Source organism: Lissotriton vulgaris, chromosome 5 (assembly GCF_964263255.1).
Source record: "Lissotriton vulgaris chromosome 5, aLisVul1.2, whole genome shotgun sequence".
Lineage (NCBI taxonomy): Eukaryota > Metazoa > Chordata > Amphibia > Caudata > Salamandridae > Lissotriton > Lissotriton vulgaris.
The window spans coordinates 1,793,546,377-1,793,690,555 of record NC_141693.1 but is presented as its reverse complement, the minus strand read 5'-3'; the positions used below and the strand labels follow the sequence as shown (position 1 = coordinate 1,793,690,555).

The 144,179-nt window shown below is 46.4% G+C and overlaps 1 protein-coding gene across 2 annotated transcripts; it reads right to left on the bottom strand.

Moving 5' to 3' along the window:
* Positions 1-39,637: 39,637 nt before the first annotated feature.
* LOC147717192 (ATP-dependent RNA helicase DHX58-like) lies at positions 39,638-135,779 on the bottom strand. Of its 2 annotated transcripts, XM_086924143.1 has the most exons (14): positions 135,618-135,779; positions 133,374-133,428; positions 129,526-129,705; positions 107,377-107,581; positions 103,928-104,118; positions 93,335-93,451; positions 92,014-92,143; positions 89,574-89,765; positions 87,501-87,757; positions 83,794-83,943; positions 80,620-80,781; positions 65,434-65,624; positions 52,023-52,116; positions 39,638-43,151 (listed from the first exon to the last, which is right to left on the bottom strand). In XM_086924143.1, the coding sequence occupies exons 3-14, from the start codon at positions 129,691-129,693 to the stop codon at positions 42,966-42,968; spliced, it is 2,043 nt and encodes a 680-aa protein (XP_086780269.1). In that variant the 5' UTR covers positions 129,694-129,705; positions 133,374-133,428; positions 135,618-135,779; the 3' UTR covers positions 39,638-42,965. The 2 variants fall into 2 exon arrangements, with proteins under 2 accessions (XP_086780269.1, XP_086780270.1); XM_086924144.1 differs by lacking the exon at positions 89,574-89,765 and having other exon boundaries at positions 135,618-135,736.
* Between the last annotated feature and the right edge of the window lie 8,400 nt (positions 135,780-144,179).

Genomic DNA, 144,179 nt, shown 5'->3' with positions numbered 1-144,179 from the left:
CCAGTGACTTGGCAAAAGAGGGCATGAAAGAGTTGAATTTGGATCACATAAATACAAGGCTGTTCGGAACAGGGGACCCCCAGAATTATTTTGGCCCAGGGCCCCCAAAATCCTTAATATGTCCCTGCTGCTGTCCTTGGCAGAGGAGCCATAGGAAGAGAATGGGCAGTATAAGTTCCTTGAATGAGGCCAAAGTGTGACTATTTCCTGCAATACCATGATAACTTCACAGAGGTAGTAAAAAAAACCCACACTAGCAAAAGTACTTATGAGAAACAAATACTAAGGAGATGAATGCAGCACAGGGGCAGCTGCTGCAGCTCAACGTGGGTGAGGGGCAATGAGCACCTGCATTAAGAAAAGCGGCAGACCCCTCCCCCGCCCCCCCCCAACATTGTTCTGTGAAGGGTGAAGAAAGAACTACTGCCTCAGTCAGCAACCAAGTGAAGTGAAAGAACCTTAAGAAGAGGCTGCCATGGCCTGAGAAGGAGAGTGCAGTGATGCCTAGTGGCCACAGGTAGTTCCGGCAGCAGCAAGAACACTGGAAGGAGCGCCACCAGGAGAACAAGGGTGGTTCTAGACAACAGCCCAAAGCAGCAAGTCTCCGAAGGGACAGGCGGAAGGGCGCAACATGCGCGCCCAGGGATGAAAGGACACCACCGCATGGGGAAACTGAGGAAAGAGCACAAGGAGAGAAGTTGCACTGAAGATGTACTCCAGACACAGACAGTAAGGACTGGAGCACGAGAGTTAGCACCTTGCAAGGAAGAGGGCCCAAGTGGTCACACGGCATGACTCATCCTGTGAAACTGGCCCGAGAGGAGGCTGCAACGACAAAGCCACGTTGGTGTGGTATGGAGGTGTCTGGAGCACAACCTCAAGAGAGATGACCTGCCAAAGGTTAGCAGAGAAGACTTGCCAGAGGTCGGCAAAGCGGTGACCTGAGAAGATGTCGGAGAAGCGGCAACCTGAGAAGAGGTCAGTGAAGCAGTGACCTGAGAAGAGGCTGGTGAAGCAGTGACCTGAGAAGAGGTCAGAGTGGCGGTGACCAAAGAAGAGGTCAGAGAAGAAAGACCTGGAATAAAAGAATGAAGACTTAGAAGGAGTATTGACAAGGAGAAGGTTGCGACGACAGGTCTGGTCACCGAATCAATCAATCAATCAATCTTATAATTTGTAAAGCGCACTACTCACCGGTGAGGGTCTCAAGGTGCTGGGGTGGGGAATGCTGCTACTGCTTGAAAAGCCAGGTCTTGAGGAGTTTTCTGAAGGTCAGCAGATCTTGGGTCTGCCGTAGGTGGATGGGGAGGGTGTTCCAGGTCTTGGCGGTGAGGTGGGAGAACGATCTGCCACTGGAGGTCGCTCTTCGGAAGCGGGGGACTGTGGCGAGGGCGAGGTCGGCAGAGTGGAGCTGGCGGGTGGGAGTGTAGAAACTGAGTCGTCTGTTGAGGTACGTTAGTCCAGTGTTGTGGAGTGCCTTGTGTGCGTGGATGAGGAGCTTGAAGGTTATCCTCTTGTTGACCGGGAGCCAGTGCAGGTCTCTCAGGTGGGGTGTGATGTGGCTGTGGCAAAGGATGTTGAGGATCAGGCGTGCAGAGGCATTCTGGATGCGTTGGAGTCGTCTCAGGTGTTTGGCCGAGGCTCCTGCGTAGAGAGTGTTTCCATAGTCCAACCTGCTGCTGACGAGGGCCTGGGTGACCGTTCTTCTTGTTTCAGTGGGGATCCACTTGTAGATCCTGTGGAACATGCAGAGGGTGTTGAAATAGGAGGAGGATACAGCGTTAACCTGTTTAGTCATGGAGTGGGTGGAATAGAGTATGACCCCTAGGTTGCGTGCATGGTCAGGGGGTGTTGGAGTGGTTCCCAGTGCGGTCTGCCACAAGGAGCCATCCCAGGCCAAAGGGGTGGATCAGAGGATGAGGACCTCCTTCTTGTCCGACTTCAGCTTCAGTCTGCTGTACCTCATCCATTCAGCGACGGCCTTCATTCCTTCGTGAAGGTTGGTTTTGGCTGTGTGGGGGTCCTTGGTGAGGGAGAGGATCAGCTGGGTGTCATCGGCGTAGGAGAGGTCGTGCCGACGGGCGACATGGGAGAGCGGTGCCATGTAGATGTTAAACAGAGTTGGGCTGAGGGATGAGCCCTGGGGTACGCCACAGATGATCTCGGTGGCTTCGGAGCTGAAGGGGGGAAGGTGGACGTTCTGTGTTCTGCCGGAGAGGAAGGAGGTGGTCCAGTCCAGGGCCTTCTCTTGGATCCCAGCGTTGTGGAGGCGTGTTTGTAGTGGTTGGTGGCAGACCGTGTCGAAGGCGGCTGACAGGTCCAGGAGGATGAGGGCTGCTGTTTCTCCGTTGTCCAGCAGGGACTTGATGTCATCGGCGGCGGCGATGAGGGCAGTCTCGGTGCTGTGGTTGCTGCGGAACCCGGACTGGGAAGGGTCCAGGATTTTGTTCTCCTCGAGGTAGCGGGTCAGTTGTTCGTTGACAGTCTTCTCAATGACCTTTGCCAGGAACGGGAACAGGGAGATGGGCCGGAAGTTCTTGAGGTCCTTGGGGTCCACCTTGGGTTTGTTGAGTAAGGCGTTGATCTCGGTGTGCTTCCAGCTTTCTGGGAAGGTTGCTGTCTCGAAGGAGGTGTTGATGACTTTCCGGAGATGGGGTGCGATGGATGTGCTGGCTTTGTTGAAGAAGGAAGAGAATGCATTGTCATAGGGGAGGACAGAATCAGGGAGACCCGTGTGGAATGCATGTCACATGGAGAGGCCTGGTCAGTGAAGACCAGCGAGAAGATGGGACTAGACCACGCCGCAAAGTGAAAGAACAAGGAGTTTGTGTAGTATGATGCCACCACGAAGAAATTCAGTAGAAGAAAGAAGATGAGAGGAGTGTGTGATCTGCCAACTCGCACCCCGGAAGGCAAAGGTGACAAGTGCAAGACTTGGAGCATAGGGCCTGGAGAACTTCGGTGGCATTTGGAGAAACTGCCTATCCATGAGTCTTCGGAACACCTGGTGATTGCAGAGGCGAGCATGCTGGACCATTAGAGACATCCACCTTTGGGGTCGCACAGGAGACTGGACGGTGAGACTGCTCGGAAGTCCTGAAGAAGAGGATCCAACCTCTCCACACCAGACCGTGGCAACGCAGGGGCATAGGCCTCAGGGATGCCGGTGAGAGCGGATCCCGCCCGAGAGATGAGTCTACAGCCGCCCTTCTGTAGATCCCAGGAAGACATAGATCTCGGGCTAAGTGGTAGGAGTAAACAACTACCCATCAGGTGGAGCTATGGACGTGAAGGTTGGACTCATAGCGCTTCCTCCACACACCGAGAGGTTGGCGTTGGAGCAACACAGCGAGGCACACCCAGTCCAGTGGAAGCCTGGTGAAGAGGGCCTCCGGGACATCCTGAGAGAGGGGAACACCTGCCAGAGGGGCATCCTAGTAAGAGGGATGTCTTGCAACGACTCCACCATTTCTTAGAGAGAATCAATGCTGCCTGTGTGGAAATGCCACGACAACCCGGACTGATTGGTGAAAATAGAACATCTATCAGATCCACCATCAATCTACCTGCTCTGTCACCATGAGAGCTATGCCTAGAAAGACATTGGTGTCAACTTCCATGACCAGAGTCGAAAGAGGACCGGACCAGCAGGGCACCATTGAACTGTGCCAATTAGAACTGTTCCCAACTGCTGTAGTACCATCATCTTTGCTTTGCAGGCAGCTAAAGAGACTCAGCGGAAGTTTCTGTTACATTGTTTTATTTTGTGTTATTCTCTCCCGCAGGTTGGACTTTATTGTTTCCAGTTTGAATAAAGTTTGGGAGGGATGTAGTGACCGGCTGGTCACTGTTCTAGTTGTTTTAGCACCAGCCACTCCCTCAGGGCTGGCTTACACCCCACCCCACACCCATCCAGCACAGGCATCACAGGACATGTGACCCTGGCAATGAAAGGGGCTGGGCACACGTGCCCTGGGCCAGTTCTACCAAGTAACTAAACGTGTCTGTGTTGTTACTCTTTATACTTGGGGGCCTAGGGCCCCACTACATTACAGACGCCATCATGGCGGAAACTCTGTAATGGAGCTCTGCACCGAAACCCCTTCAATCCGTCTTTTACCTGCTTTGCCACAAGTTGTAACCTGACGAAATTGAGACTAGGTTCAGGTTGCTATGAGATGCAGTAGCTCCCATGAAATAATCGTCCAAACACCAAGAACAGTCCTCAGTGAGCTGTGGACTGGGCATGCTGCACTGCTCGAGGAGGAGTCGTCTTAGGAATGCGATGCAGGGGGCAGACCCGTGAAGTGCATGGTAAGGAGTGGGCTGTGCGTGCATCCCACCCCCCAGCTGCTGTACAATGCGCTTCCTGCTGGAGTGGGAGCCTATCTGCCCTCCCCGTGCAGGTCTCTGCAGACCATCGGCTGCGTGCATGACCCCGGATGTGAGGTGGGGCCTGCTGACGCTGATCTCCTTTTGGGCTCTGGAACTGTCTGAGCTAACCGAGGTGCCCCTTTGCCGCCTCCGAGTGGACGCCGCTGAGAAGCCTGGTTGCTCCCCCCTCATGGGGGGTCCTGTATGGTTGAACTGAGGACTGGAGGCGGAGGTCGTTTGGGACCTGGGCAGGGCCTGCAGTCTGGTCCCGAGAGCCTGAAAGAGAGGCAGGGACGAGGAGACCTGTGTTCCTGAAGCAACTCTGTTGAAGCAAAGTGGGTTCAAGCGGGGGTAGGGGAGCTTCCTCTCGAATACCTGTTGTGGAGAGGCAATCCTCTGGGTTTGGAATCCTGCGGTGAAAAGACCACTCCCCAAGAGACCTACATTGAAGGTGTGCACCAGATGGTAGCTCAGAGGTCTACTGGGCCTAAACCCTCCTGTGTCTAAGACTCTGTGGCCCGGGTGGGCAACGTAAGGTCCTTGACCAGTGAGGAGGTCTGTGATGAGAGGAGCCATCTTAGGGGAATATTCTAAATACCTGACAGGACTAAGGAGGCTTCATTTGCTATTTACTGGGGCCAAGAACGTTTATCACACCAACAACTCCTGCATAAGTAGAACTCACTGCCCACCATTATTCATTGATTGTAGGGGAGGAACATTGCTGGGCCTTACTGCCCGGGGCTGCACGTGCTGCGCTACATACTAGCCCACATTAGTGAGCGCAAGAGGTTCCCCCCTGCTATATTTATATCGTATAGAGGCCTCAAAGACTTGGACTGGGACCCCCACACCTGGAGCACGGACCTACGCCATACTGGGCACCCTTTAAACTCCGGGGCACTGTGATCACCATGGAGACTTTACCAGGCTCTCCAACACAGGCGGCTGAAGATACATCTCTGTTCAGTGGACTACCCCTTAACTGCCAACCTCCGGTGCCTTTGACCCTGCGGGGGGGGAACTCGAACTGAGTTCCACAAAACAAATGACAGAGGCTTTGCTTCCTTTCCTGACCCCAATTATGGACAGCTGTTCACACTGCAGAACAAGCGGAAAGGCGGACACGATCTGTGAAGTTGATGTAAGAGGCAGTCCTCCATGAAACAACATTATTTGGCAGCATCAGCCTTCTTTTGGATACTACTTGTAGTGTGAATCAAGATGGTTAAAGATAAGGAGCCAAAACCCCAAAGACAAGGTAAGCTAGACCAATGTACGAAAGTGGTAACTCCCATAGTGGAGGTGGAGCAGACTGCCTCAGCCGTACCAGATAACGCAGCCCTGCTATTGGCAATCTAGTCGTAACGGGAGGCCTTTGAGGGAAGCATCGGAGAGGTCCGGTCAGAGGTGACTCTCCTATGACAAGATCTGCGGAATGTGTCTGAGAGGGTGACCACGGCAGAGACAATGATCTCCAAGGTTGAGGACACAACTCGTGGCATAAGAAAGGTGGTTTCTGAACTTGAGGCAGTGGTAAAGGACCTCAGTTGGAGAGTAGACAATGCGGAAAACCACACCAGAAGAAATAACATCAGTTTTATGGGATTTCCAGAGGAAGACAAACGCTCCTATGCTGGGACCTTCCTGACAGAATGGTTGCGGGCCTCCCTTGCAGTGGAACAATTTTACTCATACTTTATCATAGAGCGTGCCCATAAAGCCTTGACTACCAAACCACCGTTTGGTGTAAATCCATTAAGTAATTTTTGAGAAAAAAGGGTTACAAAATGTTTTGCGTCAGGTTGAAGGGGTCAAAAGTTTGAGATATTTGAACCATTTGTCCTTGGATGATCCACAGACCCAGATTTGCCGACCATCCTCAGATCCAAATTAAAAATAAGACAAATCCTAGTGGATGCAGGACCTTTTTCCCCATTGTCCATTTAGAGTCAACAGCTGCCACTACAGGACACAGAGCTTGGTCATACTGTTCAAGAATGAAAAATGAATGAGACATAAGGGGCAGTGGCATTATCCCCTCGGGTCAGTTTCCCTGAAGGCAGCAGACCTTTCCCATCCAAGAACCCTAGATCTAGAGAAAATATCCCAGAAGCCACCAGAATCTCCCTAACACTGCTCAAATTAAGAGTTGAAGACAACCCTTCTGAAAAACACAATGCATTAATAGTCTATCAAACCAGCTGCCTATCCTGTAACTTTATTCCTGCCTTTGACCCAGTGCAGCCCTCTGAATCCTTTTGACTAGGTCTGCCCCATATCCATACAGACAACCCCCTCACATGAAATTAAAACAAAAATGTTGTGAAGTTCACAGGCCACAAGTGAGGTTCTAAGGTCAGCAGCAAAGGCTCTTAGAGCCTTGTTGATCCTCCTTTCTTTCGAGCGGGCCAGGTCACAGGTCCCCAAACTCGAGTGTTGGCCCAACAAGGGTCCAAGAGTCCTTGCCATGAGGTCCAGAACCTCTAAAAAATGTAAAAATGTATAAATAAAATAAAAGCGATCAAAAATAATAATAAAAAACCTTAGGGAAAAAAACAGAACAAAAGGGGCAGCCTCAACGCTGCTACCTAAGCCGTTTGTTTGTTGGACCTGGCCTCAGCTTGACGAGGGCTACTGACCATTCGCAGTGGCACATGGGCGCAGCACAGGGCCCAGCCAGAGCTCTACACTGGTTGTGTGCAGCCGAGCGACGCCACGTGCGGCAGGTTCAGCACAGTGCCAAGCCCTGCTACACAAGGCCGATAGTCGCACTGAATACCGCACAATATTAATGCCAACAATTAAAAACAACTAAAAGCACAATCTCATTTAATAACAACATTTAGGTTTTGTAGGGCAACCATAACTTCACTTTAATTTGACATTTTAAGTGAATTGGAGCTTCTTTAAAACATATGTTAATGTGTTATAACCAAACCTAATCATATATTCAGTCTAACTGTAGTTCTTTTTAGTGAAAAAAAAGAAATAAAAAATAATATATATATACATACTAAACATAGACATACTTGGGGATGTAATTGATTCGTGGTGGTGTCAGGCCTTGCAGTGGTAAGGTCAATGTAATGGAGGCAAATTGTGATATAGCAATGTTGTCATGGGGTTGAGCCTTGCATTTACACTGTGTTAAGTTAGCATGAGCTTATTAGAAGTCTAAACACCATTTTTCCTTTCTGCTGCATTTGCACACGGCACACAGTATTACAAATGTTTAGAGTCTAGAGGACTGTTTTGCTTCACACGAGAATAATATGCTTTTCTATACTAGCAGCTTGGCTTGGTAAGCTTTGTCTGAACAGTAAGTGCCGAGGCCTTCAAGGTTATTTCAACACAGTGGTTGTTGTTCGGTCTGATCAGCGCACGTTCTAGACATAACATATATGCAGCTGTGGCTACCTATGATTTTGGAGCGTTTAATAATGCACTGCGCATGCATGCTAAAACACACTTTGGAGAACATTCGCAAGCAGAGAGCTGGTGTAGAAAATGATGTGATCCATTTTACTAGGACCAGAGGTATGGGGCCGCCCTTGTAAACCCAACAGACCTTCTGTAGATATAAAATAACCTAATAGTAAAGGAGTGTGAAATCTAGGTGTAATCTAGTCTATTTCCATTTAGCATTTTAACATGCGTTCTCCTTTTGTATTTTATGGAATGGTTACTATGCTGATAATCTTGTTGCTTATATGTCTGCTTGTATTAGTTAAGATACTGCGCCTAAGAACACAGCATTAGAAATAAATATTTCAAACTTGCACATGTCTTCATTTTCTCCCTGTTTTGGACAAGTATGAGTGTATAACGAAAGAGTGTTCATATGTTTCACATTGCCTGAGGTATTCTAAGTTCCATGTTCTGGGTTGTCTAATCATTGGGGGTATGGGAAAACCAATGAGACACTGATTGCTAGTCTGGTAAGGGATTTTGGCTACTAAGGTGAGTTTTGGCACACCCTAATTCGCTGAGGTTCCAAGTCTCTATGCACAGTTCTGTGTATGAGCAGAATCCCTGCTACATGACGCTGGTGGTCTTAGCACATGACTCTTCAGCAGTACATCATTCAGTCCTTAACCCCTTCGCTATTGTTTCCGTATAACAGAGGTGTCGGACAAACCTACCTATAGTTTCATAGGTCCTTTCGAATTAATAGCCAGTTGTGCTACTAAGTTTTATGTTGTAGCTTACTCTTCTCTGTGTCACTATGGCTGACATTGTTATACCGCAGCATAGTCGCATTGCGGTTCACAATCATTTGCAAGCATACAATATTGGTTTGGAGGGCATGGCAGTGATTTTGGTCGTAAGTGCTGAGGTTGCTTACCCGTTTGAGATATTCTACTCTTGGGTGACATTTCTTGCAGTAGAAGCGGCTACGCAAGTTTTTCACACTTACACTCACACAGCCGTGCCTAGAGACTATGTCCCTTATAGGACACAGGAAATTCCAATTTCTGCATGGCAGCATCGTGTTTGGTTTGATGGCGCCGCTCTCCCCACAGTTAACGGCGGCTAGATTGGGTCCTTTGTCCATTCCAGGCGCTTCCTGGCCGGTTTTGGCCTGATTCACCCCACATCCTCGTGCGGGGCAGGTCATCGTTACTGAGTGACGGACCCTATATGACTCTTCTATTAGTGTCATTCGGGCCCTAATTCAATATATTACTCGCAATTTCCAGGGCGGGGCCCCTGGTGTTGCAGCCCCTCCAGCTGGACCGAGCGGAATGAAGCTTAGTTCTGTGATGGTCAATGCAGTGATGGGCAAGCGTCCCCAAGATAAGGATGATTTGCCTTTTTGGCTTGCCGAGAAGTTTGACCAGCTGAAGGCAGTTTTTCCTAATTCGAGTCCCGTAGAAAAACACAGGATTTTTACAATTAGTTTACCAAAGGATTTGGTACCGGAGGCGGGTGACTGAGTCATGGGGTAGAATTTTTGCGGCGGTGTAAACGAGGTGCTTCGGCACTCAATGGCTGTCCTTCCTACGGTCATTAAACGTGTTCAGGACGAACACGGACCTGAGGCTGCGGTTGAATTAGGATCGAGACTCATGGGCTCATTTGATGTAGTTTCCGATCTGGTCCTTTCTAATATAAAGGGTGATGCAGTAAACTTTCAAGTGGCTAATGCCTTACGTGAGGTCCCTGATGCCGACAAACCCCGACAGTTATCGAGAATTATTACGGCTGCGTATAAAACCATTGGCCGCAATAGTTTAGGTGTCAAGCCCTTTTCTGCTAAAGATAAGAATCAAACCCAAGGTGCGAAGTCTGAAACAGACGTTCAACCCACAGCTCCAAAGAAAAATTGGAACAGAAATAAAAAACAGGGGAAACAGCAACAGAAACAGGAGTCCCGTCCCCCATCACCAATGCCTGCGTCTACTGAGCGAGTTTATGATTTGCGCTTCCGCAGTGTGATTAAATCGCCTGATAGACTTCGAGTTCCTGATCAACCCTTTCCTCGTTCTTTACAGGACACATCAGCCTCATCGTCCGGTGGTGGAGGCGGTGGCAGAGGTCGGGGTGGCCAGCAGAGTCGCGACCAACCCAGCCCGAAAGACGGAAAAGGAAAGCAGGACCATTCTTCACAGAAAAGATCCCAGTTTCGGAAATAGAAAGTTGCTGCTTCAACAGCTAGATATGCCAAAGATAGTGAGAACGCAGCTTCGGAATCAGACATAGGCGCTGATGTTATTCGACAGTGCGGCGGAGATTACCATTGTGTGAGAGGCCCTGCGTCCACTCCTGAAGGTGACAGCGACTGACCAATATGTTGTTGTGGAGACAGCTAATAGACTTCATGAAATAGTCCTTTTAATTGAAGGTGACATACAACGTATCATAAAAGCTGTATTTTGGGAAAATCTTACAACTACCTATGACATTTTGTTAGCGGAGGCTGACTGGCTTCCACCTTTTGTTCTCGTGGCTCCGAGAGGGGAGGAGGTAATCCTCCCTAGTTTCGTGCACACAGTCTCAAAGGAGCATGCGCTGAATTTTGCAGAAGAGTGGGCTAAAGCCCTTGTGCCACCACTGTACCGTACGCACTGTGGTTGGGATAAATTTTCCCCACACCACGACATTCCCTTTACGGTCTATGCCACAGCCTCAACCTCAATGTCCCATCCGATGTGAAGCTAAGGCTTCCGTTGCGGAAATTCTTGAACAATTTGAATATCAAGGTGTAATTGAAACTTGCGTGTCACCGATGAATAACCCAATTTTTACTGTGACCAGGCCGGACGCTTCGTACCGTTTGGTATCTGATTACCAGCATTTGAACTCGCATTGCAGTACCTGTGCAGTACAGAATACCCATGGCTCTGCTCTAGTGGATGGTTTTGTGCGAAAACAATTTAAAACCACGCTTGACATATCCAACGTTTTTTTTGCCCACAATTTGGATGGTCCAAGTTCCCAATGGACCCGATTTACTTGTGGCGGCAAACACATCCAATTTAAACGCCTGGCGATGGGCTATAAGAATAGTTCAGGTGTGTTTGTGGCCCGTATATTCTCTCTCTTAGAGAGGGTCGACCCAGATGCACGTTCGTATGTGGATGACATCTATCTAACAGATGACAAAATTTGGGCGCATCTGTGTCGCGTTGACCCCATAATTTGTAACTTTGCAGACTTCGGTTACAAATTCAACTTTGCAAAGTCTCACATTACAGAGTACACAGTGTTGTTCCTCGGCTACGAGCTCAACAATGAAGGACGAGGATTGGCTCCTCACTTCTTGGAGAAATGCGCACAGCTGCGCGCTCCTACAACTCTGAAAAAATTACAGTCCTTGCTGGGATTTTTGAATTTCGGGTATACTTACATTCCCGAATATGCCCAGCGTATCAAGCCTTTGTATGTTTTGATACAACCTACTTTCACGAAATCGGGCTGGTTGCCTGAACATTCAGCCATTTTACAATCTTTGCAGGCTGATCTTCTAGAATCTAAATTCTTACTGACTCGTGATAACCACACCAACCTAGTGATAAAAATCATCCCTGGGGCGGTGGGTTTCGCTTACCTTACTTTTAACGAAGGAGACACAGTACCTATCGCTTACAACTCACACTTGTGCACTCCGGTAGAAATGCGGTTTTCCACTGTGGAAAAAGTTTTGACAGCAGTGCAAATGGCGATTCTTAAAGAACGTGCACTGTCGCAGGGAAAGCGCATGTTGGTTGTTATCCCTTATCCTGCACTAGAGGCAGTGACGAAGGCCAGTGTACCAAATTCTAAAGCTTTGCACCCACGGTGGATACAATGGGCAGCATCTGTGACGTCTCCGGATGTCACGTTTATTTTTGATGCCTCCTTACAGTCACAAGAGTTTTTGCAGTATGAATTTGTTCATCATGCCTTTGGAGGATTTCCATTGTATCATATACACTGACGGTTCAGCGCAAGTTTCGCATGGGTTTAAGCACGCATACGTCTCAGCCTGCGCCATTGTGGTAGGTACTGGTGAATGATGAATTCAAGTCCAAAGTCGTGCACACGCAGACTTTAGGGCAATGTACCGCACAATTGGCAGAGCTCCGTGCTCTGATTCTTGCATTGGAGTACGCTGATCCTAGTGTGACAAATCTTATTGTGAGTGATTCTTACTACTGTGTCCAGTCTTACAATGAGAACATGTTCTTTTGGATTTAGAATGATTTTCGTGATTCCAAGGGTAGCACAATAAAACATAAAATGATCTGGGTGCGAGTGGCTGAGCTTAAAGAACAGTTGCCACTCATGTATGTAATTCACACTCTCGGTCATCAACGCGTGGGAGTTCACGCTGTTGGCAATTCTTTGGCCGATGAGGCTGCAAAATCAGCAGTGTCGACATATTTGGTTGCAGCAGTTACACGTTCCAGAAGTAAGATGGATGATGATATCTTGGCGGCTGTAGCCGCAACGGAGAAGGGAAGTAAATATCCTAAGGGGTTCCCTTCAAAGTATTCATAGCACTTAAGTCCTGATAAAGTTCCTTATGTGAAAATACCGGACGTTGGTGAAAGGTTAATTCCCAATGCGGACCGCAGGTCTACACTGATTACAGCTGCCCATGAAGGTGTTGCGTCTGCGCATGCGGGTGTTTCGGCTACTGTATCTCAGTTACAACAACGTTCCTGGTGGCGGGGACTGGACAAATAGACGCGTGAGTATGTCCTTCAATGTGAAATTTGCCAGCAGATTAAACCCTCAACTGCTGCGTGCCCGCCCCAGACACAGTTGTCCATTTCTAATAAGCCACTTGGTTGTGTTTATTTAGATCACTGTGGTCCTTTTTCTTCTGATACTGCGTATAAGTACATCTTAGTAGCAGTTGATTCATGCACACGCTTTGGTTGGGTGTGGCCACACCGCAGCGCTGATTCACGAACTGTCATAGGAGACTTGCGTGTCTTTGTAGGGATTTTTGCCTGTGGAACTTTCCATTCGGATCAGGGTCCTGCTTTCGCCTCTAAGGCATATAAGGATTCCATGGCTTCGTTGGGGGTCGAAGTCAAGTTTTCATCTCCATACAGACCCGAGGGTAATAGTGTTGTGGAACGAATGAACCGAGATTTAAAGCAGACTTTGACAGCTAGAGTTATAGGCACTGGCAGGAACTGGCTGGCCCACCTCAATAGCGTGCAGCGTGTCCTTAATAATCTCCCTAGAAGGTCTCTGGGTGGGCAGACCCCATACGAAATGCTCTTTGGTATCAAAATGTTCGTCCCGGACCTAGACGGTCTATACCAGGCGGCGGTTGCTGCCCACTTTGACGTAGATGAACATTGTCATGTTTTACAGAATCTACAAGAGTCGAGAGACGGTCTTGCAAAAGAACACTTGCCTTCCGCATCTGATGCTGCGTTGCAGATTCCAGTAGTTGGCTGGCTACCCCAAGCTGGAGAACTGGTTCGAGAGAAGATCGAGAACAAGAAAGAATTTGGTCCCTCATATCGAGCTCCAGTTCCAGTGCTTGGCGTGAAGGGCACAAGAACAGTCCTTTTACCACCACTTCTAGGTCGTAAAGAACAGAGGTACATCTCCATTGACAATGTCAAACTACACAGAGTGGCCGATTCTTCGTAGAATGACTCTGGCAGTCTCCTGTCTTTCGATTTTGAGAAATTCTGTTTTGGCCCCGGCTACTAATTCCAGGCTTGATGTTGCCCTCGAGATGCCTGCAATTTCCAGTCCTTTGTTGAGTTCACTGCCTGGTGCTCACCATGATGAGACTGAATATACTTACCCTACTGACTTATCGATGCCTGATTTGCAGACTTGTTTGGATACAGAATCCAGATTTTCATTTGACACTCACTCTCACACATCGAAGACCCCTTCCAAGGTTTCTGTTCTGGCAACACTGTTTAAAAACATGTTTTGATTCCTTCTTGGACCTACATTTGGTTGGTGCTTTTTTCAATTTACCTGTTCATGTCTATTGGATTTGTGGTGTATTTTTTCTGTTTTATCAATGGACAGTATGTTGAAGAAAGAACATGCATTCGACATATTAATGGAACATTGGCTCCCCATTCCTCATCACACAGATTGAAGAGGGACCTGGCTTTTGTTAATATCACTATTTGGCCCGTCGTAGATGGGATTGTGTGGGATGCTGTTAGATTTCAAATCCATGGGCCCACTGAGGTTATAAATGTCCAAAATGTCCTAAGAGTTTCTATGGGAGATGTAATTAAACAGAATATACGTTCTGATGATTGGGATGTTCAGGCCGTTAAAGCTTTGTTCTCTGATTTGAAATATTATGCTGCCTTTGATGCTGAAGATTTGTATCTAGATTCCGCAAATTATGGTGATTTGTTTTGTTATCAACATTTTGGCAATCACTACCTGCATAAAGCAAATACCAGGAGGAATACTGTACCCAGTGGGAGCATTGTCCCGCTCCTGTACAAGGCAGTTCTGCTTCCTTTTTAAAGAGGCTCACTTACTTCACTGATTTAAAGTGCTAGCAGTTGTAGATAACAGCATTAACACGCTTTCTTCCCGCATTTACTCGTTAGATAATATTGTGTCATCTGTTGTTGATATTGTGCAAGATGAAGTGTCTGTATTGTACCATAGTCAGAATCAATTGCGTTCTATTATGCAGTTTGCTTGGACCTTACGGACTTTGAAACCTGGAAAGGTGCCATGGCACTATATGAATACGTCATCATTATTTGCCCCATTTAATTTAACTGAAAAGCAACGTTTTATGTCAATGAAAGATGCAACTTTTTCTGTGTTACACATTGAAAAGTTAGAACCGTTACCATTTTCTGTGTCTGAAACCAATTCGGCAACATGGCTTATCCACGGGTTAATAACTCTACCTTTTCCTCTTTTCAAATTCGAAGCATGTGTGAAGTACTATGCAATTGGCAGATATGAACCTCTTGGCACCGCTTATCTCCATGAAGCTTGGTCGCTACTATTTACCTATAGATGCCTTAGGGAGGGAAAAGAGGTTTACTTGAATGGTGAGGATTGTACTACAACTCCTGATCATTCACTAATGTGTAGGAATATCCAATTGCATGGCTCTTGGAACGAGAACGAACCGAATTTAGCCTGTATTCTGAAAGGCACACCAGCACCTGCTATCATAACAACATTCAAATTACTGGAAAACGGGAGTTATTTACTTTTAAATAATGAAGATTGTTGTGGGATGGTTGCCGGAATTCCTTACGTGGTCAGTGAGCGCGTGGTTTGCTGTAAACATGTAATGTTCCCTCCTCCGCATGGGAAGCTTGATGTTTCCATCTGGCCGACGATTCCGTCCTTGAAAGCAGAGTTCAACAAGATGAGCCGTATAAGAGCTCTATTGTCCCAAAAATAAGTCGCCCTCACATCTGCTCGTGAAACAGTTGTCCTTCACGTGGCAAACACCCGCACAGAGTTGCATGCTTTATTAAATACTGATTTGCCCTTGCATTTCGGTGAGTTAATTCACACTATCTTTAATGCATCCTCCACCACAGGGCTGGTGCACTTTTTAAAAGTTGTTAGCAGTGGCCTTGTGACTTCTTTCCAAACTATATTTGGTGTCTTCCCAGCATTTTTTCATTCGATTTTTTCCAGCCTATTTGGTGGATTTCCCTTATTGCTAACTCTGGCCGCAGGCGTATTTCTGTTGTTTTGTATATTTAAAAAATGATGCACGTCCTGTGTTGCGAGACGATCAGTCACGACTGTTGCTGCTCCGCAACCGAATGCTTGAGTACTATGGAGCGCTGCCTCTTGCTACCTTGAGTGCGGCTTATGGATTATCGTTTCGATTTTCCTTTTTTACATGTGTCCAGCCTGTCTTTCATTGCTTGAGTTGCGATTTCGACTGGGCCCTGGATGTGTGTCTCTGCAATATGGTGTCTCCCAATGCAAATTATGATCAGTTTATGAGCCCCTTACTTGTTCATTAATTGTTTTGTTCTGGCGGAGGGATTATGGCCTTTGCAGCGATGCATGGAGTCCTGGGACGTTGGAATGTTTCGCAGCGGCGCAAGATTTCTTGGCACGCAGCTTCATTGAAGAAACACTGAGTTGCCCTCTGATGGTGCTAGAGGCTCCAGTAATTGAGGAACATGTATGTTCTTTCCCTTTGCTGGATTGGATGGCTGACATGTTTTCGGATGAGAACAGTGACTTCCTGTTGGAAGCTGTTGCTAAGTTTTTTGCATATACATTGTTGGATTGAATGACTTTTCTCTTTCTTACATGACCGAGGTCAAGAGTTGGACATCGGATTTTTTATTTTAATATATTTTTTTCTCTACTCTCAGTTTCAATTTGTCTGCACAGACCTATTGATTTCACTGTGTCCATGGCTGGAATTATTTGATTTGAAAAGCATTCAAATTGTGTTCACGTTTTTTCCCTGTGGCAATTTGAACTTGTTTCTGACAGACGTTCTTTAACTCTGCTTTCCAAATTTCCCTTGTGTCTTATCCGTGCTCGGATCAAGGGAGGGTGTCATGGGGTTAAGCATTGCATTTACACTGTGTTAAGTTAGCATGAGCTTATTAGAAGTTTAAACACCATTTTTCCTTTCTGCTGCCTCTGCACACTGCATACATTATTACAAATGTTTAGAGTCTAGAGGACTGTTTTGCTTCACACGAGAATAATATGTTTTTCTATACTAGCAGCTTGGCTTGGTAAGCTTTGTCTGAACAGTGCGTGCAGAGGCCTTCAAGGTTATTTCAACACAGTGGTTGTTGTTCGGTCTGATCAGCGCACGTTCTAGACATAACATATATGCAGCTGTGGCCACCTATGATTTTGGCGCGTTTAATAATGCACTGGGCAGGCATGCTAAAACACACTTTGGAGAACATTCGCAAGCAGAGAGCTGGTGTAGAAAATGAAGTAATCCATTTCTACTAGGACCAGAGGTAGGGGGCCGCCCTTGTAAACCCAAGAGACCTTCTGTAGATATATAATAACCTAATAGTAAAGGAGTGTCAAATCTAGGTGTAATCTAGTCTATTTCCATTTAGCATTTTAATATGCTTTCTCCTTTTGTATTTTATGGAATAGTAACTATGCTGATAATCTTGTTGCTTATAATATGTCTGCTTGTATTAGCTAAGATACTGCGCCTGAGAACACGGCATTAGAAATAAATATTTCAAACTTGCACGTGTCTTCATTTACTCCCAATTTTGGACTAGCATGAGTGTATAACGAAAGAGTGTTCATGTGCTCCACATTGCCTGAGGTATTCTAAGTTCCATGTTCTGAGTTGTCTAATCATTGGGGGTATGGAAGAATCAATGAGACACTGATTGCTAGTCTGGTAGGGGATTTTGTCTACTAAGGTGAGTTTTGGCACACCCAAATTCACTGAGGTTCCAAGTCTCTATGCACAGTTCTGTGTATGAGCAGAATCCCTGCTACAATATTGTATAGGTGATGAGTGAGGGCCACTTACCGAAACACTATTTACTTCCGGGATATGACCTCTGCCCCCACTCACATTACTAATGGAATTTAAACTCACAAAGCATACTTGAAATCATCCTTCATGATTTATTTATTTATTAAAGAGTTTTATATAGCGCTGGCAAGGCCCCTGGGTATCAGAGCGCTTTATATCGGTACATGTTCATGACACAATAGGAAGTATAATCAGGACAGCTGAGTAGAGTCCGATCAGGACAGTTGTTGAGAACGAGGGAGGACAAATGATAAGGAGGAGGTGTAGGGACAACGGGGAGGAGGAGAATCTGTAAGGTGGGCGATTGATGAACCCCTAGTTGAGATGCCGGATGAGGAGATCCTATAGCTGCCTCTTGAAACACAGGAAGGAGGCGATCGTCATGGCTCGCCACAGACCTGGGTATTTCCAAAGAGAATAGAGTCAGAAACCGCCACCCACACAACAATGAGCCTGTGATTGACATATCACCTTTACTCGCTCCACCACTTATGCTTTACACTCTCTCCTGCCAAATGTCACGCATCACGGGTAGCGTTGTTATTGAGTTGCAGGCGGAACCAGGAGGCCAAGGCTCCTCACTTCGGCAAATTGCATAACCCCGAGAAAAGCAAATGAACTAATGTCCTTGCCCCTTGTTTTCCCCACGAGCCAACATTTAGAGAGCTTAGAAACAAGTTAAATGCCAATATGAAGCGCTATGAATATCATGTATACTCGTTTAACTTATCTCACGGACTCATTCGAAGCACGGAGAAAGTCTAATAGCCTAGCATTTGTTGCCCTCTACTGGTCATTTGAAAAAATAAATGGTAACTGCTAGGAGCAGACTGTCTAATTTTCCTCCTTTATTCATAGTTGTAATCATTAAGCATTTGGCATTTATTCTGGGTTAGCAGAAGCCCCGGATCCAGGATTTGGGATCTGGGTGAGCCATGAAGAAGATTGGTGTTGCATAGTCATCCTTGTGCCCTGGGCACCCCCCATTTTTTTCTGACAGGTGCTATTGGTAACTGACTTCGACTGTCCATAGCATCTGCCTAACCAGGCCCAGGGCCAGTGCTATGCTGCATAGACACTTACAATACAGTGAAAACAACAACATACACTTGGGTACAATATCGGTTAGGGTAACCCTATGATTGTCATGACCTCTCCTAACAGGCCCTAGAACATAAAAGGGCAGGGGGTCAAAACTACCTTTAAGTCCCTAGTATATAATAGGGCAGGGCAGTGGAGAGGCTGACAGCCCTTTCTGCACTTGCATGAGTGCACTGCTGGGGCCTGAGGTCAGTTTAAAGCAGCCCTGTGTTGCAGGACTACTTTTAATATGCAAATTGTGCTCAAACTCGACTTTGGTGTTTGGGGCACTTACAAATTAATAAACTACAATATTTGGGCATATTAGGTATCCACAGAGTCTCCCCTGGGTGTCCCAGGCGTAGGGGCTGGGCATTTATAAGGAGGACCTTATAAAAATGACTTTTATATACCCTGGGTTTAGTGAAACTGCTTATTTCACTCCCCACATTGTAGTGAAGTGCGTCCCAAAATTGACTTTTGTGCTTGGAGCACTGTGGAGTGAGGATCTGCAATATTTCTTTACATATTCAGAACCTCTAAAGTCTCCCCTAAGTGTCCCAGGGGTCTGGGGCCCTGTAGATTAGGCAGGGTTCTTCTAAAATATGTTTCATGAGCCCCGGTGGTGAAGAAATTGACCAGTTTATTTCCTCCATTGCAAATCCCCAGCCACATAGGTTAACATGGCAAGAATTTATCAATATATATTTGTATTATTATTATTATGTTTTAACTCTTGTTATCCAGAAATAAGGCATCTAACCATTACAAGGCAATAACAGGCAGAGAGCCAGCGGAAATCGTTCAAACAATACATCCTCAATAATGACACTCAAGAACATAGGGCCGATAACATTCACTAAATACAGTCAGTCCCCAGCAGCAATATCGTCGCTAATCCTTGGTGGTACACAAATGTCCCCCCTGTAAGCATTCCACAGCCCCCAGAACTGCATCCACTTTTTCGGGCACCCTTTCGATTCATAGATGGCTTTTTCCGTTACCATGCACCAGTCCATATCCTCTTCCCAATCAACAGGCTTCGGTGGGCTCTGGGCCTGCCACAATTGTGCAATATTCTGTTTAGCAACCATAAAACCTAGAGCAACCCAAATTCTCTCCTTGGCGTTCAAATCTGTATTCAACAATGCCAGTTTAATGTTGCAATAAATCTAAAACCCCAATACCTCCTCCATATTATGGACCACCCTCTCCCAATATTTCTGTATCACTGCACACTCCCAAAGAACCTGGATAAAGGTACCCTCTTGCCCACATTGGCGCACACAGCCACCATCTTGGGTGTAGCCCATATGGACCAGCAAGGCCCCGGAAAAATATGTCCTGTGGAGAAGTTTTAGTTGGACCAGACGGAGACGGAAGGAAATGGCCACCTCAAGGGGGGAGGCCACCGCTGCCCTCCACTCTTCATCATCCAAGCTGGCCACGTCATGGTCCCATTTACTGCGCAAACGGGTAATGGGATCTGTCATGTTGTTGATAAGCTTTTTATAAATAAGAGTTATAGCTTTTTCAGGGAGATCACTATCTAGGATCCTGTCTTCAAGTGGGGAGGACTCGGGGAGGGCAGTACCCCTTGGGAGAACAGCGAGCAAGGCATGCCTAATTTGAAGATATCGGAAATGCTCAGATTTGGCCATCTCGTAATCATGCTGAAGTTGGGAAAGGGGAATTACGTCACCTGTTTTCCAGGGATCCCCTGTGAGAAGTTGGCCTGGTATATGATGCTCACTAGTTCTAGTGATCACCTTGTACCATGCCAAGCAACCCTTATGATGATTGGTTGTAAGTCAACCTTATAGACCAGCTATCCTAAAGGTAGCGTGGACAAAGCAGTCTTAGGCTAAACTCAGTAAGGCATGTGAAGCAAGCTGTTTTACCATACACAATCCCCTTGAATACCAAATGAAAGGACACCACACAGATATATATTGAATATATATATATATATTTATTTACTACAAATATCCCCTATACTCTTTATGAGCACAGAAGCAAATGCGTTAAAACAAAACACAGTTTAAATATACAAAAGTTGCACAATATGGATGAGCCCTAGGGGCCACCTGAACCATATACTAAAATAGTGGTATACGTACCACCAATCGGAAAGGAAGTAGGCCTAGGGCAGGGGAATCGCTGGAGCTGATCGGGACTAGCAGTGACTAAGTCGGGAAAGGCCCGCGGGACTCGGGTGCAGCGCTGAAAGTGCACGCATTCACCAATGCAATGTCAATGGTGCGTAAAAGTTATAAAGTTACTGTTTAAGGAACCTTCCGAGTGACCTAGAAGGATGAAACTTTAGACACATACACTAGAGGTGTGTACCAGTGTGGGAACACCGGCGTTGCTGAGTTACCTCACCCACAGGAAGCGGGTGCACAGTTGCGAAGTAGTGTCGGGTTTCATCACGCAGGTCAATGGTGCTTGGAGCTGAAGATGCTGCAGGCGGGTCGACGAGGAGAGTTCCGGTGGATCCAAGGGTGGATCTGAAGTGGTGAAGACCTGAAAGCAGAGGGGACAATGTTCAAAGTCACTAGCCAGTGACTACCGTGGAACCAGATTGGAACCAGATGATGTTGGGTGCAAACAGGCGATGAGGTGCAGCTTGTCTCCTCAGCCACGTGGACATGAAGAGGTCGAGGATGTTCAGTAGTCGATCACGAGCTGTCTAACAAACGCTCTAGCTGATGGCGGTGTCGGCAACTTGATTGGAGCAAACAGGCCTTGGCTAATGCAAGCAACGCAGGAAATGAAGAAAGCTTATCACTCGGACCAGCAAGGTCAGAGCGGGTGCTCCTTTTTACAGGAGCGAGGGCAAGTCTGAAGCAACCAGACCCGCAGTGTAAATTGTAGGTTTCGTCGCCAAGATGGCCGCTGACCACATGGCAAGTGGCCGGGACGGCGCGTCGAGTGGCAAAGTGCAACAGGGCCCCACGCAGATCGTGGAGATGCTGGGGGGCTGATCTTCGGTGCAAATGCTGCTCGGTTGTGGGGCTTCTCAAACCCCAAAGCACAGCATCGAGGGTGCCTCGGGTGCTGCGCAGTCAGCTTCTCAGGGGTCTTTCGAGATGTCCGGTCCCACGTCTCTCGGTGCCTCCACGGGTCCCTTCTTTGCAAGGACTGTGGATCGGGCTGTGCGGAGTCTGGGAGTCTGGGTCTCATCAGGCTCTGGGCTCGGGCTCCGGCAAGAGGCGGCGGCAAAGCAGACGTCTAGTTGCTGGATGGTGCCTGTGTTCACAGTGTGGCCACTCCTAGGCCACAAGGGAGATGCTCTTCAGTCTTCTGTGCAGCAGAATGTCGAAGTCCAGTCTTCTTCTTTGTTTCAAGTTGATTTCAGGATGATCTGATGTGCTATGGCACTGCTCCCACTCTTATTCCCAATCTGAGGGGTGGATCACCTGCTAGGTCCCTCCTCTGGGTGGGACCAGGAAGGGGGCGGTTACACCCCCTTTCCTTTGTCCAGCTCCGTGCCAGGACTGGAGCTGGAAAGCCCCAGGACCGGTTTGGACTGGCTTTTGCACGAGGACACCTTGTGTGCCCCGGGCATGTCTGATTCTATTCAGCCCTGTCCTACCCAATACACAAAATCCTGTCTGGGGTGGTTCTCGCACCTCCCAAGGCAGGAAACCCTTTGTCCAAGCCTCCCTCGCTGGAAGGACTCCCAGCAGCAGGAGGTTAGACTTGTGTCTGTGGTGGCAGCATCCATTTTGTGATGCTGAGGCTCTGGTTAACTTTAACCGGGGTTCAGGTTATGTACATGTCGTGTCCCTCTAGAAGGGTGGAATGCTATCCCCGTCGACAGAACTGTCGAGGGGATAGTATTCCAAATCGTATGACATCTTACTCGACATGTTTTGATAAAGCCAAACCAAAGTTAGCATATAACTGTGAGGATTATAATGCACTTAAGAGTATATGGTATGGCAATATCCCGGAACAGCTAAGGGAGTTGTTCCCGACAGCTGCAGACAGGCTCAGCTCATGCTAGAGCACCATCTCACATAAAACCAAGCACTCTGCCTCCAGGATTGTTAAGGCCTGCCATAGGAGTGACTTATAGGTTACTATGTGTCCAGTTAGGTTAGATATAGATATACTATATCTAAGTAAGAGGTGATTACACCAACTTACCCCAGCTGAGTGTTCAGCCAGTTGTGTCAAATATGGAGGCCAGGCCAGGGGTGGCACAATACATGCTGCAGCCCCTGGTAGGCCTTGGCTACACCTATGCCCTGGGTGCCTATGGTACACTGTTACAGGGGCCTATAAGGTGAACCAGTTCCAATTGTGTATGCACCTAAGGTACATGGAGTCGATTTTAAGGAGAGCAATTAGCCTGGGGCCCTGAATAGCAGGATCCCAGGCCAACTAAGTCAAAAACCAGCTAAACATCAGGCAAAAAGTTTGGGGGTAACCATAGTCAGATATCCACCTTCCTACATCCCCCACCCTGGAGATACTAATGATGTCCCATTTATCAAAACCCTTGGAGCGGGACGGCCGACCCAACATGTCACAGTGCCAGAGTGGCGTGGCTTGTGCGAGCTTACCCTCCCAGCCCAGGCTCCGGTTCACCTCTTTTCACACTTGTACGGCATGACCAGTTGGGCCGGGCAGGGTGGGCTTCAATGACCGAATATATAATGCGCCCTAGAAACCACCCCCAGGAAGGAGCCACCTATCTATCCAAAAGGCCGGGTGATCTTGCGATCTATAGCTACATTGATTGATTGCTATGAGCTGTGAGGCCCAATAATACCTCCTAATGTCCGGGACCCCAAAGCCCCTGTCACACCACCCTAGTGTAAGTTTGCTTGTAGCGATGCGGGGAGGTTTGCCCTCCCACAACAAATCTCAAACATGACAATCAATTTCCCTGAAATACCATGAAGCAACTGGGAGTGGGGTGTTCTGTAGTGCATGTAGAAGTCTGGGAAGGGGCATTATCTTAAATAGGTCTGGGCATCTCAGAAGAGTCAACGGAAGTGACCTCCAATGTTGGATATCAGATTTATGACGTAGCAACGGCAGTCGAAGATTCTTATTATTGAATCTGGTTAAGTATTTGAAACCTAGATCCCCATGTATTTAAAGCCCTTCGCCACCTCAGCCAACTGACAACCCAGAGGAAGTGAAGGCCGCTGCCAATATAGCATATAAAGCACAGATTTGGACCAATTAATTTTGTATCCTGCGAACCTTCCAAATACATGAAAGATATCCAGGACCATGTTAAGAGACACTGTTGGGGATGCCAAATAAAGCAAAATATCGTCCGCTTATAACGAAATACGGTCCTCCCAGCCTGGTGTCCATTTGAGGCCCCTAAGTGCGGAGTCCTGTCGGATCCATGCCGCCAAAGGCTCCAAGGCCAAGGCGAAGATGAGCGGCGACAAGGGGCTCCCCTGTCTCGTACCCCTACCGAGAGAAAACACTGGAGATTTCCTATTATTGACGACCACCTGCGCAAGCGGTTGATGGTACAAAAGTTGCACCCACTTGGTAAATTCAGAGCCAAAACCCAGTTTGTGAAACACGGTGAACATGTAAGACCACTCAATGGTATCAAATGCATAAGCAGCATCGAGGGATACCACAACAGCATCTTCCCTGATGGTATCTACCCGGCATAGCACACCATGGAGCCTAAAAAGGTTGAGGGGGATATTCCTCACCGGCATAAACCCGGACTGATTCGGGTTTACCAGGCAGGTGACAACCCGGAGCAAACGAGTGGCAAGGACCTTCGCAAGGATTTTGGCTATGCAGTTGAGCAAAGAAATGGGCCGATAAGATGAGCACTGGTTAGTAGGCTTGCCCGCTTTATGAATGACTATGATGTTGGCCAATCTCTGATCCTCTGGAGGGACACATTAATAACTAAATATAGGGGTGGCATAAAAATATAATTCAAGGACTTAGTAGAATCGTATTGATAAATCCAACAATATGCTATTGTTTAATTTAGCCTAAAATGTATTGACACGAAATTATAAGACTTTCTTGTCTATAAGCCAACATTCAGCCTTCTGGTGCCCTGACCTGATTGGCCAGAGCTAAGTGGATTAGCCAGACTGCTTTGAAGAGGTGATAAATGACACCTGGAGTTAGGGAGCCCTGCTGGGAGGAGAAGGTACTGGGCATAGGAATGCCAGAGCCAAGGGGAGGGGTCTTAAACAATATTCTTCAATAGAAGATGACAGGCAGGAGAGGCCAGTTTTATTTACACCCCTAATCTTTGAACCTAGCCAGATGGTAGGATTAAGGAAGGAATGAGCAGATGCAAGGGGGGGAGACATTGTAGATTAACCATCCTGGAGGTGTGTCTAGCCAGCTCTTCTCCCTCTGTGGGTCATAGTGCCACACCTTGGAGGATATGGTCATACCCTGGAGTATTGCCCTGCACCTCATTGGACAGAAGTGCCCTCCTGCTTGACTCAGAGAACTTGGAATAAGTATCTAAGAGGAGTAGAGCCTCTCAGATCTACTGCTTGAAACTTAGAAAGAAGGATCCATGATGAAAGTTTGATTTGCACCAACATTGCTCAGCACTCTGACTGACTGCGCCTGCTACACAGACTGGAATACCAGCCCTGTGGATCAAAACTGCTTCAAAAGGACCAAAGAGCACTCCCTGCAAGCTTACAGGTAACAGAGCTCACCTGGACCATCATCACCAAGAAGCCCCAGTCTGGAGTACTACCAGTGGATTTGTAAGGGTTTGGTCCAAGTGGATTGTGGGAAGTGAAGTCCCAAACTTTCTAGGACCATCTTGGAGCTTCCAGACCTTTGGAGTAAGTTTTGGACACTTTGGGACTCTCAAAGGAACTTCAGGAAGAAGTTTCAGAACTTTGGAGCAACTTTGGAAAAAAGGTCCATAAGGGGACCAACTTGACTTGGCCAGCCAAGTCAGCGACGCTCAACCGCGAGCTAGCCTGCCGTTCAGGTTCATCCCGCTAAAAAGCCTCAGAGGTCCAACTTCCAGATTTTGACCAGGAGTTTGCTGAAACCCAAGCTGGTGAACCCTCACCGAATACGGCCTGGAGAAGAGCATCGAGGGACCCCGCAAGAAAAAGCTCTGCAAACGTTCCTACGTTCGAATGTAGGAGAGGTGACTGGGACCAACCGTGAGAATCAAGCTGCCCACCTTTGACCGCGAGCCGGGCTGGATGCTGGGGGTCTGACTTCCATAAGTTTGACCGGTAGCTCGTCACAAGGCAAGCCGGCGAACCCTCGCCGAATCCAGACTGGCTGTGAGCTTCGAAGGATCCCAGGAAGGAAAGCTCCAGAAAAGTTTATAAGTCTGTAGGTAAATACTTTGACCGAGACATACTGCAAGGGGTAGCCGCACAGGGCTCCATCACGGTCAGCTTGAAACTGGTTTCTATGTGCTTCTATGTGCTATATAGTGCTAAATCTAAAAAAATACATATCGCCGGTTCCCTACATAGCATTTCATTTCTTTTTGGTGTCATTTTAAAGATAAATATATATCCTATTTTTATAAATTTGTGTTGGATTTTTATTGCGTGTGGTGTCTTCATTATTTACTGAATTGGTGTTTTTAAATGCTTTACATACCTGTCTTTGAAGTTAAGCCTGTCTGCTAACAGCCAAGCTGTTGTGTTAGTGGTCTTATTGCTAATGGTAGGTATATATTTACCACTACTTATAACCCACTTTCCAACAAATGGGTAGGCCATAAAGATAAGTGGGCTGTCCAGAGACTCCCAGGTGTCTGAGAGCTGGGTCTGTGCATGTTGGATGGCCTTGCACAGGTGTGAACTCCATACCATACCTACTGCCGGGTTCTGACTACTAGTTTTAACTGTGCATTTCTAAAGGTTTGAACCTATAGGTTTGATATCTTCTGCTCTCTCCAACTCGCCCTCCTTTCTCTCCACTTCACCTTGCTGTTCCGCTCACTTCACCCTCTACTTCCTCCCACCCCACTCTCTTCTCTCTTTACATCATCCTACTCTCGCTCCACCATAGCTATCTGTTTCCGTATGTCCCTTCAATTTCTCTATTTCCCTTTCATATCCCTCACCTCTCCCTCCTCTCTTTCCACCATATCCAACTTTCTCTCTCTACTGACCTCGCAAACTACTCACTGCTCGTCACTTACTTCACCCTTCTACTTCCACATCACCCTTCTCTATCCACCTCACGCTTCTCTCTCCATCTCACTCTTCTCTCTTCTCCTCACCCTTTCCTCTGTTCCTCGCACTCCTCTCACTCTTCTCTGTCTTTCCAACTTGCTCTCCTTCTCTCCCCATTACCATCTTCAGTTTGTTCTCAATATCCTCCCTCTTGCCTTTGCCTCCTCCTTATTACCTCTGTTGCCCTCCCATATTCCTGCTTCACCTTTGCTTCTCTCCACCTCACCCTTCTCTCTCCTATCAGTTTAGGACCCTAAGAGCAGCAGCGCTATAATTAGGTAATCTGGAAGTATGCAACAGGGGAGGACCAAATTATGCAGCCGGGTTGACTACATTTTACAGTGTATTGCAGGGTAGTATTACTTCATTATTTTGAATTTTTGTGCACACAGTAACACTGTGTGGGAAAAGGTTTCACCTCATTAGTGGCGAGTAAGCCTATGGGAAGGCCTTTCACTGTGCAGCAACACATTCATGATTTTTTAGCAACATTTGATCCGTTTATGAAGCTTTTTGTTAAAATCTTCAAATTATGCTGCTGATGATCGATTATGTAGCAAGTGTTTTAAATCCCTTTTTAAAAAAAATAAAATGTATTGATTTTCATAGTTAACATCTTGATATGTCTTCACATATACAGTTGCAGGGAGCATATTATTGATCTTTATTGAGATGACCAACCCCGATCTCCTGTGAATACTGCAACAAGTGAAACCTCAAGACAACTCATGGTTACCAGAATAGATATCATAATAACAGTAGTGACAGAGTAGGTAAAGTTACAATCTACATGTCGAACTAACATTTCCAACCCCTCCTCCCTGGTCTGACCATTTATATTACACCCTTCTCACCCCCTCTGACCCACTCCTTCCCTCGTGCAGGGCAACGAGATGTGCATTTCTGACAGATTTGCACTTATAGTCTTGTCTACATTTCCTGCAGTTGTGCGTGTCCTCCAGTAGTATTATTTTTGTTTAGGGTGGCGCTGTCTCTGTACATCCAACTTTGGAGTGAACTATATAATTATACCCTATTGTGTATCATGTTTGTGGGGGTTCTGAGGTTATAAAATGTTCCAGCATAGCATCCCACTCCAGAGAGATTGACGGCAGGCCCCTGCTTTCTTCTCTCCTTATCACCATGCTTTCGGCTCTTCCCCATCTGACCACCTCCTCATGCCAGTAGAGCGCCGCAGGAGGCACTGTGGATTTCCAACTCATGGTAAGGGATCTTTTTGCAAGTATGTTATGTATACATTTATAGAGCGCCTGGTTACACCCAATGGTGTGTCCCCGCGCTATCAGAGCTTCCTACAACTCCGGGAATTGATATCTCTCGCAGTTATTTCCTATTGTGTAAAGAGCCATGTTTTCAATTTTTTTCAGTAGAGTCTTTCTGATGGTTCTTCCCGCAGAGACAAGGGAAGGGAGTTCCAGCTTTTTATTGCCAAGTAGGCAAAAGAGCGGGCCCCATTCGTGATTTTCTTATCCTCAGGACTGTCACCAGATATTTCACAGTAGACCTCAAGTGTCTTTCTGTATTGTAAGGGGTTATGAGATTACGTGTACATAGGGCTTCTACCCTGCAAAATACGATGTCCGGTGCATAGTGTCTTGAATGTGATCCGTTTCTGGATGGGCAGCCAATGTAATGTATCCAGTGCATTCTTCGCGGATGCCGTCTTGGGAGATTTAAAGCCAGGCGGGCTGCTGCATTCCGACGGATTGCAACTTCTGAAGTCCCGTTTTGGTTGCACCTAGGTACACCATATTTCCATAGTCTAATCTGGCTGTGACAAGTGGGTCACGGTCATGGTTTTTGGTAGTGGTAGAATATCTAGGGTTTTCCTCAATATTCTAGGGATTCCAAAACACCTGCCTGCTACTCTCTTAATCTGAATCTAGAAGGAAAATTTGGAGTCTATCCATACTCCCAAGTTCTTCACCTCCATATCAGGGCAAGATTAGCAAATCGGGTTTGGACTTTGTTACTATTGGTTATGTCGCAGCCCCAGTATGCAGTATTCCGCTGTGTCCCCTTCAGCCATACCCGTTACCATCTCTAGTGCCCTTATAACGGCGACCTAGAAGGTAGCCAAGCGCGGGCAGGCCCACAACATGTGCAGCAGGTCGGCTGCATGTGCAAAACACCGTGGACTGTAGTCTGTCACCTCTGGGTATATTTATTTAAGTAGTGCAGTGTGAGATATGCCCCATGCAGCACCATGTATTGGATCAATTTAAATTTGGCATTACGGAATACCCTCTTGGGATATTCAAGGAGGAAGTCCCATTCCTTGTCTGACAGTTCCCACCCAATGTGGGCATACCATTTTTCTTTCAACGCCACCAGGGAGATTGCCACATGGCAACGAATACCGCTGTATAGCTACCGAATCAGGTGACGCCCCCTACCCATGAGATATAGTGTATGTCCTAATTCGTGTGTAGGGGGTTCTTTATTGTCTGGCGGCCAATTCAGTTTAATATTTCTGCTAATGCTAGCATGCAGAATATAAAGGAAGCTTGTTGTCTGGTGAAGTTTTCATGATCAAGTAATATTCTTCTCCCGAACTGCATCCCCACAGTGTTCACTCCCTGTGTCCAGAAATGCTTCTGGCATTGATTACTTTTGTGGGTGTGGGGATCCCTATCAATGGGACATTGGGGCATAAGGCTGTAACTGATTGGTATATTGCAGTGCCCTTTTCCAATAAGTAAAGGCTACTCAGTCAGGTGGGCGCCGTGGCTGGGTCCGCCCTTACGGTAGCAACAGAGTGTGAAGGGTGCCTTGCTCCAATGTTTTCTGAGTCATCCCTATCTCATGGAGGTTGTGACCTGCAGTCCAGTAGGATAACCACTGCAGCTGACTCGCATAGCAATATGCCTTGAAATCTGGGACTCCCATGCCCCCCTTGTCTGCTCCCAGCAGGAGTCTCGAGAGCCCTTTCCCCATATTAGTTCTAGCAAGAGTGTATTCAGGGTTTTAAGGATATCAGCTGGGATCACAATTGGCAAGTTAGTAAAGTAATAGAGCATTCTCAGAAGCATAACCATTTTTGTAATGGCAACTCTACCCGCCTCTGAGAGTGGTAGTGAAGTCCCAAAAATTATTGGAGGTTTGAGCGCCCTGGTTGCTTGTACGAGGTTGCCATCCAGTAGCTCCTGCGTACCCTTGTATATTTGTATAACTAGGTATTTTAAAATAGTTGTCGCAATTGGGAGTTCCCAGGTGCCGAAATCGACGGGTTTTACTTGTTCCTGGCGTGGAAGTAAAAAGCAAAAGGTTTGTACTCATTGATGGTGAGGCCTGAAATGCTTTGAAACTGGGTGAAAATGCGTGGGATTATTATATGAAACTTGTAACGCGCTCAGCTTACCCGGGGGCATCCCGGCGGGATGGGTCTGAGCCCGCTCTGGAGGTAGTCAAGATATAGAATAGGTTCATCTGTGCATAATGAGAGGGTGTGCGTGTCTTTGCCGGTCTTGATGCCATGTTCTGCTGCCTCTTTTCGGAGTCTAATGGGTAATGTTGCAGGTGCAAGTGCAAATACAAATAGAAGTGGCGAAAGCGGACAGCCTTTGCGCGTACTGTGACCCAATGGATAGGACTGGGTTATGTGGGCTCCTGTGCAGGCACTGTCTGTGGGCGCGGTGTATAGCAATTTAACCAAGCTGATATACGCATGCAGGATACCAAATCTCTTAGGGTAGCCAGCATATAGTTCCAAATGAGAGTATCAAAAGCTTGCCTCGGGTCTAGGGAGAAGCACCCTGCTCTGGGATGGTCCGAGGGTGTGGTAGTCAGCACATGATATAATCGCCTAATGTTAAGGGATGTGCTTCGACCTAGCACAAAGCCACATTAATCTATATGCATCAGTTGTGGCAAGAGGGGGAGTAGTCGATGGGTGTTAGAAGGTGGTTCTGACACTATGGGCCGCCCGGAGTTTTTTACTTTTTGAGCACCTAATTCTTGAGCTTTTACTGTGGGGGAGCCTCATAATCTGGGACTCAACCACAGTGAACTCATAATGAAGGAGACTGCATGAAGATTTGGCTGGTGTACCCTTGGCTTGACTAGGCCGCTGCGCAGCAGCTGGAGTATGGGACACTGTGCTGGTAACATGCAGACATGGGTGTACATGCGTGTTCGCACGTGTAGGGGCTGCACAGGGGAGATTACTAGCGTGTGCAGTCCAGAAGCAGCTACAGAATGAATGGTGTGGCAGGACTTAGGCAGAATTGGGTGGGACATGGAATAGGCTTAATACACTGGAAAGGAACATGCCAGGGAAAGTCAGTGTGTTTTAATGTGTTTTCACTTCATTATTTCGCTATGGGGATGTGGGGCCCATGGCTAAAATGACTTCCACAAAGCCTACAGATTCCAGACACGCACTAATGTCCAGTGTAGCAGATGTGAAAATGAGTATTCTGCAGAGTCCAAAGTCATATTTGTACTGCTTTTGGGTCGTCCGGAAATGTCATATTTCTCCGAGTCCCTAGCTGGGGTCTGGCCATGGCAGGTTAGATTAATTACCTTTCTTCCCAGAGCGAAGATCTTCCCTCTAAGGAGAAAAGATAGGTGAAGCTAAAAGCCAATTCATCAACTGCTGTCGCTGGGTGCCAGGCACCAGTTTGCACTCAGGAGAGAAGGCAGTAAGGAGGGAAGGAGTTGGGTTTCAGACACTGGACGATGCCATTTTTGAACAAACCCAGGGGCTGGGCAAGAAGGAGGGAGCAGGGGCAGGGAAGTGATGTGTCGCTGTGTGATAGGACACACAGAGACTTCCTGCCAGCCCCCTACTCAACATTTAAAAAGTACTTGCACAGGAAGAGAAGCTTTCTCTGGGGTGTGGTCTGCTGAGGCGAAAGGTGCTGGAGCCTGGTGCAATGGGCAGTTGGAAGGAGGACAACCCACACTGCCCCCCCTGCCCCTAACAGCGCCAGAAGAAGAGCCCAGGACCGGGGCGCAGAAGAAGAGGCCTCTGCGCAGGGAGAGGCGCAGGGAGCAAGTGAAAACCGCTCTCTGCCGAATGCACCCTCTTGGAGACCCGGAGAACGAAGGAGAGTGCTCCCAGTGGCTGGGGGACGCCACCAGGAGCGAGAAGACGCGAACATGGGGCAAATCTGACTCCAGGGGGCCGAGATATGCCCCCGAGAAGGTAGGCGACCTTTGACCCCACCTGGGACCGACGACGAAGCGCGTGGGGCTCCCCCGCCAGTCGCAATCATGCCCCCGGGGTGGGTCAGGTCCCGGGGGCTGCCACAGGAAGAAGCAAAGCCGGGGGGCGCCGTTGCGCCCCCCGTGAAGATGCCCGAAGGGCGCAAGGAGCCCACCCTGGCAACCGGTGATGTGAAGTAAGGGGGCAGGGGAGCGCCATCGTGCCCCCGTGAAAACTGCCCCCATGGGGCGCCAGGAGCCCACCCTTGCCCCCCGCTGAAACGGGATGCTGGGGAGCGCCGTCATGCCCCACCAAAGATGTCTGGGGCCCCGAAGTGAGGCTGAGGAGGGGAGTGCCGCAGCACTCCCCCGAAGGTATCCGGGGCCCAGGACCCCATCCCCGGGCCCGGACACAGAGGAGGAGGCCGGGGGAGTGCAGCCGCACTCCCCTGAGTGCCGGAGAAGCCTCGCGCGTCTGCCCGCCAGAGTGGGCAGACCAGAACGGAGTGGCCTGCTCCAAGCGGCAGCACGTGAGGGTGCTGGCTAGGTGGGGAGCCGACGGGGGCAGCCGGAGGTGGGCTCCCCAGGCTGCCCTCCAACGATTGGGCACACGGAGGGGACCGGGATCCCCAAGAAGAGCGAAAGGTGGTGCCAGGGGCCGGGTAGGACCGGGCCCCAGAAAATCCGCAGATCGGCTGCGGGTGGGCTCCCTGAGCTCACCTGGGGGTCCAGGTGGGACCGAACCCTCCCGCAGCAACGAGGGGCACACATCGCGGCTCTCCCCGGCACAGCGGGAGAGACGCTCATCCCCTATGCATGGAAATCGGCATGAAGCACCCCAGAATGCCTTGCAAGGCTGTTTTAGGTGTTGGTGGCCCCCAGAGGAGGGGGTCACCCTCAATTGTTGAAGGAGGGGCAGGGGGAGCTGCAGGTGCAACGCTGCCTTCCTCAACCCAAAGAAGAAAAGTCCCACCCAAGTGTCTTGGGGATTCAAAGGAATCAACCCCTCCAGGGCACAACTTGCAGTTAACACCTTCTGGGCTGGAACTTTTATTTTTCAGCTGAGGGTGTTTTGACAATTGCATCAAGGAGTGAAGGGCTGAGATGGGGATGTCTGCAGAAGGGCATCCACTGGAGGTGAAAAGTGTAATGGCACTGACATGCATTTATTAATGGTTATTTCTTTTCAAGAGACTGATGTTCCATCTGAAGTACTGGTTTAAGGTGATGTCATAAGCAAAGTGGATTTAAGTGGTTAGACACTCCTGCTAGAGTGTCTGACTGTATTTACTTAATCCTGTGATCATCTGTGAAGCCCCGCGCCCATATGTGTCATGTGAAGATATTATGGTTTAAATGTAAACTGTATTGAAATGACTGCGTTATGTTGATTATCATGTGCTAGCGGGATGGTGCTTTCCAGGAAAGGATTACAAACAAATGTTCTAAACCATATTGTACTCCTTTGAACCCTAACACTACACGCACTACACCTGCATGAGGAGGGTGTCTCCTCAAGAGATAGGGACAGCAGCTGATACCTACATCCCAGAGGGGGGTGTAGGGGTGGATGGACCTATATGGGGGTCAGGAGAAAAAGGGGTCCTGGGAGGTTCCCACGCTTTTTATGAGCAGGGAGGGTTTCCACAGAAGGCACCCCAGATATCATTCCCCCGCTGAAAGTTTCTTGCTATTGGCGAAAGCCAAAACCACTGGAAGGGTGGGGCAGGAGGTTTCTTCACCCCGGGTAGTAACACCCCAGGGGTTCCCATGGTGGGGGACCCCAACAAACTTTTCCCACAGTGGGAGGAGGGTGTGGTAGAGTTGAGTATCCGGCAGGTCCCAAAGGTTAACTGGTGGGGAGGTGAGCAACTCATGATAGGTGGCCCCTGGTAGTGGGTGGCCCCAAAAGAGGGTAGTTCTTGAGTGATGGTGTGTAGTGGTAGCCCCTAGGTACCCTAGGTGGGCTAGGTAACTGACCCAGTGGAGATATGAGTGGTGGGTGATGTGCTCCCTAGTTTCCAGTTGAAAGGTTAGTGGTGGTCGGTGACCATTCCGGTAGTTTCTGTGGGACTTGAACCCCAGGAGCTGGTAGAGGGAACCTGAGGTGGTGGCTGGGGCGATGCCTAGCCGGTAACCAGTCAGGTAGGTCCTGTGGGACTTGGACCCAAGGACCAGGAGCATGGGGGTGTTCCCCTAGCTCGAGGCAGGAGGTGAACTTCTGCAAGGTAGTACCACCATGACCACAGGTGGAGTCTATCTTAAGTGAAGGGACCCTGTGCTACGCGAAGGGGTGGTGCAGGCCTCCCCGGGATCTTTAGGGTCCCTGGCTGAGAGTGGTAGTACAACCCTGAAGGCAGGTGGGGCCTATCCTAAGTAAAGGGACCCTGCTCTTCAGAAGGGGTGGTGCCGGCCATCCAGGGACCTTGTAGGTCCCTGGACAGTCTCCCAAGGCGCTGCCGGGAGACCGGGGAGAGCCATGAGAAGTGGGCCTGGTTCTAGCTAACTGGGGGCTCACAGGCTCTCTAAGGGTACTCCGGGAGGGGAGCACGCCTCTCGGCGGGAAGGGTGCATAGGCCCTGTTCTCACAGCGGAGAACAAGAAAGGGGTCTAGGTTCCCGGGGTAGTTTCCGTGTGGAGCTACTGACGGGGGGAATGAGCTGTAGGGGGTCTGACAAGGCACCCTCAGTGTTCCTCCCTAGCACTGCCTGTGTGGTAGTGAGACCGGTCTGAGGTCCTATTTTTGGAGTCAGGCTAGTGATCAGAGGAGCTTTTCTGTGTGGGAAAAGCCTGAGTGGCTGTGCTTTCTTTAGGGAAGCCAGTCATCCCGAAAGGGTGGTGGCAGCAAAATGACCTCAGCTGCAGGCTGAGGGTGAGGGTCCAGAGAAGTTGCATCTTTAGGGTGCAAGGACCAAAATGGAGAGAGGGTCCTGGTTGGAACAAACTCTGGAAGGGAGACCAGCTAGTGACCCGGGGATGGGAGGTAGACCTATCCCGGGAGATCGCATCAGTGATGAGGCACTGTACCCTTTGTCCAGAGAAGGGGTAGGCATAGTGTTGCCTGCCCAAGGGCAAAGGTGGGCCTTGTTAGGCTGAGTTCATGTACATCATGAGTGACCTGGAGGTATCTAACCTAGAGCCTGGAGGGTTCTTAGGGTAGTCTGGGATCCCTGTCATGGGTGGAGATTTCATGGATGGGAGAAGCAGGTGGTCTGAGCGGATAACTGGTGAGTAAGGGGGGTTTGGTCAGAACCCCTTATAACTAGTTATCGCTGACTACGGAAGGTATACCCATGTAGAGTGGCTACTTCTTCCCTGTAGGAATCAGCAGGGTACGGCGTGTGTTAGAAGGTGGTTCTGACACTATGGGCCGCCCGGATTATTTGCTTTTTGAGCACCTAATTGTTGAGCTTTTACTGTGGGGGAGCCTCATAATCTAGGACTCAACCACAGTAAACTCATAATGAAGGAGACTGCATTGAGATTTAGCTAGTGTACTCCTAGCTTGACTAGGCCGCTGCGCAGCAGCTGGAGTATGGGACACTGTGCTGGTTACATGCAGACATGGGTGTACATGCCTGTGCACACGTGTAGGGGCTGCGCAGGAGAGATTCCTAGTGTGCGCAGTCCAGGAGCAGCTACAGAGTGAATGGTGTGGCAGGACTTAGGCAGAATTGGGTGGTGACATGGAATAGACTTTATACCCTGGAAAGGAACATGCCAGGGAAAGTCAGTGTGTCTTAATGTGTTTTCACTTCATTATTTCGCTATGGGGATGTGGGGCCCATGGCTAAAATGACTTCCACAAAGCCTACAGATTCCAGACACGCACTGATGTCCGGTGTAGCAGATGTGAAAATGAGTATTCTGCAGAGTCCAAAGTCATATTTGTACTGCTTTTGGGTTGTCCGGAAATGTCATATTTCTCCGAGTCCCTAGCTGGGGTCTGGCCATGGCAGGTTAGATTAATTACCTTTCTTCCCAGAGCGAAGATCTTCCCTCCAAGGAGAAAAGATAGGTGAAGCTACAAGCCAATCTATCAACTTCTGTCGCAGGGTGCCAGGCACCAAGCTTAACCACAGTGAGGGGGAAGGAGTTGGGTTTCAGAAGCCATGTGGCCAGAGACACTGGACGACGCCATTTTTGAACAAACCCAGGGGCTGGGCAAGAAGGAGGGAGCAGGGGCAGGGAAGTGATGTGTCGCTGTGTGATAGGACACACAGAGACTTCCTGCCAGCCCCCTAGTCAACATTTAAAAAGTACTTGCACAGGAAGAGAAGCTCTCTCTGGGGTCTGGTCTGCTGAGGCGAAAGGTGCTGGAGCCTGGTGCAATGGGCAGTTGGAAGGAGGACACCCCACACTGCCCCCCAGGCCCCTAACAGCGCCAGAAGAAGAGCCCAGGACCGAGGCGCAGAAGAAAAGGCCTCTGCGCAGGGAGAGGCGCAGGGAGCAAGCGAAAACCACTCTCTGCAGAATGCACCCTCTTGGAGACCCGGAGAATGAAGAAGAGTGCTCCCAGTGGCTGGGGGACGCCACCAGGAGCGAGAAGACGCGAACATGGGGCAAATCGGACTCCAGGAGGCCGAGATATGCCCCCGAGAAGGTAGGCGACCTTTGACCCCGCCTGGGACCAACGACGAAGCACGTGGGGCTCCGCCGCCAGTCGCAATCATGCCCCCGGGGTGGGTCAGGTCCCGGGGTCTGCCACAGGAAGAAGCAAAGCCGGGGGGCGCCGTTGCGCCCCCCGTGAAGATGCCCGAAGGGGGCCAGGAGCCCACCCTGGCACCCGGTGATGTGAAGTAAGGGGGCGGGGGAGCGCCATCGTGCCCCCCCGTGAAAACTGCCACCATGGGGCGCCAGGAGCCCACCCTGGCCCCCCGCCGAAGCGGGACGCAGGGGAGCGCCGTCATGCCCCCCCAAAGATGTCTGGGGCCCGGGACCCCATCCCCGGGCCCCAAAGTGAGGCGGAGGTGGGGGAGCGCCGCAGCACTCCCCCGAAGGTATCCGGGGCCCAGGACCCCATCCCCGGGCCCCGACACAGAGGAGGAGTGCAGCCTCATTCCCCCGAGGGCCGGAGAAGCCTCGCGCGTCTGCCCGCCAGAGTGAGCAGACCAGAACGGAGTGGCCTGCTCCAAGCGGCAGCACGCAAGGGTGCTGGCCGGGTGGGGAGCCGAAGGGGCAGCCGGAGGTGGGCTCCCCAGGCTGCCCTCCAACGATAGGGCACACGGGGTCCCGGACGGGACCGGGACCCCCAAGAAGAGCGAAAGGAGGTGCCAGTGGCCCGGGTAGGACCGGGCCCCTAAAAATCTGCGGATCGGCTGGGGTGGGCTACCTGAGCTCACTTGGGGGTCCGGGTGGGGCCGGACCCTCCTGCGAATGTCCACAGCGACAAGGGGCACACATCGCGGCTCTCCCCGGCACAGCGGGAGAGCCGCTCATCCCCTATGCATGCAAATCGGCATGAAGCGCCCCAGAATGCCTTGCAAGGCATTAGGAAATAGGCTGTTTTGGGTGTTGGTGGCCTCCAGAGGAGGGGGGTCGCCCTCAATTGTTGAAGGAGGGGCAGGGGGAGCTGCAGGAGCAACGCTGCCTTCCCCAGCCCAAAGAAGAAAAGTCCCACCCCAAGTGTCTTGGGGATTCAAAGGAATCAACCCCTCCAGGGCTCAACTTGCAGTTAACACCTTCTGGGCTGGAACTTTTTTCAATTCCTTGAACCAACAATTAGTGCCTAGGATTATATATAGACACTATAATTAATTTAGTATCAATATTTTGGTCATTTTCCTTCCTAACTGTTATTTTATGACAAACCTCTGTGTCTGTATTCAATATATGTTGTTTGTGTACTTAACTTTTTTGGTTTCACATGTACACTTGGTACACAGGGTCAGAGCTGATTTGCATATAGCCAGTGTCTAACCCAGGGTGGTGTGGAGTGCAAAAAAACGATGGATTTAGGCCCAGATCCTTGTACTGGGGTGAATGTATGACATTGTTCTACATTCTGTCCATCAACTGTGTTTTTTGCAATTTTCACCCCGAGTGTGCTGGGTATACTCAGTTGTGAGTCCCAGGCTCTCCACACCACTGGAGTCAAGCTATCCAGGCTGATGAAGGCTGATAGCCAGAAACCGGTCCTTGGATGCTTGATTCCGGTCTGGGAAAGACATGGCTTGGTAGTTCGGACTGGACTGTTCCCATGAGGCACAGGGTCCGAGATGATTTGCATATAGCCAGTGTCTAACCCAGGGTGGTGTGGAGTGCAAAAAAACGATGGATTTAGGCCCAGATCCTTGTACTGGAGTGAATGTATGACATTGTTCTACATTCTGTCCATCAACTGTGTTTTTTGCAATTTTCACCCCGAGTGTGCTGGGTATACTCAGATGTGAGTCCCAGGCTCTCCACACCACTGGAGTCAAGCTATCCAGGCTGATGAAGGCTGATAGCCAGAAACAGGTCCTTGGATGCTTGATTCCGGTCTGGGAAAGACATGGCTTGGTAGTTCGGACTGGACTGTTCCCATGAGGCGCAGGGTCAGAGCTGATTTGCATATAGCCAGTGTCTAACCCAGGGTGGTGTGGAGTGCAACAAAACATGGATTTAGGCCCAGATCCATGTACTGGGGTGAATGTATGACATTGTTCTACATTCTGTCCATCAACTGTGTTTTCTGCAATTTTCACCCTCAATGGTTAGAGCGGCAGACCCTGAAGCAGTAGTCTGGACGGGACCAGGGTTCAATTCCCGCCTCGGCGGGTCTCAGGCTCAATTTCCTCGGACCTGATCATTCTCGCCTCGTGCCTATTCTAATCATGAGTCCCACTCTGCAACTCTGTGCAATAGCTTGCTTAATCTCTACAACGGCCCCAACAACGCTGAGGATGCCTGACTTCACCTTGGGGGTGCCCAGGAGTGGGCTCCTCACAGGGAAAGGCCAGGAAGGGTTCCTCAGCGGTATTCTTACAAGCGCTGAGATGCCTACGGGTAGTCGTGTGCTATACAAGTGCGTAATCATTTCATTTCATTTCATAGTGGGAGGTCACAAGTATCCCTTCCATTTACACATTCACAGTAATAGCAACCCTCAAACCTGCCCCCAGGCACTAAAAATAGTCCAAGGCATTGACATTGTACATGAAAGTTACACAAATAGGCTTTTGATAGCTCGGCTGCAGACATGTATAATTGTTTCATCAAGAAAAATAAAAACATGCATTCTGCTTGTGAATGGGCTTTGGGTGGGGCACGGGGGCTATCTTGGGGGGGCCTGGCCCACCCTCTAGAACCGGTCCTGGTTAGCAGGCAGAACATGAAACAGATGTGGACTCTAATTTGGTTTAAGCCCAAACCTTAACACTTTTCCGAGAATTGCTGGCCAATCCCTCTGTCCTTTACATAGGTGCCACTTGCAGTTCCACCGGCACTGCGCATGTGTGCAGATGGAGCACCCAAGAAAAGATAGGGCAGTACAGGAAATGGGCAAAGCGATATTAACAAAAAGCTGAATTATATCCCCCATGTGGGGATTGCCTTGCAGCTGTGTGGAATGCAAGTTTCATGGCGCATGTCACTAGGCAGTTAAACCTGGGCTGAGCTCCTGAAAACATCTGCTCCAGATGGGTCCACTTGAATAGCTTCTGTTTGTGCCTGCATGAAGCGGAATGAATCCTCTGGTAAACTTACAAGCTGTCACCATATATTCCTGTTCTACCTTCCGCCCATCCGACATCATAACATCATGACGGATATCAAGGGTAGCCAATGGGAAGGAAGAAAGCAACACTTTATAAAGGAAAAGAGAAACCATCAAGAAAGCGCACACCTGCAAATAAAAGCTGTGAGTCAATGCGCATGGAAGAAAAACTCGTATTAAGGTGCACCCGTTTATTTGTACATTCTCCAGAAAATATATAAATATTTTTATGACAATTCATTCTTGCTTTTCTTCACATTCTCACGTATTGAATTATGCCAATTTAATTGCGAAAACTGATCAATTTAAATGAACGAGTTAAATTAGGAAGCACTATTTCAAAACAGTATACTGGAAAAATATTTATAATGTTTATGATGTTTAAGCATCATTACCTTTTTTTAAACAGCAGGGGGTTCGAAACTCAAAGCAGAAGTATTATGCTAATTTGTTTATATTATATATACAATTAACTGGAAGACAAAAACAAACAAGTGTTTTAAATATTTCATGATTCAAAAACGTGACCTTGGGGTTCTGCAAGCTAAAGACATAGCGCCCTATTCTCATGTCACCATAAGACCGTGGCGGCTTTATGGGACCTTAAAGCATGAACGCTTACTTACAAACATATACCTTTATGTATGTATAAATAGAGAGAGAAATAGAAAGGCAAAGTTCTGTGGTTAAGGTTTCATTGTATATTGCATCCACCATATAAAATTCGAAAGCCGCGCATGCAGTAACGATGAGTAAACATTGACATCACAAAGTAGGATTTAGTTCATTTAGATCACAACATATTTCTTCTGATAACTTTAAGGTCTTCAAATTTTACTCAAACAATTATCGTTATTTCAACTACTGATCCAAAATAAATACATATTTTGTACCTATATTGAAAACAAGTACATGCAGTGACCTGTGTCGTATAATGCATAAAACGGATCTTGGGCTATAAAAATGCAAAGCAAACCAAAATATACTTCGGATTTCTGTGCCCCAGTACACAATATGTAAACAATAAAAATGCAAATGTGCCATTTCTTAAAATGTGTTAATAAGATCAATACATTAAATATAGTACTAAATTAAAACGAGGTACATGTTTTTAATATAAACTTTTCCCGGATACAACTGTGCAATTTGGACAAATACCAGACCAACATGTTTGTCATTTTCAGCTGAGGGCCGGATTACCAGAAATACACCCTTATCCTGGTGCTTCTACTCCGATGGAAGTAGCCGTTAGGATTCTCTACTGATTCCATTAATGTAGCCTGAGATGTATACAATTAAACAGCCACAATCCCCTGAAGCTACTTCCAAAAACACTACATCTAGACAAATAACTATGTGGTCTGCTCAGCACCCTACTTATGCATCAGTTGCACATCCAGTACAGCTGCACAGTTCATACCATTTCTAGGCATTTCACATACTTTGTGCTCCCCCCACCCACCCATCTCTTTTTACCCTCTGAAAGGCTTTAGAAGCATTTAGAACTACAGAAGGAGAGGTTACTCCAAACAGTCGCAGCCATTTTTATACTTTTAGATATTTCAGATCTGCTTCTTTCAACTTAGATGTATGTAGGAGGTGCAAACTCCATAGGTTTCCCTCTAGCACTCGCACGCATAGTTAACACAACACTTTTATCTCCCCTGGATTATGGCAGCTGAATGTATCACAGTCTACCAGCTTGGTCCACTATTCTCTCCGCATCATATTCAGAATGCAATCCCCACTGTGTATATGACCTTGAGAAGGTCAGCCTGGTACGAATAGACATTACATCATATATTCATTGTACGCAAATAGAAATAAAGACTAGGTCCTGCTCTGTATACATTTGGCTGCTGTGGACTCACTTTTTAATCATAGAAGCTTGTGCGTCACCTCCCAAACCATAACGTATGTATGTGTACAGCGAAGGTTCACCTAAGGGTTTATTGCGCTACATGACAGACATTTTTTGTAATCCAGTTCAATAGTACTCAGTTTATTGCGCTTGGGAGGATGGAAGGTGAAATAGACCTCCCAGTATTCAAACCTGGGACAACGAGGTCAGGTACAGATCCCTGCAGTGGATGCTTGAGTTTCCTGGACCAACAGACCCAGATAGCCATCTGAGATTCTTGACCCCCTTTTTCAAATGAATCCTTCTGGTCTACTGACTGTTTAAGCTCCAGGTTGCCAAGTTTTGAACGCTTGCCAATCCTCTCAGAAACCAGAGCAATCAATGGAATTTTAAAGAAGGAATTAAGATCCATCTGTTCCAACAAATGTTCTTCAATAGCACCAAAAATCATTGTGCATAAGTTGTACTACAGAAGTTCCATAGAACATAATATAGAATAATAAAAAATCTCTAACAAGGGAATGAGCATTTAGTTACCCGCAACAGTTTGCAACTGCAAATGTCCTGAAGTTGCGGTTGAGGAGCGGCACAATCTAATTCAATCTATCGTAGCTAAAGGTCTCGATTGTTGAAAGCGGAACCTCCACTACCCTTTTATTTTTTAAATGGCAATTAAGTTGAGTTGAGACTACACCATCAGCTACAGATCGATATACAAATGACTAATTGAATAACCACAGGCATCCCATGAAGGCCAGTCAAGCTGCTGATTCATTGATTTTGGATGAAATCAGGTTGTGAAATCACAGTATGATCTGCCTTGGGTTCATTCAGGTAACTATCCAGGTGAAGCACGTCTGTGGCGTATGTAGGATGACATGTCTGTCCAGCGTAGGCCATCTTCTGGAGAGAGCCTTACGTTCAGAACATCACTCGAGCTGCTTACGAGGTGACACATACCACAAAAGCAGGCATTATGCTACAGATAGCGATGAGATTTTTAGTGAATAGTTGGGAAGTAGTTTGAAGTATGGTATCAATTTGACATCAATTTATTTCAAATAAAATGGAAGACTGGCTAATTTGGGTAATAGCTCTATTTACTTTACAAGAATTACATATCTCAAATACTGCTTCAGAGGGGAAGATGCTGTGGGATTGCTCTTCACATTTTTAAATTAGGATAATCTATGCTTGTTTAAAAATGTTATGAACCCTTCTCTTTGTTGCAACAGATCCATGGTGTTTTTGTGGCCCTTTGAGGGTACTGTGCAGCAAAAGCTCACCGACTTATTGAAAGTACATGCTATACAAATACCACATACATACACATGTAAGAAAGAATTAGCAGCAGTGTTCACAAAAGGAGTCAAATTTTCTGCTAACTCCTAAATACAGTATAACATGCACAAAAGAACAGACTCCCAGTGCAGACAGTAAAAGGTTTTGAGTCCCTATGTACTGACCTAGAAGATCTTAAGTCACATCAATCAATCAGTAGATTTGTAGAGCGCCACTTGTCATCCGTGAAGGCATCCAGGCCCTTTGATTTCAAGAGGTTTGGGGTGTGATGAACACAGAATGCATGTAATGCCTCTTAAGGCTGTCCAAGTAGAGTGGATGAAGTCACCATCAGTCTCAATCTGAGAGGTCGGAATAGTGCATTGCACACACCTCTTCATAGTTCATCTCTTCAACAGCAAAGGGCACGTCCTTCCATTTCTTGTATGTCTTCCTGTGACCATCCGATGTCTCCACGACAAAGTTTTTTATGGAAATGGCAGGAAGATTGACTGCCCTGTAGATTATTTCCATGCCCCACTCCTGTGTATGAACAGTATGTTAGCAAAATAACAGTAGGTCATCATTTTGGTTGATAAAGTGGGTCAGTGCACAAAATGATGCTGCTTGTGGTTTAGGGCGGCACACGTTTCATCACAAAAATAGTTTACCATCGAGACTTAGGGAGAGAACCTCTCATGTCCCCAATTTATAGGGGCCCAGGGACTAGAAGATAAAAGGAGTGCAGACACATAGAGATGCAGGGGTGTAGCAGAAGACAATGAATAAGGGGCACAGCAGTGTGGGGACGTGGCAGAGATTGAGTGGGATGAGCACTGTGGTGCAAGGCAGTGCATGATTTGAGGCAGTGGCTGCAGGTGGGGCCCAACAACACTTATTTGTGGGGACTGGAAGTTATTTTTCCTCATCAGACTTTGACTCAGGGCAAGAGAGAGAAAAACACACAGAGAAAAAGGAGGAGGAAGAGAAAGACAGAAAAGACTTGCCAAATGGAGAAAGCAGGAACCTGCAAGAGTGCAATAAAGGGCAGGGAGTGTCTGGTAGTGGATTAAAGAGGCATGAGGTGGAATCAAGAGTACACATCCTTGGTATTTGGCACACAGACATACAACAGCACCAGCTCCAGAGAAAAACGCTGGGCACTGGCCCTGACTCTCTTACAAATGAAACACTGGTGCCAGGTGTACAGTAGGGACATGAAGGAATGCTCTGAACAAGGGAACAGCATGTCCTAGAGGCAGTTTAGAATAAAGAAGTGGTGTGGGTGGAAAAGAATTGCTTCATGTGTGGAAAAGTGGTACACTTTGAAAAATAGGTATACTGAAATGGGAAAGAGAGGGTAGTGCATTAGTAAGTCTACTACAATAGCTGGAGAGGAGAGAAATGCAAAAGGTAGCATAAGAAGTGGGGAGGGTGAGAGAGGAATGTGGGGGGCTGAAGTGTGGTTAAAGCACCTTAGAGAAGACATTGCTCGGTGGTGGGAGGGCAGTCGAGCAAACACAGCGGGAAGACTGAATGATATATCAAAGTGGACATGTAATAAAGCTGCCAAGAAAACTAATTCCTCACTCTTGGACAGTAATCATGTAAAGGAGTGACTGCTCTCTGTACCCATATCATAAAATGAACCATCATAGAGTAGTGCCAACTGGCACATTGAAAGGGCAACCTAACATATATAGGAGATGCATTTTGTTTGGTTGTGATAACGTCCTTTCACTGTGTGACTGCTTAGATCCTCTCTGACTTTTGAAAGAGTAAACTAGTAGAAATGAGACTAGGAGAGGACCTGTTGCAGAGGTATGTGTTTAAGGAAACGTAGCAGGTCATATTCCCTAGATTAAAAAAAGACTAAATTAATTTCCCATCCTGCCCCCCTACAAACCTCATAAACCGGCTATGACACTATAAATTACAATTAACAATGTAATTAAAGTTTAAAAAAACAAAAATTTATAAACGAAATTTAAATACATTAACAACAATTATACATACAATTTATACAAACAATTTATAACAATCACCATTAACAATAAAATATAAAGATAATTTGAAAAACTACATTTTTTACAACTATATTTTTTAACGATATTAACAGATATTTTTTTTTTTTTTCACAACCAAGTTTATTGAGCAAAAGAATGACAAGCATGAGGCACCTTCCCACACCAAGGTCACCACATCAAGATCAATGTATGGATCACATACACAAGAAATACTAAGCAAGTATCAATGAAGCTCAGCTTTAAAATCCCAACTACCCATCCCAACCCCAACTACACCCCCACCCGTACCCACTATCCCCCCCCCCCTTTCCACACATGTACAGAGGCAACACAGAGATGGTTCATATAAGAGAAGCAGGCATGAAGCAACCTGGGATGTGCCTTTAGGGCCAGAGACAGCGCTGCGATCAAATGTCCTCCTCCGGTTCCGCTGGGGGTTCCAAGGATAGGCCACGATAGTCAGCCCACCGCTTCCAGATCTTGAAGTGCTTGCGCGGGCAGCCCCGCGCCTCAAAAATTGGTTTCTCAAGACCCATAAAATAGTCCAGTCCCGCCTTCCATGCCGACAGGGGGGGGGGCCCTCACAGATTTCCAGGCCCGAGCCAAGTCGCGCTTAGCCACCACCAGGCCCAGAAGCAATAGGTGACGTTTATAGATGTTGCCCCCAACCCCGTCCATGACGTGCAGCAGGCCCAGCCGGTGGGTACGGGGAAGATCCCAGCCCAGGACCTCAGCCAGGCAATTCCATACACCCCTCCAGAAGCCAGCCAGGCGACCACATGACCATACTGTGTGCAACAAGGTGCCAGGCACTTCCCCACATCGCAGGCACTCCGATGACTCAATCAAACCAGCCCTCCACAGTCGTTCACGTGTGTAATAGGCACGATGTAGATACTTGAATTGTATGAGACGGAGCCGAACCGCGATAGCGGTGCCACGGGGAGACTCCAGGGCCTCTCTCCAGTCGTCCTCGTCCAGGGTGCCCACGTCCACCTCCCAGGCTTCCCGGAGGGAGCTGAGAGTAGACGAGCAGTGAATAACCAGAGTCTGGTAGATCCTGGAAACCTTCTTGTCTCCCAGGTCGCCCATAAAGACTTTCGCCTCAATTGGGCTAAACTCCGGAAGGGAGTCAAGGCCGGCAATGCTTGGGGCGAGGGCATGTCGCAGCTGTAGGTAACGGAAAAACTGGGACTGAGGCATTTGGAATTCCACTCGGAGGTCTGCAAAGGACTTGAGGGTTGCGCCGGACACGACGTGACCCAGTTGAGTAATCCCAATAGTCTCCCAACCCTCGAACCCAGCCAGAGTCGCCAGCTCTGGAAGCAGACCGTTGTGCCACAGCGGCGTTTCCGCCGTCAACTTGCCCCACCAGCCCATGCGGCGCAAGGACTGCCGCCACACTGCAAAGACCACCCTTGTCACCGATGGCAACCCACGGCGTATACGCGCCGAGTATAGAACTGTGTGGAGCGTATGGTCACCCATAAGATGCCTTTCCAGGGCATATGCCGGATCACTCCTATCCCCATACCACCAATCGTTAAGAACAAGCAGATGCGATGCTTGGTAGTAGGAGAGGAGATCAGACGTGGCCAAGCCACCACAGTAGGTGGATAGAAAACATGTCTTGAGGGCCACCCTGGCTGCTCCGCCCTCCCACAGGAAGCGGCCCAGCACAGAGTTCACCTGGCGAAACCACTCCATGCCGATAGGGTGCGGGAAATTTTGGAGTTGGTACAGCAGTCTCGGCAGCGCCACCATCTTAAAGATGGCCGACCTCCCAAAGATCGTAAGCGGCATCCTGGACCACGTTTTGACATCCGTCTGGACCCGTTCCCACACCGGTAGGACACTACGCGTCCAGGCCACGGCCCGCGAAGTCGAGAGGAAAACACCCAAGTATTTCAGGCCGTCCGTCGCCACTCGTAGATCAGCAGCCCAATCGTCGGCCACCTCTCCGCCATGCAGAACCCACAGGGTCGACTTAGATAGGTTAAGGGTAAGCCCGGAGACTTCGCCAAACCCCCGCATGATCTCCAGGATTCGAGGGCCAGAGCGCCGCAGATCCGTAAGGAACAGGAGGACATCGTCCGCGTAGAGTGCAATTCTATCTGTAAGAGTATCGTTCCAGACAAAGCCACGCAGCTGGGCATCTAGCCGCACCCGCGCCGCGAGGGGCTCCATGGCCAGGGCAAAGAGGTATGGGGACAACGGGCAACCCTGGCGCGTACCGCGGCCGATTGGGAAGCGTCCTGAGACCGCGCCTGCCACCCGGACCGACGCCGTGACATTGGTATACAGGAGGCGGATATAGGACAGAAAGACCGGCCCGAGGTTTAGGCGGGCCAATAAGGTGAAGATACGCCCAGCTCACCGAATCAAAGGCCCGGTCCATGTCCGCAAGGAGAAGTGCGGCCTGTTCATCCCTAGCACTCATGGCGTCGATCGCTGCCTGCGCCCGCCGGATATTGTGTCGGGTGGCTCTGTGCGGCATGAACCCGGCATGAACCCGGCCTGGTCGGGGTGGACCAGGTCGGCTATAAGGGGCAGAAGGCGGTTCGCCAGGGCTTTCGCCAAGATCTTGGCCTCGATGTTGAGGAGGGAGATAGGCCTGTATGAATCATGACGGTCAGGCGCCCTACCAGGCTTCAAAAAGACCACAATCTCAGCATGGCGCCAGTCAGGTGGCAGCTCGCCCCTAGACCGCGCTGCCTCTAGCGCATTACGAAAGTGGGGTCCCAGCTGGACGTGGAATTTTTTATAAAATTCGGCAGGGTAGCCACTAGGGCCGGGCGCCTTCCCAGTGTTCAGTTGGCCAAGGGCCTCCCCTAGCTCCTCGGACGTAAGCGGGACCTCTAGGGCCGTTCTAGTCTCCTCCGGGACTGCCTGCGGGAGTAAAGCATCCAAGTACGGGGCAATCCCGCTCTCCCTCAGCGGATCGCAAGGGGCATATTGTGCCTCGTAGTAGCGGGCAAAGCTGGCCGCCAATTGGTCCGGGTCGGTCATGACTGAGCCATCCCCCGCCGTGAGACCGGGTAGCTCCAGGGGCTGGAAGGTCGCCTGGCAAAGTCTATGCAACATGGTGCAGGACTTATCGCCCCACTGATATACCCTACTGCGCGTGGCGAGCCACGCCTGCCGGGCCTCCTCATGGAGGACCGAGGAGTAAGTCTGCTGGGCCTGCAGGAGCTGGCGCACCACGCCCTCCTCACCTCCAAGTCGACCACGCTGCTCCAACTCCTCCACGCGGGCCGCGGCAGCCACAATGGCCTCCCGGTGCTTCCGCCGAGCGGCCGCACACCAAGTTATGTCAATGCCCCGGATCGTGGGCTTCAGCGCCTCCCACACTACAACAGCGTCGGCTCCCCCCACCAAGTTCTCGCGCCAAAAGTGGTCGATCGCCTCCCGTAGGTGCGCCACATAGTCCGGCCGCTGCAACTGCCAGGCGGACATACGCCAGCGAAAAGGTTGCCGTTTAACGGGGAGGGTCAGAGTGGCCAGGACAGGGGAATGATCCGAAAGGCCCCTGGGAAGTATCGAGGCGTCCCTAACACGGCTCAGGCAGGCCCCGGGTACAAACAAGTAATCAAGCCTCGAGAATGACCCATGCACCGCCGATACATACGTGAAGGCCTGTACTGCGGGATGAAAATGCCGCCACACATCGACCCAGCCCATACTGCGCGCCGTTGCACTCAACCGGGTGGGGGCAGCCGCGGGGGGGGTTAGGTACCACACACGCTCGCCGCTGGCGGTCCAAGCCCACATCCATGACTTCATTCCAATCACCCCCCACCACAGTCAGGACCTCGGGGATTTCGTCCCACAACGCAAACAGCCGTTCAGACAGTGCCCATTGCAGGGGGGGAGGGGCATAGACACTACCAAAAACCACCGGCTCGGAACCCAGTAGGCCTTTAACAAAAACAAATCTGCCCTGGGGGTCAATCCATTGCTTCTCGTGGACATAGGCCACCCTACGATGAATCAGTATGGCCACCCCCCTCGAGCCCCTCGTAAAGCCAGCATGATAGACCTGGTGGTAGCCGAACCTCTGGAGGCTAAGGGCTTTGGATCCCAGCATGTGCGTTTCCTGAAGCAAAAGAACATCCACCATCTCCCTTTTCCCCCACCGCAGCACAGCCCCCCGCTTAATCTTATCCAGGACACCCCGCACATTCCACGTTACCACCCGCAGGGTCTTCGAAGGAGTCACACTCGCAGCACTAGCCATTATCGACACACAGTTCAAGATCTGGCCCACCCTCCCACCCAGGTGCTACCCGCAAAACGACAAAAAGCACAGCCCCCGACACGTGTGGACCCACCCCCCCAGCCCGCAAACACAACTCCCCCGTTCCAGCCCAGAGCCCCCCCAACAACAAGTGCAACACCAAAACACCCCCCCGTACCCCACTCCCCCCACCCCAATACCTCAGAAAACAGTGAAGTACCTGTCGCGGCATGGAGAGACCCGAGCCCAAAACAGAGGACTCAGGGCCCGCCATACCAATGGATCCCCAAAACCCCACCAAGACGCACACACACCACCCCCCCAACAACACTCACATCCGTGAGGGTCTGAGGCCCGTATAAGGTACCCTCCGAGCCGCACAGTGTCCCCATGTCTATAGCTGGAGTCTCCACATGGGAGCCGGCTGGCACATCAAGGACAAAGTAAAACAGTCTCACCAGCCAAGGCAGAGCAAGTCCATATGCCGCCGACAGAATGTATGGAGGCCCAACAGTGTTCAGCTGCCCGCATCGGAGTGTTCAGAGTCCCTGGTGCCACCTGATTGCGACGCACAGGCGGAAGCCGATCTTTTCTTGGAGCGAGACCTCCGATGTCGGCCCTTCTTGGGCTGGCGTTGTGTCCGCTCCGGCGACGAACCTGGAGACCTGCCCGGGTCCAGTCCCGGTTGGGCGTGGGGACGTAGTCGCACCGCCTCATCCGTCCAGCGAAACACCTCCTCTGGCGAGTCAAAGAAGTGGGTACGAGACTGGTATACGACCCGCAAGCGAGCTGGATACAGGAGCGAATACTGGAGCTTGAGGCCCCGGAGCTTGGCCTTAGCGTCCATGAAGGAGTGCCGCTGTTGTTGCACCATTTTTGTGTAGTCCGGGAAAATCATAATGGTATGATTCTCAAAGGCGAGGGAACCCTTGTTCCTCGCCTCCCGCAGGATAACATCCCGGTCATGATAGTTCAGCAGGCGGGCTATAACCGGCCGCGGGCGCTCACCCTCCGGCGGCCGCTGGGTCAGGGCCCTGTGGGCCCTCTCGATCACGAAACACCTAGATAACGCCCCTTCAGGGAGCCAGCTCTCCAGCCACCCGGTCAGGAACCTCTCCATGCTGTCCTTCTCGCACCGCTCCGGAAAACCAATGAAGCGGAGGTTGTTGCGCCGCGCGCGCCCTTCTGCATCCTCCACTCGGGCCGCCAGTGTCTTCTGGACGCTTTCCACCTCCGCAAGGCGCTTCTTTAGGCCACTAATGTCCGCCTCAGTCTCCGTGACACGGGTTTCGACCCCAGCAATCCGCTCCACTGCATTGCGAAGGTCCTGGCGTAGGAGCGTGACATCCGCCCCGACCGCGCCTATCTTGGCATCGAGCATGTCCCGAGACTGGGTTATGGCCGCTAGGATAGCTGCGTTGTCTGGCCCGGGGCCGCCGCTGCCACCGGTCGCCCCAGCGCCACCACTCGGCCCTGTGAATTTATCTATGGGTCCATGTTTGGGCGGGCCACCTCCTCTGTCCCTGGTCATGGCAGGCGCCGGGCAGGGCCCACACCACTCTCGGGCACTGTCGCAAAAACTGGAACGGGGCTGCCCAGATGAGGCCCCGGGGAGGGACGCTGCGATCGGATGTCGCGAAAATCGAGGCCCCGGCGTCACCCCAGCAGGACAGGCCGCACCCACACTCGTCCCCACGGGCAGCCGTCCAGGATATGTCAGGAGGAATCAGCGGGTCCGCGGTCCATGGGTCGCCGTATCCAGTGGGCCTAGCCAGGGGAGGCGGATCAGGGGGGCCAGCCGACCACCAGTCCAGCCCCGGTCGCCCCCGCCACCAGACTGTCGCAGGGCCCGGCCACGCCGCCACCACTCGCCGGTCGTGCAGGGGAAGAACCGATGGGTAGGAGTCGCTGGTTCCGCCTCAAACTCCAGGCGATCGCCGGCGGAGAGATAAGCCCAGGACGGCGTGGCGGATGCCACCCGCACCCGCCAGGTCACAGCTGCCACCAGGCGTCGCGAAACTCGAGGACCCCGGTTCCGGCCGGCCACCAGGCCGCACTCTGCCGCCGACTCCCCTCGATCACAGGAAGGGAGGAATCACAGGATCTATACACCAATGCAGACTTGAAGCTTCACCGGATCGAGTACAGGCACTGGGCACCAACAGTGGGCTCGGGGGTCAGGATAAATGATCGGATTCAGTCCGGGCCGGCGGGAGCTCTACAAGGCTGCGACCGCCATCTTCGCCCGCCAAGCCACGCCCCCATTAACAGATATTTTTGACAATGATATTACCTACCTGATATTTCTGCATCACAATTTTTTTGCATCAGATTTTAAAAATTCGATATTTGTGTGACTCGCTATTTAGTCTAAATACCGTTTTTTCTTTATGTTCTCAAGCAGAAAAAAAACCAGGGTGGCATTGGCTGGAGTAACTGTGGTGTGTTTCAAGTCTACATTAGTGAGAGAGGTGAGGACTGGCTTATTATACACTGCCAGACATTGGAGGAGTTAAAAACAGTGCTTAGTTTGGGCCAGTTGTAGTGGGTGATGGGTGCTGGCACTTATTTTGGGGGATGGGACTTATTATCCCTGATCATATTTTGACCCAAAGCCACGGAGAAAAAAAGGGGGAAATGTAGAAAGAAGAAGGAATAGAAATATTGGAAAACAGTGATAAAGAGAGAAAGCAGAGAGGAAAAACAACCTGCAAGAGTGAGATGAAGAGATAAGAAGAAGAAAGAGACGTGTGATGGTATTAGGCAAATTCATGATGGGCTCCTAGTGAAAACGTTGGGCTTCGGTACCATTTCTTTTTTAATAATTGAGCACTGTTTATAAAAAAAGTTCTGGTGTGTGGTCCAGGAAGGCAGAGCATCAACAGCTGAACATCTATCTACATGACAACATGCTCAATCCCCACTTGCTACAACATTCTGTTCTTATAAATCTAAATAAGCCTTACTTTTACACAACTAAAAAAATAACAGATTTTTCACAAATTATTATTTATCTTTTCTACCTCCTAATAGTCACATGAGAGGCGGACTTTTCACTTGACTGCCCATCTTGTCTGATATGACACAAGACAATGAACTAGGCCAGTTTTGGCACAGGTCTTTGATATAATGGAAGCATGCAGAACTCACCTGTCCGCATGTGCAGCTGATCAGTCCGCCAGCCTCCCAGTCTATCATTTTTCTGCCAAGTTCTACTGGAGTGTCAGACACATTGTAGTAGATTCTGCAACAAAGAGAAGAGATGGATGTGTCAGAGCAGTGGAATATCACCTAAAAGGGCTAAAATATGCGGATGCATTATCTCTAGCTAAAAAAAGAACCTCTTTTTCACGTAGTGACTGTATGGTGCCTCTCCTGATATTATTTTTGACAGAAAGTTATTTACTCTTTTTGTGATCATGCTTAAGAGGAGCTCTGCATATGCTCTTTTTAGGTTTCGGCTGCAAAAAAGCTGCGCAAGCAGCTTTTGCGCAGGAGAAATCTATTGAGTTACAGTATGTGGCTCTGGAATCCGCCCTCTGTTTCATTGGCTAGCTCCATAAATGGAGGCTAGCCATTGGAACAGAGAGGCGTCCTTCATGGCCGGACCAGATTCGGGGGCGTTCCCGAGAATTTTTGGCTTTTGGGTACGTCATGCTACGTCAGCCAAAAGCCGGGAACGCCCCCGAATCTGGTCCTGCCGGGCCGTGCTTGCTGCTGTCCTGCCTTCCTAAGCCAGCGCTTTAGATTTCCTGTTCATTTTTAATGTGCACAAACACGTTTTAAAACAGTTTTCTAACCCGAAAGCATTACTGGGTCAGGCGGTAAATCACGGACAGCGCGTAGTACCCTTCCTCGGCGGGCGCACGCTCACTAGAGTTGTAAGCCCCGCCTCCCAACCGAGCCTTTAAGAAGCTACCGCTCGTGACGGCTCCTTCAGGCGACCCTCATCTTTGTCAGTGAACAAAATGGTGTCCTACTGTGTGTCTGCCGGCCGCCTCCAGGTGAGGGTGACTTGTCCCGCGTAGTATCCCATAGGGTGGGGGTAGTGAAGGGAGCAGGCAGGGTCTTCCACGGAAGGCAGCCCGTACTGCACCCTCATGCCCATGGGTCCCCGGACCACACTGGGAATGGTCAGAACCATTGACTGTCTTGAACTTGACTCTTGCGAGCCTCCCTTAAGTCAGTGCCGTGAGATTTTGGGTGACTGGACGAGGAGCCAGAGTGCGCGCAGGCTGCAAGGCAGCATTCTGCTCTCTGTCTCACCTAACGGTCAAGGTGACGTCAAGGTGAAGTGGGCAAGGAAGCGAATTGGGGAAAGAGACTGAGCCAAAGTAGTTTTCTGTGAGGTCTATCGGAAAAATAATCTTCTGTCGGGTGTACCGTTAAATGAGCCACATATAATACGCCATTCAAACACTGCTAATTGTACAGCTGTTTGCTTTTAGACGGGGTTCCGTCTCTCTTATACCTGTCAGTCTAATGATCATCATTGGACATCAGAAGGACTCACGGTTGCCATAGCAACAAACTCCTGGCTTAATGTCATAATGTCATAGGATTCTGTGTAGTGTACATCCATTATAATTGCTTTGTATTGCCACGTGGAGATTCCTGCACACGATTCAGGCGATTAGTTGGGGATGGCCGTCTGTTGAGCGTGTGCTTCGGGCCACACCACATTCAGGCGTCAGGTGGTCAAAAAAACGGTCAGATTGAGGGTTAAGAGCAGCCCTGGAAAATGTTTTAGTAATAAACCATCTCCATTCACAGTTTCATTATATGATAACGACGGAGCCAAATGTTTCACTTTTTTTTGGGGGGCCCAAATCTATTTTTTTTTTTGCAGCCTCAATGGAACGCGACGCTTCCTCAGTATCTGCTACATTGACCTAGGAACGTTATTTGTTTTTTACTTTAAATCATGTTTGTGCCTACAAGAAAACTCGTGGTCACTCAGGACTCTTTCTTTAGATGGTGGCAGGTACCTTTCATTTGGTCATAAGAGGTGGCCAGTGCCCTCCAGCTCAGTGGATTTTTTTCTTGTTTTATAGCAGTTTTTTCCTTGGAAGAGATCTAGTTATGTAGATGCCTGGCTCACTCTTACCTCTCCCTCCTACTTAGTTAACAAAATCAAAGTAAAAAAAAAAGTCATTGTCATTTTGAGAATGTCGTTTTTCTTTTTGAGAATTTAGTTTAATTTTGAACTGGCTATCAGTTAATATTTGGATTGCAACTCTTAAGTTTCATTCTGATTACTAGTCAAGGCACTGCTGTATTAATTGTTCTGGAAGTAATGGCATACCCCTTTTAATTGATTTCTTTGGTTTCATTTGTGGGAGGACTGAGGCGGGGGTAGTCTGGTGGAGACAGACTAATACTTGTCTGGGATGAAGGGAAGGGATTTTTGCAAGATTTAGAATAGGCTAGGATGAAGATGGTGTGATTAAATTGGGAACTATCTTCTAGAGGAGTAAGATGGAGAACAACTGAACGTATGCCAAAGCGAGAGGGAGCAGGAAAGGTGTCCTGCTCAAACTGACAGTTGATCTGGGAGTAGGGCCGTACTTTAATTACGGTTGAGGGGCCAAAGAGTGATTTCATATGGATTTACAGCCTGATTCATCATTCTCCCGTTTTGCGAGCCCCTAATAGCGATTCATAGCGAATCGCTATTAAGGACTCGCAAAACGGGATTCATGTAGAAATTGCATAAAGAAATGAGATTCCTACATATTCCTTATTTGCGATTAGCAAATTGCTAATCGCAAATAAGGAATAACTCCCCATGCATTCCTCTCTTAATGTATTGAGACTGAACTATTTTGTCTGACGCCCGATGGAGCTACTTAGTTTAGCTATAGGGGAGATGGGCCATGGATTCCCTCCTTGGTCATCACCTACCCAGTCGGTCTTTAGACAGACTTCTTTTCGTCTCTCCTCATTGTCTCGTCTCTAGCTCCTATTCCCTCTCCCCCGAATTCTCTCCCCTTGCCTGCTACTCTGCCTACCCCCTGTCCTTTGTGCCCTTTGACAAAGCACTCTTCTCCCCTTGTTGGGGAAAGATACCATATTTATACTCTGGAGTCTCAGCGAACCCGCTGAGTGAGTCCACTGCGCCAAGGGAGCCACTCACACTTGAGGTATGGTATAGCACCCCTTGCCAAAGCACTCCCTCTCCCCGCTTTTGTGTGTGCCTCTGTTGCCTGCTTGCGACCCGGTTTTGTGTGTGCCTCTGTTGCCTGCTTGTGACCCAGTTTTGTGTGTGCCTCTGTTGCCTGCTTGTGACCCGGTTTTGTGTGTGCCTCTGTTGCCTGCTTGTGACCCGGGTTTGTGTGTGCCTCTGTTTCCTGCTTGTGACCCGGTTTTGTGTGTGCCTCTGTTCCCTTCTTGTGATCCGGTTTTGTGTGGGTGCAAATGCAATAGGTGTCGCATTTGCGTGAGATTAGGCTATTGGCTTGGTAAATGACAATGCCATTTATTTATGTTTTCAAAGCCAACACATAAATAAAAATGTTGTCATTTACAATGCCAATAGCTCTAACTTTTCCAAAGGCGAAACCGTTGCATTGTAAATGCTTGTTTAATTGGTGCGACTGGAATCTCCTTTCTTTAACTTAGACAGCACATAAAAAATAGCAGTGTCCTTGTATTGACCATACGGGAGCAATTTCCAATGTCTACTATTCCCAACACACTGCATGCTGTTGGATGCAAAGTTGCATTAGTAACAATATCTCTCTCTGTGCTACACACAATTTTCTATCTTGATATGGGAACCTTCTGGCTCATCTTCTTCATTTATCCCCTCTTTTTAAAGGCCCCACATGTTGTCTTCAATCGTATCAATTCATTCTTGACAAGTATAATCCCCGTGTCGGCTATTTCCTATAAGCTGTGAAGGGGAAGAAATGTAAAGATCTTGAAGAAAACATAAATATATGTGGTTTGCGACAGACTGTTATGAATCATACAAATATTGGTGATCATGTTCTGGACAATAGGTCTCACTTGGTCAGATCACTATCGAATCGATTTAAAATTATCCTTTGAAAGCCTTCATGCCCGATTTCTTTCTCTGCCTTGCATATTGTGTGAATAGTGGAAATTCTCCACTCAGAAAGTCACTAAAACACTTCGGACCTCTGGTTCACTTATTGGCAATAAAAAGTACTTTTTAATATATTAAGATTTTTTGGGTTGAGTGATTTATGTGTTTGACTAATTCTCTTAAAATCCAAATCAAGTGACTTTGTAATACACTGCAGTCTGCTCAAAATTACTGATAGAATTGAACACTGAAACTAGAAATGTTGAACACAAACAGTGTGTCAGGATCCGTGTCCCTCGCCAAAGGATATTAGCTAAAAGGAATCCATGCTGGAAAACATCTTTGCGGTGTCTGCTGAGGTCCTGCAGCGTCCCGCCATGTTGGAAAGGTAGCTTCCAGTCCCATCGAGCAAAACATCATGCAGCGGTCTAGTTTATGGGAGCAGTGGCGAGCATTGTCGGTAATGCGCATGCGCGTGCCTCGCGCTGCGCACTTCAACCGACTTTCATCGCCTGACAGGAGCTTCCCGTGCTCGCTGTTAATTCTATGAGGAAATCTTGCGCTTATTTCAAATAACTTTTCCCCTTGTTGTTTCACAGTGATTAGCGAAATATGAAGGGACGTTGGCTCGCTATGCGAGTGCCTCGTTTTTGACCCTTTTCTTCCTCAAATTGTTCTCGAGTCTGACAATCGAAGACGCTACCTCATAGCGTTCCTGGTTTATGTGGAGCAGAGACTACAGAGTGTTTTCTGTGAAGAGAAGACCTCGAATTCCAAGTAAGAGTGTGGTTCTATGTGCTTCAGTCTCTAGGCAATGACTGAGGTGATGAAACCTTCAAGCTAGCAGTGTTTGAAGCAAGAGGATCCTAGAGCCTAAGAGACTAGCACTTCAGAGTACAGAGAGCATTATTTCAATTAAGACTTCAGGGAGTGCTATTGCTTATTGACTTTATTTCCTGCAACCTTCTACAAGGAAACTCAGAGACTGAATGTTTGCTTGCCGCCTTGGAGAAAACTGGTGGCCTTTTCCTTATTTAGTTTCCAATGGGTTTTCAGCCTGTTTCTTTCCAGTGAATCAGATACCCAAGTACCAGGCAAACATACATAGGGAGGAGCTAGCTTCTGTCTAGACACTGGTAAGAATTAGCTTGGGTCAGGAAAGAATAGATAATAAGATAATACATTTCTTGTGAGTCAGAAAACTAATAAGTGTTTGCCTTACAGCGCAGACCAGACCAGACCAGTTTGGAAGCCAGTGTCCGAAGCGTGTCTCTCTTTGTTTGTCTTCCACTTCCCCTTTCCCCCACGGGGTTAATTCTGTGGACAGCGAATTCTCAGTAGTCCCTGAGTTATCCTTGGGGTGGATTTGGGGTAAGAGCTTCTGTTCCTGAGGGGGCCGCACCAGTGTATCCTTTGAACGTGACAGATTGAAGTGCCAGCCTCTTAATTGAGGAATTAGGCTCCCTCCTGAGCAGAAGATGGTGGAGAACATAGACCTAAAAGCCTTAACGGCTGTTTTGAGTGGTATGCAGGAACAATTGAATAATACCTTAGAAGAAAATAAAGCCCTGAGGGAGGAGATTAGGAGGTCTAGGCAGGAGTCCACCCAAACTAAGCAAAGGTTAGACGACTTAGAAGCAGCTGGGTCATTATTTCAAAGTGATATTCCTACATCTCAACCCTCATCCTCAGCGGGTGTCTCCACCCAGGTGATTCATTCCATCTCCCCAGTGATTCCGTTAGCCTCTCCTGAGAGATATGATGGGGACCCTATGAAAGCGCAAATCTTTTTGACACAGTGTTCATTACACTTTCTGTGTCATCCGGTTATTTTTACAGTCGACCAAGCTAAGGTGGCCTTCATTTTGTCGTACCTGACGGGAGATGCGGCTGCATGGTCCATGTCCTTGGTCACCAGAAAGGATCCTGTTTTGACCAATTATGCCAACTTTAAGTTAGAGTTTGAGAGAATATTTGATCGAAGGTCAGCATCACAAGCTACAGACAATGAGTTGTTGGACCTTAAACAAGGAAATCAAGACTTGGTTGGGTACTTGGCAAGTTTCAATAAGTTAGTGGTGGAAACTAATTGGCCAGAGGCAAAACGTGCGGCGATCTTCTACAGAGGCCTGCGAGATGAACTTAAAGATGCTCTGGCTCAAATCCCTCAAAGACCTACAGAAGTTTCAGAACTAATAGATCTGGTGTTGCAGTTGGATCATCGGCTTAGTGAGCGGCGGAATGAAAAGAAGAAGGATTTTCGCTTCATACCCCCACGATTTGATAGAGTTAAGGTTGAATCTTCAAAGAATTCAGAAGCAGCCTCCTCGGAAGAACCCATGCAAATAGGCTCTGTGCGTGGACCACTTTCTAAAGAGGAAAATAGAGCAAAGAAGAAGTTCCCAACTATGTCTATATTGCGGGGGCGCTGGCCATTTTGTTAAGGAATGTTCCAAGAGACCAAAGACCACCTCGTCAGTAAAAGATCGGCTTCGCCCGTAGATAGAGTCGCACGGGTGGAAGCGTTTTCAAAGACGACTCCAGACAAACAACATATTATGAATACCTTACAGTCTGCGGCTCCTCATTTGACAGCTGTTTTTGTAGTCAAATTTCGTAACCATGAGTTACATGAAGTTTCCGTGATGATTGATTCAGGAGCCACAGGGAACTTCTGTGACCTAAAATATGCCAGGCAAAATGGAATTCGACCAGTCCAAAAACTTGTGCCGGAAGCAGTTCGAGCAGTAGATGGGACCAACCTGTCATCAGGTCCGATTACTCATGAAACGGAAATGGTGTTGCTAACTGGGTTGAATGGGCACTCGGAGTGGATGTCGTTCAATTTAATAGACGCACCCCAGTTTCAATTGATCCTTGGTTTGCCTTGGTTAACAGAACACAACCCGAGAATAGATTGGAGTAAGAGAACCATTGAAATGAACTCTTCTTATTGTAGTGAAAATTGTTTTAGTGTTCAAGAATCTAAGGAAGAGTCCACTCCAGTAAAGATTTTAGCCTTTGGTCACACAACTCGATTCTGCGCCTTGGAGGTTAAGGAAATTCCTGAGCAATATCAGGATTTGGCGTTGGTGTTTGACAAAGGGGGTGCAGATCAATTACCTCCCCATCGCCCATACGATTGTAAAATTGAAATTGAGCCAGGAGCGATTCTACCTTGCAGTCGGATATACGCTCTCACTGAAAAAGAAAATCGGTATCTCAAGGAATATCTGGATAAGCATCTGGCAAATGGATTCGTACGACCATCTCAGTCCCCGGTGTCATCTCCTTTGTTTTTTATTCCAAAACGAGATGGGGATCTTCGGGCTTGCATAGACTATAGAGCGGTTAATCAAGTGACAGTGAAGAATCGCTATCCTCTCCCGCTAATTTCAGTGTTGCTTGATCAAGTTAAAGATGCCAAGATCTATACCAAGTTGGATCTCAGAGGGGCGTATCATTAAATTCGAGTGGCATCCGGAGATGAATGGAAGACTGCGTTCAGAACACGATATGGGTTATTTGAGTATTGTGTAATGCCCTATGGACTTTGTAACGCTCCCGCTGCTTTCCAACATTTTGTTAATGATGTCTTGGGAGAATTTTTGGACAGAGTTGCAGTGGTCTACATAGACGATATACTCATTTTCTCAAATAGTGAAGAAGAGCACATCCCTCATGTGAGAGCGATTTTAACAAAATTACTAGAGAATCATCTCTATGTGAAGCTGGAGAAATGTGCGTTTCATGTCACTCGTGTGGAGTTTTTGGGGTTTGTACTGTTCCCTGATGGTGTGAGTATGGATTCCACTAAAGTTAAGGCCGTACAGGAGTGGCCCTCCCTGAAGTCAGTCAAGGAGGTTCAGAGTTTTTTGGGATTTTCCAATTTTTATCGAAGGTTTATCCCAGATTTCTCTCAAAGGGTGATTCCAATAACTCGTTTGCTGAAGAAGGGAGTCAAGTTCATTTGGAACATAGAAGCTGAAAACGCCTTCCAGTACCTCAAAGATTCCTTCACAAGAGCACCAATTCTGTTGCATCCTCGAATGGAGGACCCCTTTTTTGTGGAAGCAGATGCTTCAGACGGAGCTATAGGAGGGATTTTATCGCAACGGCATCCAACTTCAGGACAGCTGCATCCAGTGGCTTACTATTCTAGAAAATTAAGTTCCCCAGAGTGTAACTATTCTATTGCGGATAAAGAACTGTTAGCAGTCAAGAATGCCTTTGAGGAGTGGCGCCATTATTTAATGGGAGCCAGGCATAAAATAACAGTCTTTACTGACCACAGAAACCTCCAGTTTTTAAAATCTGCTCGAACTCTCACGGCTCGGCAGTTGCGTTGGTCTTTATTTTTTGCTGATTTTGATTTCATTATTACCTTTCGACCAGGAAAGAGTAATGCAAAAGCTGACGCTTTATCTCGGATAGAGTCTGGATCTTCAGATGCAGAGAAAGAACCTCAGAACATCATTCCAGAAGAAAAAATTGTGTTGGCTGTGGATTCTTCAAAATTGGTTGTCCAGTTGCAGAAATCCATGACAGATCAAGAAATGAAGGATTGGTCCAATCAGGCGGAGGGTCGAGAAGTGAAGAATGTAGTTCCTTATCAGAATCATCGCATGTTCCTCCCTACCCCTGCGCTTCAAGAAAAGGCCATGGAATCCTGTCATGATAGTCTGTTAGCGGGGCATAAAGGAATTCATAAAACTACAGAGTTGGTGGAAAGGAATTTTTGGTGGCCAGACATGAGATCTCAGGTACGACAATTTGTAACCACTTGTGAGAGGTGTCTGAGGGGGAAGTCCGAGAGAAGGTCTCCTCAGGGTAAATTAAGACCTTTACCTGTTCCGCCTCATCCTTGGCATACTGTGTCCATGGATTTGATTGTGGAACTACCCTTAAGTCAGGGGTATACCACAGTATTGGTATTTGTAGACGTCTTTTCTAAAATGGCACACTTTATTCCCTTGAAGAAAATTCCAGATGCTCCTCTTCTAGCTCAGCTTTTTGTCCAACATGTGGTACGCCTTCATGGCATTCCAAAGGTATTGATTTCAGATAGAGGACCTCAATTTGTTTCACATTTTTGGAGAGCTTTCTCTGCAAAATTGGGAATTGACACTCGTTTCTCCACAAGCTACCATCCAGAAACTGATGGCCAAACGGAAAGAGTGAACCAGGAGCTTGAGCAGTACCTGCGTTTATACCTTTTGGATCAGAAATTGGATTGGTCTGAATTGGTGTGGGCAGCAGAGTTTGCTTATAATAATGCTGTTCACTCTTCCACTGGTTATTCACCCTTTTTTGTAAATTATGGTAGGCATCCCACTTTCATTGTGGAAAAAGAGGAAAGCCCGGTTCCTGCAGTGGAAAAGAAGGTTAGTGAAATGCAGAAATCCCTCATTCAAGTCAAGAGAAATTTAGAGAAGGCCAAAGAATCTTACAAAAGACACGCAGATAAAAAGAGAAGAGAGAATCCAGTCTTTCAGGCAGGAGATAGGGTGTGGCTATCCACAAAGAATTTGCGGTTAAAAATAAATCGAAAATTTCAACCCCGATTTTTAGGCCCATTCAGAGTGGAAAAGATGCTAAATCCAGTTACAGTGAAACTTCAATTGCCTCCATATCTCAAGGTTCACCCCACCTTTCATGTGTCCCTGTTAAAACTAAAGGCCACCCAAGTTGAGAGTGCGTTTCACACTAAAACCAATTCAGGTAGACACACACGAAGAGTTTGAGGTACATAAAGTTTTAGATTCCAAATTGAAGAGAGGTATCTTGTACTATCTGATTGACTGGAAGAATTTTGGCCCAGAGGAAAGATCGTGGGAGCCCTCTGAAAACGTTCATGCTCCAAGACTCCTTCGGGAGTTTCACAAGGCCAATCCTTCTAAACCCAAACGGAAAGGAGCATTCTTGGTGGGAGGTACTGTCAGGATCCGTGTCCCTCGCCAAAGGATATTAGCTAAAAGGAATCCATGCTGGAAAACATCTTTGCGGTGTCTGCTGAGGTCCTGCAGCGTCCCGCCATGTTGGAAAGGTAGCTTCCAGTCCCATCGAGCAAAACATCATGCAGCGGTCTAGTTTATGGGAGCAGTGGCGAGCATTGTCGGTAATGCGCATGCGCGAGCCTCGCGCTGCGCACTTCAACCGACTTTCATCGCCTGACAGGAGCTTCCCGTGCTCGCTGTTAATTCTATGAGGAAATCTTGCGCTTATTTCAAAGAACTTTTCCCCTTGTTGTTTCACAGTGATTAGCGAAATATGAAGGGACTTTGGCTCGCTATGCGAGTGCCTCGTTTTTGACCCTTTTCTTCCTCAAAGTGTTCTCGAGTCTGACAATCGAAGACGCTAGCTCATAGCGTTCCTGGTTTATGTGGAGCAGAGACTACAGAGTGTTGCTGTGAAGAGAAGACCTCGAATTCCAAGTAAGAGTGTGGTTCTATGTGCTTCAGTCTCTAGGCAATGACTGAGGTGATGAAACCTTCAAGCTAGCAGTGTTTGAAGCAAGAGGATCCTAGAGCCTAAGAGACTAGCACTTCAGAGTACAGAGAGCATTATTTCAATTAAGACTTCAGAGAGTGCTATTGCTTATTGACTTTATTTCCTGCAACCTTCTACAAGGAAACTCAGAGACTGAATGTTTGCTTGCCGCCTTGGAGAAAACTGGTGGCCTTTTCCTTATTTAGTTTCCAATGGGTTTTCAGCCTGTTTCTTTCCAGTGAATCAGATACGCAAGTACCAGGCAAACATACATAGGGAGGAGCTAGCTTCTGTCTAGACACTGGTAAGAATTAGCTTGGGTCAGGAAAGAATAGATAATAAGATATTACATTTCTTGTGAGTCAGAAAACTAATAAGTGTTTGCCTTACAGCGCAGACCAGACCAGTTTGGAAGCCAGTGTCCGAAGCGTGTCTCTCTTTGTTTGTCTTCCACTTCCCCTTTCCCCCACGGGGTTAATTCTGTGGACAGCGAATTCTCAGTAGTCCATGAGTTATCCTTGGGGTGGGTTTGGGGTAAGAGCTTCTGTTCCTGAGGGGGCCGCACCAGTGTATCCTTTGAACGTGACACAGTGTTGCAGAACTGTGTCGGAAGATATGCAAACTTCTATAATCTTGTTGAAAACGCATAAAGCTGGGCCATAGTTTTAAAAAATGCTGAAAACCCTCAAATTACATTTCAGACTCAGTGTTACTAAAGACCAATATTTTGGCCTCTGCAGAACTTTGTGGGATCTTGCCTCTTTCATTGTCTCCAAAGTTGAAGTGATTAAAGATACCACTACATATAAAAACTATGATCCATCCAGTTATTCTTCTGCCTTTTCCAAGACAGACTTTATATACATTTATAAATATCAATCATGTATCTGTTTTATATCAATTACACCTTTCGTTGTTCAAATCAGAATCAGTTTGGAGCCATGGCTAGTGAGACAACAAGTACCCCATTACGATGCAGGTCAGAGCGACCGCCGTCTCCGCTAGCCCTTTCCCACAGCAGAGGCCGGATGGTTTCCCCCCGCCGTACTGAGTTGAAACCACTGCTACAGCAGAGGTCACAGCTATGGTGGAGTATATAGACTTGAATGTGTCGCTGCAAATGCATACAAAACTCACAGAAACCATGTCAATTGTACACACATGCATGACATGTGGGGATGTGCCTTTGGCGCCATGTACCCCATTGCTGGAGTGTGGCGGAATATGCACAGTCCAGTCAATGGGGATACATACCGCAGAAGGACTTACCTGGATTCTGGCACCCACAGGATCATAGTCATCGGAGTTCAGCTGCCCAGGTGTAGGGGGGACCTGGAGTAAGGAACCAATGGTGGACACTGCTGGAGAGAAGCAGATTGGGGTGAGCGTCACCCCAAATCCTTCAATCCTGATGACTCGAGGCAGCCGGTCGGACCACCACTATCGGTTCGTCGGAAAGCCACATTGTAATCGGACAGCGGTCGGAGAACTACCTAATGGCTGCTGTTTTTCTCTGATAGCCATCTGAGCTGTCGGAGAAGAGCTGTTTGAGTCTGAGGCCTTTCAACGGTCAGATGGAGTACAGAATGCATGTATTGTAATCCAGCGGTCAGACTGACCACTTCCGACAAGACCTTGGGAGGTCAAACCTACTCCGACAGGACCTTGGAAGCTGGTCCGACCAGCATCGTAATGATGCCCTTAGTCATATAAATGAAACAGTTTTGCCTCATATAGCATTATTAAAGGGTCCCCTGATCTGGGCATAGTTCCACTTTAAAAAACACCCTTACTGAAGAATGTGAGTCTTGTTCTTAGTGTACTGGTGAATTACCACCATATCTCTCTTCTCCACTATTGGCTAAATTACTTGCAAAGCGCGTTTCAAACCAATTCTGGCCAAACTTGAAAATAACATACTTTAGGACGATACCCAAATGGGATTTCACCTGGAATGTAGCACACAGACCGTGTTAGTTGCTGAAACAGAGTCTTTACGTGGTGGTGGTTGTTAAGAGTATCTGTTCCCTGATCTACGTATACCCATCTGCAGCATTTGACACTCTTGACCACTGGCTGCAAACCAACTGCCTAGTATTGAAGGTCGAGTTTTTATTTGGTTTAAATTATTTTAGCTTTAGTTGACCCGACTCAGTGCGTCTTCATGATTCCTATTTTACCTATTTCTAGTACTTTTATAGTCCCCACAGCTTAATGCTTTCACATTGCCTTTCAAATGTTTATGGCTCTTCCCTTGCCAACATTCATCCTCCTTCTTTGCATCCATATCTATACTTACTTCGATGACATGCTGCTTATTTAGAGGGTGGACAACAATAGAGCATCAGCAAAGATCTTTCAAAACTGTCTTTTAGGAGTTACAGAGTGGACGGGGGAAATGCAGGTTTATGCCAAACACAGAAAACACAGAGGTACTGCTGGTGGGTGGAAGCAAGGATCTCTGGAGTTCTGTAAACAACCCTCTTAATGGGAGTTTGCCACAAGGCAGAACTAATCTAGGGATACAAATGAATGAAGCCCTCCAAATGATAAACAAAGATCCAAAGAGATGTTAGAGCTCATTTGTTACAACTGAAGTGGCTGTGCAAGATCATGCCTTATTGTGTTCCCAGGTTTAGTCAAGCCACTCCTTTTCTGGAAAGATTTACTAGCTTCTTGTAATAAGGTAGCTGAATTCGATGACAGAATCCCCACTCTACCTCCAATGATTTCTAGCATGGTATGTACCAGTAAGAATTCTAGGATCCTCCAACATTTTGTTAAGTGTTTTGCTTTCGGAAAGCCAGACTTTCTCTACAATGGTTCCCTCTTTATAGAATGCTGTCCCCTTGATCATGAGAAGTAACGATAATCTATCTTTCTGCTAATTAAATGCATAATCTTTGGTTTTCGGGTAATTGTCATTTATTCTTCCTAGCACATAGAAACCATAAGGGTAATGTTAAGCTGAACTCTTTACTAAAATAACATATATTTAAAAAATAAAATAACAATACTTACTTAAAGTCAAGACTGATGTTAACATGATGCGAGTTCTCAATCGTGCGCAGGTCGTCTCCATGGGCGACTGCTTCGTTGCAGTTCCTACAGTAAAGCCGAACATCCTGTGGTTGGAATGTCCTTTTCTTTTCATCTAATTTCTGTTGTTTCACTTTCCTGGAAATTATTGATTCTGTTTGCAGTTTCCGGATCTAAATAGAAAATGTGATAATGCAGGAAATTGAAGACATTGAGCATGAATGATACAGCAGGATACATGCACCTAGGTGCAAAAACAGGGGTCTGGATAGCTGAGCATGTCTTAATAGAGACATTTTTTTTACGTTCTTTTTATTAATATATGCTCAGCAATCAGTACAATTGGGAGACAGTTACATTGAATTACAATAGCTTTGTTTATTATGTAATCAATGGTACATAGATCTTTACAACAACAACTCATTGCATGTCAGTACCTACCTACACTACTTCCCTCATAGAACTCTGTAGGTCTGCCAGGCTCCCCATAACTTCTCCCATTTCCTCGGGTGACCCCTGCTCTTTTATTTTGTTTGTTCTGCTTGCCTACACCAGTCTAAGTCGGTTTTCCACTCCCTATTGTCAGAATATCGGTTGTCCCCCATCTCCTTGCAACATTCGGCTTTGCTACTCCCAATGCCAAAGTCACCCATTGCCTGTGTATCTGTCTTCCTCCCCGGTGAGTGAGTGACTGAGGGGAGACTTTTACCGCGCAACTTAGCCCAAGGGCATCAAGGCGCCAAACTAAGAATAAATATCAGAATAACGGGTCTCAAATCACCGGATCCAGGACTACGAGTAGGCCTCTCGAAAAAGCCAGGTTTTCAATTCTTTGCGGAAACGCTCCAAAGAGGGTTGTCCTACCAGTTCGGTGGGGAGGGAATTCCAGAGCTTAGGGACTAAGGTGGAAAAAGCTTTACCTCTGGTAATCATAAATAGAAACCACTTCGGAGTCAACTGAACGTCTACTCCCATAACTACCGTCAGTACTTCTCCAACTTTTTGCCAAAACTCTTGTAAGCTTTGACAGCCCCATATCAAATGGTAGAAGGTTCCCTCCATTCCACACCCTCTGTCACTGTGCACCTTCATTCTGTCCCATTCGGTGTAACACCGTTCTGGGGTAGTATACTCTGTGAAGGGCCTTCAACGGAATCAGTCGGAATCTTACCCTTATCGCCACCTCTCTTGTGCCCTGCAGTGCTTCCATCCATTCCTTGTCTTCAAGCGGACTAATGTCACCCTCCCAGGTTACTCCCAATGTAATAGAGACATTTTTATTCATAAATAACCTGCAATGTAGCTGGCCTAAAACAGGGACAACTGTGGATATTCTCTGCAGGGGACAAAAGATGAAAGGGTCAGAGTATGAGCTTCAGACTCACCCTTCAAGGTGAGTTCGCCCTACATGCCATGGGAGAAGTTTGAACTCCCGGGGAGGACTTCCGTCTTCAGTTCGAGTAGTCTTACATCTTACACTAGCAGCAAAATCTCACCCTACATCCACCCAAACATTTAGGGCTTCATTCTAAGTCTAGCAGGTTAAACGTTTTTCCTGTGAAATTCCGCTAATCTCCTTCTGGTACCTCATGAAATTTTTTTTACACGGGGTGCGTGTAGGTAAAAAAGTTACACAAAATCACATAATGCAACATTTCAAGTAGTTTTGTGATTTTTAGTACAACACAAACTTTTGTAAATTTAAACGTTTGCCCAGGCCTTAAAAATGCCTTGTTAAATATCTGATATGCATCTTTTAGTATTTCTCAGGAATTATTTTACAGCTCAATGTGAGGTTTTTTATGTCAGAAGGAGGGAATTACCAAGATAATGTTGTTTTACACCAGCTAAAATCCACACATTCGTCTCTTTAGTGACTTGTTCGCCTGTGCAAATTTCTTAATTTTATAAATGCTGTAATTTTGGAGTACTTGGAATCCGAAACCAGGCACACACAACATCTGCATTCAAATCGAATTCCCTGCAGCACTCAAAGTGAAGCATAGAGAACTAGAGGTGAGCAAAATTGTAATTCAGTAATCTAAATTACACTAAACTGTGTAGCTCAATACATTTTCTGTATTACGCCAGCAGGGACATTTTTCTCTGCCAGTAGTTGAAATTCTTTATTCAGATCATAAAAGATACATCGTATAAAAGACAATTTATAAATAGTAAAATTAGGGAAAATCAATACATTATTTATTGTGATTTAAAAAGCACATCCACAATAAAAAAAGAAACCAGCTTGCACCATGAGTAAATAAAAGCAATAAAAAGACAAAATTAAAACATCTTTGACTTTGGCAATTGGAGTGCACATTTTAAAGAGGAGCGCACTGCATCACATGTAACATGGTTTTCTAATTGGTGTAAAAAAAATCAATGCCACTCTACACTTAGTAAACTTATATTCTCGAAGTAGAGGTAATAAAACCCCTTCGGTGAGCGCAAGGTAAAACTTGCAAAAAAAATACAAAGTGCAGATCGGTCTGGGGGGGGTAACTCATCTCCGGGCAGGTGCGCAACACCCATTGGGCTCACTGGACTTCAGTTCTCCTCACACCCCACCCTCCTCCCCCACCTTCCCGCCGTCGTGTGTGTCATGTGTGTCAGCCCAGCTGAGACAGCTTCGCGGGCTGGCGACCTACCAATTGCAGCCACACCGAGTACTTCACAAGTCTTTAAAAGACTCTGTACCAAAATCGGCCAAAAACCGGCCCCGGCAAAACGCTTGGCGGCACCTCCACCCCTCCCCCCCCCCCTCCTAAGTGGGGAGGGGGCGGGGCGGCCGAGCACTTTGCCAGGACCGGTTGTGGTTCCCAGTCTGGGCCTGGTAGCCCGGGCAAAAGACTGGGCCAAGGAAAGGCCTGTATATGGCCAACCGAGGCCGGGCTGGGCTCACTCCCTGAGCTCTACATCACAGCGCCTGGCCTGGGTGCATTGTGGCACACTGAAGTATAGACAGCTGGTTTCACTTGGGGCAAGCCAATGATTTTGAGGTACTACTTTTTGTCTTCTACCAGAAGATTATTAGGAGAGAAGGGGGAGGCCACATCTCAATCCAAGAAGACTGAATTGGAACTAGAACTTGGCTGGCCCGGCGCTAGCCGTGTGCAGAAAGAATGTTGGGTGCTGTGGGCATGCTTTCACCCCTCCAATAAAAGCTACATCTGTAGATCTTAGGCTGGAACAGGCTGTCAGCGTTATCAGCAATGAAATTGCTCTGACCGAGCGGAGGCTTTCCTAAATCTTGGATGTGTTAGTGGAGCAATAGCTGGCTTTTCACCTTATCTCTATACGATCTCAGCTCCTCTTTCAATTGGTCCTGACCTTACCATCGACCATTGTTCTAACACTGATTGTAATGTTATCTCTCCTTCCGTTACTCCTGACTAGTCAAGTAACAAGGATGCTCCTCCCAAGCCGATAAGGAAATTCAAATGTGGCAAAGGGCGTAAGCAAATGGTTAGCTCTGTTCCTTCTCCGTCTGACACTTCACAAGAGAATGAGACTGTGGTAGCACACAACCCATCAGTACCCCCTCTTACCACTACATGAGAAGAGCTGGCTCACCAACACAATGCAAGAACTATTGATAAGCCATTTAGAGTCCTTCTCTGAAAAGCTGTGTGTTATGCCTAGATGAGAACTCTCCCTCTTGAGTTCACATCTGGACTCTATCAGAGCCAAACTGGCTGCCCCCCAGCTGTTGTTGGGCAGTCGTCCTCCCATATAGGCACCCTCAATAATGGTCCTATTCGGCCTAGTAGTATGGTGACAGAAAGTGGTGCCCCTTCTGCGGATGGCAGCTTACTAATACATGTGCCATCTGCTTCTCTCAGTGGGTCTGCCCCCCAGATCAGTTGCGCAAAGCTCACATATTGAGCAGGCAGGGAGAAGATCCATCACATATTTCATCGCCAACAGTCACTCAATCACTGAAGGGCCTTGAGGCAATTGTTCAAACATCTGAGCCTCCTGTCTCATTACCTGTCATTAGCCTTCTCTTAGCTGCTTGCCCTTATTATTATTAATTGAGTTTTGTTAAGCGCAAACAACCCAGAGGCCTCGTAGCGCTAGGTAATGTCAGACTATAGAAGAACGGAAAGGCAACTTTAGATGAAGAGAAGAGTTTTCAGTTTCTTCCTAAATTCCAGAAGGTTAGATTCGCTGCGAAGGGTAGTAGGCAGGGTATTCCAAGCCTTGGCAGCATTCCAGGAGAAAGAGCGTCCGCCCCATCTGGATCGTTTGATTTTATTGGTAGTGGCAAGAAAAGCAGTGCTAGATCGCAATGATCGATGGGGGAGGTAAGGAGTTGCTAAAGAACAGATCATAGCTGGTGCGGTCTTCCACATGGCCTTGTGCATGATGCACATAGATTTAAACAGTAATCTGGCCTTGATAGGAAGCCAGTGAAGTTTTTTGAGAGCTGCTGTGCCTGATTCTCGACGATTAAGGCCCAGCAAAAGGCGGGCTGCCGCATTTGAGTAACCTGGAGCTTCCTAGTTGTAGAAGCCGGGGCCCCAAGGTATAGGGAGTTCCCGTAGTCCAGACGGGACAGGATGGTGGCTTGCACCATTATTCTACGGGCTTGGGAGGGAAGAAGAGGTAGGACTTTCCTGAGCATGCGCATAAGCCCAAAGCAAGTGGCGGACAGAATAGTTGCTTGTTGTGTGAAATTTAAATTAGCGTCCAGCCAAATGCCCAAGCTTTTTATATGGGTTTTTGGTTGAGGTGGGGTGCCTAGGCATGCGGGCCAATCCAACAGAGGGCTAGAGATTATATGGTTGTGTTGCTGGGAGTACCCTTTTTAAGAAAGGAGCAGGGCGAATCATATGATGAATTATTTTATAAAACCCTAGACCGGCTAGTTCGTCACAGAGGCATGTCTTTTTTCCATGCAAGAGATATTTTGTTTGTACGAAGATGTGCGTAGATAGGGCCTAACCAGCCATTACTCTAGTCCCATTAGGGTACTTTTATAGACCTTCTTTCGGTCATAGGCCTAATCATTTTCTTCAGATCGGCGGCAGGGTTCTCAGGGCATTCGTTCTCTCATTTATTTAGGGGATGAGACATTGGCTCCAGCTCACTCGAATGCGACAGAAAGAGCTATAATACCAACTAGTGCTGCCACAGTTGGCTCTCTGGACCCGCTGATTAGTTCTAACAATTTTTGTACTATTCCCACAACTAATAGATATGATGTGCTTTCTGATTTGGACTGACCGAGGGGAAAATTGACTATGTATTATCTATTGCCCCAATAGTCACACAGCACCAGATCTAGACCTCTCACCCCAACACCAGTAAGAGTAGATCTATCTCTATACTGAGCTGGAATGTAGCAGGTCTAAAGGGGAAAATTGATAATTTAGACTGGCAGGCATTTGTTTCAAAGTATGATATATTTGCAGAAAACTTGCCTCACTGATGTAGCGCATTTTGGAGGCTATGCTTGTTACTCCCAACCTGCCATTCCATCGATCCAGGATCAGGCCACGGGTGGTCTAGCTATCTGGGTTAAGTTAAGCCTCCAGTTAGTGTTATGTTTTGTGATGTACCCCAATATTGGCCTGCTTAGCTACCCAACCTTTCACCTATATTTCCCTGCCATTGTACTACATAACAGGATTTTTGGTATTGTATCTTTACCTAGTTAAGGTGCTGCATGAATGTTGTGTGGTTTTCCCAGAAAACTAGCCTCATTTATGGTGCATGAGGATTCTCAGAATCACAGCAGGATTACCGTCTTCTGCATAAGAACTATGAATAAGGGTCATCCCTTTTGTCATCCTCGGCTGACATGACACAGCAAGGTAGAACCCCTGAGGGTACCTTGTGGGTATATATACACCATATCTTTGCTGGTGCAAGCAGAGGAGAACGACTTTCAAGCAGACACACTGACACGAGACTCTGAGGTTCCTACACGCAGATACTCCAGGGGTGTCCATCTCAAGACCAAGACAGGGTCCAACAGCCCCTCACACTTCAGGCGATGGGGTTGGCTTCAGCCTAGGGGGATTCTTGGCTCTACATCTACATACATGGTAGGTACACTTAGGCATATCTGGTCAGGGTTGCATCATAGGAGTACGCATTATTTTTGCCATGTCTTTTTATACCTGCCTGTATTCATTTGTTTAGCACTATGGTAAGAATTTACCATCCAAATACTTTATTAGTGCCTATAATCATTTATATCTGTTTCTGTGTTATGGTTGTTTCGCACACCTATTTTACACTAGATGACGCTAGTTCAATAAATGCTTATTGAAAAACGTCCCCACCATTTATTCTGTGTATATCTCTGAGACATAGTGAGCACGAGTGACTGAGCAAAATGTACTGTACTGTTTCCACGATCACTGATGTGACCGAGTTGTCATGTTCGATAGTTGCCAAGAACTATTCTTGGTTAGATGAGTTTACAGTGGCACTGTGAGCTAGCTGGTATACAGGAGAACATACCTGGAGGGGGTGTCTGGAATCAGTCTGTATACTAATCCCACAGTCTATGTTGTCTGAACGCGCATATCCTATATAGGTTTATAGGAACTACACAACAGTAGAGGTGACGCTAATTGAATCTGACTCGCCCTCCATCTTAGCGTTAAAAATTTGTGACACTACGGCAAATGTTGCCTTTGATCTGATACATTTTTATAATAATGATTTCACCAATACTGTTTGTATTCACTTTACTCATTTATTTAATTTCTTATCTAAATTACAAGCCAAAGAAGTAAACAAACAAATGCAACCTTATTATTTTCTTTGTATACATTTTAACGCTAAATTGATAATTCACGGTTCTATATCAGGATTTTAATTTATGAACTGCAAGTAACAAAAGGATGTCTCTTAGAAAAGCAGTAACCCACTGACCTTCGCAGCAGGCATATTAACCCTCTGAGTTATTTTATGATTAGTCAAAACCTCAACTAGACAAAAATCTGATCTCTCTCCAGGAAGAACATTAATCACCGAAGTTATCTTGACATTTTTCTTGTTTCCTGGACATTGCTGGAGGCGAGGAGATCGACAGCAGGTGCTTTTAAAAACAAAATAAACTTGCAAACATGACGCAGTAGTACTGGTCGCACCACCCTAGAGCTGGCTCTGACTACGGAGCTGGTTTGTGGGGTTTTAATAAAAGGTGCTCCCTACAGGCAGAGGATATTCGCTTTCTCCGTCAGTTGTTGAATCTACCGCCCACTACTTCTAGCTTTATTATCCATTTAGGGCTGAACCAGGAGTTTATTTCTGACAAGTTCCACTAGGCCCCTCTTTTGTCATGGGTCAGTATCTGTGCAAACCCGGCAGCTACGTTATGCAGGGATATCATTCTCGAGAGTCTTGAGCACTGTGAAGACTATAAAATAAACAAGCATTTGCAATGCAATAGGTCTCGCATTAGTAAAACTTTGAGCTTTTGGCGTTGCAAATGATAATGCAACACCAATAGCTGTAATTTTCAGTAATGAGAGACTTAAGTATGCCACTATGGCACAAAATGCACACACAGATGACAGAACAATGGGAGTATGTATTTGGTAAATAAAAGATATGTGATTACGATGTAAGCTATAGAGACAACAAATAATATATATAACATAATAGAGGGTCGGAGTGTCCTTCGTTTCAGAACTGAAGCATTTTCTATATGCTATACTACGAAGGCATGGTAGTTGCTTATTTATCTTATTGAATTAACAACCATTGGCAAAGCCAATAGTACTGGCCTATTGTAAGTGTAATATTACTTGCTGTTTGACATATCTGGATGTAATGACAGAAGAAGCAAAATACCAGTGGGGCGACACACTAAGCTAAGCATAGAATTTTAGTTTACATGCTTTTAAACCACACTTTTCATTACATCGGCAGTGGTAGGTGTGTTCTCTGGCAGACATGGCAGGACTGTGTCATGCATTGTTACTACAGATGTAGTCTACATCCTCAGCTGGGCTGCCTTTCGGAAAGCACTCATGGTCAGCAGAGGCCAGGAATGACAATCTGTGCCATCGCCATCTTGTGTGTTGTGACTCAGACCTTGAACCGATCTCACTATTGTGTGATCTGATTCAAAGCGCTCTGCGGCTACCACAAGGCGCTTTACAGTGCTTCCCAAAGATCCATGTCTGTGTGTCAACTCGAGCCTGTAAGGCCCTCTGCATGTCTACCATGGTAATTGTATCAAGAAGGGCCAGGACTGGAGACTTGTAACGCAGCAGTTTACACCGTCAGTGACTGCACTGCCACTGAAAACCAGGGGCAAAAGTAGGGCCAATGGCCTTGCATGAGGCTGTAGGGTGGGCGGGGGCCTCTCCAGAAGTTCAGAACACCACCAACATACCTGCTCAGCTTTGGTGGTTAGCTATGTACCAGGTGCCGTCTATCCACCTGTACAGAGCCTGTAAACAGGACCCCAGGACTCTCTCTACTGCACTGCTCCTGCGCCTGGCTGACATCCAATTAAATGCACAGGAATGATGATGCCTGCATGAAGACGTCTGCAGGGGGACGTCTGCAGGAAGAGGTCTGCAGGAGGACATCTGCAGGGGGACGTCTGCAGGGGGACGTCTGCAGGAAGATGTCTGCAGGAAGATGTGTGCAGGGGGACGTCTGCCGGAAGAGGTCTGCAAGAAGATGTCTGCTGGCTGACGCCTGCAAAATGAAGTCTATAGAAGGATGTCGACAGGAGGGCGTCTGTAAGAAGATGCCTGCTGGATGACGTCTTCAAGAAGAGGCCTGCAGGATGACGTCTGCAAAAGGACGTCTACAGGATTATGTCTACAGGAGGACGTCTGCAGGATGATGCCTGGGAGTGTAAAAAAAGTGGAGCCCGAGAATGGCCGCTTGAGGCCCCATCAAGAATAATCCTGGAGTTGGAGGCAGCTTGATGCCAGACTATTGTTTTCGTAGTTGGTGTAAACGGCAACAGGAAGTGTTGGATAGCACGCCCTCATCTTGCTGTTGGCTGGGTATGTGCAAACATCTGCTGGCCCTTAGTGTGATGGGCTTGGCCACTGTACGAAATGGAGTCCCCAGGGAGCTCGATTAGTCGAGGCTTTGAATTTAGTGGGGTTGCGCAGGCGCAGTGGGTCTAGCTTGTATCGTTTCACTGCCCTTAGATGACGTAACGTACCCTTTGACATCGGCGTTGCAGGTTGAACCCTGTGCCTCACCTTTAGCACCTCAACAACTCTGGTGTTTGCTGCTGAGTGGCCGGGGAAAGGCAGGGTGTGGTGACTGCAGAAACTAAACAAGACGTGCAAACAAAGGAGCCCACAGTCATGTTGGCATAGGTGGGTCCGCGCTGGTCACAGCCAAAGCACTTGCGGTTGTGCGGGAGGCTCGTCATCTCCCGTAGCAACTTTAAGTGCCTTTCCTCTTGCTTGCGTTTGGCGCTGGCAGCCATGGCGGGAGCTAAGGTGGGTTCTGTGCCGGTTCTGCAAATAAAAGGGGTGCATGTACTTACGCGTGACACCTACAGGAAAGCGGCACCAGCCCAGCAGCAGACCAGCAACGGCCTCCGCTCTAACCTCGAGCCCGGCGGCCGCTGCCCTGGGCGACAGCACAGGAGGCAGTCGGGCAGGGCGAGCGGCATAGAAAAGGGACACATTTTTAGGCTAAGAGAAGCAGAGAAAACGGACAAGTACGCAGAGCTCAGGTGAACCTAGCAATTTTTGTAGTGATGTTTTTCTATTCCCTACAAAATAATTACTTTAGTTAAAAAAATATGTTTCCAAGTGTGACAGTTAAATTAAATACATCCTTCACGGAATATTCTGCAATAGAGACTGTGATAGCTAAGTACGCTACTTATACATATAAATATATATATATATACTTGAGTAATATTTTAGATATGAAAACTGGGCAACATTGTTGCAAAATAGAGTTTTTGAAATAGTGCTCGAGCGCAATGTTAGAAGAAACACACTGAAACGCAAATATGGCGAAGTTATAATGAAGTGTGGCTGGGCTTTGCATAATCGTCCCTTTTTAGTTTCAATTTTTGGCAGGTTTAGAGGAGGGAGGGGGCAGGGATGGAGTAGAGGAACCGAGTGGTGTGTGCGCGCCACAGGAGACGTGCTTGCCTGAAACAACGTGACGGCCTATTGGTGTCTATTACGCGCACCAAGCGCGTAATAGACACCATTAGGCTGTGGGCCGTGGGCGGAGCAATGCGCCCGCATTTGGCCAATTGCATGCAGTCTTTTATAAAAAGAAGCTCGCAAAGGCCAATGGGGTAGCACAAAAGGAATCGCACATGCACAATCGTGTGCGATTCCTAGGTCAGTGCTAAAACCCCGTTTTTCGATTACAAAATGCCTCACGCTGCGTAGCACTGCTTCGCAGTGCAACGCAGGTTGCGAGACCTAAAAATGAGTTAGCTAAATGCACAGTCCTGAATTATCATAATTCTTTAGCAACAGGAGAACCTATTAGGTATCTATCTATTGATCTTACACATTCGGAGCAGTCACTTCTTTTCCACTTCAGGGCAGGCTCAAATTATTTGTCTCTGTGCTTTTTGAAAGTGTCCCAGACCTAGAAGGAAATATAGTATCACCCTGCCCATGTGACAAGCAATCTGTGCAAACACAATTGCACGTTATGTTTTTTGTAATTTGCACAGTTTGCGTCGTAAGCACTTTTTGAAACCCTTATTATTTAAATTTGGATTCCAATGGTGTAGAGTAGCTCTGTATTATTTACAGTCTTTAAGCTCGCCTGAAATTTGTTATTGTGTCTGTGCTTTTCTGAAGTCAGATATCCAGGTAAGAAAAACATTGATAGGGTAACTGTACGTTTGTCTTTTTAATGCCTCATTATGGTAATTCTAAGCGGAAGTATGTTTTACGTCTTAGGAAGTTTTAAACATATGCATGATTGTATTGTATTGGATAAAAGTGTCTCTCTCTTAGACTTTCTATATTGAGGAGTCACACTTGTATCCTGCTATTGATTTTATCTATTCGTATCTTGTATTTGTCTGTATTTATTTCTGTGGTCTCCTTTTATGACCTACACAGATCGAATACGATTTTGAATTGAATTGACACCAAGGTACCCAAGGAGTTTAAAATATCCCATAACTTGGATCTATTTACACAGTCAAAGGCATTTGTTAGATCCATAGATGCCAAAGGAAGAGAGCTGTTCTTGGCAAAATTGAATTTAGACACAAGCAGGTGAAGATTTAAACACTGTTCTAAAGTGCCAAGGCCTTTTCTAAAACCATACTGGACAGGTGAAAGAATATTATTCTCCATGGTCCAAAGGAGCAAACGGTCCAGTATGATTCTCCCAATTATTTTGGTGACTGAAGTGAGTTTGGGCGATAACAGATGGGGTCGTGTGCATTTCTCTTTTTAAAAACTGGCAGTAATCTTAGTTTCATTAAATTATGGAACTCAAAACATTTTCTGTATTGCGCCAGTGGGGATGCATTTTTTTCAGAAAAAAACTTTGATATGAAGTCTCAGCCAACTTTTTTTGCTCAAAATATTTTCTAGACAGGATCCAAAATTGATTAACGTCAGCTCTCAGGGAGTATTTTAAGTCCAGAATTTATTATGTAAAAATCACCAAGCAAAAACAGAGAAATATTCAGAGTACAATATTTATACTTGGGAAAGATCATCAAATACTGAGCTTGTTAGATAATATTCCAAATACAAACGAATTTTGATTAAATCAACCCTGAGAATAAATATTTTTACTGAGATTTTTTTTTAAAGCACATTTATGCCAGAAGAAAATTAGCAAATGATGCTAGTTTGATGAGAATTAACCCTTGTACAATAGTATGCTGAACAAACTACAAATATGGCTTTCTCTTGAGGAGACTTTGAGACATTGTGTGGAAAGTTTGCATTCAGTTCTCCCTAAACACAGACATCTTTTCATATATTTTTTCCACACAAAATTTAAATGCAATGGCTTATGTATTAAAAAAATTTCACTCTGGCAAAGCATGCGCTTTACAGAGAAATAGGGTTCGGGATCTTGAAAAAACAAATATTAGGCTGCTTGTGAACCTAAAGGAAAGGAGATGGAAAAATGTGTGATTTACCCTCCTTGTGTTTTACAAGGGAATATATTAACGGATTATCAACACTCGAAGAGTTACACAGGATGGTAACTTTACCCAACACCCATTTGCGCAACTTAAAAGATTGCTGTGAGCATCTGAGGGTCAAAGACACACTTTTTTACCAATATTTGACACAGACCAGATACAGGGCATGAAATACCGATACTTTGAAACACGTATTGCAGCATTGCCGGAGGCAATTCGTCATGTGTTGTAGGGGATGAGATGACAAATTGCTTATGCTCAAGACCATTTGTCCAATTAGTTGATATTTAAATGAAATTGTAGTTTTAGCCACATGTTTCAATATCTGCAATGGGACCTGGCTTATTCCTCACAGTGTGATTGTTGTATCAATGCACGCAGTGGAAGTGGGTGGTTGCATGGATTTGAGAACATCATATCTCATCAGTATTAATTAGACAGGAATCCTTCTTCGGTCCTTGCAACTAGCTGCAAATGCCGAAAAGATGGGGCTGTTCAAGCCTCCGGCATTGCTGCATCTCAGAATCTCGGTACCAGTGCTGCCAAATGCGGGGTTGAGATTTTATTTATCTACCACCAGACACTCCCTGCAAAGTACAAAAAGTCTCAGAAAAAAACAGTGGGGCAGATTTAGAAGCCCCATGCGCCTCTTTTACACAGCTGTTGCGTCACTTTTGTGACGCAGCAGCGGCGCAAAAGATGCACAATGGTGCTGAGTATTTACAACGTGACGCATCTGGGAGAAGTGCCACTTTGTAAATCCCTGCGCCAGAAGTAGGCGTTCCTGCGCAGAAGGGGGGGGGGCGTTCCGGCGCAGGAACGCCTCCCAAAAGTGGCTGAGTGAAATATACAAGATTTCACTCAGCTACTTTTAGGCCCATGCTGCGTCAAAACCCTGAAGCAGACGTAAGGATTGACGCAGCATTGTACAGATAGGGCCCCCCAGAGCATTGCTGGAGCTGCGTCGGGCTTACGACGCAACTCCAGCAATGCGCCGCCTTTATGGCACAGATGCATCACGCATCTGTGCCGTTTTTTTGCCCCATGGTGCGCCGCATTGTAAATGAGGCACATCCATGGTGGCGGAGCTGCGGCGCATAATAAATGGCGAATCCCTGCTGATATGCAGGGATGCGCCACCAATTGTAAATCTGCCCCTTTTTGTTTTTGCACTAATGCATTTACCAAAACAACATTGTGTGTCACTAGAAGCATATCTACTGGCACCACTTTAAAAAATAGAATGTTCAAAAGTCCGCCCTGGCTGACAAACACACACCACCCTTTTAATGTGCAGAACACTTTTCAAGGGGCCCTCCAGTGTAGAGAAAAAAAACTGTTCCCTTTACCAGTCCACTTCCCTAATGTTCACCAACAAAAAGCATTCAAGAAAAATGCTTTGTTTGATGCCCAACGGGGCGTGGTCCTGGAGGAGGCAGAAAGAAAGGCTCTCACTGGCAGGTTCACACTGAAGTCCAGCCGACCCGTCCAGCCCAGCACCCAGCATCAGAATGCTCAAGACGATGTCACATGCAGCGAGATGCACGCAACTGCAGTCACATCTGCACACCACTGGTGCGGCATTCATCTTTGGAAAATTATCTGCACTGCCGCTGCCCGCATGAAAGAAAGCTGTAGTCGCGGCCCGGTAAAATAAGTGGAAAGTCATCAGTAGCCTCTACTGAGGGAACAAAGGCTAATTACAATAAGATCGAAAAATGTCATCCCTTCCTACAAAGACCCTGCAGATAAGGGGTTCAAGGAATTCTGCCAGAGGAGTGTTGCTGAGCTCCTTGTGGTATGTGGATCTAAGCACGCCGTCCTTCAGTTTCTTGACTCCGGAAGTAACTGCTGCTCCTTTTCTGAGGGTGTGATAGCTATGCATAGAGTGAGGCTTAAAGAGTTAGTCTTGGAGGACACGCCACAGGAGCTCTGAAGTGTAAGAGTCATTTGGACACATCGTTTTAGGTTAAGCTTGACAGCACACCTGTATGCATGACCTATTATAACAAGTATTTTAATATAAGCAAAGAGTGGACTTTTGCTCCACCCAGAGGAGTCATTTTCACTCACCTCATGCTACTGGCAGTTTGAAGCATCATTTCGCCTCCTATGAAATGCTTGTATTATAATACGAGGGACTATTTTCCACCTCAAAGGAACTCCTAATCATCATGCGTTACATTCTTTATATCATAGGTGCATTTTTAATACAGAAAGCAAACTTATTATTTTTTTTGCAGCAGCTTTTTTAAATTGTTTTAGTCAGGGCTCCAAATAAAATCCAGACCTTTTGGCTTTCTTAATGCTTCTTTATGTGAGCTGATGATACATAGATTCCCCTCATGGTAAACAACAGTAGTGAAAGTTTTTTTTAACAACTTTCAAAACTATCATGAATTACACTGAAATTCTGATGCCCACTGTACATACTGACAGTATGAATTGTCACATTGAGCCCTTGATGGTCCTCTAATGCCTGCAGTACTTTGCCCATAATATGATCATACTGTTGTTTCCGTGACTGTGAGACCGGTGCGCCCAAGTACCTAAAGTCCAACATTACCTAAAGTCCAGCATCCATCGGCAATCAATGTTTGGCAATCTGTCTGGAGCGAGTCCCACCAGAGCACACAGGAGGAACACCACTGTCTTGTCTCTATACACATTAAGGCCAGTTGCATTTTCAAATCTATTCATTTCACCCAAAGCACTGACCCCGACTCTCTGAGGTAAATCAAAGTGTTGTCCTTCTACATGGACGCCACATGCAACACATCGCCAACCTGAATCCCAAATTTTCCTAGGGTCTCCCAGAGCGTTATCGCCAGTGGCTCTATTACCATTGTAAACAGCAACCGAGAAAGGGGGCAGTAGTATAGAGCCCCATAAAGTGCATGGCTATGTATAACAAAGAAGAAAATGAAAGATGGATGTAAAAAAGTTAATATACCTAAAAAGAGGGAGTGTACAAACCCCTACAATATGGTCTCACTGAGCCCACAATTAACAGATCATCACTGAGCAAAATTAAAAAAGGAAGCCTTAGAAAGTATTTGCACTTGTACCTCCAGCAGATACTCAGCCTCTGGCATGGCTTGTACAGCCTCAATGGCACGCTTCATAAGCTCCTCCAGGCATTCATTGGTGCATTCTCGACGTACCTCTTTGCCCCCTCTAGCAGCTAGGATGGAGTATGTGCTGTCAGGTGCTCGGGCACGCCCTCGAGCCTATGGCAAGAAGAGAAAAAAATAGTCTTTTCAAACAAATATTTTATAATGCACTTTGTAGAAAAAGACTATTTCAAAAGACAAGGTAATATAGACAATAATGAGGCACAAGCTAATAATGACAAACTATGGAAAAGATAACAAGCATTGGAAATGCAATAGGTCTCGCACCATTAGAGTTAGTGCTTTTAGAATTGTTTATGGGTTTTTTTTGTAAATGTTTAGCATTTTTGTTTCCTGTAGCCAATGCTAAAGTATTAAAAATAAAAAAAAGCCATAAACATTTCTAAAAGCTCTAACTGAAATGGGCTGAGAACTATTGCACTGTGTGAGGGTGAGGGTGAGTGAGGGTGAGGGTGAGTGAGGGTGAGTGAGGGTGAGTGAGGGTGAGTGAGGGTGAGGGTGAGTGAGGGTGAGGGTGAGTGAGGTGTTGAGGGTGAGTGAGGGTGAGTGAGGGTGAGGGTGAGTGAGGGTGAGGGGTTTTGGGTGAGTGAGGGTGAGTAGTTGAGGCTGAGTGAGGGTGAGTGAGAGTGAGGGTGAGTGAGGGGTTGAGGGTGAGGGGTTGAGGGTGAGTGAGTGAGGGTGAGGGGTTGAGGGTGAGTGAGGGTGAGGGTGAGTGAGGGTGAGGGGTTGAGGGTGAGTGAGGATGAGTGAGAGTGAGGGTGAGGGAGGGGTTGAGGGTGAGGGGTTGAGGGTGAGTGAGGGTTTGAGGGGGAGGGGTTGAGGGTGAGTGAGGGTGAGTGAGGGTGAGGGTGAGGGGTTGAGGGTGAGTGAGGGTGAGGGGTTGAGGGTGAGTGAGGGTGAGTGAGGGTGAGGGGTTGAGGGTGAGTGAGTGAGGGTGAGGGGTTGAGGGTGAGTGAGGGTGAGGGTGAGTGAGGGTGAGGGGTTGAGGGTGAGTGAGGATGAGTGAGAGTGAGGGTGAGTGAGGGGTTGAGGGTGAGGGGTTGAGGGTGAGTGAGGGTTTGAGGGTGAGGGGTTGAGGGTGAGTGAGGGTGAGTGAGGGTGAGTGAGGGTGAGGGGTTGAGGGTGAGTGAGGGTGAGTGAGGGTGAGGGGTTGAGGGTGAGTGAGAGTGAGGGTGAGTGAGGGTGAGGGTGAGTGAGGGTGAGGGGTTGAGGTTGAGGGTGAGGTGTTGAGGGTGAGGGTGAGTGAGGTGTTGAGGGTGAGTGAGGGTGAGGGTGAGTTAGGGTGAGGGGTTGAGGGTGAGTGAGAGTAGTTGAGGCTGAGTGAGGGTGAGTGAGAGTGAGGGTGAGTGAGGGGTTGAGGGTGAAGGTTTGAGGGTGAGGGTGAGGGGTTGAGGGTGAGTGAGGGTGAGGGGTTGAGGGAGGGTGAGTGTGGGTGAGGGTGAGTGAGGGTGAGGGTGAGGGTGAGTGAGGGTGAGGAGTTGAGGGTGAGTGAGGGTGAGGGTGAGTGAGTGTGAGGGGTTGAGGGTGAGTGAGGGTGAGGGTGAGTGAGGGTGAGGCTGAGGTGTTGAGGGTGAGTGAGGGTGGAGGGTGAGGGGGTGAGGGGGTGAGGGTGAGGGGTGAGGGGTTACTCTCAAAAGAGTAATTGAAATGCCAGGGTGAGGGGTTACTCTCAAAAGAGTAATTGAAATGCCAGTGCGCCGAGAAGAGCAGAGAGAGTTTAAGCGTTTACTTGCAAGGTCAGGTGCCCTTGGTGAGCCCGCACCGCGGCCGCCCCGTGAACTGCATCCTACGTTAAAATCAGCCACGGCCCCGTTCAGCAGATATAAATGTTAACTGGGATTTAAAGGACATTAAAGTCGTCGTGACTGTGCACGGAGGCAGGAGCCTGGTAGCAGAGTTTTGATGGTACTTCGCGTGCAGGAATTTCTTGCACGCTGCGTACGTTAGCAGACGCTTCCGGTGGCGGCTGATGGAACTGCACTGACATTTTACATTTAAACAACGTGGCTGGCATTGCAATTTTGACACGATTCGTAGGAAATACTGAGTGTTGCCCTGTTGGGCTTCTCAAGATAGCATCTCTCTTATAAAGCAGACACACCACCTTTTGTGCGTGTGGGAAACGGAAGTTAATGGATCTGAAAACCACAGGCGGAGTCGGAAACTTACAACTAAAACTACAGGTGGTGATTTATATATTTGCCTGAAAGTAACTTTTTTTTTTAATTCACAAACATTCTCATACTTGCTTCTGGAAACCTCGTGGCTATCCACAGAGTCTGCTATTTCCCTGCCGTGGAGGAGTTTTCCATGGCAAACAACTTTGCATATACAAGACGGAGGGAAGAGAGGGGAGGGGGGAGGAGAAATGCGACACGGCGGGAAGGGGAGGGGGCGGAGCGGGTAAAAGAAACAAACAAGACGGAGGGAAGAGAGGGGAGGGGGGAGGAGAAATGCGACACGGCGGGAAGGGGAGGGGGCGGAGCGGGTAAAACAAGACGGACGTGCACGCGCTTTTAAGCTCAATGCGCATGCGCATTGAGCTTAAAAGTCACGGGCACTGCAAGGAATCGCCACGATTCCTTGCAGTGGATAAAGAGTGGATAAGCCCCCATAGTCTCGCTTGCTTGATGCGCATGCGCATCGACAGGCGAGACCTAAAAAAATAAATTAAAGAAAGCAAATATCAAGATTGCACCTGGTAATCTATAGCTCGATTGCCTGATTTGCCGCTGTAAAATGAAGCTTTAGTTAAAGATGAGCAATTTAATCCAACACATACAGCACTCCTGTTGTGAATTAAAAATTTGAATTTTTTAGAAGGAATACCATGCTTTGCTCAGGTTAAAAGTTGTTCAATCCTAACAAAACTTTGCAGGCAGATTAAGATAGTCCACCTTTCAGAACCAAACGGATACAATGGGGTTACAAAGCATTCTTATTTTTAATTACTCTATTTTAACGCTGCACGAGTCTATGGTTGGCCTACAACCTGTACGAAAACTACAAAGTTACCCAATGCAGCGTACATCTATTCAGACGCAGAATGGGAAGTGAGTAAGGGAATCATACAGGGTGATGAGGACAAAGAGGTAGCGAGAGAAGCACCTGTATCATGGCAGTCTCATTGGTCATCAGCCCATAGCGGATGACAATATTGCACGCTGGTATATCCAGACCCTCTTCAGCAACGCTGGTAGAGACCAGGAGTTTCAGTTTTCCCTCGCGGAACCTCTTGATGACTGCTTGCTGTTCATACTAGGAGAGAACAAACCACAACAAATTACTGTCTTGATTTACACTCAAACATTTACTACTAGCGGTCAATATCTATCCAGCTATGAGTACCTTACAAAGAGTCCTACAGTGCAGTCACTAATGGATGTGACTCCATAACCCATTACAGAATCTAAATCACTGTTCAGTATTTCCATAAGAGCAGCTACATTTGGAAGCAGTTTTCAATAACATCATATTCAATTCAACATCAGTGCAGTGAAAACATGAATTCTGAGGCTGTGGATGGATGGCTCTGATCTATCACCTCCATCTCCAGAGGCACGTAGGAGGTGACAGACCTCCAAGTCCTCCACCTCCATTGGGTCGTCCTTTGGCATTATGAGATGGGAGAAATGCTGGAGACACTCTGGTGTCTCCAAGAAATAGTTTGCCTCCTGCGAATCTGTGAGGCCTGCATGAGACAGGTGATTTCTCTGTATGGTGATGGCTGCTCCAGGAGAGCCGCTGACAGCAAATCATCCACTCCTCGCTCTTACTGAGAGTGAAGGCCCTCGTGAATAGAAGGGGAGCAGGAAGCCCGGAGACAAGAGAGGTTGGAACACCGCCGGGTATTCAGTTCTTTTGTTAAGCATTTAGGAACTAAGGATGGCATGCCAGCAGAAGGAAAGAGGGTGGCAGGACATCAGGTTTTGTTTTTATATGGGATGAGGAAGGCAAGAGGCAAGTGGGGGAGCAGGAGGAAATCCTTGTCCATGGCTTCCCACATCTTGTTTCTCTTTGCATATCTGATTCGCATGATTCTACTTAGAATCTGTGAAGCTCATGGGAAAGTGCTCACGAGAGAGGGGGGGCACATACAAAAATAATACTGCATATGTAGTAGGTGTGATAATCTAGGAGTTTTCCACCTCCGGTTGGCAAGGGACATTACTATTATCGATTAGCATTTATAAAGCGCATGGCTACCCTGAGGCATCCCAGCGCTAGAGGCAGTTAAGGCAGAAAAGAGTAAGCTAGCAGTTACTATTCTGAAATAGCCATGTTTTAAGACCCTTCCGGAAAGAGAGGTGGGTAGTTTCATGTTGGAGAATGAGAGTGAGGGAGTTCCAAAGTCCAGATATGTTATATGAAAAGGAGTGGCCTCTGCTCCGCTGCCAATTGATTTTAGGAATGCAGGCTAAATTTAAATTCTCCGAGCGAACAGATTTCTTAGGGAGATAGGCGGTGATCAGAGACTGATTGATTCGGGGGCCTGTGCCCCTAAGTGTCTTATGAGCAGAGCATAAGGCTTTAAAGGAAATCCTTTCCTTTATTGGGAGCCAGTGAAGGGCTTTCAGACTGGGGCTGGCAGACTGCGTGCTACTGCAGCCTGTCAGAAGTCGTGCGGCGCAGTCCTGGGCCACCTGGAGCTTCCTTAGGGTGGACTTTGGGGCTCCCAGATACAGTGAGTTACAGTACTCCAGCTGCGGTAGAATCAGGGCCTGGACTACTATTTTCTTAGCTTCTGTGGGCAATAGGGGAAGGACCTTCCGTAGCATTCTAAGGATGCCGTGACAGGCCCCGTCACTGCCACTGCCTGCTGGTCGAGTTTAAGAGAGTCTTCCAGCCACACACCGAGGCTCTTGATCTTGAACTTCGGAACTGTGTGGGCACCTAAGCACAGTGGCCAGGACAGTGTGGGGGTTAGCTAGGCAGTGTTGCCCACATGCATGATTTCTGTTTTTTCTACGTTCAATTTGAGAAAGGAGTGTTGCATCCAGGTAGTGACTTTTCCCAGGCAGAGCTCCAGGTCTGCAGGGTCTCCAGCTTAGTATCATCCACGTAGGTGACCACTTTGATCCCATATGGCTGGATGACCTCAGCATGTGGCCTCATATATACGTTAAATAACGTAGGACTCAGGGAGGATCCCTGGGGCACTCCATAGTTTAGAGAAAGGGGGCGGGAGGTGGATTCCCCTGCGAAGACCTGAAAAGTTCTACCACTAAGAAGTGATTGGATCCAGGAAATGGGATTTCCTGCTACCTCGGATCTCATTAGCCGTTCTATTAGAACATTGAAGTTGACCCTATCAAAGGCCGTGCTGCGGTCTCCTCAACCACAGCCATTAGTGCAGATTCCGTGCCATGTTGTGGGCGGAAACCCGTTTGGGATTAATGAAGTAGGCCATGGGTTTCTAGGAAGGCTGATAGGGTAGAGTTTATATGTTTTTCTAAGATCTTACTAAGCAAAGGTAGGAGGGATATGGGCCGGTAGTTGCTCAGTGCTTCAAGGTCCAGGCTGGTTTTTTTTGGTAATGCTTTTACCATAGCATGCTTTCATATCAGTGGCACGAGTACATTGGTAATGGACATGTTAAGCACCTCCTGGATGGCTGGTAGGATCACATCTTTGGCCTTGGATAAGATGTGCGGGGCGGGGTCTAGGGGGGATCCAGAATTTATTTTAACAAACATTTTAGCAAGAGTCTCCATGTCCAAGAGAGGACATTTCTCCAAGGTGGGAGTGGCTGCTACCACTGCCCACTGCTCCTGTGGCCCAACTACTTCCCTCAGCGTGATATCTAGATATCTAGGTAGTGGGGACATCAAGTGTGTATGATATACCTTGCGCCTGCTTAATGGAAAACGATCCCAACAATTACCGGATGTAATTCTAAACGTTTTGTATAATGGCAACTAATTCATGAAAGGACCCAACTGACAAATGGGCAAAGCAAACCTTGGCCAGTAAGAAAGTCTAGAGCAACCATGCAAAATGCATACCCTTCCCATATGTCATGTGTGTTTTCTTGCTGTCTATGAGCAGAATGGCTGCCACTCACTTTTTTATCAGACGTACACCACTGTAAGTGAAAGAAAACTGTTCTTGCTACCAGGCTTCATGTATGGCTAGCATTATTGAACTGAGATCTTCCACCTAGTCGAGAGATTCTTGTTAAACAACACATTTTCCAACAATCTCCATTGAAACCTAGTACTGGTAAATTTGGCCAAGGGATGTTTAGCATGGATATGCTAACCCCTGACTGGATCCTACTAACCAGTGGGTTGACAAAGAGAGTGATATAATAATATTTGCACCAGGTGCTCCTTCTGTCTGTGAGCCCAGACTGGGGCAAATAAGGCTCAATGTTGTGTATTTTATTACCTGCATTTCAATAGTTTTCTGCTTGTCATAACCACCAACAAACATCTAGTATTAACAGTCAGTTAAACAAGGGAAGGCAAAAACAGGGATTAAGTACAGTTTGTGCCCATTTTGGATAGAACCGCAGTCTAAATGATATGGCGTGTCATAGGCCATATATTAATTTAGATGGGTGAACACTCCTATGGCCAAAAAAGAATATTACACTAAGATGTATAAAGACATTTACCAGTAACAGCTATTTGTGAGCTGTTTTAAGAATGCTCTACCTACTGTGAATTAATGCATCTTTTGGTGGATATGCAACAAATGCATTGGGGATTTGCTATTCCTGTTTCTGAATTATTAACCAGTACTTTGGTTTAAATCATTGATTTACAAATGAAATTAATAAATAAGGCTATGCATTATTTAAATCAATTTACTGGTGTCATGTGCTTGGTTTGGCTGTTTGATCCTGTCCCGGTGAGAGCAGCGGTGATCTTGGCCAGTCCTTCTAGCCCATCAGATGTGCAGATCCACTCGTGCAGCGAGTGCGTGGACAGTCGCGTCTTGGTGAATATAATGCCACATGACTCAGCAGAATAGGCAAAGTGTTCCAGTAGGATTTTCTCCAGCATTTGCAGTTTGGGGTTCTGGTATCTGGTGTCGTTAGCCAACTGTGACAGTTCTTGTTTGTTTTCTGGGGAATAAGATGAAGGGGTTAAATACATTTGCATGTTAACCTTGTACATATTTTAATGGTTGTATTGGATCGATAGTTGTATGTGCTACATCTTTGAAGCTCACATTTGACCTCTCCACAATACTTTCTGCCTTCAAAAAATGCATGATGTTAAAAGTGGCACATACATTCAACTTGCCCAAAGAAGATCAAGAAAAAAAACACCTCCCCCACCACGTTTCAGTTTTTGTTTTAGCCTTCTTTCCTGAAGACTCTTCTGAGCAGTCTTAGCTGGAATACCTCCACTTCTGATAGGCCACAACAGTGTCCTCAGCACTGGCTCTCTGCTCAAAGTTGACATTGTTCTGCTGTTTCCTAAGTGACCGGTGGCAGTGCACTGGATGTCACTTGTGATCCCCACGGAAGTACAGTGTACAGTGACCTGATGCACCCTAGGCATGACCCTGAGACATTTAGGAACCTAAAAGAGCATACTAGAGGTCAAAGGAAACTATGGCACAGCACGGTTCAGAATCTTAGCACGCCTCATGATTGGAAGCCAATGTCTGAGGGAGGGCCTCCTGCCTGAGATGTATTCTTTTGACTGTGGGTAGAAGTAACTGTCGCTGTTCTGTTCATGATACACACTAACCGGATATATGGCCTTAAGATTGGCACCTTGATATTATAACCAGTGCTTGCTGTCACTATCTCAGCTGTGAGTGAGATAATTAACAGTTTTTTTGTTGTTATTGAAAACCCACGAATAAAATGTTTTTTTTAAAAAGAGTTAATATTGTACAGGGTGAGCGAGTACGTCAATTGAAACTCAGGTTGCGGTGAATAAGTTGAAAAGTAAACAATACGGATTTTGGTAGTTTAAAAAATAAGAATGATTGTTTTTGTGTCATGGTTTTAGCACGTAGTACCTGATTTAATCTTGGGTGGTACTTAAAAGACATTTTGATTTCTGAAAGAAATGCTAACTGAGGAGAAGAATTCACTGGAATTTGCCTTGCAGTAATTTCCTTTCTTTATCCTGCTACCAGCCTGATGAGAGCATTGTCTTTACCTCAGTGCTTCCCAACACAAAAAGGACATGGCAGAGGTAACGATGCCACAATGCAGGTGATATACTAGCCAGCTAACAGACAAATGGCCTCTGGCGAATCCTCCTCCAGATTTAGCATTTACTCCTGAAATTGGATAATTTTCCAATACTTCCCAATTCTAAATCAGACCCTTAATTCTTCAAAATGCTTCTGTTTTCACTAAAGCACTTTACGCATCATCATACATGTGTTTTCAATAATGTGATCCTTATCTAGACTCTAGGGCAATTGTTCGTCTACTCTGGCAGCTTCCAGCAAACGGGCACCAACTGCTAGGAAAAATTATCGTGCCTGCTCTGCGGATCTACAGCATTTACTTGTTACTGGAAGATCTGGTGAATCACAATGTTGTAGCAATAGGGTAATCACTGATTGGATTAGATTGTGCTGTAATTGAGGCTAAAGAGAGCTTCCTACCCCTTAAAGGCATTGAAGCGCTTTACGGACATTAGCTTATTACTCCAGAACCCACGATTAGTGGTTAAATCCTGTTGTTATTTTTAATTTCATTAGGTTTAGTCTTAGTTTAGCCATGAATTTACTTCAGTTTTATATTGTTTTGGACTAAATTCAAGTATAGGAGTTAGGTGACATCATTAGAAAGTTTTTTTGTCACATAATGTCGATGACTGGTGGGCTGAATAGAGGGCTGGTAGAGATTCGGTATTATGGGGTTTCAGGAAAGGAGAATTTGTGTCGTCCCCTTTAAATACGTCCTTTACCATCGAATATCCGGAACAGGAACTGTTCTGTGGGGTCATCCTGTGTTTTTCTGAGCTTCTCGATGATGTAGAATGTCTCCAGAGCGTTAAAAGCATCAATCATTCGGACGGTGTCGTGGATCAGGAGCGCGTCGTTGTACTTTCGTAGGTGCAATGCACAGACCCTCTTCTTTCTGCAGGCCTCCACTGCTCCTGGAGTATAGAAGCACAAGTTAGTGCATCACAACAATGGAACTCCACAGGGAGGCCATTTTAGAATGATTAATAACAGGTTACAGGTCCCCAAACCATGGCAGACGGTCTTCAAAGGGACTGCCACTCTGACATGACAGCTACTCCATGATTTCCATGTAAAATGTTAGATATGGGATTCCCCCACTGTTGAAAAAGTATTTGTTGGTAAAGAGCTTTATACACTAACTTACATAATAGTATACATTGCATAGTAAATTACAGCCATTACCCCATCTTGTTCCATGTACATGCAGAGGAAATGGTTGGGAGGGGCTGGTTCCAGTTCTAGCATCAGAGAGGGTGTGGAGAATGTGCACGGCCACCAAGACGAGGCAGAATGCTCTGCTGTCACCCGGAAGTGTATTTTTGGTCAAACAGCAGCAGAAAGTAGACTTCAAGCAAGGTTTAGAAGTGGGCAGTGAAGGGAAATCCTCTCATTTCTGGATGGGGAATAAAATATAGAGGAAAATCCACTAGGGAAATTTCCTCCACTTTAAAGATATTATTGTTTAGGTAGTTCCTACTGTGGATTCTGGGTTGGGTTTCCTACTTCCTACAGAAACCAGATGATTTCATCTACATGTTTACTATATGAGGTTTGTGGTTTTAGCATATTTGGCACTGAATGCCAGGGTGGAAATTCAAGTTGAATGATCATTTTAATAAAGTCAACAAGGGTCAAATTCAAAGACATTTGCCATAGATGGAATAAAGGACTGTGCCACCTTTAGAATCTTCCCGCATCTTGCTTCAACTTGCAACATATTTAGCTCTAAATAAATCCACCAACATAGTAGCGGACCAGACAAAGTGGGCCTGATGGGAGTCAATTGCGTTTATAAGACCCCTGGTCTCTCCTACCCAAGAACACCCCAATGAGTGTGCTCAAGTGACCCTTACTTCTCCTCCCAGAGACCCCAATTACCCTCTGAGGATATAGAGACTAACAGAAAAAGACCAGTGAGGCCGACCGGACCCTGCAGGGGAAAACTCGCAATCAGTCTCCTAATGTGAACACGGGAAAACTGACTTAAGGCCTGCTTTTTGGCAGATGGGATATCCTGTCATAAACATGGTGGATATCCCATCCACTGTATTATACATGTCATAGGATATAATGCATTTATGACACAGCAGACAGGATTCTCCATAATGTTTGTGACTGAGTATACTATTCGTCAAACTCTAAATCAAGGCCGGAATGTGCTCCAACCCTCTGGTATGGGCTACAGAAAGACACGCTGAAAAGACACTGGGAGTGCATGGCTGCAGATTTAAGACATAGCACAGCCACTCCCTTTGAGGAGGACCAAACTCGTCAAAGAAGCCTCTTCCTGAATGAGAAGCTGAAATGCAGGGAATGTTTATTCCCTTTGAAGCTGCCTTCTTCTCCAAATTCAAAACAGGTATCCTAGGACAACCGCCTCTCACCAACTTCTTTTCCTAAACTGTTATACACAAGTAGGCGAGTTTGGAGTGTATATTTAACTTTCAGTGGCCAGGACTCTACATTCACCTTAGGGTCAACTCAAATGTACCTACTAACACTACACCACTGTCTTGTAATCTACTGGTATTTCTATATTGCTTTCCATGCACCTCCTGAGGCCTAAAGCGCATTCCTTGGTCAAAAAGCTGCCTAATATATGTAGCAGTTTCCATTGTTTATGTAAAACTGCTCTAAAGTGGCCACAAAGTGTCATGGGGACAGGTAAACTGTTCTTTTTAATTAAATGAATTTATCAAAGCACACCCTGTGTGTTTATGATCTAACAAAGAAGAACTAAAAACAGAATATATGTGACTTTAAATAAGACAAACCTAATATCATAATGTATAAATAAATGCATCAAAAATAGTTCAGATTCCATCTATAAAAGACTACTACCAGAAAATGTTACTGCAGACTTGTGTTTATCACATACGGCTAAAAGGTAACTGCTGAAGAGTGTTTCTTACTGCTAATGTCAACTTGGCAAGTCAAGAAAACATAACAAATAATTGGATTAAAAAACAGTTAGCAGGCACAAAGTATGCTTTACTTTACCAGGGAAGTAAGGCATTTTCAGAAATGCTATGTATTATGCAAACAGTAAGCAATAAAAGTGTAGTAAAAACACATCCAATCCCAAGGGAGGACCTCCCCTCACACGCCATCACCCTTGTCACGCTAGCCCTTGGCGCTGAGTTACATGAAAGTACTTACCTTCTTTTTCTAGCTCCACAATTTTCTGCTCATAGATCTGAGTACCGAGTTCCGTGCCCTGCAATTCGTCATCATCCAGATAGTCATGTATTGCATTCATGATGCGCTTCAGTCGGTCACCAAATGGATCCTGTGGGCAAAGGCGTAAAATATTTAGAAGTATTGCATGTATAGACATTCTAGAATGTAACGTATTCTTCAAATTACACTACACAAAGGGCTTCATTACATGGACTAGAGTAACAATACCTCTTCCAGTAAGTACTGATACCACTGAGACCAGCTAAAGCTCATCCCCTCAGAGTAGGGTGTAGCACAATAATACCATTTGCTTCCTCCGTTCCCAGCTCAAAAACTCAGAATGTATGGTACGTACCCACATACATTATGCAAGGTCTTATGAAATTTGAGCAGGGAAATGGTGAGGTCTTACAGTACCAATTGAAATCGCTTTTTAGACCCCCAAACTCCAGTGCTGCTTGTTTGTTTATGAGAATAAAAGTATTAATAGCACGCTGCAGCATCCCCGTTTTCAGGGATGGCCTGGTAACATATGTTCACCCCAATTCTGTACTTACATTTGAATCTATCCCAGAATGCATTATAGAACCAGATGAATTTGTAAATGTTTTTATAAGGTATCAATGGCTGGCTCCAAGAACATGGAAGTTCAGAATAATGTGCCTTCCAAAACAGGTCTCTTGTATTGTTACTGCTCCTGTGGGAGGAGTGGGGGTGTCCCACCACAACAAAGGATGAAGAACCCCAGTTTCACTGCAACAGAGTATTAGCAAATTTGCCATTCCCCATAATGCAGTGTGCTGGATATTAAAAGACTGCACTAACTCAGTTGCAATGGGCACTGCAACTTTTGCGCCAATGAGAGATAGGCCCTTGTCTTTCACTTCGACTATAGAATGCTTCTTCCATCAATTACACAGGGAGGAGACGTAACAGAGCTATGGACGGAGCTGGAGTGCAATTTTGGGAAATAGTAGGATATTTGGGGAAATCAGTGCATTTTAAGACAAACCTCTAACATGGTTTAATTAAGTTGCTTATTATGAGAACAATGCACTGTGTGGTGTTGTTCTCAAAACATTGTAAGCATACTTGCAATTTTCTCTTAGAACAGCAAAACTCCTCCAACATGCTGAAGTTCACATTGGTTCCGTCTCGGTTCAGAGATCTCCCTACTTGACTGCACAGTGGCACACTCATTACCTACAGTCCAATACCCCATGTGCCCTAGAGCAGAGACACATCTAGCATTTCAATGCTGTATATTCCACAGGGCAATATTTAGTAAGTACATCCTCACCTGGGGCCTTTGGTCGGTCAGATTGTACTCTTTTTGGGGTTGCTGCGCCTTTTCTTCCAGCTGAGGGCGATGAACCTTTGGTGACATAATCTTCCAAGTGTCGAGGTTGGCACAGATCTGCAAAAGTAGAAAATGTTCACTGACTGAAGGTTTTTTCCAATATGTCTCTTGTTCTTTTATGTTGATTTTAAAACAGTGAATACAATATGCGCAGACTTTCGAGTGAGCTATTCCACGGTTCTCACAATCATGACAACGGAATCACCGAGCAAAGTATGGGATTCACTCAAGAAGAACATTTGTAGGACAGAAGAAAAGAAAGAACAAGACATTTCAATGACTTGCTTCAGCCTTGATTGGCACTCAGGAATGTGACTGACTACCTAAGCCCGGTGAAAGTAGGGACTGATTTAATAAGAGGCCGAAATCCCAACCGAGCAGGTGTACGCTTGGTCCTGCTTGCATTTCACACTTGTTGTCAATTATTCACAAGCATTTGCAATGCAATAGGTCTCGCAATTGTGAGATTTTGAGCTATTGGCATTGTAAATGACAATGCCTTTGATTTACGTGTTTAAATAATCTGCAATACCAATAGGTCAAAGAAAAATGCGTGACCTATACAGCATTTCTTACAGCACGCAATAACAAATAAATAGCTTATCCCTTCAGAGATGTTATTGATTTTGCCCTTGCTGAAGTCATTTGTGAAGACAGCACCCCTACCTTTAATGTGTGAGATTAAGAAAAGGTCATGGGGAGCATGCTGTGGTGTAGGTAAACATGGACAACCAAGGTACCAGCAATGGGTCCTAATAGGATTCATAAACCAAGCCAATTAATCAAGCATATAAATGAACACAAGGTGCCCTTCGGCAGCACAAGGCATGGAGGAAAGCACAGGCAAACAGAAAACATATGCCTGGAACAGTAGGGACAACCAATGGAAAACTGAAGCAGGAAAACCTCAGATTATCAGCATGAGGAATAAGTTACACTGAAGCTAAAGGATAGCCCTTGTCCACAGTACTCGGATGTCTGGAGAAGGGCAGGAGCATGCTCTGTAATCAAGACTACTGCCTAGACCATTGCACACAGCCTGCAGCTGTGCCCCGTTTCAGGACCCTAGCCCCCACCGGGTGCAACCTGTGGGTGTCCCAGCATCTACAGAGCCCAGGTGTGCTTTCTGACTCCTCCCTCTGCCACCAACATGGACCTTATAGAAATTTTTGAGACCAGAAAAGAAAACATACCAATTTCTTTCAATTTGTTTTAGGAGCAGCTAAGTTTAAAAATAGTTTTGTATCAAATTTTGCCAGCAGAGCATGTGTCTTGTGTTGTGTGGTAAATATTTAATTACCGTCCTAATTTCTATGCAGGTAAGTACTATAAAATAACTCAGTCGGAAAGAAAGAGACAGAGTCCGTGGTGTTAGAGTTCTAAGGGGTTTTATTCCTTAAAAAGGAATGGTTCTTGAACCGGATATCATGTTCCTGACACCGCTGGGGTTCAGGAAGGGATAGAGCATACTTTATTGTCAATACATAACTTTTATACTTAATCCACAGAATGAAAATCAATACAGAAGGCGTAACAGCTGAGAGAAACAAGATAAGAACACACACGTGTTAGCAATACGTAATCAAAAGGCGTGAACTAGGGCGTACACAGAGGTGTGTGCTAGAAACGTCATATGAAAGTGTCACAAGTGGGTGGGTACATAGCAGAATCTTGCAATGTCAGCAGAAATCTGAGGTCTGGATGCGCGCGCAGCTGCATGACGTGTAATTGACGTGAAGCTGGAGGGTGCAGGGGACTTGACATTTACACTAGAGGAAAGAGACAGAAGTCTGGCATGTCAGATCAACTCGTTCCTATATCATATCTGATATCTGATGTTTGGGAACCATATTATCTAGAAGGAAAGGTCTCTTGGACAGAGGCTATCCTATACTGACTATGAATGCGTGCATATGTGCCTACGTGTCTGTGTGTAAAAGCGAGGGGGCCATGGGCCTACCATGGTAACGGGAGCTATGAATTACTTGCATGGAGACAGAAAGGCCGGGCCCTTTGCTCTGCAGCTGAGGGGTTGTTTATCTACCCTGCTAGACTGGAATGTGTTTTCGGGAAGCTGAGCTTGGCTGTGCTGATAACGTGAAGGTAAAATACTGTCTTTGGCAGGCAAGCAGGCCGAGCCAGGCCCCGCTCGCCTCGCAGGGAGTGGGACAGAGTTCATGGGGGCATCCCACATTGCAGTTTCAGGAGGCAGAGATGACTTTATTAAAAGAAAAGGCTCGATGACAGAAATCAGGGCCTAGCTCACACAGAGCCAGGAATACAGAGAATGCACCATACAAAGACGGTGGCAAGGCATACTTAGGAACGGAATATCCGATCCATTCATGGTGGATCTGAAAGAGGACATGTTAACGTTGGACGCAAATGTATTTGCGTCTTCATAGCTGGCACAGGAGGGAAGTTACATGCACTTTAAGCTCGTACATGGAGACGGTGGGGTACACGTTAGGGAACATTTCTGACCATAAAATTTCTATTACCTCAGTTGTATGAGGAATGTTCAGGCTCAGAGTTGCTATAGTGCTTTGTGGAATCATATGGGGTTTCCAGAAGCCGGGAAGAAGTCAGTCGGTGGGAGAATAGGCAAGGGAGCCTGTTGTCTGCATGTTGCCCGATAAAACAAGGATCTGCCGGAGTCTACATTATCACTACATTTTGGCGACTGCCGCCTGTTCAGGAACTGGCAAACAAGACAATGCTGAACCCAGTGTGAAGTTGGGAAGCTGAAACCGCTTCTGTTTGTCAAGAAAGCACCCAGAGTGTGAAGATCGACATATGCTGCTTAGCAGCGAGAGTATATGCCATCTACGTGAAAGCCACAAGTAAAAGAAAGCCTTTGCGTGAAGCGATATTATTATTTTAAGACTGGAGCGTGTGACATTAAGTAAGGAGCAACGCGTGAGTGCAGCCGCAGGACCCGCTACAAGCCGCTTTTATTATGCACTGTGAGTTACACCATCTACTGGCAGCACTCGCGGACGTCCACACACACCGAGCATAACGCAGAAACACCAGTACTAAGTTCTCACAGGTTTCTGGGTAAGCGCAGCAGTGAAGCAGGATAAAGGAAGGAGTCAGTGCCTTACCTGCTGTGTTTTCCATGCCCCGCAGCGTTTGTAGTGAGAGAGTGCTCAAGAGACGGGATGACTCGACAATTTAGCAAGGGGTGGAGCTTGCAATGTAAAAAGGAAGAACAGGCGTAAGATAAACAAGCGGGCTGCACTTTTCAAGCACTCGTGCTTCTGGTGGCATCCACCTTGCAGGAGAGAGCAGCGGCGCGGCCAAGTTAATTACAAACACATGGCCCCTGCTCGCCGCAGCTTTCTCTCGCAAGGTGGATGCCGCCACAAGCACGAGTGCTTGAAAAGTGAAGACCGATTCCTAAAGGCCTTCTCCTAGAGCAACACATGCGCGCTGCCTAGGCAAGACCTAAAAAACGAGCCGGGAGTAAGATCCTGGAAATCTGTGAGTTTTAACATTTTTACAATTACACTGCAAGTTACCCTTAACCCATGACTGGCACGTGATTTCATAGAGTATACTTTATGGTATTCTGCAAAAAAAGTTTCAAAAATATTGTTTAGACACAAATATAGTGCCAAATATATTGTGACATCAAAATATTTAGGACTCAATATAGAAGAATATAGAAGGTAAGAATATAATTTTTTTAAAGTACAGTTACGCATAATATTCTTTTAAGTTACTTAATTATTTTTAAGTTAGTTGTATCCGTTTTTGCATAATAAGTTGTTATCATTATAATGTTAAGTATGTTTAATTATTTTGTAGTGTGCCTTTGTTTCCGGTACAATCGTTTTTTTATGTCATTTTTTTCGGTCTTTACTGTTGCACTCAGGAGGACAGATCAAATCATCATAGATATGCATTGAAATTACCAAAAAGGACAATTAACAACTGAGAAGTGCTCATCTGATGTGAAGGGCTAGAAATATATGAGGATTCCCACAAAGTTGTCACGTTGTGTGTTACACATGTTTTCCATGACCCACCCCATCTGGCACACCTCTGTCCTTCCTTTTTTACTGCCTTTGACCCTCAGGTGGGATAGTCTGTCTAAACGGCAAGAGTAAACGGCGAGAGTGTGAGGATATCTAGACGCTACTTAAACGCTGTTGTAAAGTCATCCTGTGCCCTGGGCACCCCCCAACATTTTGCTGACTGCTACTGGTGATAACTAAATCTGATGGACCCTGGGCTCTGCCTAACGAGGCCCAGGGCCAGTGCTATGCTGAAAACACTTAGAATACAATGAAAACACCTACATACACTAGTACACAGTAAGGGTTGGGGTACGCCTGTGATTGGCATGACCTACCCCATAGGACCCTAGCAGCTATTAGGGCAGGGGGGATTGAAACTACCTATCAGTCCCTAGTATATAATAGTGCATGGCAGTTTAGAGGCATATGAGCACTGCTGAAGCCTGAGGCCAGTTTAAAAGTAGCCTCATGTTGCTGGACTGCTTTTAAGAAGTAAATTGTTCCCAAACTCGATGTTGGTGTTTGGGGCACTTAAAAATGATTAACCTACAATTTTTGGGCATATCAGGTACCCCCAGGGTCTCCCCTAGGTGTCCCAGGGGTGGGAGGTCAGGTATCTATAAGGTGGACCCTTACAAAATTAGTTTTACATGCCCTGGGTGAAGTGAAATTGCACATTTCACTCCCCACAATGTGATAAAGTGCTGCCCAAAATGGACTTTGGTGGTAGGAGCACTGTGGGGGGAGGATCTGCAATATTCTTACATATTCAGAACCCCTTAAGTCTCCCCTAGGTGTTCCTGGGGTGGGGTTCTTGTAGGTATATGGAGTGTACTTTTAAAATATTTTTTTATCAGCCCTGGTGCTGGAAGAATGGCCCAAGTCACTTTTCCCATTGCAAATCCCATGCCATAGGTTAACATTGAAAAAGGTTATTAGTTAATAACTGGAGAAAGAAAAGCCATAAAACTAGGATTAAAGGTCTCAGTAGAATCGTAATGATAAATCCAACAATATGGTATTGTTGAATTTATTGTAAAATGTACAGACAAGAAGTTATAAGACTTTTTTTGTCTGTACGCCAAAATTCAACCCTGTACTGCTCTGCCCTGATTGGTCAGAGATAAGTGGGTAAGCCTGGATGCTTTGAAGAGGTATTAAATGACCTCTGGGGCTAGGAAGCCTCTCGGGGAGGAGAGGTTACTGGGCCTAGGAGTGCCAGAGCAGGGGGAGGAGTGGTAAACCATGGACTTCAAGCAAAGGGGAGGACCGCACTTCACCTCCAGCCAGATGTTAGGATTAAGGAAGGAATGAGAAGATGCAAGGGGGAGAGACTATGGAGAATATCCATCCTTGGGGTGTATTTAGCCAGGTTTTCTCTTCCCGCTGAAAATTCTGCCATATTGAATTTTGGAAGAATAGTGGTTTCTGGGTTAGCATTTTGCCACACTCTGCAGGAAGTGGTCAGAACTTTGGGTGGAACCCTGCAGCTCATTGGACAGGAGTGCTCTCCTGCTTGACCCAGAGGACACTGAATACATATCTGAGAGGGGCGGTGCCTCTCAGATCTGCTGCTTGAACCTTAAGAGATTCAGAAGGGTCTGCGCTGAAGAGTTTGATGTGTATTTCCAAAGGCCTGCACTGAAGTTTGCGCCTTTTTGCACCATTTGAAACTACAGCCCTGTGGATCAAACCTGCTTCAAAAGGACTAATAGAGCTCACCTGGACCATCACCACACAGAATCCCCAGCCTGGAGTACTACCAGTGGATTTGTAAGGGTTTTGTCCAAGTGGATGGCGGGAATTGAAGTCTCACACTTTCAAGGACCCTCTTGGAGATTCCAGAACCTTGCATTGTGTGTTGGACACTTTGGGACGCGCAAGAAGAACTTCAGGAAGGAGTTCTAACTGGACCCATCCTGCTGAAGGTGGCTGCTGTAGTATAAGGATAACTCAAGAGACGTCAGGAAATATTTGAAGAGGATTTATTTCCATAAGTAGAAACACCCTCGACCAGACGCTCCCGCTCAGTAAATAAATCGAACTAACGTCCCCATGTATAGTTCTTAAACTTCTCTATAGCCCACACACAAGTGAGTGACTCACGTTCTATGATGCTATAATGTGTTTATGACACTTTGAGTTTCCTTGATGAAAAATCTATTGTTTGCTCTTTTCCTGACACCCACTGACCTAAGACAGCTCCTAAACCTGTTAAATTGGCATCTACCATCAAACAGGATCTAGAGGAGTCGTGAAAAGTATTTAAAGCTGAGCTGCAACAATCATGTTCTTAACTTGCTCAAAAGAGGAAGCAATATCCTCTGACCACTCAAACTTAGACCCCTTACGTAAAAGAGCACGTAGTGGCTCCACTAACTGAGCATACCCATTGATGCCCTCTGGTGACAAGGTATGACCTAAATATTCTAGAAACTGGGTCCCAAACTTGCACTTATCAGCTCTGACTGTCATGCCTGATTCATCAAGCTTACGTAAAACTGAATTTAAATTCAACAAATGTGATTCCCAATCGCCAGAAAAAATCAAAATGTCATCCTGGTAGGCTTGGCTCCGGGCATGTTTTGTAAAAGATTGTCCATAATCTTTTCAAAAACACTGGCCGCGGAGGCCAAGCCAAAAGGAAGTTTAAATATTTGTAAACTCCAAACGGAGTAACAAATGTGGTAAATTCATGGCTATCCTTGGTTAGTGGTCCCTGGTGGTACGCTGTCCGCAAATCAATAATGGAGAAATATTTGGCACCCTCCAGATTAGCAAGAAGATCATGAATTTTAGGGAGGGGGTGGCAGTCAACTAGGATATTTTTATTTAATGTGCGCAAATCAGCACACAATCTGACCTCGCCATTTTTTTTCTGATTATAACAATGGGAGAAACCCATTCTGAAGAGTTATAAGGTGCAATAACACCATTATCACATAAGGATTTAAGAACAGACTTGAGTTCATCCTTTGCACTAATGGGTACAGGTCGAACCTTATGAGCCACTGGATTAGCCTGAGACTTCAGTCTAATTTGATGTTGAAATCCCTTTACAGTACCTGGTTTGTCTGAAAACACATTGGGAAAAATTTAAAAAATTTGTCTAATATCAGAATTATAATCAGCAAGAGCTAGACAAACGGATTTCACAGGTGGAATAGGGATATAATCCTGGGGAGGTTCACCTGCTGCAATTAGATTTTCAGAACCAGGAATTAAATATAAACCCATTTTCGCAAGATCTTGACATCCAATTAGGTTGCGTCCCTTTACAGCAACATATATTTTTGTAATGATAGACCTTTCCAGACATTCCAATCTGGAATTAAAATATCCTAGCATGTCAATGTCAAACTCACTGAATGCTTTCGGGTTGACGTCAGTTTTGGATAAGCAAATAGAATTATTCCACTTCTCATAAAATACAACATCTGACAAAATGGTTATAGGAGATCCCAAATCAGCCATTATGGGAATCTCGACGTCAACAAACAGCGCAGTACCTAAAGAACCTTTGACTGATTGTGGAGAAAAAAATGAGTTACAATCAATGGAGACCACCATGTTTTGGAAATGATCTGCACAGTCTTCTACATACTCAGGATATTCGATACAGTTGACTTTGGTAGGTCTTTTCACAGATCTGCAAGAGCCTTGGAAATGACCTAACTTTTTACATAATACACATCTTCTTCCAAGGGCAGGACAAGTGGGGTTACTACCAAGATGTGATTTCGATCCGCATCTGTAACAAACAGTATTAGTTTTCCTAAACATTTGTTTAAAAGGCTTGTTAACATTCACAACATTAACAGAATTTGAATTTTCAAAAGAAACATTTTGACTAGGAGTGCGAGATTGATCATTCTGCAGAACCCAGGATGTAGTAATGGACCTTTCAAAAAGTGTTGGTTTTCTACAACTTAATAAACGTTCTTGAATTTTTTTAGAATGGCAAGCAAAAACAAATTGATCTCGAATATAAATATCTGGATTTGCTTCAAACTCGCATGTCGAGGCCAAAACTCTTAATTGTGCAATATACTCTTCCACTGACTCATCTTCGCGTTGTCTCCTTCTAAAAAAATTATGTCTCTCAAGCATTTCATTTGACCGTGAGCGCTGGGACGCTCACGGGCAGCCATGGGCTCTAGAAATCTTTTAACATTTAACATTTAACATTCCTCATCATAATGTTTTTCAAGACGAGATAAGGCCTCTTTATATTTATCCCAATGATCTGCATCCCCTGCTTCTCCAGCAGGAGTCTGAAATTTTGGCAGATTCTCAAAAACATTTTGTGCTGCAACACCTAAACTACCATAAAGAATTGCTATTTTCCTTTCTGGGGTAAATTTGACAGCATCATTAGCAACAATGTGATTAGCAAAAGCTTTGACCCATTGACGCCAAGGAATAGTTGGCTTTCCGGGATGTTGTAGAAAAGGAGGAGGTTGAGCAAATTGTTGCGAAGAGGCCATGACTGACAGTAACAATTATGTGGAATGCAATGAAAAATAAGAAAATAATGTAAAAGTATTTCCACAATATTAATGTGAACTATCTTGCAATTACTATATTTGTCCACAACTGAAAATCCATACAACAACTGGCATAAACAAGGTGTGCTTGTCACCGTGGAAAGATGCAAGCTGCAGGTGTGCCCGTCACCGTTAAAGAAAACAGAAGGATGCAGGACAGAAACGTCTTTTAAAAACAATAGAATGGTGTGCCTGTCACCGAAATAAACATTTGAGACATCGTACCTTGAAATCAGATGTGTCCCGATTACAGCCGGAGTTGTAGCGTGAGCGCAGCGCTAGCGTTTGGGTGTGTTACCAAGCAACCAAAAACATGGCCGCCTGACACTTATGCGCTGACGTAGTAGCGTGGTGAGGCAAGACTTGCGTACTGACGCGGCGTTTGGGAGCGTACTGCAAGCGTAGCCAGGATGAGTCGCCTAGAACGCTGAAGCCGAAGCTGACGTACATCTCTGTTGTTAGTGGCAAGAGTCACTAAAATGCCAAAATCTCACCAAGGAAAGGAGGAGACTTCATCTGTGAAGAACCAGCTGTTTGAAGAAAGGCAGAGCCGGGAAGAGCGCTGGGGATAGAAGAGATGCCGAGGTATTTCGTTGGTGGGTGTTTAAAAATGAAATTCTTTGCTTTAAATGGAGTTCTTGACCACCTCGTTGCCAATTGTAGTATAAGGATAACTCAAGAGATGTCAGGAAATATTTGAAGAGGATTTATTTCCATAAGTAGAAACACCCACGACCAGACGCTCCCGCTCCGCTCCTGGACACCAAGCAACTGACTAACGTTGCTGGAATCCAAGAGCAGGGCAGCAGCATCAGAACATGGAACACTATTCAAGAATATACATGTGTCCTCGCACTGCGCTGCAGCGCGAGGACCAGTGAAACATACATGCAATACATTACAGCTGCACAAGAGTGGTGAGAGACCCTCCACAACAATTGCTAAAGGTGTATGTGTCCCTGTCAGAGGCAAGGAAATGACTAAAAGGGGCACTGTTGGTTTCTAAGCACAAGAAAGTCACTAATCTATAAAAAATCATCAGGTTCCCTACAGTTGATTTGTTTCGTTTGTGACTAAATGATTTTCTGAATTGGTGTTTTTAAATGCTTTACATACCTGTTTTTGAAGTTAAGCCTGCGTGCTCGCAGCCACGTTACCAAGGGTTGAGCATAGAAATAATTTCCTAAAACCTATTCTGAGCCCTATACTGAGCTAGTGGCCATATTGCCAGGGGCAGACCTACATTTGCACCTACCAATAATCCACTTTCCAACAAACGCGAACTACGTATATAAGGATTTTGGTGTTTGTTATAGGATAGCTATCTTCTAGGCAAACATGTTTGGTTTTGTTGCTGTATGTTTATACTCACTCGTGCCTACAAAAACTATTTAGATTCTGACCCTTTAAGTCCATGATGAACTATGTTGAACGAGAACACATTTAGGTACGTTAAATGTGCTCACCAGTTAAAATTACACTGGGAGCTTTGACTGCCCCTGCCTCAGGTGGTGTTGATTTGGGATCGCATACCTTAAGGCATTCATTTATTAACCAAAATAGTGTTGATGTAATACAGTCGTATAGGATCCGCTTTACATCTCCAGTCTAATCACTCATACCCCGGTACTTCTGAATATATGCCAACCACAGTTACCCTTTCCCACTTCAAACTTGCATTGCTAGATGCCACCATCTTGTGTCCAGCAATAGCCGTCATGTACCCTAAGGTAGTGATCAAGTGCGCAGGCGTAGCCACCAAATGAGAAAGTGCCACCATCATATGCCAGGTGCAGCCGGGTCTCCTTTTATATCAATGGACAACCTGACATCTGTGAACTTGATAGACCACTGATGTGCTATATGTGCTCAGTTTCCAAAATTCAATTGTCACCATCTTTAGTGTAGACAGACGGAGCTGCATCAATGAATAAAGGGAACACAATCACCAAATGGCTCACCTGTAATATATGCTCTTTGGCGCGGTCAATGTTGGTGGCTCTGCCGGTGCCAGGAGAGGCTGTGAGTCCCAGAATCTGCGGAAGTCTCCCCTCTTGCCGAAGCTTTTTCTCTACATATGACTCCATGAGCTTATTGTAGACGCCATCCTTGTGTGTGTGGTGGCACTCATCGATTACCAGTAGGGTGAAATCTAAGAACCAGTCAAACGGGAGACAGCTTTAGAGGACCAAGACTGTATTAAGATCTCAGCCACAGACGCAATACGTATACTGCATCCCTGACGTCAGTGTCACCTCTCGGCGCAGTGGACTATCTGGATTGAATATTGCTGCATGCTTTCGGGACTCACATAAGCCGTGGGCCTCAGGATATGGGTGAATGGTGTTGCCCAGAACTGTCTATCTTTTAGGTAGTGTTGTATATTTCCAATTCCCCTGGGGCTATCAGAGATCGCTTACAGAAAAGGTATGTGTTAAGAATAAGATGTACTTACTGAGCGTGTAGTGTTTTTATGGGTTGTGTGCAGCGCGAGGATCCTTATGTTGGAAGTGTTGGCTCTACCAGACGGCCCAGTGTTAGGTTAATACATTATATTTCATTAACACAAGATTTGGAATGCTGGGTGCAGGACAGATAATTATACTCCCCAGAATGTAGTCTGTAACTGCGGGTATGGAATTGAATTGTAATTTCTTGGGGCAGATACCGACCCAAAGCACCAGAAAACACAGAAGTGAAAGTACTTCTACAGGCATGGAAGGCAAGGGCGAGGCACTGCACAGTCATTTATCATAAATACTAATGACCTTTGACCTGCTCAATAAGGTACAGCACTGTCTATTGCCTTCATACGATGGATGAGAACCAAAAATCAATTACGAAATTCTAGTTGGCTGGTCTGTTTCTACACACCTCTAATATTTTCATGACCTTCTTCGGGTCCTTCCGAAATTCATCTATCTTTTAATTAGTCATCACTCCTAAATTTTGAAGGTTCACTTAGGAACATATGAATGTGCAACACCTTTACAATCCAATATTTTGTGAGACTATCAGGTCTCACATCAGTGTCAAGTTCATCGCAACACTATCAAAGCACATTTCAGGCCTTCACACACAACATCCAATTCTCCTGATACAGCATATATTTCAACCAAGTGTGTAAAACTCATCTATAAGAACTCCGCCGTGCAATCCATACAATAAGGCAAACGTGTGGAGATGCCAAACTGATGGCGGTTGTGCACCATACAAATAACAGCTAGCAATAACATTACAGAGAGCTGCATGTTATTGTTAGTGTTCCCTGGCCTACCTACAACTGGCACCAGAGACAAGCCATGGTTAGGTCTGCTGGCCCTCAGCTAGTTTCACCTCTAAATATTACATATAAAACAATAATGTGCTCCCATCAGTCTTTCTACAACAATTTGAACTATTGGATTTAGTTTTAGGGAGGAGTGGATTTAAACTCCCAATATATTTTCTTATGGGGGGTGTCCACAATACCTATCGGACCACGCCAGCTCCCTCCCCATTTCTTACTGTTGTCTTCATTTTATAAAGGTATCCTGACACTACTCCCTCTACCACTATTTCTACTACTTCTGGTTCACGTGTCACCCCATCCGCTTTTTTTGTCATGGTTGTGCAGAGTGAGTGTACTCACTGTTCTGTAATTCAGCTGATGAAATGCAGCATAGTTTCCTTTAGTAAATAAGCACTAAGGTGTAAACAGACTATTCTTGGGTGCAATGCTTTTTAATTTGTTGGTCATCGTTTTGTCACTGCTCAGATGATAGAGCGTAAATTAGATAGCATGTGTGTTTGTGGAACGCACATTCACTACTGATAACTCTCTTTGCACTATGGACAGATAACGCACAGAGGTCTCTTGGCACTTTGGACATATGACAATTGTTTATCTACCCAGCTCAATGGCACTTATTTTGACAGCCTCAACAGTTACGGATCCTGTTTTCCATTTTTACAGATAAATACAGATTTAAAACTATGGGTATTTTTGTCTGCATTTATTTTTAAAAGTGGATAAATACAGAAAATTGTGCTTCATAGCTGAGCAAATAGACAGCATGGGAAATAAAAAAAACAGGATGCAATTTCTTTAAAAAATGGCATATGTAAACATACATTTGTGGTATAATGCTAATATTTCGTGGATTTATTGTTCCGTAATATTATGCAGCTTAAATAGCTAAATCATAACAGCAAAGTATGAGTGAGTCTATCAGTTAAATTATTATGGAAATATACAGTTTTACAACTTCATTTATATACAAAACCCAAAATAAATATGGATAAATACAGATAAAATGGCCCAAAAATAAATATGGATAAATACAGACGGAAATGTTTTTTTAAAAATCCATAAAACCGGGAGCCCTAATTACAATCAAGCTTTCTTAAATATTTTTTCCAAAACATTTTTAAAAAAAAGATAGAACTCAAAGAAACAAAAACATTACATTAAAGACTCTATAGAGAAAATACTGTATTAATGGCATGTACCCATTAACAACTTAAAGTACTCATCTTCTGCCAGCTGTCAGTTAGCAAAAACAAATCCGGTGCTTCGGGTATTAGGAGATATTTTGCGAGGGGGGCCTGAAATTTCGACTACCTACAGGCCTCCACAAGGTTTAATCAGGCACTGAGCCTCAAAAAAGGCTAAAAGGACACGCTGTGATGTGAATCTGCATCTATGATATTTAAAGCAGAACCCTTTATTGGGTGCATTAACCCACTAAACAGTTATACCTGGCTGGGTTGGACCAGTACCTCTAGGCAGGGACGAATCTAGGATTTGTGGGGCCCTGGGCTAAAAGGGAATGTTCGAGGCCCCTCTAATTTAGGTAAGTGGCCCCTTGCAAGGAAACCATCAGAGACACTGCGGGACGCCCAAGTCCAGCATTTTAGCGCCCCACAGTTTTAACTTTCAGCCCACAAGCAATTCTCACACCTGCAGTCCGATAGGTGTGAGAATACCTTGTGGGCTAAAAGTTAAAACTGTGGGGGCGCTAAAATGCTGGACAATGGGCGTCCCACAGTGACTCTGCATGGGTCTCCTTGCAATTGGGACAAGAGAAAGCGTCTCTCTCCCCTAGGCCTTCAGAAAATATTCCTGAGAGGCCCGGGGAGGGGGGCTCCTCCAATTGACCCTAATTGCAAGGCAACACCTTTCTTTAAAATGGATCGCCAGGGAAACAAAAGTACACTGCACCAGTGCGGGGCCCCATGCTGATGTGCTGAGTGCGAGGCCCTGGGCAGCTGCCCACACTGCCCATGCCTAGCGCCGGCCATGCCTCAAGGCCATATACGGAACGCACTCAGCAGACACGTGCAAAAACAGAAGAGGTCCATGCGTCGGTTACTATGAAAATTGTGCTGCGGGTAGCGTATACATTAAAGAGGGGCAGCCCCTGCTCACCGGTTAGCTCCACATGCTTCAATTCGTCCTTGGCTTCCAGCGCGTTCTGCAGGATCTGAGCGGTGCATACAATGACGTCATGCGTCTTCACTGCATCCGCGAAGAAGCACTTCTCATCGCTATCCCCACTAATGGCGATGAGGCGGTAATTGTCCTTGAGGTGCGGATTGAACTCCTTTGTATAGAGCTGGTCCACCAAATGAACCTGGAAAGGAAAAACATTAACCATTTTCATTTTTTAAATTCAGGAGGCAAATCATAGGTTAATTGTGGCAGTCAGTATTTTGCATTGTTGTTTACAGAAATGCCTGAAGTACTGGTCCTACATGAAACATACAAAATAAATGAAATTGTTATATTTTGTGGGTTGTTTTTTCATTCAGCTCTTTTGCAGAGTTCGAATCCATGCACTGTGGTTCTACACAAGAAGACTGTGGAGGGCTGTCTGCAGCTGGTTTAAAAATCGCTTTAAATCAAAATGCACAAGTTTAAATCCAGTCCACTCCCTCCGCTTGCGCAAATACTTTAATCCTGGACTTCCAAGCAGTAAATAAAAATATAAATAGCAGGATATATATGTTTGTGATGTAAAAATATAAAAACAAATAATTTACACCGAAAATATAGACCAAGGGTAAAATACATCATATTGCACATTCATTGGGTGTCACCCAGCAGGTCTGGGTGCAACCCTTTTCATCGGTTGCTAGGAAAGTATCTAGGGGAGTCCCACAGGGCTCCACTTTAACATTTATCTGACTCCCTTGATCTTTCTGGTGGAGGAGCTGGGAGCAAAAATAATTGCCTATGCCCATGACACCCAGCTGCTTCTCACCTGGAAAGACTCCGACATGTCGACCGAAGGGGCCAAGAGATGTCTTTCATCGGTGTTTCAGTGGCTTGCACTCGCTCAACTGAAGTGCAATGAGGACAAGTCGGAGGTCCTCTTGTATGGCCAGTTCCCCCTGCCTTTAGAGAATCCTTGTGGCCTCCTGACTTTCCCCAACCAAACTCTGTGGGTACCCCAGTTAAGAACTTGGGGATATGGTTTGGAGAAGACCTTTGTTTCTCGACGCAAATTAAGAAACTTACTGGAGTGTGTTTTGGCACTCTTAAATCTCTAAGACGATTCTTTCCTTTGCTCCCCAGGCCTGCTAAGGAAACGGTCGCTCGAGCTCTTATCCTCTCCCGCATTGACTACGCCAACGCTCTGTACTTCAGTATCCCAGGCTATCTGGTTAAAAAACTGCAGACCATACAGAATGCCGCAGCCATACTTCTGTTTAACATCTCCAGAAGATCAAGCGTAAGACAGCACCTTTGCGATCTGCACTGGATCCCTGTGGCATACAGAGTGTAATTTAAAGCTCTTACTCTGGCCCACAGAGCCCTGCATGGCCTGGGTCCATTGTACCTGATGAAGCGTTTTGCGTTCTATGCTCCGAGCAGGGCGCTTCGCTCAGCCTCTCAATGCCGGCTGGTGACTCCTAGATTCCGTAGAATGCGGCTTGGTGGTCAGTCCCTTTCTGTGAAAACAGCTAAAGCGTGGAACTCCCTTCCCCCGGATTTACGCGATATTCACGACTTTAGGTTATTTAAAAAACAACTCAAAACCTTCTTCTTTAACCTTTCTGTTTAAACTCCTTTGCCCTGCCAGGGCCCGGTAACTTTGCGCGCCAGGATACTCTTGAGTAATTGTGCGCGATACAAAACGCGGTATGCAGCGTTTAGAACGCATGCATTACAACGGAATACCTTTACAACGCGGTCGTAACAACGAAAGTTGTTACGACGCATTGCACTGGGGGGAGCTCAAGGATAGTAAATGATTTAATTTATTATCCCAACACCTTCCCTACTATCCACGGGGACTGGTGTTGGAATAGTAAATTAAATTGTTCAATTTTGCGCCCCCCCCAGCGCAATGCGTGGTAACAACTTTCGTTGTTACGAACGCGTTGTAAAGGTACGCGTTGTAAATGTATGCGTTCTAACGTCATACATCCACAAAACGCTTATAACATAACATAATTTTTTTTTTTTTAACTCCTGTAGTATGTAACCAAATGAGACCTTTTGGTGGCAACAATAGATACTGACGCATAGTACTTTGTATGGATATTTCCACATACGGAAGGTTCTACCACTTTTTGCAGTATGTACCACTAGTTCAGCAGTACTCTGCCTCTCAAAATGGATGACCTGGCAATGGGCGGAGCTGCTGCCCAGCTTTGCTTCTTGGCAGGATGTGATGTCAGAATTAATAGAAAAGATGTCAGTCTCATGGGTAACACAACTCTCTAGAATAATGCGCCTATCAAAAAACTTTCTCTTCCAATACAGTTCCATGATGGGAGCTCTTATGGCTGCATATGTAATGACCTGTGAATTTGAGGTCTATGTGGAGTGCAAGTCCATGTCTAGCCCCATGTTTGCCGTTGAGGTTTTTGCAAAAGAGGAAGTGACTTTAACCTCAAAGAGCACGGTAGGGTTAACAAGGCTGTACAGATTTATTTAATTTGACCTAGACCTCAACTGAGGTCAACAAATACATGATTAATAGGTAGTAAAACAGTTACACTATTCAGACATTAAAACAGTTTTAAAAAACTTTAAAAAAATATGTATACTGGTTATAACAAGCAAATTCATCAAGCGAAGATTTACAAAACTCAATTAAACTTTTTGCATTGCATAGCAAAGATTATGTCTTACACATGTAGGCTTTATATGCCGACACCATGGCATTACCAGAGTCGAATTTGGACAGACTAATAACACGTGTAAGAAATCTTGCCGTCCTCCATTACATAAGTCACAAATTTGTGTGGAACTTTCCGATTTATCACATTTGAAAGTCTGGGTCTTTAGGGGAAGAATCCCCAACCTCATTAAAATTATGGTACACCTGACCCTATGCTCTAATGAAAAACATATGTATCAGTGCAGGGTTTTTTATTGTAGACTGTCTAATAGGTGTGCTAAGTGTTTTAGCAGAGAACAGTGGTTTACATCTGACTCATAGCTGATTAAAGGAGGAAGTGACTTCCTCAAAGAGTAGCGTAGGGTTTATAAAGTATCGCCACACCATTGACCACTCTCTCGAACTACAGGCCATCTCAGGCGCGTGCTGGTCTGATATCGGCATTCAGCTCTGCTGTGACTTCCTTTGCTGAATGACCATCCTATGTGACAACCGATGATCTGAGAGGAATGGTGAAGTTGCAATGATCTTACATGATGCAGGCTTGTCAGGTATCATGGATCACACAATGATACAGCCAATGATCTGAGAGGAATTGTGACTTTGCAACAATCTTCCGTGGGTATCATATATCACAGGTGACACATCTGGTGATCTGAGAAGAATGGTGAGGTTACAGCGATCTTCCATGATGCAGGCTTGTTGGGTATCACAGATCACAAGTGATGCTACAGAATTTGGATTTATCTCCACATCCCTCCAGGGCAGTGTGCTGTCACATGTTTTTCAAGTTTTTTCAGGTGACTCTGCCTTGCCTGGCGTGGAGTCCCAGCTTGAGGTGCGGCTGTGTTCTTCTGGACAGTGGTGTGCCCAGGTTGCTCTTCCTGGCATTGTACTCTTCTCTTGTTTTGAAGCAATATCAACATTGTTGGTAGAAAGACAGAGACTCAAAGATCGAGTTCCAGCTACTGGTCTCATCTTGAAACTCACCATTAAGAGGGTACAAATAATGCTGCTGGCAGACAAGGCTTGAAGTTTTCATTGCTTTATGCAAGAATGTTATTTATGATGTTTGGAAATTGAGAGTCCAGATGAAAATATTCACGCTGACAGCACCATGTTTTTAAGCGAAAAGTGAAATAAAATTTGGGGAGTGTTTATTTTCCACTTAAATCCCAGTGTATATTTCTCAAACTATTTAGACACTTAGAGCTTGAAGGTTATAAAGTGCACATTAAACAACATCTTTGAAAATAAAATACAGTTTAATTTAAAAGGATTAACATTTTAATTAACGGTTTAATGGATCAATAGAGAATAACAGGACGTTGTATGAATCCCACGAAGGATATCGAGTGCTGCTTTGTTGGTATCCGGATTGTACCCAACAAGCCTTGACAACAGCAACCCACGTAGAAAGCAAAGATTGGCTTTGGTGCAGACCAGCAAGGTCTGAGCGACACACCCTTTGGAGGGGAGTCAGAGCACGTCTGCCGCAACCAGGAAAGCCTAAGAAACAGAAGAGTTACCTTTGTGGGGACCCACCAGTCGACGGACCAGGGATCGCGAAGGAGCCTCAAGCAGAAATGCTAGAAGATGGCCCAAGGAGCACTCGTGTGGTGTGTAATGTGTTGATTTCCGTTCGGGGCGTTGAAGTGCGCTTGTGTGGAAGCAGGGCCGGCTTTAACACTGGTGGCGCCCTGTGTGACAATGCTTGATGGCGCCCCCCAATAACCACTTCTGCCATGGATTCCTTCACTAGCACCCTTTAACAGTGCCACTTAAGTCTCCATAACCACTGCCTCTCAGATTCATTTAATTTTAAAGCACCACTCATACCAGTGTACGGTGTCAGAGCACTTTACATCACACACACATTGCACAGAGACAATCATATGTGCGTAAATCAGTGTATAGGAATTGTTACATCAGGCAGGACTGCATGGGGTAGTGTATGAGTAACATGTAACCGATACTGGTAGGCAATATAGTTTATGAGTCCTTATTCTGGAAAAGCCCAAATTTAGAATTTAAAACATATCGTTCTTAGAGGTTCTCTTTAATAATAAGAATTGTTTTCTACCCAAATAAACCCTTTTCGCAAGATTAGGATGATGAAAGACTTAGCAAAACATATATAGTGCTAACATATACCTTGCAGTTTGCATACAGCTCTTTGATGATAGTTAATAGCTCAATGTTCTATATTTGGAGTTTGACTTATAAACGACAAGTAACAAAAGGAGCTCTCTTACAGAAGCAGTACACCACTGACCTATTTCCATTATATGCACTTTGTTATTTGCATGGTACTCGTTCTTAGCAGCAGGCATTGCAGCCCAGTGTGGAAGGATAGCTCTCAGGGGTATTGGGGCAGCGTCATCATGTTCAATTGCCACATGTGGTATAAAGTCATGGGGCATGTACCAGAAGTGCGCAAGCTGAGGTAGCGCGCACAGGTAATATAACTCATGAATGACCAAATGAAAGGAGAACCACACCAGGTATATATATAAAATATATGTATTTATTCTAAACACACCCCTCTAGTCTCTTTATGAGGCTAGAAGCAAATGTACATACAGTAATCTTATTTAGCACCCAGTAAATTAGCACAATATATGGTTAGCCCTAGGGGCATACCAAACCATATACTAAGAACGTGGTATGAGAACCATGACAGACATAGATACCAGGCCTAGAGCCTGTAGAACCGCTGGGGCAACCAGGAACCACCCAAGGTAGTGACACAAGGGACCCACAGGGGACGCGTGCAGTGTCTAAACACAGCTGCGAGTCACCATTCACTTCTATAGAGAAAGTTGCTATTAGAATTTTTAAGATTAGTGACACTTAGAAGTGGACTTGGAGCAAACCCCTTTAGAACTAGGCAGTTCTAGAGTCAATACCCACGGGAGCACCGGAGTTCCCGAGTTACCTCACCCATGGAAGCCAGGTGCATAGGTGTCTTTTCGTGTCAGCTTTCGTCGTTGTTTTCTATGGCGAGCTGCTGAAAAATGCAGCAGGCGACCAAGTGGAAAGTGTCCGGATCGATCCAAGGGTGGATTGGAGATCTGAAGAACCTGAAAGCAGAGGGGAAAGAGTCTGGGTCACCTGCCAGTGATCAGGAAGGCGAGGAGAAGATGCCCACCGATGTCGGGTGATTTCAGGTGCAGAAGGTGAAGCTTGACTCTTCAGCCACGAGGACCAGGAGGCGTCGACAATGACCAGGAGCTGGATTCATGCTGTCCCACGAAGGATATCGAGTGCTGCTTTGTTGGTATCCGGATTGTACCCAACAAGCCTTGACAACAGCAACTCACGCAAAAAGCAAAGATTGGCTTCGGTGCAGACCAGCAAGGTCTGAGCGACACACCCTTTGGAGGGGAGTCAGAGCACGTCTGGCGCAACCAGGAAAGCCTAAGAAACAGAAGAGTTACCTTCGTGGGGACCCACCAGTCGACGGACCAGGGATCGCGAAGGAGCCTCGAGCAGAAATGCTAGAAGCGGGCCCAAGGAGCACTCGTGGAGTCTAGGCCCACAATCTTCGGTGCAAATGGTGCTCGGGGCTTGGACTACAAGTAGCCCAATGCACAACTTCGGGAAAGCTCGGGATTTCGATGCACTTGCAAATGTGCACGGTGTCCAGGAGTTCCGGTCCCACGTCACTGTGAGGGCTGCGGGTCTCAGCTTCGCTGGGATCTCGTGTCGGTCTCTGAGAAGTCTGGAAGTCCATCTCCTGAGTCGCAAATATGTCGGGATCCGACGGGAGCCTTGGAAATGCAGACCGGCAAGATGCTTCTTTGGTGCCCTATATCTTAGTAAGGGGTACATGCACCACCTTACCCAGGCTGCAGTAGCAGATGTTTGGTGCCATTTTGGAATGCTTCCCAGGGTGGAATAATACATGCTTCAGCCCCTGGTAGGCCTCTGGGGTACCTATGCCCTTGGTACCCAAGGTACCAAATACTAGCGACTCACAAGGGTAACCCAGTAACCAATCTGGAGTGTACCTAAAGTACATGCAATCAATTTAGAGAGGAAGCAGCTAGGCTAGAGTCCTGGATGGCAGGGCCCCAGCCAGACTAAAGTCGAAAAACAGTGAAACACCAGCAAAAAGTGGGGTTAACCATAGTAGGCATATCCTACTCTCATACACAACCCCCTCCCACTTCAGCAACCCCAACTAGCCAAAGACATCCGCAGTTAATAACACAGAGACATAAAACCAACAATAAAATTTTATAGATTCAACAATTTGCAGCACAGTGTGCTGGACTCTTCTGGGGTGTTCCCTCGAGTGTGTTCGCCTGTGTCCGAATCACACTCCAGGTGGACGGAGGTGGCTGGGTCCCCAGCAAAGCACATGAAGGGGCCCCCCTGCAAAGCACATGAAGGGCCCCCCCGCGGCGGACAGCCCACCACCTACCACTTTTCCCTACCACCCAGAAATCTATTATATTTTGATTTGAAACCTACAACATTTAATTGAAATGCCTCTATATTGTTTCTCTAAGTTCTAATGAGAAAGTGGGAAACACTCTTAACATACAAGCTTTGCCATTTGTAACAATACTGTCAAAAGCAGATTATTTAACTGAGGCAGCAATCAGAACAATTCCAAGGAGAGGTCCTATTGTCTCAGGAACTGCCTCTGGCTGAAGAATAACTATGAAGGGTCTGAAATAGAATTGACATTAATGGACAATAACTTGAAACTTTGAAAGACAAACCCAAACCTGCAATTCCATAAAAACTCCACTGATAATATACATGAGAAGTACATAAGATATAACTCAGTATCCTACAAAAGTCAAGAGAAATAGATTGGTGAATTAGCTGCATGCCACACACCTCTAACCCTCTCCTCTCTGTCTTTATCTCTCTCCCCCTCTCGCACGGTCTCTCTCGCTCTATCCCTCTCCACTCTATCCTTTAATCCTTCTCCAATCATTTTATCCGTCTCCTGTCTCTTTTTATCCCTCACCTCTCTCTGACTCTTTTCATCCCTCTACTCTCTCTCATGCGCTTGTTCTCTATCCCTCTCCTCTCTGTCTTTATCCCTCTCCCCCTCTCGCATGCTCTCTCTCTATATCCTTCTCCGCTCTATCCTTTTATCCCTCTCCTATCCTTTTATCTCTCCCCTGTCTCTTTTTAGCCCTCACCTCTCTGTCTCTTTTTATTCCTCTCCTCTCACGCGCTTGCTCTCTATCCCTCTCCTCTCTGTCTTTATCCCTCGCCCCCTCTCGCATGCTCTCTCTATATCCCTCTCCGCTCTATCCTGTTATCCCTCCCCTGTCTCTTTGTATCCCTCAAATCTCTGTCTCTCTTTTATTCTTCTCCTCTCTCTCATGCGCTTGCTCTCTATCCCTCTCCTCTCTGTCTTTATCCCTCTCCCCCTCTCGCATGCTCTCTCTCTATTATCCCTCTCCGCTCTATCCTTTTATCCCTCTCCTATCCTTTTATCCCTCCCCTGTCTCTTTTTAGCCCTCACCTCTCTGTCTCTTTTTATCCCTCTCCTCTCACGCGCTTGCTCTCTATCCCTCTCCTCTCTGTCTTTATCCCTCGCCCCCTCTCGCATGCTCTCTCTATATCCCTCTCCGCTCTATCCTGTTATCCCTCCCCTGTCTCTTTGTATCCCTCAAATCTCTGTCTCTCTTTTATTCTTCTCCTCTCTCTCATGCGCTTGCTCTCTATCCCTCTCCTCTCTGTCTTTATCCCTCTCCCCTCTTGCACGGTCTCTCTCTCTCTCTCTCTATCCCTCTCCGCTCTATCCTTTTATCCCTCTCCTATCCTTTTATCCCTCTCTCTGTCTCTTCTCATCCCTCTCCTCTCTCACGCGCTTGCTCTCTATCCCTTTCCTCTCTGTCTTTATCCCTCTCCCCCTCTTGCATGCTCTCTCTCTCTATCCATCTCCGCTCTATCCTTTAATCCATCTCCTATCCTTTTATCCCTCCCCTGTCTCTTTTTAGCCCTCACCTCTCTCTGTCTTTTGTATCACTCTCCTCTCGCTCACGCGCTTGCTCTCTATCCCTCTCCTCTGTCTTTATCCCTCTCCCCCCTATTGCACGCTCTCTCTATCCCTCTCCACTCTATCCTTTTATCCCTCCCCTGTCTCTTTGTATCCCTCAAATCTCTGTCCCTTTTTATCCCTCTCCTCTCTCTCTCATGCGCTCGCTCTCTATCCCTCTCCTCTGTCATTATCCCTCTCCCCCTCTCGCATGGACGAACGCTCTCTCTCTCTCTCTATCCTTCTCCTCTCTATCCTTTTATCCCTCTCCTCTCTATCCTTTTATCCCTCTTCTCTGTCTCTTTTTATCCATCTCCTCTCTCTCTCTGTCTCTTTCTATACCTCTTCTCTCTCTCTCATGCACTCGCTCTCTATTCCTCTCCTCTGTCTTTATCCCTCTCCCCCCCTCTTGCACGCTCTCTCTCTTTCCCTCTCCTCCCTCTTTATATCTCTCTCCTCTCTCTCTGTGACTCTTTTTATCCCTCTCTCATGCACTGTCTCTCTTTCCCTCTCCTTTGTCTTTTTATCCCTCTCCTCTCTCTCTGCGACTCTTTTTAACCCTCTCCCTCTCTCACGCGCTCCCCCTCTATCCCTCTCCTCAGTCTTTATCCCTCTCCCCCTTATGCTCACCCTCCCTCTCTTTATCCCTCTACCTTTATTCCACTCCTCTCAGACTCTCGCTCTAGCGCTCTCTTCTCTCTGTCTTTAGCCCTCTCCCCTCCCCCTTTTGCTCTCTCTCGCCCTCTTTTTATCCCTCTCGCTTTATACCTCTCCTCTCTCTTTTTATCCATCTGCTCTCTCTGTCGCTTTTTATCCCTCTCGCCCTCTTGCGTGCTCTCTCTATCCTTCTCCTTTCTCTCTTTATCCATCCCCTTTTGCTCTCTATATAGCCTTTGACTCCTTCCTCGCTGCAGCCTCCTCTCTCTTTCGCACTCCCCTATCCTGAGCATTGGCCCGGTGATAAAGGTGATGTGATGTCTGAATGCACCAGTGAGGTGTTTGGGAGTCGGGACAACACACGCCCGAACTGCCGTGACAGGGTATTAATCGCTTTATTTTAAGACCCGTAGAACATTGTATCCCTAACAAAAGGACGTTTATAGGAACGTTTGCCGCAGGTTGATATTATTTCCAAAACAGTGCTTTACTTTACTTCCCAGAAGAATATTTTTTCAAATATGCAACAATTGATTGAATTTGCCAATGAACTGAGGGCGCGAGAGGGGCTATCATGGATGGACAGGCGATGGCTGCGGTGCTCAGTGGTGACCTATTACTGCAGAATTTTACAGTGAATTGTCACCTATAGCTTGAAATTGGTACACAGATAAACTTATAGCCCGACTGGCCTATTAATATGTTAGCATATAAAATAAAGAGCCTTCCGAGTAATTCACTGGTGCTTTTGTCAGTGATACCAACTTTCCTAATAAGCTGTCACATTCCAATATTGCACCAGGTTGCACTGTTTGTTTTGATCTGAAAACATTAATTTTGAGTCCTGTCTTCTCCATAGAGGCCGCCTTGCTAGCACAGATGAAGCGCCATTTTCACACAGTTGTGAAAAATGTCACCTTGCCTTTAAATATCCGTCATGAAAAATGAAAACATTTTTGGCAACCAGCTATGCACCTGCTCTCACTCAGCCTCAGCTTCTGCAGTCTAAGGTGCTGCTCCAAAAATCCCAGCAACGCTCTGTACTACCTGCTTCTCTTGGTCATACTTTCCTTGCACAGAGGCACCTGCTCCCGTCTGTTTTTATTGGTCACGACATACTGCGCACTTTTAATTGTTGCGCTGCAAAGGCGCATGACTGACAGTAGTAGTCACCAGCCCCACCCTATGCCCCACCCACCGCACCGACGCAGAGACATCTGTGTGCAACGTAAGTAATGGAGAGGCAGGAGAGCCTTAGCGTCCGGGCTTGCGCACACCATTTAACCCCTTCGCTGCGGCCGTGATTTTACCGCTGTGCGGTAAACAAAAGAACAGGGCGGGGCCATGACGAACCCCAGCCGTCATCAGCACACGCCCACGGCTGGGTTCGTCACCAGCAAGGGAGGGGTTAAAGAGTAAGAGCCAAACACGAACACCATTTAATTAATTATTAGTCAGATTAAGAGCTAGAAGAGGTCGTGGCGTGCACGCACCATGAAGACAAGAGTCTTGCTAATGTTGGCCCAGCTGAGTGAGGGGGCCCTTGGAGCGCAGGGGGTCCCCCCCGCATCGCAGGGGCAGCGGGGGGCCTTTGTTACGCCCCTAAATGCATGAGTTGTGTGATCGTTTTTATCCCTTTGCTAATTTCCTTTGATAAATTAGGGAGGGTCAAATCTGCTGAAATATATTGGGGTAAAAGGCCTGTAAAAAAAGGCAAAGCATGCACAGTTCAGAGAGTTAAGTACCGATTCTGCAGGCTATGCTTTATTTTCAAATAGAAAACTCGAAATTGAAGGGACTGCATGGCGGGTTTTGGGCGACCTTTGGCCTAGGATATAGCCCAACATATAAAGGGGGTCCATTGTGGAAAAAGCGGATCTCTTGAAGTATTAACCAATAGTGGCCATTTACCTGGTACGCTGGGCAGAGACAGTGAAGGGTGGGGCAGCTGAGGGGGGAGAGTCTTCCAACAGAGTAATAGGAAGCCCTTCACAATCTTTCTCCTGTTAGCGGTGATACATAAGACACTGAAGTCACAGGTCTTAGATTCTAGTCAGTTTGGAATGCATTCCTTCAGGATCAGGGCTGCGAGGGAAGCTAGCAGACGGGGTGCGGGACCCCAAAGCATAATGGACTTGGGTAGATAGAAATCTGGTTGCTTCCTGCCATATATTATGGGGCGGGATTTGGGGGATGAGTAACTTTATTTCTTTTTCAGGTTCTATTCCCGGTCCACTGGTGACAGGAATTAAAATATGGAGCGTGGGCCACTCGTCCGTCAAGTGGGTGGAGCGGTATGCTAGGTCGAGCATTCATGTTGTTAATTTGGGTTTCAGTTCGGACTTGTATTCTATTTCATGGGTAGGAAATTGTGGCATGCAATGGAAGGAGCTTATACCGTGTTTAAACAAGCTGCTGGTGGGCGGGAAATGTCCGGATGTGCTCATTATTTATTTGGGGGAAAACAATACGGTAGTACAAAAGGGGGCAGCACTCACAAAAGCAATGAAAGAGGATCCCTGGCAGACTTGGAAGCTCTGGGCAGGCTGCTAAACCATGCGGACAGAGTTTGTACCCAGGAGAGTATGGCGAGGGTGCAGAAAAACTGTTGGCCATAGACAAAGCTAGGAACAAATTAAACAATGTAATGAGGGTTTTTTGCAGGGACAATGGGATAGAGCATTCAGATTTGAGATATGAGGACGTCTAATTCTTCAGAGGAGATGGTGTATACTGTAGCCTTCTAGTGTTTCACGGGTCTCGGACGAGACCCGGAAACACCCACAAACAATGTATCACCTTCTGGCCAGGCGTGGAAAGAAGGCTTTAAATAAAGGGACGGTGGTCGCTCGTGGCTTCCGGTCCGTACCTCCATAGCCTGTGTGTGGTCTCCTTCATTGTGTGTGTGAGTGCCCCGTTAGCCCACGGGCCCAAGTAGTTAGGGCCATGCCTTGCTCCCCTACACTGGCGACGAAGGTGGGGACACGAGAGAGAAACCCAGAGGCGGAGCAAGCAGTTGATACCTGAGTGGTGACGGCGTCCGCGTGAGTCGACACGTCGGAGGCGCCGTGGTGCCGGTGAGGAAGGGCCGCTGCGCGAAGAAGTACCGGTAAGCAGCGTGAGTGGAGCTGCATCAGGGACCGGCAAGTCGAGTGCCCGGTAGGAGCTGTGTGCGGGACCTGCGGCTGGCTGTGCGGAGGAGGAGGCCTGACTGAAGCCTTGTGGTGTGCGCGCATGCGCAGCGAGTGTGACGGCGTTTCCCTGGCGCCGGTGACGCGCGAAGAGGTCTCCGCTCGATGAAGGAGCGGCGGGGCCCCCCCACACGGCGCAATTCAGACCCGAGTGTGTGGAACACGCGCAGAGAAGGTGGCTGTGTATGAGGACTGCAAACAAGCATTGGCAAAGTGGAAAAATAACATACAAAGTGAAGAAAAAAAAAAACGAGCAGTTTGAACACAGGAATTACACGTGGAAGAGCAGGAACAGTGGGCAATTCATCAAGTAGAGCCTGCATAGACATTGCCACACTATCCAGACTAGGGGGAAGAAAAGGGTGGAAAGGAAAGCAGCTAAGGCCACAGGTGCTGGAACAGGCTGTTGCCCATTGTGAAGATGTCAGTACAGGATGCGGCAGCCACAGGAGGGGTCCAATAGGCCGCACCCCCAGCGCAAGTGGCAGGGCCAGCAGGACAACAGGCAGTGAGACCAGTAATTCAACAGTCGCCGCATTCGCAAATTAACCCAATTCCACCGTTCAGCGCGCTGATTGACCCAAGCACAGCAGCACCGAGATGGACAGTGTGGTTGAGCCGGCTAGACAATTACTTCACGGCGACACGTGAGAAAGACGATGAGGTAAAAAGATCCCTATTGTTGCACTTTGGAGGAGATGAACTCTATAAGCTGTTTACGCACTTACCAAACACCGGGACGGCAACAGTCTATGATGCAGCGGTGCAATCGCTAAATGCACATTTTGATCCCCAATTGAACCCCCACTATGAAAGATTCAAATTTAGACAGTCCAAACAAAGGGAAGGGGAAACAATGGACGCTTTCCACGCATGGCTAAGAGAACTGATAAGTACATGTCCGGACGACGATCAGACGAAGGAGGTAACAGCCAAACTAATTCAAGGGTGCAGAAGCAAGCACTTGAGAACACTGATCCTAAGACAATCACGCATCACACTTGATGAAATATTAATGCTAGCTAGGTCACACGAATTGTCAGATGCACGTGCCACAGCGATGGAAGCAGCGATAAACCCGTCCGCAAGCACGGAGGTGACCGTGAAGACGGAAAGAGTGGATGCCCTGCGAAGCAGCAACCGCGGTGGCAGAGGAAGATGGCCGACCCGGACACAACGCCGCACGCCATGCGGTGCCTGTGGCTATGAAGAACACAGCTAAAATGGCTGCCCTGCACGTGGCAAGGCGTGCGCCAAGTGAGGCGGGCTGAACCATTTCGCCAGCGTATGCAAGGGTAGTGCAAGAGGGAATCTCAGAGGTCAGGAAACTGCAGGAAAAAGGGCGCCGAACAAAGCAGTCAGGCAACTTACTCTGGATGACACCCGAGAAACGAATTCCTCGAGGGGAAACAGATCGCAGCCCCAATATCCGCAGCGACTAGACGACTCGTAAACGGATGATGAGGAAGAGTGCTATTACGTGTCATTAGTGAGTGAACTGAAGAGAAGGCGAAGGCCACAACCGAAATGTCAAATTCAGATCGACGGTTCGACAGTAACCGGAGTGATAGATACTGGAGCCATAATTAACGTAATGGGCAGTCAACACTATAAAGCATTAAGGCCAAGACCACAACTAGTGCCATTGAAAGCACGCATTCTAACATATGGCAGCACAAAGCCACTACCTCTGAAAGGAAAAATGACTGTGCAAGTAAAGGCAGAAGGGCAAGAGTTGACGACAACATTTCACGTAATTGATAGAGAGGCAGATCTGCTGATAGGGAGTCACACGGCGGAGGACCTCAAGTTAATTACTTTTGCAAATGTGGTGAAGGTGCTACACACTGAGGAAATCCTTCAAATGTTCCCGTCACTATTCCAAGGGCTAGGCACCATCAAAAGGCCGCCAGTCAAACTGCATATCGACAAGGCAATACAACCGGTGGCCTTACGACACCGGAGAATCCCGTTCCACTTCCGATCAGCAGTGGAACAAGAACTGAGGAACCTAGAAGAACAAGGGGTAATCGAGAAAGTGACCGGCCCGACTCCATGGGTATCCCCAATGGTGATTGCGGAGAAACCCCGCCAGCCCGGAAAAATCCGGATTTGCATTGATATGCGGATGCCAAACAAGGCGATCAAGAGGGAGAGACATCTTACGCCCACCGTTGATGACATCTTGACAGATTTGAATGGAGCACAGTGGTTCTCCAAGTTGGACCTTAATGCGGGTTATCATCAGCTCAAGCTAGCAGAAGAGTCGTTACATTACGACGTTTTCGACACACTTAGGGTTGAGACGGTACAAAAGGCTTAATTTCGGAATCACCTCGGCAGCAGAGATCTTTCAGAATACGATTAAGGAGATCCTGTCAGGACTGAATGGAGTACTAAATGTCAGTGATGACATTCTCATCCATGCGAAAACTAGTGAGGAGCACCACAGAAGATTGAAAGCAACACTCCGGAGGCTAGCTGAGTTCGGGGTCACGTTGCACAAGGAGAAATGTCAGTTCTTTAAACAGTCGATTGAGTTTTTTGGGTATGTGTTTTACTCGGAGGGAGTCAAGGTAGAACCCCGCAAATCATCAGCGATAAAATGTGCCCCAGCTCCGACGACTGCATCAGAGGTGAGGAGCTTCATGGGCATGGCACAGTACTGTGCCCGTTTCATTCCACAACTAGCCACGATCGCTGAGCCCCTAAGAAACCTGACGAAGAAAGAAACCTCGTGGAGATGGTCCAAAGTTGAAGCGGAGGCGTTCGACAAAATTAAAGCGGCATTGCTGGACAGCACAACAATGGCGTATTTTGACACTGCAAGGTCAACGGAAATTCTCGTAGACGCCAGCCCAGTGGGGTTAGGTGCGCTTCTCACTCAAGAATCGGAGCCCGGTGTGTGGGTTCCCCTGGCCTTTGCAAGTAAGGCCCTCACGGCAACGGAAACAAGATACTCTCAGATAGAGAGAGAGGCGTTAGCAGTGAAGTGGGCCTGCAATCATTTCCACCTATATATCACAGGACAGCCGTTCAGGATGGTCAGGGATCACCAACCACTCATACCGTTGTTCCGAGGGACGGCTCCACACCCTCCGCCTCGGATTGAGAGATGGGCCATTCAGATTCAACACTACCAAATGGAGTTAGTCTACAGGCCTGGAGCAAAGAATCCAGCTGACTTCCTGTCACGACATCCCCCGGAGGAAGGAGAGGCTGGGCGTGATCAAGAGTTGCAGACGGAGGAATTTGTGGACATGGTGTCACAAATGGCATGTCCCCAGGCATTATCAGCGGAAGACATTGCAAGCCAATATGACAATGATGCTGTCATTACCAGAGTCAGGACAGCTCTAGACGCTGGATCCTGGGAGAACTTTCTACGCAATGTCAGTGACTGGAGCGAAACAGATCGCAATCGTTTGTCTCAGGTCTGGAGGGTGCACAATGAACTAAGTAAGGCAAGTAATGGGCTCATACTGCTAGGGTCACGGGTAGTCATCCTGGTCTCTCTTCGCGACCATATTGGCCCACGAGGGGCACCAAGGAACAAGAAGAATGAAGGCGAGAATGCGGGAAAAGGTGCGGTTTCCCTACATGGACGAGAAAGTAGACGAAGTAGTAAGTAACTGCCGTGCGTGCCAGTTGACTAGTGCCCCAGATACCCCAGCACCGGTAATCACAGAAGAACCCTCCCCATCACCATGGAGCTGGATCAGCTTGGACTTTGGTAGTTTTCCCGATGGGCGGGTGGCAGTGGTGATGGTGGATAGCTACACCAAGTATCCTGTGGTAGAGATAGCCGCGTCCACCAGTTTCGCAAATATACAGCCACTGCTCAGTAAGACATTTGCAATGTTTGGCATTCCCCAGCGGATTAAAACAGACAATGGGCCGCCGTTTCAAGGTAGCGAATTTAAGGAATTTCTAAGGGATCTAGGGGTGAAACATCATCGAGTCACTCCTCAGTGGCCCCAGGCTAATGGAGAAGCAGAACGCTTCATGAGAACCGTTAACAAAACTCTGAGGATTGCAATGGTGGAAGGAAAAGACCCAGAGACAGCACTTCAACTGTTCCTATGGGAATATCGAAGCACCCCCCATAGCACCACCCAGAGGTCCCCGTGGTCGCTAATGTTTGCCGGACCTAGGAGAGATCGATTGCCCATGGCAGAGAATTGCAAGCCTGCACCGTATGTGCCCGCGGACACTCAAGAGAGAAGGAGGAGAACAACGAATGAGCGAGCCAGAAAAGGAGGGCTCAAGACAAAGAACTAAGCCCGGGAGACACGGTACTGCTGAGAACACGAAGACCCGGAGGGAAATTCCGGTCACCCTATGAGGCCGAGCCATGGGTCATCAAAACAACCAAAGGCACGGCAGTGACGACACAGAGGGATGAAGAGGAAGTAACTAGAAATGTGTCGTGGTTTAAACGTATTCCAGCGAGGCCCGAAAACCCACCAAGTTGCGAAAGACAGAACGTCGACGCTGCGGAACAATTAGAGAACAGCATCTGCGCAGAAGACACTGTCGACACACCTGAGTCTCCAAGACGGCCAGAGCCTGAGTAACGAGCAACCAGAGGAAATGGGGGCCACCATCAACGACCCAATCCTCGACCAATCGTGAGGCTGGCTGATTTTGCATGTCGACTCTTTTCGGATTGTTTCAGAAGAAAACAAAATACCAAGTTGGAAAGGGATGTAGCGTTCTAGTGTTTCACGGGTCTCGGACGAGACCCGGAAACACCCACAAACAATGTATCACCTTCTGGCCAGGCGTGGCCAGAAGGCTTTAAATAAAGGGACGGTGGTCGCTCGTGGCTTCCGGTCCGTACCTCCATAGCCTGTGTGTGGTCTCCTTCATTGTGTGTCTGAGTGCCCCGTTAGCCCAAGGCCCCAAGTAGTTAGGGCCGTGCCTTGCTCCCCTACATATACCTGTCTTTCATGGGAATGGAGCTTTTCCTGCTCCCGTTGAAGTTGGTGTTAGCCGAAGTGTTGGGGGGTCGAGTAACCAGGTACATTTCCCGTCTAGCTCTGTTATCGGCCAGGCAAGCAAACTCAGAATCAATGCCTTAGAGAAGCTACTGCAATTCTATTACAAAAGAGGCTGTAGCACCGTGGGCAGGGCATTACACTACGATTCACGCTCGCTTCTGATTGCAAATGACGTTTTATCATTATTACACATGCATAGCGTTTTTGCCAAAGCACTGAGCAAATAATAAGTAGGTGGACAGCTCGATTGCTGTTAGCAAGTAGGAGAACTCAAGATGTTCCTCTAGAAAGAGATGAATGGAACAAAGATTGGAAGTAGATTAGATGAAAAGCAGCAGAGCGATCCATGGCTAAGGAACTAATAGTGAGAACGACTGAAAACGTTACTAGGCACTGGAGGGGCAACAAACAGTTGTAGTGACGTGGCATATCTGTGTACCTGTCTGTAAGGAATTGCGGTGATGTAGTGCCATGTGGCGTCTGTGAAGGCATAGTAGGCATGCTGTGGAATGTTCAGTCTGTTTCTGTGTAAACGTGATGATGCATGGAATGTGTGTGTGCTGTGTGAAGGTGGTTAATTATAGTTAGAGGAAGAATGGAGCCCTAAATGAGCTATAACTGAACAGCCTAACACATTTCTTTTTTAAACTTGCCTGCTGAGTGGCTTTAGACTCTTGTGTGAAGAACCTATCATCCAACTAGACAGCTGCGGCCCGTGGAGGGAGTACCAGTGAGGCAGATAGACAGGGGGGAGGGGCAGGGTGGGGGGTACTAAACACCGGAATATGGATGCTTGGAGGTATAAATAAATAAAACGAATTTCGTAGCGCGCCCCTCCACGGGCCGCGGATGGTCAGGCACTTTGTGGCATTGAGAAACATTGCCCAAAGCTTTCCAGAACTTGTCAGAGACGTGTGATCCGTGTTCTACAAAAACAAAACATGGCCTAAATATTGAGAAACAAAATATGGAGAAGGTGCATATATAAAGGTAAGCCTAGATTTACTGTTTTAACTCCATGTACCTTGAAGATATACATATTTTGGCAATGTACATAGTAGTGGAGTTACTTACCTATGTATATTTAAGCTCACAATAAATGGGTAGTCAGTATTTTGTCCACAGTGGTTTGTAGGACGATATTCCATAATAATAATATTGGGCTTCATTTTTGCTGCCCCACTTTAGCTATGATTAAAGAAAGACATATTCTAAACAGAATATCTTCTAATGTGCATGTCATCTCTGATCTAGGGTTCCTTGCGTGGTGCTGGACACGACAGGGTGTACAATACCACTAGCCTTCCTAATCCCCTAGACTCTACCCTGCCTGAACTCTTAGACACTAGTCTTCCCATTCCCCTAGACACTAGCCTTCCTAATTCCCTAGTCACTAGCCTTCCTAATCCCCTAGACATTAGCCTTTCTAATCCCCTAGACATTAGCCTTTCTAATCCCCTAGACACTAGCCTTTCTGATCTTCTAGACACTAGCCTTTCTAATCCTCTAGATGCTAGCCTTCCTAATCCCCTAGTCACTAGCCTTTCTAATCCCCTAGACACTAGCCTTCCTAATCCCCCTAGACACTGGCCTTTCTTATCCCCTAGATGCTAGCCTTCCTAATCCCTTTAACACTAGCCTTTCTAATCCCCTGGATGCTAGCCTTCCTAACCCCTAGACACTAGCCTTTCTGATCCTCTAGTCACTAGCCTTCATAATCCTCTAGACAATCGCCTTCATAAATCCCTAGGCACTAGCCTTTCTAATCCCCTTAACACTAGCCTTTCTAATCCCCTGGATGCTAGCCTTCCTAAATCCCTAGACACTAGCCTTTCTGATCCTCTAGTCACTAGCCTTCATAATCCTCTAGACACTAGCCTTCATAATCCCCTAGGCACTAGCCTTTCTAATCCCCTTAACACTAGCCTTTCTAATCCCCTGGATGCTAGCCTTCCTAAACCCCTAGACACTAGCTTTTCTGATCCTCTATTCACTAGCCTTCATAATCCACTAGGCACTAGCCTTTCGAATCCCCTAGACACTAGCCTTGCTAATCCCCTAGACACCAGCCTTTCTAATCCCCTAGACATTATCCTTCCTAATCCCCTAGACACTAGCCTTGCTAATCCCCTACACACTAGCCTTGCTCATCCCCTAGACACTAGCCTTTCTAATCCCCTAGACACTAGCCTTTCTAATCCCCTAGACATTAGCCTTTCTAATCCCCGCCTAGACACTAGCCTTACTGAACCCCTAGTGCTCAGAATCCGATGCCTGATTAAAAAAAAATGAAAGGGTAATTGTGCCGTCAAGGGTTTTTGTTAAACTGTTGAATATTCAGAATTATATATTATTTTGTGGTCCTAAACATTTGACACCACTGATGCACAATTTGACTCAGACAAAGTTTTTAGACAAATAGAACTAATACCAGACGGTAATAAAAAGAGAGAGCAATAACAGGGTGTATGGAAAAGTTCTGTTTGTTTTAATTATTCACAAAACAAGAATAAAATATACATGGGTATACCATTTGTTGCAAAAGCTACAATAGGAAAAATATCAATAAAACAGCCTTTTTGCAGCAATTGTTGTAGCTTATCCACCTATTTACAGATTCTATCATTACAAGCGGTGGAACAAGCGCAGTCGACGTTTCGGTCTCTAGACTTGCGTTATGGAGACCATCCTCAGGACAAACAAATCAAATCATGAATACCCTTTCTTATAGATTAATGAAGATCATGGAGTTTAAATGGGCCTCAAATTCAAGTAGATGGTAGCGCTGAGTGCAATCATCTGTATATTTAAACGATTGGCAGGCCCTCGGTCACTTTTACATGAAGTTCACTTAACACAGCAGTCCTGGCTAAACAAAGGTCGAAGGCGATCCTCACAGTTCAACAGGCAGCAGCAATCCGGCAGAGATGCTGCCTGTTGAACTGTGAGAATCGCCTTCGACCTTTGTTTAGCCTGGACTGCTGTGTTAAGTGAACTTCATGTAAAAGTGACCGAGGGCCTGCCAATCGTTTAAATATACAGATGATGTCACTCAGCGCTACCATCTACATGAATTTGAGGCCCATTTAAACTCCATGATCTTCATTAATCTATAAGAAAGGGTATTCATGATTTGATTTGTTTGTCCTGAGGATGGTCTCCATAACGCAAGTCTAGAGACCGAAACGTCGACTGCGCTTGTTCCACCGCTTGTAATGATAGAATCTGTAAATAGGTGGATAAGCTACAACAATTGCTGCAAATAGGCTGTTTTATTGATATTTTTCCTATTGTAGCTTTTGCAACAAATGGTATACCCATGTATATTTTATTCTTGTTTTGTGAATAATTAAAACAAACAGAACTTTTCCATACACCCTGTTATTGCTCTCTCTTTTTATTACTGTCTGGTATTAGTTCTATTTGTCTAAAAACTTTGTCTGACACAAATTGTGCATCAGTGGTGTCAAATGTTTAGGACCACAAAATAATATATAATTCTGAATATTCAACAGTTTAACAAAAACCCTTGACGGCACAATTACCCTTTCATACCTATCGCCCAAGCCCTCAAGGGTATATTGGGTTGCTCATTCTTAGTTGACATGATTAAAAAAAAAAAGCAGGAGCCGACCCTAAAGCATAAGGGGGAAAGGATTGGGTAAACTCAAAAGAACGAGCGAAAGAGAGAGAGAGAGAGAGACAGATTGCTTCTTCTCGAGCAAACAACAACAAATATTTCACCGGAAAACAAATCAAGGTCTCTATCAAACATGAAGTGCGCCTCTTTTTCCTCTGCGTGAAATGTCTGAGGAAATGGGGTTTACATCGCCTGTTTTCTGCCATATGGGGTGCTAGCAATGCATAAGCATCACAGTGTCTGAGCTAGGAAAATGATCCCAAATAAAAAATGGAAAAACTGACACAGTCCAGGACTGGCATTTGGGCTCATCACTAAATTGCCAAATGGGGCTGTAATGTCCCATGACAGCAGAAGTCACAGCAGCAAACGAGAAGTCAGCTAAACTTTGACATCAGGAAACACACGACTGCAGCACACCGAACACAGACTGTAATATACACACATTTCATCACTGTGGCACTTGGCTACAGACTACAAATGATAGCAGAGCACAGAGGATGCAGAATGAAACATAGTAGCTAGCACCAGAGTCTTCTGCCAAATGGGCAGACTGCTTGGTGGGGCGGGGGTGGCGTAAGGGGATTGTGGAGTAATTACCAGAAGTAGCAACAAACAGCTGAAAGGTGGTGAGGTGTGTTTTCTGGTTCTTTGAGACCCAGATCACTTTGAAGGGCCATGAACTCTCGCGAGAGAACTTCAGATCTGAGGGATAGGTTGTGTGTGCCAAACGCTTAGGGCCATGAACTCGTATACAAGAACCGAACAGTTCGATACCAGTACAGGAGGGTCTGGCCTTAGCTCTGCCTACCGAGATTAGTTTGGGCGGTAAAGTGTATCAAGAGTTAAGTCTATTGAAGTGGTAAATGGCACCAGCCATTCACTGTCCCACAATAGCACCAAAAACACTGCTCCCATGGTCAACAGCACCATAAATACGATACCTTGTTCACCAGCACTGCCACCTTGGCGTTGCGCTTGATCTGCAGGTGTCGCTTGGTCACATACACCGCTGCTCTGGTCTTCCCGGATCCTGTTGGGAGCCAAATGATGATGTTTTTTCCCTCAAGCGCCGGCTGGATCACCTCCCATTGGTAATCGTACAGATCCATCCTTACCAGACACTGAAAAAGGTTCATAATTATTTTTTATCACAGATGCCCTTACTATTGTAATTTGTATGAACAAAAAGGATAATTGGACTCTGTAATCAATCCCCTAAACAGCAGCACAATCCCAAATGATCAACAATTTACATTATCTGATTTCTATAGATATTTATTTATGGGCATCGTTCGGAAGACATTTACCATTTGGTTTTTTTCTTCTAGTTGCAATACTTTTTTTAACTAAAATAAAGAGGACCACTTCTTATTGAATAATGGATTGGAAATTTGTTAAGCACTCAAAGGGTGCCCTGGCGGTGAACAAAAAGCTTAGTTAGGCAGAGAAGAGGTGGGTCTTCCGTCTTTTCCTGAAGTTTGGAAGGGAGGCTGATCGAATGTCAGCATGGAGGTCGTATGAGCCTTTGCTGGTGACCTTGGACAAAACACGGGCTCCTCACAGCTGAGTTTTAGTAAAAAAAGGAACGGGCAAGAGAATGTAGGAACTGGAGATGAGAGATCAAGGAGGGGAATAGCTTGTGAAACAAGGTGGCGGCTGGTGACATTTGAAAGTAGTGAAGCGTATAAGTTCAGGATGAGTGTCACCAATTTTGTATTGTGTCTCTATCAATAAGCTGGTGTCTGATGCACACTGGAGCAGCGTTACGCTTGCCCGACCTGCTATCCCACTCATAACTGCCCCCGTGGGTCACGCTGCTTGAGGCTTGGACCACAACAGGCACGGGTCTCTGGGGGGAGGGAGGCTGGTGCAAAGCTGAAAACCCCCAACCATCCCGTGCCCAGTCCACCTGGCATCTGTACTTACAGATGGCGAGGATGGAGCTAATGAAGACGTGGTTGGAGGCCACCCCAGGAAAAGGTTCTTCTCGAGGGAGAAAGAAGATGAGGCCGAGCCCCCCCGTCCCTACACGTGCCACGGTCCCCGGGTGTCTCACATATGTAGATGTTGAGCGTGGAGTTGTACAAGACGTCCATCTCGGGGGCCTTGGGGCGCAGGGAGTGGCTCGCTGGCTCCTCAGCGGGCACCTGGGGGAGCAGGAAGAGGCGCGGCCGGGATTAATAATTCACAGGCCGCCGGGTCCATCGCGCCAGTCCCCCGCCGGGTCCACGCGGGGGGGTGGACTTTGTACACGCCACACATCCTTTCTGGAAGGCGCGGCTCATGCAGAACGAAGGGTGCACCTTCTGTTAACTTTTCACCTGTGCTAAATCCACCCAGATCTACAGAATAATGACTCGTATTAGTGCAATAAAAAAGGCATCACGTTCCAACGGTGGCATCTTCGGACCCTAACCTCACTTCCTGAGTTAAATGCTAAGAACACTATCCCTAGATATGCACTAACTAACACTGTACCGTTGATTGCACCCCATCAGATCCGCCCTGGACCTCACCTTCGCCGACTCTCCCCGCGCTGCCGCTGCACAGCACTTGATACATGTACCGGGTACACGGAGTCAGAGCACTTTACATGCGACGTCGACGATAAATAATAAAATATAATAAAATAAACTTACCCTGGCTTCAGTTCCTGCTTTTCTCCCGATACTGCAGACTCCCGACTCCCGCCGTCCTGGATTTTGAATTCCTCTGACGTCTGGTTTGGGCTCTCGTCAACAGGATCAGGAAGGCTGCAGGCAGCCTCCTTCCCCTCCACCGCAGCCAGCGCTGTGATTGGTTCGGCCGGCTGCCCCAACCACGTCATTTCTCTCTGTATGCTGCAGCATACAGAGAGACAAAGAGAGTGGGAGGTGTTACTCGAGGGCAGGGGGGAGCGGCTTGCCCACTGTTCTTAATACTGTCTGTTTGGCAGCCTCTCAGGCTGCCCAAACAGACAGTATTAACAAGAGTGAGCAAGCCGCTCCCCCCTGCCCTCGAGTAACACCGCCCACTCTAACTTCTGCTTTCTCGCTGTGCGAGAAGGCAGAAACAAATGGTAGTTATTATGGTAATAACTACCATTTGTTTCTGCCTTCTCGCATGGCGTGAAAGCAGTGGGGCGGCGCCCAAACGCCCCCATGGACGAACCGCCACTGGACTTGACATATTTCGAGGAGTGTGAGTGTACATCCTTATCCCAAAAGGATTAAAGATACTGCAGAATCTGCTGTAGATATGCCAGAAGCCCTAAGACTTGAGGCCTCAGTTGTTTGCCAAGAATAAGGCGTGCAGTGACATTCTCTATATGTTGCGGCCTGGACAGTGACTAGTCTGGGAGACCAACAAAGGGTACATTTCAGCAGCACATTGCAGCATTCAAAGCAAGATGAGATCAGTACCTGAACCACGGTTTTGTGGCAGTGGGAAGAGGGGGGTCTATTTCATGACTTTCATTATAAAGAAACAGGAGAAGGAGACGGAGAGTTTATTATGTGAAGAGTAGAGAAGAACTGGGCGTCCTGGTATAAGAGCAGTGGAATGTTGAGAGCTCAATTAAAGACAATGGAGTCGCTCCAAGCTTATAATGGCTGGTATAAGCATTCTACTTCAACATTCCAATGTTTGTCTTTCGGTTTCTCCCTTTTTAATTTAGAACATTCTACCCTCATTATAGGCCCTTGCCCGGGCATATAACTAGTATTTAGGGCCTTTACCAACGGGCATAGCCTTCGGCAGCAGGCTACAACATCGCAGGATGAGGGCTTCTGAGCAGAGCTTTGAGCCCTGGCACTCATTCCTTTACAAAATAAGCACTGGGTGATGCCCACTACCAAAGCTCTTTTTGAGCCCAGGACTGATTGACATCATCAGACTTTTGACTCTGGAGAGAGAAAAGCAGAAAAGGGGGAAGAACGGAATAAGAGAAAGTTGGAATAACAGGGATGAAAGGAGAAACCAGAGATGAAGAAAAACCTGCAAGTTTTGTGGTGGATACCAAAGGCATGAAGTGGAAGCAATGTTGATGCAGGTTTTGCAGGCCCGACCCTTTTCTCTCCCAGCCTGCTTTGTCGAATTAATTTGTGCTATTGTTATAGTGCTATTCATTTTTGTGAGGAAAACTCTGTGATGCTCCTTAGGGGTTGGGACAACTCTGCCTCATAAGTATAAGTAGTTAGGGTGCTGAGTGTCACTTTTCCTAGTATCCTTTTCAGACAGTCGTATATTTCTGAGTCCTTCTTTTTCTCAAAGTTAAGAGTCCTTGTTCTAAGTAAATTCCACAGTTTAAAAAAAATAGAGGTCTTTTAAAGCACGGGTGAATTACAAACATCATATTGGCAGATTATCATTTCCAAATATATAGTTCGTAAAACCTTTTCACATGTTAGCCAACACATATTTCAAATTCATATATAGCCTGTGAGGTGGGAGCTTTTTCAAGGCTAAATCTCAACACATACTTTGCTAAATTGTACTTTCTTCACAAAAAATGTCACAGCCCTTATCAAAATGTGGTGCTCTTAAAAAAAGAAAACATAGTGCTCATGGACTGTTGTCTTAAGGGTGGTGCTCGTGCTCAAGAAAACATTCGTTTTGGTTAAGAGAGCCCTTAATCCCCTAGAGAAGATTTTTGTTTTCTTTAAATATAAAATGAGCGCAAGCAGAGACAATGTAGATGTTTTTAGACAATCTTTTAAAATCAAGTGGTTTTGGGATCTATTATTCGAATTTAGGCATAGTTAACGACCACTGGCACATAAGATTAAATTAAAAATGTTAAGTTTCTTACCTTGCCGCAAGTAGAGATGCAAATATCAAATCCTGTATTGCGTCTTAATTTTAATCTGTAGAGAGAATATGATGAGGTAGGTATAAGACTTCATGTATAAAAGACTTATATGTTACCTGCTAAAGACAACAGGTTCAATATTGTTAAGTGTTATTTTCTAAAAAAAAAAACCTGTATTTTTTGCATATTATGTACCTTACCCTGTTGATGAGGGGCTTGGTACTTATCCAAGTGTATACAGGCAAGGGGCAATATCTAAACGTACGCGGTACCGACACACAAGCATATGCATCACGTGGCTTTTTTACAAGCCTTCCGTAACTCCCGGAAGACTTCATGAGTACTGGTGACAGGGCCGGACTGACCGTTTTTGCAGTATCCTGCAAATATCGGCCCCCAAAAAAACAAAAGCAGCACGCAGGTGTTTTCAGCCTCCCGGAAGTGCTTCCCCAGGGGCTGGTCTAAGAAAATTGCCAAGGCTGCTATGGGTTCCCAGTCCGGCCCCGAGGAGTTGCTCCATGAGGCGCCACGGCCTTGAACCACAACTATCCTAGTGTGTGGGTACCGCGCATATTTAGATATAGTTCCTTGTCTGTATACACATGGATAAGTATCAAGGACCCTCGACAACATTTAAAAAGCACTGTCACATTTAAAAACCATCCTCACATTTAAAGATCCTCCTCACATTTAATGATCGCTCACATTTAAAGAGAATCCTCACATTGAAAGAGCTTCCTCTCATTTAAAGATCATCACATGTAAAAGGCATCGTCACATTTAAACAGAATCCTCAGATTTTAAGAGCATTGTCACATTTAAAGACCATTCTCATACTTAAAGATCATCGTCACATTTAAAGACCATCTTCACATTTAAAGAGCATTGTCACATTTAAAGACCATCCTCAAATTTTAAGAGCATTCTCACATTTAAAGACCATTCTCATACTTAAAGATCATCTTCACATTTAAAGAGCATTGTCACATTTAAAGGCCATCCTCACATTTAAAGAGCATTGTCACATTTAAAGACCATCCTCACATTAAAAGAGCATTGTCACATTTAAAGACCATCCTCACATTTAAAGAGCATTCTCACATTTAAAGAGCATTGTCACATTTAAAGACCATCCTCACATTTAAAGAGCATTGTCACATTTAAAGACCATTCTCATACTTAAAGATCATCGTCACATTTAAAGACCATCTTCACATTTAAAGAGCATTGTGACATTTAAAGACCATCCTCACATTTAAAGAGCATTGTCACATTTAAAGACCATCCTCACATTTAAAGAGCATTCTCACATTTAAAGAGCATTGTCACATTTAAAGACCATCCTCACATTTAAAGAGCATTGTCACATTTAAAGGCCATCCTCACATTTAAAGAGCATTGTCACATTTAAAGACCATCCTCACATTTAAAGACCATCCTCACATTTAAAGAGCATTGTCACATTTAAAGACCATCCTCACATTTAAAGAGCATTGTCACATTTAAAGAGCATTGTCACATTTAAAGACCATCCTCACATTTAAAGAGCAGTCTCACATTTAAAGAGCATTGTCACATTTAAAGACCATCCTCACATTTAAAGAGCCTATGTGGCATATGTTCACACTGTCCACCAGTGCGTGGTCACCGACTTCAGTCCGTCCGCCAGCGCCTCACACACTGCACGCACATGCCCACGTCCCCCCTCCTCCTCACTGCCCGCAATCACCAGGGAGTCCTAATGCCCGCCACTGGCAGCTCCTCTTTTATTATTCTGAGGGACATATCGATGATCCGTCGGATCAATGCCGGTTACAGCTCCTCACACTCGCCTGTAGTGCGAGCTGATCACATTGCCCATTAATGTGACTCTTTCACGCTGCCATCATTACATGCTTTTCACAGTGCCAGTTTATCACGTCCTCGCCAGTGACAGCTTTTTATAAGGTCCTCAAGTGCAAGCTTTTCACAACACTCACTAGTGATAGTGCACGCTTCTCACAACACTCACTAGTGATGGTGCAAACTTTTCACCACACTCACTAGTGATAGTGCAAACATTTCACCACACTCACTAGTGATAGTTCCATACACAGTTCAGCAGTGCCAGCTCCGTGTTGCTCACTATTGCCACAAAGGGACGATGGAACGGGCAGTTCTAAGTCCTCAAGCAGTGACCAATGTCTGCACAATGTGTGCCCTGGCCACCGTGCCAACGAGCGCTTTATAGAACGTGTAGCTCACCTGTCACCTCTTCAGGCCGCCGTCTCTCTTCCTGAGTCTCCGCGGGCTCTTGTAAGACTGCCAGCACTCTGAGGCGTGAGCAGGAGTCTCCCGATTTAAAGGGCTCTGGTGTTTTTTCACGAGGTAGTTTCCTTGTCACCCAAACAGGCAGTGGGTATTTCCAAGTTCCCCCTGAAAAAGGGGTTTTCGACGTGTAACCCGTGGCCCCTCTACTATGACAAAGATAAACGTTTCACATGGGCGTATGAACAAAAGCATTTGTACGAGTTCAGTATTGGAGGACTTGGAAAAGATACTGTGTGGTTGAAGTCTCGAATCCCCTTCCAAGCACCCCATCAGATGTCATACTCGGAAACCGAAAGTGAATCTGCTGTTAGGACCTGGGAAACTGTAAATGAAACAGCACCGGTTTCTCCCTAGTAGGAGAAATAATGCTACGCCATTAGGGGAGTGGCTTTCATTGGTGCAGCAGGTGCAGTGGCACCGGGGCCGATTGTTCTCTGAAAATTGCGGTCTTTTACTATCCCAACAGCAGTCAAAGGGGCAGTTTCCTTCCGTGCAATAGGTCCCATCCAATCCTTGCTTCGCTACTGAAGGCAGTGGCTGCTGTCGGCTAAATCCGGCCTGTACAGAGCGACTCTCACGGGCTGAGTTGCACTTTGGAAAACGGAAGTGTATCAACACAATTCTCCCGATTCAACTTTATTTATTTATTCATTCAGGGTTTCCGGAAAACCTGGCAAGATGTTATAGATTTTAAAGCAGGGGCGTTACAAGCCGCTGGAGCGCAGAGGGGGGCCAACTCTTGGGGGTAGGGTGACCAACTGGAATAGGTGCAAATTCAGGACGGTGAGTGTAAAAATTCAGGCAGGACAAAGGGTCAAAATTCAGGAAAAAAATTCAGGACAAAAGGTCAAAATTCAGGACAAAACTTCGGGACAAAAGGTAAGTTTTACAGATGCGTCAGAGGTGGTCGCGCAATAGTATATACGCAAGTAAATAGACAACCATCTAAGTACAGTCAAAATAGGTTTATATTAGGTTGAGACAATCGTGCACTTCACGGTTTTTCAGTATGGCTGCAGCTTGCTGCCTTAGACAATTCAAAATTCGCATCTCGCTCCAGCAGGTACATTAATCACCAGACAATGGTGAACCACACCTGAATATAAGTGAAGCCGCTTTTATTGTTGATTGAAAACTACTGGATATATAAGGAACTTTGCAGTGCCAGCCCCCAGTAACAAAACCGCTCCCCCCCTTTCCAGCCTCCCAGGGAAACACCCGATGCCAGGTCCGGCCAGTCCTGCCTTGCTATCACCCTTCAATGGTGCCCCTCATCTTCACTTAGACCGTCTCTCATGTGTATTTAATTTCTCTTATAGTGTGACTCATCCCAATTATGTAGGACAGGGTGTCCGAGTGCGTTACATCACACGCATTATATAGAGACAATGACTCATATTAACGTGAAAGCCAATGTATAGGAAATGCTACTTAAGATAATGGTGCTACAAGGTGTAATCATTCTTTTATCTATTATTCAGTCTTTCACCATTCATTCTGTCCTTTCATCTATGTGCCCATTTATATCCAAACATATTCAACCATTTGCAAACCTATCCACCATATATCCTTCCATCCATCATTACACTCATCCATCCCTCCATCTACCCTTTCAGTCATCCATCCATTATTCATCTACCCACCATTTCACCCCATCCATCCGTACAGTCATCCATCCACTCTTTCACCCATCCATCTATTCACTCATCCATCCAGCCATTTACCCTTTCACCCATCCAGCCATTCATTCATTCACTTACTCATCCATCCACCCAGTCACTTATCCTTCCACCCATTCACCCTTTCAGTCATTCAGCCTCCCTTTCTCTCTCCATCCCCCTTTGACTTATCCATCCATCCATCCATCCATCATCCACCCATCCATCTACTCATCCATTCATTTATTCCATCCATTGATCCATCCATCATCCATCCTTTCACTCATCCATCCAATCGTTCTCTCATCCATCCACCCTTTTACTTCTTCACTCATCCATCCATCCTTTCATACACCCATCCACCCTTTTACTCATCCCTCTACCCTTCCACCCATACATTCATCTATTTACCTATTCCCTCATCCATCTTTCCACTCATCCATCCATCCGTTCTCTCATCCACCCACCCTTTCACTTCACTCATCTATTCATCCTTTTGTCCATCTACTACTTTCCCTCATCCATCCATACATTCACCATTTCACTTATCAATTCAATCCATCCATCCTTTCACTCATCTATCCACCCATTCACTCGCCCATCATCTAAGCTTTCACTAATCCATCCTTTCATACACCCATCCACCCTTTTACCCATCTATCTACCCTTCCACCCATACATCCATCTATTTACCTTTTCCCTCATCCATACTTCCACTCATCCATCCATCCTTTCTTTTATCTATCCATTCACCCTTTTATTCATCCATTCATCCTTTCAGTCATCCATCCAGCCATTCACACATTCCTACACTTATTTACTCACCCACCTTTTCACATTATGAGCTGAGCCTTTGTCAACAGAGTTGCAGACAGAAGAGGCCCGTGAAGAACTTCACCCTCGCTGTAGTTCCTAAAGCAAGGGGTTGGGTGGGGTGGGGGAAAGTTCACTATGCCCCTGCACATAGGCAGTCTGAAAACATAGAAGTCATGAGTCACACATGATGCACAGTGCCAGGATGTGAGGTGACTGTTACATGGTGTTGTTTCCAGGGCTTGAAGTGGTGTAAAAAAAACTGGGGGGTCTCTTCAAAGGGGGTGTTCGATGTAATTAGGGCGTAGTTTAAAACACCTAGGCAAAAAATCAGCGCTAGCATAGTGTTCCGCCCGACTGGAATTATGTTGTTTCTGTCATTGCATCCAGATATATAATACAACAAGTATCATTACACCAACAAAAACCAGGACTATTGGCTTTGTCAATGGTTGTTAGTTGCTTAAAATAAAAAAAAAAACAGCAACCATGGCTTTGTTGGATAAAATATTGAAAATACTTCAGTTAAAAAATGATGAGACAGTGAAAGAACGATAACCCGTTCTTTTTAACTTATTTTACAGGCTTCTTTATATAAACAGTTTTCTTACGTTGCTAAAGTTGCAGCATTAGCGTTTTGCCTTTTATTTTACAGAACGTCCTGCTGTACACCGAGGCATGAGGAGGCCGCCACATGATTTACCAGCCCAGACTGCCCCATTGACATTCCGTATGTGGCAATCATCAGCCCCATACAGAATGACAATGGGCGGGGAGGGGCTGCTCTTTTGCTCAAGGAGGAGCGCGAGGCGCCCCATCAGGAAGGTGAGGCCTTTCACAGGGGAGCAGTGCTGCTCCCTGTGATGGCCAAAATTACTGACAAAAGGTGTCCGTAAAAGGTTTCCTCACGGACAACGGACGGGAGGTCCAAATTACGGACTGTCCGTGAAATTTACAGACGGTTGGTCACCCTTGGGAGGGAGATTGGGGAGAGAGGGCGGGGCTGGGGGCCTCAATCAGGCCTAAGTCAATGAATATCTGAGATATGGGAGACTCAAAGCCAGGTATCATACTAAATAAACATTGTAAGGCACCATTAAGGTAGTGGTGCAGAAGAGAAGGCGCCAGGCTACATATCCTATTATCCTACATTTGAAGAGTAGGTTTATTGTACATATACAGAAGGGCAGCAGCAGTCTTATGTTATGCTTGCTCACTCCAGGTCCAAGTAAATGTGTTTTCATCACTAATATATCAGATGATCTCACAAGAGGCGCGTTCATCGATTTGGTGGCTAGTAGTAGTATGTACCGCATGTATCGCACAGTAGCAGCTGCCATCTACGGGCGGATGGGGTGGGAGTAAATGTAAATGTAAATTGATACTTGTATAGCGCACTACTCACCCGCAAGGGTCTCAAGGCGCTTGTACGAATACCACTGTGGAACCCATCCTGGCTTTCCCTGTGAGGCGTCCACTCCTGGGCACCCCCAAGGTGGAGGCCAGGCATCCTTAGCGTTGTGGGGGCCGTTGTGGAGATTAAGCAAGCTATTGCCCAGAGTGCAGAGTGGGACTCCATGATTGGAATAGGCACCGGGGCGAGAATTATCAGGTCCGTGGAATTTTTGAGCCCAAGACCTGCCGAGGCGGGGAATTGAACCCTGGTCCCGGGCTAGACCTCTGCATCAGGGTCTGCCGCTCTAACCATTGAGCCGCACATCTGTAAAATATTATTTAAAAAAATAAAACGTATCTAACTAGGTGACGTCCTCGCCCCAGACCACAATTGAACCGGATGCTGGAACTCCCTTGGCCAATCCTCACGCTGCTCTCACCAGAATGAGACTAGCACTAGGATTGGTGGGAGCGGCAGACTGCTAAAAACTCTGTTATTCCAGTCAGCATTTGAGTAACCCCTCCTCCCTGGTTACCGTATTTTGTCAAAGAGCGCCATGAAACCGTTGGTGAACGTGCGCGGTACAAATATTTTTAACGTAACGTAACGAGCGGCCTCACTCTGCGCTCCACAGCCCTCTGGAGGCTTTGGCTTGCTCTAACCAGCTGGGTATGACATGTTTAAAGTGTAATTGTGTGGGTGGCCTTCGCATGACGACTGGCCAAAAGGAAATGCACACTTTAAACAGTGCAATACCAGCCAACCCTCTTCCATACTGCTGTATCTTAGCAACATATAATTTTTTAACAAAGGAGGGATGGAGAGGGAAAAGTGGATTCTGTCTCCCCTGGCAACTATCATAAACAAAAGGAATCCACTAGGTGGACGGCGGTTGTTACCACAATGGTGGGGAGCAACCAGTGTTGTTAAAATACCCCTCACACACCAACAGGCCCCTTGGTGTCATGCTTCATCATCGGGGTCTTCGCAAACCTCTACGGAATGCGGCGTGCTACGACTTCACGACTACGCAGGAGCACTTTATGAGTGAACTATGTGTTTGGTGTGTGAAGGTACCAATAATGTGAGTGGTGAGGTGAAAAGTGAGGAATTAAAAAATACCTGGCACGTGAGTGCTGAAAAAAATTTTTATTTAGTCTCCGGCTGGTATTATTAAAAAAAGTGCTAGAGTGGTTGTGGTTTACTAATTAGGGTAACCCAACCAAATTAGTGCGTCGACATGTTTCGGAGTACTGGAACTCCTTCTTCAGGACGGGAATATGCACTACTTATCCCCACCTTACTCACATGTGTGTAGATATTAAAAATTGTGCTCTACAAAAATAGATATGGTGAATAATGTACCTATCTATGTTGGATGTACGGTCCGTTGCGCCCAGTTGGCGGTTCAGGATACCTGTAAACAGAAAGGTTATGTAAAACAAGATGGCACATATTGTTGTGTCCATACTGTGCTAAAAAACACAGAAGGGTCATAAGGAACAAAAGTGAAGGTCCAGGAACCCTAAAAAAATTTTTACTACTAAGCAAGATAATACATATTTTTATGTTACTACTGTGTAAATACACAGAAGGGTAACAAGGAACAAAAGTGAAGGTCCAGGAACCCTAAAAAGAAAAAAACGAACTACATATAGATTGAGACACACACACACATTCAAAATATCAGATAGGTCTTAGAGGGTATGGTTTGTGACCCAAATGCGTAGCTTACTTATTAATAGAGGTCCAATGGCCTCATGAGCCACAGCGTGTTGGGGCGTGGTCCGTTCTACCCGATATGGCAACCTGTGAGGTATTTAAGGGAATGGATCAAAAGGTAGTAATACCTCGGTAAAAATAGATCACACACCTTCAGGTTTGTTCATACATCCATACACACTCACGGTTCTGCACAGGGCTGTCTGGCTTGTTCCCCCTCCACGCGGCTCCGACGAGTGAGGTGGTGAACTAGGGAGCGAGTTTAAATAGTCTCAAAAGACCTCAATTAGCCCCTAATGGAAAACGGAAAAAGCCCATACTTGGTCCGGTCCCCTGGTTTGCTATCCGCATTTGCGTGCACCGGGAAGGGTGTTCCCGTGTGAATGCGCATGTGCGGAGGAGCAGTGTTGCGCATGCGCCCATGCTCTTTCGGTTAGTGGCAGCACTGAGTCGCTTCGCGCATGCGCGAAATCTAGATCCAGTGTCTGCCACCGCGCGCATGCGCAGTGACGGTGTTGTGGCCTGTAATCGACTCGATTTTGCTGAGAAACCTCATGTATTACCAAGGGGCGAGTTGTGATCCCTATGGTGACAGCGAAAAGTATAAGCCGCCTATACCCGAGGGTCCTGATAAAATTATGACCACATGCATGACCCGGGTACAGTGTTGCATCCCTCTGAAACCCTCCTCCCCCACAGGGCCTTAGGGCGTGGGCAGGTTATACCTACCCTATCCCTTATATTATTTCTTAACCTTAAGTCTTAACACTGTCCTCTACACTGGCTCAATATTCAGATGGGTGATGCAAGACAGATTAAAAGCCAGGACTGTGCATGGTAAGGGATGCAACGGTGCAAAAGGCTTTTATACTCTCTTACTTTAGATTATATTAATAGATGGGCAAATGCTTCGAGAGACTGCATGCTTTAAATTAGTTTAAATCAGTGGGTGACATAGCTTTGTTGTCGACAATAAGTATAAACAAGAATATGCCTCACTTCTAGTTACGACATAACAAAATTTCCAAGCTATCCTTAAGGAAATTTACAGTTCAATTAAGGACACTAACATGAGGATTATCCTACCCAGACAGATTTTAAACTGGAGTGTGATGACGTGAATTGGAAGTGGGTAGTTGATGGCCACCCTCTTTTAGCCAGTGCTTTGTCTGTATTACTGTTGACCGGTTGCAGTTTTATTGAGTTGTCAAGCTCATGGTTTCATTGAGTGGTTTCCAACAGTGTTGTGGGGTTCTACAGGGCCCCTCCACAAAAGCTTTCATCTTGACTTACACATTTAAAATTGCCATCTTTTTAGTCGGTGACTTTTTACGTGCTTTACACATACATAACATACTCAGAAAGTGTTCTGCTTGCAAGCACATTTCTTCATAAGCATTTTATCAAGACACTTGTTCAAGGCTGCAAGAATCAGAAAGACAAACACACACATCAGCATTGCACCTCTGACACAGGGCGAATTGAACTAGACTTTTTTTTATATAAACTGCCTCTGAACCAAGTTCCTCAGAGAAGCACTTCCATGGATTATCCTGGACGTTCGCCTATGTCTAAGTCCCTGGCTTGTTGACTCTATCACTATCCAGCAAAGGACAGCACCTGTTCTACGCCAGACTGGCTTCACACACGGGTTATGGGGAGTTATGTTGCATTCTCACTATGCTCTCTATATTATAGATAGTGTTAGGTAGCCATGGAAAGAGCTAGAAAATGACATCATGGGGGAAAGTCCGTGGTGGGCGTCAAGGGGCGTTCCACCCACACTGTGATTGTGTATTTTAGGGACAGCACCCCGGGGAGAAGATAGCGAAGCGAAGGCGAAGGCGAAGAGCGCAGATGGCATGAGCAGATGTCCAGAGAGAGAGATCAGAGCGCAAGAGAGCAGTAGGCCGAGGACCCTTAGAGAGCGGATGGGTAGGCAGAGAGGGTACTGCTTCTTAAACTTAAGTTACCTTTAGAGGCTAAGAGAGTTTGAACTTCTTAGGGAGTCAAACTGCTGACACCTTTTTAGGGTACTAGGAACTTGCGAAGTAGGGATGTCACTTAGTATAGAGTAGGGACAGATTTAACTTGTATTCTTTTCTTTTAGATGACGCAACGGAACCACATCATATCTATGCTTTTAGTTTGTTGATTCTGGAACTGACTTTAATTGTATTCGTTTGTAGACTGAGGTTCTTTAGGGAATTTATGTTCCTTTTAGTTCCTGTATATTTGTTGAATTTATCCTGAGAGGATTGTATTTGCAACTTTTCTTAATTTTATATTAAACTTTTAAACTTCATCAGTTGTAAGTGGTTCTTCAGAGTTGCGTCAGTTTATGGGGTTTATCTAACCTATGCGGGGTTTGTCTTTTACTCAATGACAGAAAACAACCGATCCAAAATTAGCGAATGAGATAAGTTATCAAATTGATCATAAAAGATATTAAAATCTCATTCCCCGCAGTTGGTAGCAGAGGATGGTTTTCTTCTTGAGGAAGACAACCTAGGTCAGGTCTAGATTACCCCAAGGTCCCTAGTCATCGACGACCAGAAGAAGAATCCCTGCCGAAGAAGGTGCTGACGGTGCGTCGAGAGAAAAGCAGCAGAATCGGTCGAGAGTGAGTATAAGGGTCATGCGTTGCCAGATTGCGGTGTTTTATGTTGTACCTATGTTGTAATGTCAAGCGGAGTTGAATGCCTGTAGTGTGATTGAGGGAAGGTTGTGAGCGCGCGCAACCGGATAAAATCTTATGTCCAGAGAGGGCTTAAGTGGTTCGGGTGTATCGAACACCCAGAGTAATTTGTCTACCATTTAAAGGGGGTCATGAGGTACCATTGATCGCCCGCAGACCGATGATAGGGGGAGCGTTTGAGTGAGTGTATGAGTAACGGACGCTGGTCG

What these genes read in the sequence shown, in the direction of transcription:
- LOC147717192 (XM_086924143.1), bottom strand. Translation starts at nt 129,693, where the DNA reads ATGGATCTGTACGATTACCAATGGGAGGTGATCCAGCCGGCGCTTGAG. An exon ending in TGGCAGTGCTGGTGAACAAG is followed by an intron (nt 107,582 to 129,525) that starts GTATCGTATTTA and finishes TTTCCTTTCCAG; the next exon opens with GTTCATTTGGTGGACCAGCT. An exon ending in CCAAAGAGCATATATTACAG is followed by an intron (nt 93,452 to 103,927) that starts GTGAGCCATTTG and finishes CTACTTTTGCAG; the next exon opens with ATCTGTGCCAACCTCGACAC.